The following is a 102,743-nucleotide window of genomic DNA, read 5'->3' on the forward strand; positions in this document are numbered from 1 at the left end:
CGCTAGATAAATATCTATCCTGTATCCGTTGTGCGGGTATTTGTCTATTTTTTTCATTTCCACGGGTATCACAGGTACCAGCGGGTATTTACAAAATTATTTAAAAAATAAATATTTAATTATAAATTCAAATAAAATAAAATACATCACTGTCATAAATTTTAAATAACAATTCAAATAAACTTAAGTTGATACAAGTCCAAATAATTGTAAAAGTAAATATAAAATGACGTTTAACACAATGGAAATTCTTTAATTAGTGCTATGATCAACAAACTCACTTTCTCCTATTGATTCCTGAAAAATAAACAAAATAAGCAAATAATAAACCTCAATTGTCACATACCAAGTATTCTTATTTTTATTTCATCATTTGACAACAAACATATCATAAACATCATTGTCTATATAAAGTTTGATGTATATATCTAATCTCAAAGAAAGGAAAGAGAAGAATGTCAATAGGTGTATGTTTAGCGGGTACGGGTATCCACGGATACAGATATTATGATACCCGTACCCGCTCTGTTAACATGCGGGTATCAAAAATATTCGTACCCGCGGATAGCGGGTATCTATTTTTAATATCCGTTTTCTATCCGTTGCGGGTTTTATTCGCGAATGTCCACGTGTACGGATTTTTTTACATCCCTATGTGTTATATTCCAACATACTTCATTTTATCATAATAAAGTAAAATCGTTTCTTATATATGAAACACGATTTAATTATTTTTTTTAAAACGTGACGATTGGTAAGAATAAACTTCATATCATATTCTTTGGTTAGAATCATCAGTGTATTATAAAATCTCATCTAATATGTTAGCTGAAACTTTTTAAATTTATGACTAGAGCACATTTATTTTATATTTCTTTAAATAATGATTTTTAAATCTAATTTAAGTTTAAAAAACCATTTATAAGATAAGGTTTAGAGTGATTTATATATGGTAAATTTATCTTATTTTAGTAGATATAAGATTTTGAATACATGTTGAGACATTTACATCTTAAGTATATGATTAGATTAATACTGATATGATAAAATGATAAGTCCGATAAATATTAAATTTTGTTATGATAAATTTAAGAGAATTCTAATATTATTTTAAGAAATGAATTTTAAATCTAAAGAAAATAATTTTTTAACTACTAAATATTGATAACTTTCTTTTACAACATGAGGTGTCATATTTTAAGTAGCTTTTTATTTTTTTTTTATTTTCTTATTTTTTATATTCCAAAATTACTTAAAAGATGTTATATCAAATTATAAAATAAAGTTATCAAAATATCATTATCATAGTCCTAAATCAATTCAATATGATCTTATAATATAATATGTGAAGAAGAGACCGAAGGAATGTAGGTTTTGTCAGGGAAGAAAGCAGAAGCGGACCTTCTTTATGACCAAGGGAAGCCAGGACTCCCCAAGTTTTTAATTTTATTGTTTATATATATTTATATGTATTTTAAATTTAAATTTATATACTATTATATTATTTATATATTTTTATATTTAAAAAGTAAAATAAAAATTAATTTGATGGACATTGGTTAATTAAGGGATTAAAGTTTTATATCTACTCATAAGATTTTTTTCACAGCAAGTCATTAAAAAAGTGTGAAAGAAAAAAGAAAGACAGATCGAGAAATATAGATGCAAATTGTGGTATGTAAAACCCTCTTATTTCAGCCCCAATCTTTAAAGGTTGCCCCAAGGTATAATGGGCCTAAGGATTGGCCCATAGGGAACTAAATGACCCAAGACCTGCCCTAACCCACTCATTCGTATCATTTCAGAAAAATACTTTCCCTTACTTCCTCTTTGAGCAGTTGTGAAGCTCTGCTAGGGTTCAGCCACTATTTCTCATCAAGTGAACTCAGACCAGTTCTCTACTCTTCGTAAGTTAGCTTCCAACTCATGCTCTTGCTCCATTCTGTTCATTTTAAGCTCGTTCCACTGTTTTCCAGCACTCGAAGCTATTGCTTGAGCTACTGTTCGTCACGATTCGGGTGTCGAAGTCCTCTGCTAACCCCTTTCCAAGTAAGGGAAGCTAGGGTTTCACGTTATTTCTATTTTATGCGATTAATGTTTTGTAAAATATGAGAAAAGTTTGGGGAAAACATTAGTTTTTGGTATATTTCTGAGTTAGGGGTTCAAATATTCATGAAAATGTGATATTTAACGTTATTTCTCGTATTCTGGATGCGTCGCGCAATCGTTGAGCGAGTTAACTTGGTCGTTGGGCGACTGTGTATTTTTTTGATATGCGCAGTTTTAGTAAAATTGACTTTCCCGACTCAATTACCGTTGGATTGAGCTCAAATTTGACATTTGGTTCATAACATGTTATTTTATGGTTTGATCGGTTGGATCGTTTATTAGATGTTTGTAGCTTGAGAAATGTGTCACGCATTACTGCAATGATGTTTGGTTTTGTGATAATAAATTTTCTTAGAAATTTTGGTGTAAGAATTATGGTTGTGGGTTGTGCTTGATTGTATGAAATTGCAGGTACTTAAATGTTGGCACTCATTTATTTTGGATGAATACTATTTTGTGATATATGTATGTCTTGGTATGCATTTATAAAGTATGAGATGAATGAATTTGCATGAGTGATGTGATTCATGGATTGTGAATGATGAACTTGGATAAATCTTGGCATGCGATTTCAATGAAATGGTTGGTATCAAAATGGCATGGTATTGGTATGAAGTACAATTCTATATTCATGGATTGGGAAGGATGAGTTGGAATGGATTCAACATGTAATATGAATGTGGATTTGGTTATAAAGGTTGGCATGAAAGTTATGTGCATGATAAATAATACTTGATTGATTGAGTATGATTGGTCTGTGTCAGTGCGTAATTCCATGAGCCTCTAGGTGAGACCTCGTGGTAGTGCTTCAGTGGTCGAGACGTTATTCCATTGTTAGTGGGAGTTTATGGTGGTGTCCCATCTATATAATTTGGTAAGGATTCAAGGTAAGGTTGCATCCTGACACTCTAAGGAGTCAGTTAGTCTCACTTAAAGCAGACTTACTCTTGTGGTGAGAGTAGCAGGAGACATGAAACTCATTAAGGGCTAACCTTGTGTGTGAGGGATTGAGACATTGTACCACTTGTAACACTTAGCTTGGGGGTGAGCAGAGATATCCACCACAATTGCAAGCATTCGCTGAATCCGACTAGATTATATGTAATCCGGATGAGTCGAGTCTGAGTCTAGTGTATTGTTTGAGAAGTCATAACATGATTGGTTGATAAATATTGTTTGGATTGTGTGATAACATGTGACTGCATGATAAACTGTTTCTACTCTAGTTTACCTTGTTGCTTGTTTGGTTGTCTTGTATGTGGTTCTTCTCCTTTTGCGATGATGATCAATTTATTGATGTGAGAGGCACTCGAGGTCAACAGGGAAGGGATGATTCCGCTGCGTAGTCCGCCTGGACTGGATTTTATTGCTTTGGGCTTCGTTATAGGGTTATGACCGATGTATTTGCTTGGCCTTTAATTTTAAATTGGAGTATTCTTGAACTTTGTATCTTATTTGGCTTTTGCCATAATGTGTGTCTGGAGTATTGTAAGGAGTTATACTTATGTTCCAAGACCGTGTTGCTATGTTATATATGTACGTTTCTTTTAATTAGGATTATCGATTAAATGGAAATGGTACGAGAATTATTTAAATAAAAAGAATAATTTTTTTTTAATCAAAAAATTTTATATAAAAAATCTAAATTGACACCTTGAATAATTTACTCCTGAATAATTGACACCCTTGAATAATTTACTCTTGAATAATTTATTCAGTTTCGCCACGTGGAAGAAAGGTAGAAGAGTGCAGCACGACAACATTTCCCAGCTTCAATGTAGTTTTGTTTTGGAGTGTAGTTTTGGTTGAAGTGAGATGAGGCTTGCAGAAGCTTTTGAGAAGGTGACTACCCTACCATTTCTATCACACTTCTCATATATGACCTCAAACTTCATCATCATCATCGTCATCTTCGATTCTCTCTTTTAAATATTCCACTTCTTCTTCTTCTTTCTTCTTTCTACCTGCAAATAATATATTTTATTCTTATTCTACACCACCATCCATTTTTATGGAATTTACTTTTTTATCATCACTCGTGTTACAAAGTTAAAACAACATGTAGGGAGATGTTTTTATGTCATATGCCACTTTTTTTCTTTAAGTCGGGTTTTGGATCAACCCACAATTCAAAAGTTTCTAAAGTTAAGGACAAAAATTAAATATTATCAAAATTATAGAGAAAAAGCTTCATTAGACACGATTTTTTATATTACATTATTAAAAATTTTACATGAAATTTTTCTTACAGATTTATTGTGAAAAATGTTTATACAAAATATTTTTAAAAAAAAAATTTGTAACAATTTTTTGTATAATTTTTTTATAATAAAATTTATAAATATTTTACAAAAAAAATTAAAATAAAACTAACAGAAAATATGAAGTTTTTTAGTAGTATTACTAATGAAATTTGTAAACAATTTGTTTATAAGTTTAGCTCGATTCAAACATTTTCTTTCAAGACATAATTAAGTTTCAACTCTTTTATTGTAAACATTTTTCATTTAAGTAGTTTTTATTTAAAAAGTTTGTTAATTAGAGGACATCATTATTATTTTGTTTAGTTTTATTTATCTTTACATTTTTTAACATGTAGTTAATATAAAATGATAAGCTGCTTTTACTTTTTAAATTGAAAGTATATTGAATAATGATATTTTATTCATCAATGTCGATAATAATATCAAAGTTATCATCACAACTAATCTCTTGGTTGTTGTAAGTAATTACATTGAAAACCATGATGACATTTTTAATAAAATAAAGTCACATGTCATCTTATATTATATTTCATTATATTCTTATTATTATATTCGTTAAGAAGTGAATTCTAATCTTAATTTAATCATACAATTTATAATGTGAGATTTATATTTAGATATCTGGTTGATGTAAGAGACTTATAATATATTTTCTTATGTCAAAGTATATATCGTGTGTGACTCTAAATATCAATAGATGATTTGAACACAAACGGTATTTCATTATGACATAAGTAAACCTAAAATTATTTATTTTTACAGCTAATTATTTTAAAACTATATTTACATGGTGACTTCTAATTGATAGAATAATTTCTTTTTATATGGAATCAATGTGTGAAATAAAACTCTAAAAACAGAAATATAGGTGCTGTATTTGAATTAAGAAATCCTTGTAAAACTAATACTGATAATAAGATATTACTTAGTTAAAATTGGATTAATAAAGTGGTACGAAAACATCAGAACCACTTGTTGTAGTGTCAAAAAAACACATTATCACAATGAGATGAATCAGCAAAAGGTTGGTCACACATGTCCTCTTTGAAAAAGTACTGTTTGCAAACATAATTAATCTCTTCGTTTTCACTGCAATATCAAATGATGTTTCTACTCTCCTTTTTACACCATAAAAGTATGCAACCACTGAAAAAGCTTAACTGACATGTCTACTGCGTACTCAACTTTACAACTTTCAAATATATTTTTCATTCATTTCAGTTCAACACCAAAAACTTTCACTTACCAGAAGAAACCCTCCAAAACAACACCAAAGAGTGCATGTTCTTTCTTTGGATTTTATTTTCTGCACCCCCACAATTTCCTCCTGCACCCCCCACAATTTCTTCGTGCAACCCCAATTTGAAAATAGTGTTTTATTTTCTGGACCAAGCTTTACAAAAATAAGATTTTCAGAAAGAGATTTATGGAATATAATTTTCAGAATATTTGAAATGCATTTTGAATCAAGATTTTTATGATGCGATTTCGATAAACAATTAGTAATTGCAGGGGTGCAGGAAGTAGTAACCTCTTTCTTATATACTTCCCTTTTCAATTCAAACTGAATGTCTTACTATTGGACCCATTAGGCCCATTTCCTTTTACTGATTAAACTCCTAATAGTCTCTCCACTCAATACACACTACTATTATAATGCATAGTAGCAAAAACATAGGTCGGCGTGTGTTCGTATTTTTTAATTTTTATTTATTTTTATATAGATTTGAGTTAAAGATTAATAAAAAATATAATTAATTTTTAAAATAATTATTAGATTTTTTCAAATAACGGTTAAGAATATTTTTTTAGAATAACGGTTACAGATAAATTATTTATAAAATAATTAATTTTTAAAATAATAATTAAAGATAAAAGTGAAAATATGAAATGTGAACACAAAAAAAATATATCTCTTTATATATTATTACAAATATGATCACTAATCACCCTTATAATTCTTTCTAAAATTACCTTGACTTGTCCTTCATATAATTACCATCCATTGTTAATATGAGAGGAGTTAATATTCGATTGAACACTTACCTTATATAACAATTTAATTTAATTGTGATTTGATTACTTCACCTCCATTATGGAATAATAGATTTTGCATGCAATAATATTATTTAATATTTTTTCTTGCTAGAAATTAGTTTTAATACTTGTGGTTGGATATAACATTTTTATCACTAAATGGTATTATCATGATAAATTTAGAAGACTTTATTGGTACACTAGAAAACGCTATTTAGTAGAGTTTAATTAGGGTTGCAAAAGTGAGTCGCGATTTATTTTCTTAGAACTTCTTTAATGTATTAATTAAAATAGACTATGTAAGAAGACCATTTTCTTTTTAATTTATTTGAGTATAATAATAGTGTAAAATAAATGCAAGAAGTACTAGTAACAATTAAGATGGCGTAAAAATAAATGCAATTTTCTTACATGTTATTACTTGCACGAAAAGATGGGTAGACTAATTGGGTGGGACAAATTTTTAGGGTTCTTTATCAACAACTTTCTCGTCCCTATCACACACGCAAAGTGGTCAAGCAAATAACACAACCATGATGTATGTGTCTCACATAAATGGTACCATCATTTACTATTTCTAATTATTTTTTTCCTTTTCTAATTTCTGTTTTTATAGTGTTTTAATGTTGCTTTATTCATTTGTACTTGCTTTTCTTTAATTGGTATTTTAATTGATAAAAGAAGAGGAATATTTTATTCCCAAAGTAGTACGTATTCTCTCTACTATAATCACTGATTTATTTATTTATTAATATTTTGTTTACAGATCTTCTTCTGTTTTCTTACATAAGATTTATTGCTTTATAATAAATTGAAAAAATGACTTTTTTTTTGTTGTTCAGTTTTTGGAGATACAAAAAATTTAAAAGTGGGAATACATTTAGTTTTTATTGGAAATCTGATACTAACAATAAATAAGATGAATTTATAAGATGTAATTTAAAACAAATCTCATTATAGGTTAAAATTTTAGTGAAATTTAAAGTTTATTTATTACAATAATATCAAAATTATATGAAGTTTATTTTATTAATATTTGTTCTTTGTTAGATAATATCATATCATATACTATCAAATCATTATTGACATATATATTAATATTTAGTTTTATGATATATATATATATATATATATATATATATATATATATATATATATATATATATATATATTAATGTTAGAAAGATGTGTTGAAAATATAATATCGATCATATATGAGACAAATCTATAACGAGTGAAAAACTTCATGAATAAACTTTTATAAAATTTAATTGAACTTAAAATTCACTTAGAGTATTTAAAATCAATTTAAAGGTGGAATGAAAATTTATTTTAAAATCACCATTTTTTACTTTTTATATAAAATCGTCAAAATTAATAAATACATTGGGTTAAATATGTTTTTGGTCCTTCAAGTTTGAGCGAAATTTGGGTTTAGTCCCTCATCAAAACTTTTAACCAATTTAGTCCTTCATCTTCCAAAATGCGTGAATTTAGTCCTTTTAACCAAATTTTGTTAAGTTTATCTGACATTTCAAGCGCATTTCATGATAGTATTTAAATTATTTATACTGTTTGACACATTTTTGCTTCAATGTTAACTTAAATACTATCATGAAATGCGCTTGAAATGTCAGATAAACTTAACAAAATTTGGTTAAAAGGACTAAATTCACGCAGTTTGAAAGATGAATGACTAAATTGGTCAAAAATTTTGATGAGGGACCAAAAACATATTTAACCCTAAATACATTTGAAGAATTCTCCGTTTTAAAACTACATCACTACCCTATCCTTAAAAAATATCTTAAGATTTAAGATATAAAATAAAATATATTAAAATTGTCATTCATCTCCTAAACAAAATATATATAAAAAGGTAATTTGGTAAAATTACATTGAAATGAATAATATTAGTGAATAAAACTGAAAAGGATTAATACACCATTAATAACATGAAGAGATGGTAACCTCAACTAATTAATTGGTACGTTAGTGAAGCAATGAAACTGTTACCTCTCTCTTCACACATGTTGTCTTAAATTTATAATTTCTAAGAATTTCATGTTTTAGAGCCATAAAAAACACAGATATGAACTTCTTATTAGAAGAAAATCACAGAATGAAGAGAGGAATTCTTGAAGTACTTGTTGTCAATGCAAAAGGAATTATACACACAAATTTTGTTGGTATATTAATTTCGTTTATTGCATCCCAATTTCAATTTATCCAAAACTAATTTTTTTATCAGAAAATTGTTCATTTCTCTTTGAACAAAATACTGCAGGAACACCTTCTTACTATGTGATTATTGAGTGTGGCACTCAGACTCGAATAACAAAAGTTTCATCAGGTTAAATTATCGTATCAATACACAAATTTCTTACGTTATCCAAAATATATTTAAGTAATAAAATTTAGGTTTAACTCGTTTTTATGAAAGTGCAACATCGTTGTTTTTATGTTACTTGTTTTGACATAATTGTATGTGATGCAGGAAAACATGAGAAACCTCGGTGGAATGAGAAATTCATATTTGATTTGTCGGAGTCTGATTGCAAGAATTCAACGTATCTTAAATGTAGAATCATGGACACAGAACTCTTCAGAAATGGTGGATTTGTTGGTGAAGCCAAGTAATCTCTTATTTATTTTTACACACCAATTGTTGAAAAAAATACATAACTTTTATAAAATGTAAACATAAACTATTTTATAATTTAATTTAAAGACAAAATACCATCTTCATTTTTTATAATAATTTGAGAATAAAAAATATATTTAATCTGTAAAAGTATTTTTGCTGGACAATAATACTTTAACTCACTTTTTTTGACTCACTTTTAACCCACCACTTCAATCATCATTAGATCATCACATTACATCACTAAAAAGAATAAAAAAGATGATCTAATGATGATTGAAGTAATAGGTTAAAAATGGATCAAAAAATGTGGATTAAAATATCATTTTCCATTTTTGCTTAAGAAACAATCTTGTGAAGATAGGATTATTCTTGGAAAGGTTTAGTTTATTTATATATTTTTTGCACAATTAACATATTTTTGTGATAAAGCAGAATTTTCATAGGTGGAATAATATTGGAAGGAAGTGATCAGGGATACATAGAAATACAACCAGCTCCATATAATGTGGTTCTTCAAGATCACACTTACAAAGGACAAATAAAAATTGGATTTAAATTCATTGCTGATAATGTAGGGTTCATCTTTTCTAGCACCTGCAAATTAATTAATTAATTAATTAATCAATTATTAACTAATAAATGCTAATTAGTTAGTGTGAATTTGTTAACAGAATGAAGAGTACTTGATGGAGAAACCAGATGAATTCAAGGGTTATGAGAAGAAGGAATCACCCAATTCAATTTTTGGATGGATTTGGAGAATATCACTGTGGAAAATCTTGTTTTTCTATCAGCACAAAACTTCCAAAAGTCATCAGGATTATCATTGAGATGGATAATTAATTATAAAAATTAAAAGTCAAAATCATCTTTACTGTTATTTTTTGTTTTTATTTAAATTATTTCCCCTTTTCTTCCACCACTCTTATAATTTACATACATTATCTACACTTTTACTTTTCCATAAAGTTGTTATTTTTAAATAATTCCTATTAACTTTTTCTTATATTATTATACGCTACTTTAGAGCAATTATTCATATAATAAATTATTTTTTTATCGTCTCACACTATTAAGTAGTGATATGGATCTTTTTTTTTTTTAATTTTAAAACTTTAAAGAACTAAAAGTAGCAAATTTTGTTGGGTTAACTGATAAACTTTAATTCATATACAAATTATATATATATATATATATATATATATATATATATATATATATATAATCTTAAAGTCTTATTGGTCGGTCTAAAGGAATAACTTTTGAACTTATAATTAAATATAGGGTTAAATATATTTTTGGTCCCTTAAATTTTAGTAAGTTTTAGAATTAGTCATTCTTCAAAATCTTATACCAATTTAGTTATTCATTTTTAGAAATATATGAGTTTAGTCCTTCTTACTAAATTTTGTTAGGTTTATTTGACATTTTAAATGCATTTTATGATAATATTTGAGTTAACACTGAAGCAAAAATGTGTCAAACCGTGTAAACAACACAAATACTATCATGAAATGCGCTTGAAACGTCAGATAAACTTAACAAAATTTGGTTAAAAGGACTAAATTCATGCATTTTTAAAGATGAAAACTAAATTGATCCAAAATTTTGAAGATGAACTAATTTCAAATTTTACTGAAATTTGAGAGACCAAAAACATATTTAACCCTTAAATATATATGACAAATAAACTAAATTTATGATAATATTGATGAAGAATACTTACATTTCGGTTTTGATGTTAATCCAAAATATTTATATTTGTCTTAGTACGGGAGAATACTCAAATTAACTAAATATGAAATAGATAACTTTTACATTGTATGACTTTTTAAATATGTATATGGGTGAGTAGATGAGTACCCAAATATTTATTTCATTATTAAAATATTATTAATTTATTTATACTTTATTATGAAAAAATAGTTTTAACATTAAATTTTTAATAGTACCAAAAAAAATCATTTAATAAACATTTAAGTAACTAAATAAGCAGATATGAATATATGTCATACTCAATTCCAATAAAAATGTAAATGAAGTACACATTTAATAAGGTACAAAAGAAAATAACATGTATAAGTTTTTAGAAAGATAGCTATTCTAATTATAATTTGGATAATGATACTTTAACCTAATTTTTTTATCCATTTTTAACCTATTACTTCAATTACCATTAGATCATCACATCAAATCATTAAAAAACAAAATCAAAATAGATGATCTAATGGTGATTGAAATAGTGAGTTAAAAATAGGTAAAAAAATGTGGGTTAAAATATCATTATCCTTATAATTTTTTAGATTTTTTAGGAAGGAAAGAGGAACCATACATTCCCTTTGATCTTGATGAAGCAAGCATGACCAAATGAAGAGCATTGCCAGATTATACCATCAGATACACTCTGCACGTCTTTCCCCCAAACTAACAAATTAAGACTTATCAATAAAACTAACTAATTTATTGTTCACATGTTCCCTTTCTAACTAACCTCATTCAACTAGTCCAGCTACTCTTTAATCACTTCTATTCAATTTTCCACCAACAAAGGAAAAAGTTTTAGAAAAATAATCTCTTTCATTACATATTTTTTAATACAATTTTTTTTGGACAAAATTACAAATCCTCAGATAATACAATACAACAATTAGATTACCAAAATGGATGTGATCTCGTGATGGAGATAATACTTTGTATTTTAAGAAAGATGAGGAATGTGATGAAGGTATTGTCCTCATGTCCTTAGTAGTTGACCACAACATGTATAAAATATAACTACTTGTGAAAACCAAAGATATTAAAATTGTTAATATCAAAGGGAATCATTGATTCATGTGTAACTTCAGCATCTTTTCTCTTTTTTCATATGGTTCACAACTTCACATGCAACCTTATCAATATTGACCATAAATGATCAGAGCTGTTTCCGTGAACCATAAATTCTTGTTCAAACATCATATTATTATATCAAAGAAAACCATCTTCTGGTAGATTTCATATATGACGAACAAAATCATCATCCTAAATATTTAGTAACATCATGTTATTTTACATCAAACGAGGTAAATATTGTCATCACAAAATTACTTGTGTGTTGGAGTAATTTATATGAATTTCGCATTATCTGTCATCGGTCAAAAGTTATATAGAAAATTACATTATTCGTATAGTTTATCATTTAAGTGTGTCAGTTTTGTACTCACAATCATGCATAGAGATAGTACAACACAACCACTCCAATCTAAAGACTTCAATTTTCTAACTCCTTTTTCTATCTATGACACACACACCTTGCATGTATAATTGTATTCTTCTCCAACCAACACCAAGTTTTAGCCATTTCTGCAACTGAGTTTTCATAACTCCCTTCTGCGATTTTCTGCAAAGAAAACTTTGTTCTCTTTTTCTCTTCCTTTCTTTGCATTCTTTTCTTCTTCTTTGGCTGAATAGTCTTAAGAAGCTACAGGCATATGAACGCTAAGGAGGGAACTGTTTCAAATGATGTTAATTTAGCAAGCCACTGTTCAAATTCAAACCAAGCCATATTAAAAAGGTAACATAGAAAACAATGCTGGGACCGTTGCTTTTTCGTTTTTTTTATTTTTTTTCACAACCGTTTGTTTTGGTGTTTGAAAACTTCATTTTTTTTTTTCACAATGAGGATAAAGGGTGCTTTGTTAGCAACCCTTTTCAGTGAATTATTTCGGGTCTCCATAGCAGCAACACCCTTTGGAAGCTTTTGCTTTTTTGTTGAGGGAGGACAAGAACATTCAAGTTTTCAGCCTTTTTCTTTTGATCTGTCTTTGTTGTTTTCCTTCTTTTTCCCGTTTCCCTAGTTTCAATTTCAGCAATGTAACAACATCCTAATTTGAAATCATTGTACGTGACAATGCTCAAAGGTGATCATGGAGTACTTGTGTACCACTAAGTACTCACATTTATAGCCCAAAAACCCAATTTGTGACTCAACTTCCATGATTATATGTGCAGGTTTTTAGGAGATTGACCGTTGGTTGTTAGTTCAGATGGACAATTCATCCAACTTTGATGAAAACTCTGATGTGGGGTACCAACCTTCACATTCTTCTGTGGACCAAAATGACCACTCAATCACTGAAACTGTTGGATACTCCACATTCAGTGGCGAATCCTTTGCGTATTGCAGGACTAACTCTGAGGTTTCTAACTTCTCTGAGCCTATTGATGACAATAGCTTTGCAAGTGAACACTCACCTTCTCTATGGACACCTGTGAAACATGGAGCAAGCCAAGCTGTTCTTTCAAGGTTAGGAATGAAGCAGCAGCACCGGCACTCAATGGATGATAAATCTGAGGACCTTGATCTCTTGGAGTCAGGTTGATTTGCACCCTCAGCTTCTGGGGTTTTCTGTGTTATCCCTCTGTTATGTCTTCAAATACATTGATGAATACTGATTTTAATGTTTTTAAATATTTTAAAACTATTCTTAAAATACCAACATAGTCTATCATGAAGCACAGTAGAAGACAGAAGATCTGGACTCTGAGTTTTTCTTGTTTTTCTTCTGTGACAATGTGGAATTATCTTGAAACTCACTCAATTTTTTGGGTGTTTATAGAGCTTGATATGATGAGGGAAAGATTTTCAAAGCTTCTATTGGGGGAAGACATGTCTGGTGGTGGGAAAGGTGTTAGCACTGCAGTTACAATATCAAATTCAATCACCAACCTCTATGGTAATATCTTTTTCAATAGTATTTAGTCCAATGATGTCACTGTGGTGTAATTTACTTGAATTGGGAATTTGCAGCAACTGTTTTTGGGCAAAATTTAAAGTTGGAGCCTCTTAAGCCTGAGAAGAAGGCCATGTGGAAAAGAGAAATGAATTGTCTCTTATCTGTGTGTGATTACATAGTAGAATTTGCCCCAACTGCACAATATTTAGAAGATGGTACAATTGTGGAGGTGAACTATTGCGTAACTTAACCCCTTTTGATCTTCCTCTCATAATGTCTCATATGTTATCTGATGTTGTATTAATTGCATATCAGATGATGACAAGTAGACCAAGGTCAGATATTTATATCAACCTCCCAGCTCTTCAAAAGCTTGACACAATGCTTATAGTAAGGCAAACTTCAATTGCTTCTTGTTTGTGACAACTCTGTTTTCATCCAAAGATTTTGTGCCTTACATATGTTGTTTCATGTTTTTTTTTATCAGGAAATATTGGACAGTTTCCATGATACTGAATTTTGGTATGCAGACCAAGGGAGCTTATCAGGTAACTCAACACGGTCACGTGCAGGCTCATTTCGAAGGATTGTTCAGAGAAAAGATGAGAAATGGTGGCTTCCAGTTCCTTGTGTTCACCCTGGAGGCCTCTCTGATAAGTCTACAAAACACTTGAACGAGAAAAGAGACTGTGCTAATCAGATTCATAAAGCAGCTATGGCCATAAATAGCAGTGTTCTTGCAGAGATGGACATCCCAGAAACATATATGGCAAATCTTCCCAAGGTAAGTCCTCATATCCAGTTATTGTTGCCAGAGATGTAATGTTGAAAGTGTTGGAGATCTCACACCGACTAAAGATAAGACAAGTTTATAGTATATAAGTGGATGCAAAGCTCATCTTACAAGCCGGTTTTATAAGGCTGAGTTAGGTTTAAAGTTAATTTCTTAACCGAAAGAACCAATCTACCTGTCAAATTCAAAAAGAATTAAGAAAGATAAGGAAGAGGAAAAGTGTTTGACATGAAAGTGAAACCAAGAGTGTTTTCAGTTTTCTAAAATTTTGTATATTGTTCCTTTGTCTAACATTAGAGTGGAAGAACAAGTCTGGGGGACACAATTTACCGCTATATGTATTCTGCAGACAAGTTCTCACCAGATTATCTTCTTGATTGTCTCAAAATAAGTTCTGAACATGAAGCACTTGAGCTGGCAGACAAGGTTGAGTCTTCAATGTTCACTTGGAGGAGAAAAGCTTGTCTGAGCCATTCAAAAACATCATGGAACAAAGTTAAGGATCTCATGGCTGACACTGACCGAAGTGACAAAAACTACACCTTAGCTGAGAGAGCTGAAACCTTGTTGTTCTGCTTGAAGCAAAGATATCCTGAGCTCTCTCAAACATCCTTGGACACATGCAAGATTCAATATAACAGGGTAAGCTTAGCATTGTGCAGATTCATATCTCATGCAACAATAATGTTGAAAGTTATCAGAAAGTGTTGAAAACTCCACATTGACATAATTGGGTGTAAATCTCATCTTATAAATCGATTTTGTAGGGTTTTAGATTGTGAACTCATGCACTGAGAATGAATATTATCTTTTGCAGGATGTAGGAAAAGCAATATTAGAGAGCTACTCAAGAGTGTTAGAAGGATTAGCATTCAACATTGTAGCATGGATTGAAGATGTTCTTCATGCAGATAAATCAACGAGGAACCAAAATGTATAGAAACCATAACTGGGTTGCACACTGAAGCCCCTTAACAATGGTGTTCTTTCCATTCAGCAATTTTTTGTATGCTATATGGCCTTAGGAGAAGTGATGATAGAAGTTAGTTGTTACTAGTTAACTGTGCTGCAGCAAGAGTTTTCACATTCAGCTGAAGGATCAAGCATGATTTATATAATCTTCTGTTCCATAAATAAAAGAAAAACATTTTCATATCAGTGTAATTGCCTGGTTTTAAATCTGGCAAATGCTTTGTCAGAAGTGTGGAGAAACTAAAGGCATGTTGTACGCAATAATATTAAATAATTGTGTTTTAGATAGAAGTGAAAATTAAATTATGTCAATAATCTATTGTATGTAGTGTTGAATGGATGTGATTGAAAGTAAGTTTTTGTTTAAGATAAATAATTATAACTTGTCAATTTTCAGATTCATAAAATCAGCAGAAATTTTTGAAACTAGTCTTCTCCAAACACCTCACTGTATAACACTAAATAACATGGCCAAATTTATGAGCTTCCACTACTTCCATGGAAGTGCTCCTCCACTATTAAAGAAAGTCAACATTCTTGTTACAGTTGTGTTTGAGAACATTCGTTTTGGCCTGCATGAAAATAAAAGGTGAAGACAGAAATCATAGGACAATAAATTATTCAAAAGAACATGTTATGTATTTTATAAACCTTATACTCTTCTCTCTGCTTTACCAATGAACTGTCTTTCCTGCACTATGATGAGTTGACACTTATTTATACATAGAGAGATAGATAATAACTATTTTCTTATATAAAATCAAGACATCATAATATCTTAACTTACCATCTATTTATATTATAAACTTCACCCAGACATTTGTTTCGCTCAAACTTTTTTGCATTTTTTTAAAATATGAAAGTGATAGTTTTTCTTTTTATATTTATTAGAAGATTGTAAGGAGGCATTTATGTTTCATTATGACGAATCACTAAATTGGTATAAAGTTTCAAAGAGGGACTAATTTCAAAATTTACTGAAACTGTAGCGACCAAAAACATATTTAATCCAAATGAATTTAAGTATAATTTGTTTTCATAAAAATTATTTGTAAGATAAAAATTTCCCCTCACTCTTATAATGTAAACTGACCTTATTTTTCGTCGATGTAAGATCTCTAACAGATAAGACATAAGATGGTGAGAAAGTAAAGAAAATTCTTATATCAACACTTATTATAATAGATGCAAGCAATCACCTTAACATGAGATTTTGTGGTTGATTTTCATCGATAGTAATTCTAATGGATCAAATTAACTCTTTAGTGTATTATACTTAATATGAGTCTTTTTGAAAGATGTTAAATGTGACAAATTGTTTTGAATCATTGATGTGTAGTTAAATATTCATGTATATTGAATAAAAGTGGTTCAAAATATATTTTCTCATATTTGTTTTTTAAATGAGAATGCATATGACGTATGTTGAGATGTATATTTATTAAATTTAACTTCAAATATGTATGTGTGTGGTTAAGTGATTTCATATTATGGAAAATATGAAATAAAAATAAATGTATTAAAATTTATATTTATTATATTATCTCACGGTCTAGAATAAAATGTAGTTCGACAAATGATAACAGAAAAATAAGATAAATTAGGAGAAAATGTAATTCGACAAATGTAGTGTTATATATATATATATATATATATATATATATATATATATATATATATATATATATATATATATATATATATATATTATTCATCAATTCACTTATAAAGTTAAAAATATCTAAACAAGGAAATAAATTGATAAAATATATTTAATGTCCTTCAATATATATCGGTAACATTTTATATCCTCATCGAGAAGTAGATGATACTCTATCATAACATCTTGTAACAATTGTTTTTTTGAAGATAATTATATATAAACACTTATCATTATGAAACACATATAATAGAAATTACCTATCTATATCATTGTTCAATATTTAAGCTTTGAAAAATTGTCTTTTGTAGTGTTTTGACTTTGAGACCTAAACTCATATTTTATACTTGTTTATTTTAAATATTTTGGATTATAGAGTTTTTTTATTATTTGTTAAAAGTTTATAAAGTTTAAAAAATACTATTGTCATAAGAATAGTTAAAGTAATTGCTTGGATAAGGAAAATAATATTTAGAGTTTTTGGAAAAAATAAATATAATAAATATTTGTTGTAAAAGTAGTTAGCACCAAAACATCAAAGTTTTAGAGAACTCAATGATTAAGATGAAGTAGAACAAAAACATGTAATCTTTTTCTTGGAAAAAAATGTTTTTTTATCTTTTCAAATATTTTCAAGAAAAGTAAAAAGGTTTAAGTGTGAGTTTTTTTTTTTTTGAAAAAAATCATTTGTTTGGTAGCACTTTGTCTGCTGATACTTTTACAAGTTTGAAGAAAAAAAATTATTAAAAAAAATTATATCTATTTTTTTTTTTTAAAGTTAGGATCAAAATAATGAAAATTTTACATAAAAATAGATTTTAATTTCACGTTCAAACTTAATTTAAAAATATATTTAATCCTAAAATTTATAATAGCAAAATCATGTAGTTCCACCTTAAAATTTTAACTTGTTTTGAAACCGATTCTACTCCTCGATGCAATGGTTAACGGGAGCCATTTTAAACCATATTATTATTTTATGAAACTAAATTACTATTTTATGAAACTAAATAAGAATTACATAAAGGAAAAAGTAGTTGATTTAACTCCAAGCTGTACCTAAATAAAATAATCCATTCTTCTTCGATTTAGTTGTGAGATAGTTACTTATAAAAACATTCGAATGTTTAAGTAAATAGTTTTCTAAATATAATAAATAAAAATAATAATAAATGACTGAATAATTTAATCTCGTAAATAATGTACTCTTTTATACATGTTTTATGATTTTTACTTAAATAGACATTTGTCAAATAAAATAAATTAAATTAATTCTAAAACTATTTTGGTTGTCTTAACCTAAATATTAACCATAATTATCTTAATCACGCTCTTACATAAGTCTGAAATGATATTTATTATCTAAATGGTTAAATATGTTTTTGTCCCTCAAGTTTTAATGAATTTTGGAATTAGTCTATCTTTGAAACTTTATATCAATTTAGTCATTCATTTTTAGAAATACGTGAATTTAGTTATTCTTACCAATTTTTGTTAAGTTTATTTGACATTTTAAATGTATTTTAGGATAATATTTGAATTAATATTGAAGCAAAAATATGTACGGTGTAAATAATTCAAATATTATCATGAAATGCGCTTGAAACGTCAAATAAACTTAACCAAAATTTGTTAAAAGGATTAAATTCACGCATTTTAAAAGATGAAAAACTAAATTGGTCAAAAATTTTGAAGAATGACTAATTCCAAATTTCACTAAAACTTAAGGGACCAAAAACAAACCCTTATCTAAAATAACATGTACCCATCCTATTATGTAAAGAAGTACACACTATTACATTTTAAATGATGGTTAATATAGATAAATAAAGGGTTAAATATGTTTTTGGTCCCTCAAGTTTTAGCTAAATTTGGAATTAGTCCCTCATCAAAACTTTTGACCAATTTAGTCCTTCATCTTTCAAAATGCATGAATTTAATCCTTTTAACCAAATTTTGTTGACGTTTCAAGCGCATTTCATGATAATATTTAAATTATTTACACTGTTTGACACATTTTTGCTTCAATGTTAACTTAAATACAATCATGAAATGTGCTTGAAACGACAAATAAATTTAACAAAATTTGGTTCAAAGAACTAAATTCACGTATTTTGATAAATGAATGACTAAATTGGTATAAAATTTTAATAAAGGACTAATTTCAAAATTTACTGAAACTTGAGGTACCAAAAACATATTTAATCCATAAATAAACAACAGATCTCATTATATTATGAAACAACGATAAATACTAAGTTTAATATTTTATGTCAACTACAATTTGATTGACCACATTTTATAATTTATTTATAATTTTACTTTCTTAGAAATTACCTCATTAAATTTTCCAAACGTACTACCACTTTAGAATTTAAAGAGTAAATAAGTAGATTATTAGTTTTTAAACTTAAATCCAAAGAAAGCAGCAAAAGGGTTGTGTTGTAGTTTTGAGAAAAAGCAAGGGCCAATCTGAAGGGATACCTTCCGTAAAAGAGTCACCGCAGGGAACACGACCCTACAAACCTTGTTTTTGGCGCACACTCGACACACCCTTCTCTCACTCTGTAAACTACAAAACCTAACCCAAAAAGAAAAAAAAACACACACACCCACGTCGCTGGCCAAGAAACACGAAGGCAGAGTGCAGGCCATTCACGGCGTCTCCTTTCTCCTCCACCGTGACATCCACCACGTCGCTGGCAGGGGCAGCAACGAGAGAACGCAGCACCACCATCGGACTGCGATTGACGGGCGATTCCGACCGCCACGACCACCACGAACACAAGTTTGTTTGTAATTTGCATTCTGGTTCCATTTTCTTTCAATTTGTAACCTAAATTTATGATTTTCGTAACCCTAAAATTGGTTTCCTGTAATTGGAGGTTATGGTGTATGTGTGGTTGTTGTTGCTGCGATTTGCCCTTGTTTGGATTGGACCCATTCTGTGAATCATAATTGTTGTGCTGTTGTTGGTTAAATTTTCCCCCAATTTCAATTTTGAAGTTGCTGCCGGTTTGGTGTGGTGGTGATGTTCAATATATGATTTCAATTTCCCAATTTCTTTATTAATGATTGAATTATATGATAGAAAGTACCAAGTTGCAAAGTTGTATGTGTCGTGTTTGCAAAGTTGGGATTGAGTTGTTTGGCATTAACTTAAACTGAAATTTGCTTATACACTGCAGTATATTTGATGTAGACACTGCAGTATATTTGATGTTTGGCATTAACTTAAGCTGGGATTAATGCTTCTGTTTTTTTTTATGTACTTGCTTGCACTTTGGTTATGCTCCATGTCTAAAGTACTCTAATTCAGACTTGTTATTGATGCTGCAGCAGTGCCTTGATGACTTGCAGAGAGCAAAATGTCATTTATATGTGTTTTTAATCTTTTCAATTTGTTTGAACTTTGATGGACTATTGTATTAATGTAGACCAAGACTATTATAGTCACTAATGGTACATTTATATATATTGTAGGGTTGTTTGTTTTGTGATCAGTTATATTATATATTGCAGGGTTGTTTTTGTTGTGATAATTTTGTTGAAATCTGATTTTGGACTAAAAAAGTAACATATGGAAAAAGCCCGCAGGCCAGCCCGCCAGCCCGTCAGCCCGCCAGTCTTCGGGCCGGATTCAAAAGTGTAGCCCGTTTCACCATTGCGGGCCAGCCCAGCCCGGCCCGTATAAATCAGGCCAAAATCGGGCCGGGTCAATACGGGCCGGGCTGGCCCGTTTTGACATCCCTACACCCAACACACTTTTTTTTATAAAAAAAATAAAAAATTGTTAGGGTTTGACCCGAAATCGCACAATCGCGTGCGACCCACACACCGATTCGGACAACAAGAACAGCAACAGTATCATCATCATCATCTTAAATCATCATCGACTTCTTCGTTTCACTCCTATTTCTCTCCCCGGTCCACGTTCGCGATTATATATATAGAGAGAGAGAAAATCGACGCCACTTAGAGAGAGAAAGCAATGGTGGATGCACGCTGAGGCGTTTTTACGCGGAGGGAAAACCGAAAGATTCTCTTATTATCTGTGTTGCTTGAATTTTGGAGGGCTTTGGGGGTTTCTTTTTAGACTACAAAACAGAGAGCGGGAAGGTGGGATTTCGTAAGAAGTTATTCCAAAGAGTAGTGTTGGGGAGAAGGGGAATTCATTTTCTCCAAAGGAATTGGATTTAGGGTTTGTGCACTGGATTTGCGATTTGGCTCGTGCATTGGCTAGGGTTTTGTTCGTGCACCGGGAAGAAGGGTAACTGCATTTGCGATTTGGGTCGTGGACTGGCGAGGGTGTGGTTGCTGCACTGGGAAGAAGGGGAACTGCAATTTCGAGTAAGGAATTAGGTTTGTTGCACAAAGTTTGGTTCCTCTGCACTGTATTCCAACAATATGATTATTTAGGTAGCCAAGTTGCAGGATTGAACCATGATTCATAAGATTCTAATAAATATTCTCTATTTCTCATTCATGCCTTTAATTCACCAACTTCTGCATTTCACTGACCAACTAGACTCTTTAGCTTAGCCTATTGAATCCTAGCTCTTATTCAGTCCTGCATCGTATTTTCAAATAACCAGACCTTCAGTTTTGTCTTGATGTTATCTTTATTAGCTTTAAGTGGATATCTCACACCTTGCTTTGTTGTGACAATGTGATGTTTATACTCTTCCGATTGTAGAAAGTGGTTTTTAAATCTTAGCTTGAAGTCATTCATGAGTTGATTGGATGTTATATATATATATATATATATATATATATATATATATATATATATATATATATATATATATATATATATTAGAGTTTGAGTTTTGCTATTTCATACTGAAAGTATTTGAAGCATCATCTAATAGAACATTACATTATGGTAGGTAACTATAGAGGCTGAACTGTGGACATTGTTGTCTTAAAAATGGGGTCCAATTCATTGAAGGATTATTTGAAAAGGTATGAAAGTAACACAGAAGTAGAGAAGAAGAAAAAGAAGAAGCAGAAGAAGAGAAGTCAACCACAAACCACTGGCTTATTAGTCGTGGATGAAGATCCCATGTGGCAGAAACCCGTTGAACTTGCAGAAGAAAACAATGATAACTCATCTGGTGTGTAATACAAACATAACTGTTCACTCATATAAGAGAATTTACCATGAATTTACCATTAGTAATTTTTGTGTATACTATTATCTCATATAGCCATATTTTATTGGTTTATGTAGACGAAGAGAAACCACTAGTTGATGAAGACATTGATGTGAAGCGTATGAAGAGGCTTGAGCAGCTGAGGGCCAGACGTCCATATAATGCTATATCTGAAGATGGAAGTGGTTGGGTTTCGCTTTCCTCTAAACCTGAAAATTCACTTGACTCAAACAATGACATGTCTCCTCCCCGTAAAAGAAAAGGTGTTGATTTATCACCTGGTCAATGGTCAAAACGCAATGACACCCCATCACCTGATTATAGGACTTCTAGTTTGCAAGACATCTCTCCCCCTCGACGAGGTCATGATTCTCCCCCTCAAGATGCTTTGCATGGATCTGTGGCATCGGACCTTTCGCCTCCGAGGAAAATTCTGAAGAATGCTGCAAGAACTGGTCTGCCTGATATTTCTCGTGGACGTTCAACTGAAGATTTCTCTCCACCTCGACGAGGCCATCGTGGTTTTGAGAGTTATGATTTGCAAGATATCTCTCCACCTAGACGAAGTCGTCATGATTCTCCCTCTCAAGATGTTTTGCGTGGATCTGTGGCACTCGACCTTTCACCTCCAAGGAAAATCAAGAAGAATGTTGCAAGACCTGGTTTTTCTGATTCTCAGCGCCATTCACCTCAAGATCTATCTCCTCCTCGACGCAGTCGTCATGATTCTCCTTCTCAAGATGCTTTACATGGATCTGAAGTGTCAGACCTTTCACCCCCAAGGAAAATTCAGAAGAATGTTGGAAGACAGGGTTCATCTAGTATTTCAGTTAAAGTTGGTTCACATCCATCTTTGGATCTTGAACTAGCTCCACCAAGGAGAAATACTCAGGAATCATCAAATCCAGCTAGTAAAACAGGTCTAATTTCTGGTAAGGATATCAGTGACGAGATCGAGAAAAAGAAGAGGGATGATATGTTGAGGTAATTGTTCAGTTGTTTTATAATGTTTTCCAATCACATGTTAATGTTTACTTGATAGATATTTGTTATTATCCTTGCTTAATGCCATGGTGTTGTAGTACTAAGCTTGTTTTTTGTGTGGTTATGGAAGTATGGAATACTGAGATAGTTCTACTTGGCTTTCGCAAAAGTGTTACCACCATGATCAGAAACACGGGCTGTTTATTTCTTATTGACTATAGCTACACTTGAATAGGAGTTTTTCTGATGTGACTTGGGAGAAGTTATCAGTCTCATGAAACAGCATACACAATCAATTTTTTCTAGTCTGTTAGTTTTAGGGTTTAGTTAAACACTTAAAACTAAATGCAGCAAGCATGTGATCTTTTTGTTATCCTATTTATTTACAAAATTTAAGTGAAATGCTCGTTTCCTTTTTCTGTTAGCTGTTTGTTACTATTAATTTTAGTATGTGTTAATGTATTTTTTGCCTTTTTAACAATCAATATTAAAATTCAGTTATCAAGATATAGGTCACTAATAAAATATTTCATTTCTAAGACCAATTCTTCCAAAATCTTAAGCTATATTACAAAGAAGCCCAGGACTATTATTATGTCACTAACATGCCTGGTAAACCTTATTCTGACTAAAAATGCTTTCTGTTATGCTATAGTTATTATCTATTGTGGCTGAGTGGCATTTCTGGGCCATAATTTTTTCCTGATTATGTCATGTTTCCTCATACCAAAAAACATTTAAACTCACAAAAGTTGCAGATGTCATTCATAAAAGCAGTAAAAAAAAATCCCATTTGTCACCTTTTTTTTTTCATTGTATAAGGTTTGTTTTGGAGAGGAGGGACGGGGTTAATCTTGCAATTCCCCTTTCTTGAAATTGAAACCCTTCTTTCATTTATACAAGTATAAATGCTCGTCATTCCCTGTCTTTCTATGCAAGTTTTGGTGTCAGTTGCTTCACATTGCTTCATGGCATTGATAACTATGTTTTGCGCAGATTTAACCAGATGGACCCTTCCATAAGTGGACGGGGTGCTGAACCTGTATATCGTGATAAAATAAGAGGTCAGAATTTTAGTCAGTTGTTTGTTGATGTTTCTGTTCAATGTATTTGATTTGTTGTCTTTGTGTGCAAAGAAATTTTGAATCATGCTGAATTTTGCAGGAGTACGCATTTCAAAGGAGGAATACTTAAAATCAAAACAGAAAGTAGAAGAAAAACCCAAGGTATTTGGTACTCTGCGTTATTTTTGTAGCATTGTTGTATTGTTTCTAGATTTATAAGGATATTATATCTACTACTATTACAATTACATCAAAAGGACAAGAAACCATGTCATATTTGTTGTCATTTGGTCCCTATGATTGAAGATGAATGTTACTTCTAAAATGTGTTAAAATAATCTCTCTTATCTGTTCAGCTTTTTACAAAGCTATTTTTTGATGTATTATGTTGAAGGGTTATAGGCGGACCCCTATCTCTTTTTCTCTTTTTTCTTTTTTTTTTGTATGCTACCTTTTATATATGAATACAATGTATACAGAAGTGATCGGCAAGAGACTCACTAAGTTCTCTAAAATCTCAACTGTATGTCAGAACAGTTATGTTATTCATGTTTCCGATAAAAACTGCTAAGCTGAATTTTTAGGTATCTTTGTGATTTTCAGGAGATAGAAATAGAATGGGGCAAAGGCTTAGCTCAAAAGCGTGAAGCTGAGGCTAGGCTGAAGGAACTAGAACTTGAAAAGGAGAAGCCTTTTGCACGGACCAGGTATGTATATATATAAAGTACTTAGAAACATGATTTCTAGATTGTTCTATATTTTTTATCATAGCAACCTATGATGCACAAACATAATATGGGGTATAAAAAATACCATGTATAAAAGGGATACATTGAGTTGGTGACAATTATTCTTAAAATTATAATGATATAAGGTGTACATTACACATAAATATGCATAAAAAATTCATGAAACATGAATATATTTGCAAAACTAAAATTCCAAACTCATGAAGCACTAACACACTCATCCCACGTAACAAGTACATGTTTAATATTGATATGCTTGGATTCTCCATGAAAACTATCTGTGAATTATTGAAGCTCTTCTTTCTAAAAGGATGTTAAGATCTGATAAGTCTTAGATTAAGGCTGATATGGATAATGGAATAAATAATTTGACACGTCAAGTAAAACTTTCATATTTTGAATCAAATTATTCTTGATTCAGCTATTAAAATGAATGCAACATAACAAGCAATTGTTGGCTCGAATAAACTTCTCCTAGCTTGTGTTAATACCCAATGAGATTAATCCCCTTATCTGTGCAAGTTATATATCTCCTTTGTAATAAATAGGGATTTTAATACTTCTCTACTCGTTTCAAATTTTCTTAAACCTGGTAATCTTGTTAAAGAATTTTGTGAGCCAACTCGTGTCTCTCTCTCCTAGACTCTTTAACACCTCAGTGATTATAATATCGAGCCCAATAGCTTTGTCATTATCCATCTTCTTCAATACATATTTTACTTTAGGATCCAGAAGATAAAAGTTTTACTTTTGGTCCACATTCATGTATTTAGACTGAGTTAAATAGAAATTAATGTCCATCATTGTATATATTTGGAAGTAATTCCTGCATCATTTCTGGATTATCATGAGATGGTCCTTTTTACACATGTTCAACATAGTTTCATTTTTTTAGGGGGTAATCAGTGTTGTTTATAATTACTTAGTTTACCATGTACCAGCTTGGAAATTTATTTATAAATTATTTGTTAGTTAAAATCCCATCGAGAGCAAGTTCTGGACTGTCATTGAGATGCAATGCTGATGTTTAACTGTGTGAGCTGATGTCATCGATTAAGGTTCCTTTTTCCTTATTGTCTCCGTGTCTCTTATGTTGTATTTGCATTTGTTTCTTACAGAGATGATCCTGAACTAGACAAAATGTTTAAGGAGAGATTAAGGTGGGGTGATCCCATGGCACATCTAGTAAAGGTAATGCAAAACATTTCATGTTGCTTGGTGCGTGAGATGGAGTTTCATCAGTACTTACATGTTTTTGTGCCAATTGCCATTTGCAGAAAAAATATCCAGAGCCTGTTCTTCCAAACTTGGGGGAGAATGAGAAGATGAAAGAATTAGGCTTTGTAGTCCCACAGGATATTCCAAATCACAGCTGGTTAAAAAGAGGTTTAGACGCCGCACCAAATCGGTATGGAATAAGACCCGGACGACATTGGGATGGTGTTGATCGCAGTAATGGTTGGTTCATATTCCCTGTACTTTTTGTAGTTTGATTTTTCCTTCCCTTTTCTGATGTAAATAGCCTTAAATGATTGACTTATATCATTTTCAGGGTTCGAGAAGGATATGTTTAAGAGAACAAATGAGAGACAAGCTAGAGATAGAGAAGCTTATCTTTGGTCCGTCTCTGATATGTGAAAAGTGGCAGTACAATTACACAAGAGTATTAAGGAATGTGATGCTGACATGTCCATAGGAAAATTATTGAAAAGATGTATCTGTCTTAGAAAATCTCCATTTGGTTTGATCAGCATTGTGATATTTTCGAGTTTTTGAGAGGTTATCACATTGTTGTTCCATGTAATTTAGATCATTTTTCACTACTGTAGTTTGAAGATGACTGTCTTTCTCGAGTTTCTTTCGAACTTTCGGGGATCAGTGTTGTTAATTAAAACTAAAATTGATTTTTATGATAATCCAAATTTGAGTCTAACCTTACAGCAAGAGGAGTAAAAATACTCGGGATTTTCATTTAAACATGCATTGGACATATTTTTTAAATTAGTTTAAATTTATCTGATAATTTTAATTAGATTAAAATTAATTTTGTCTCAGATAATACTTCTAAAATGATTAATAATTTTTTAATTATACCGCATTTTAAAAGAAAAGACTGGTTATGTAATGTATTCGTCTATGAAGATTAAAATATGTCCATTTCAGATTTTGTTAGACTTTAGGTTAAAAAAGAAATGATCATTTCGTCTTTTTATTGGTACTTTTTGTCTATTGATATTCGCGTACTAATACCAATCACAATTTAGAGAATGATATTTTAAAAATAATATGTAATTAATTTTGTTTGGATGATAAAATAAAATTATTTCAACAGAGGAAATTTATACATACAAAAGTAATATTAACTTGTTTTCTTTATTAAGAAGTGTAAATTATAATAATTTTTTTTACATGACTCTCCCATTTAGTTAGATTGTCATCCTGGGATGGAGATTGAATAAAAAAAATTATTTTTTCATATAATTACCCTCTAAATTTTAAGTTTTTATTTAGTCCATAAATTAATTTTATCTTTAAAAAACTAATTTATTTTTTCTTTATAATTTTCTGGATTTTTTTTATAAAACAATTTGTCTTAAGTCATATTGGCAACTTATTGGTGTGTCTAGATCTAAAAAATAATGAAGTAATGTTTCATCCAACTTTGTTCTCTTTTTTTTTTCTCACATAAAAGTAATTATTTTATAATATAATTAGGAATATATATAGAGAATATTTTGTTTTTTCTGTCTCGATATTAACAAATAATGGTTTATTTGATTAAATATTAGCATCAGTACGAATAATGTATGACTTCTTATAAGATATACATATATGTTATTTCGTTTTTGTTCTTACACTCATCCTTATCCTAAAATAATAATATTTTTTATTTATTTAGTATTTTTATTAAAAAATTATATTAACTCAAATATGTTTAAATTATAAAATTTAAATCTTATTTTCCTAATTCGATAGTGTGAAATTAAATCAAACTTAAAGTTAACTTTCTTTATTTTGTGAAATAATCATTTGACAAATATTTTAATGTATACATAATGAAAATAAACACAATTTCATCATAATTATAAATTTGATTTTAAAACAGAAACAAAAATATTTAAATTCCTTCTCTATTCATATATTCCTACTGTGATGTACAGAAAATAAAAATAGTAAAAAAAAATTATAATTATATTTGTGTTATCGTATTTTTTGTTAGTGTGTCTAGTCATCACAATTTAAATTTGGTTAAAGCTAATGTAACGGAAACAACAACATTATTCAAATGGAAAGAAAATTGAGATATAATTAAATATTTAATTTGAGTACCAATTAAATCTTTATATATTTTACAAAAATTAAATTTCTTAACTACATTTTATAGCACTAATTTCAACCACCAAGATTGATATATAAAAAGAGAGTCAAATTTTAATAGAAAAAAAAAATGATAATTTCACATCATTCTTCATATCATAAATAATCGTTATCATAATTGTAAAGATAATTATAGTAAAAGCCAACAAATTTATCATACATTATTATTTTTTATCAATATCAATGTTAAAAATATATGTTAACAAAATATTTTTTCTTTTTAAATATTCGATATGTAACATTTACGTATTTTCTGTAACTTAGTAAGTCATATATTTTCGTATAAGATTTAACTATTAATTTTATTCCAATATATAATTGTAATTTCGATCCCCAAATTATATTTTTAGGGCATTCTAATTATCTTTGTTAAAAAGCATTTATTTTAAAATTATATATATATATATATTTATTTGATAATTAAACAATCTTATTTATAGTTATTTATATGCAAATTAATAACCTGTAAAAAACATTTAACCTTTGTTGGAGAAGTTCCAAGAGTGTTAGCATCAATCTCCATTGAAGGGTGATCTAAAATCTAAATTTCCTTCCTTTTCCTCTCTTTTCTCTTCCTTCTCCCTTTTCTCTTCATTCCAAAATTTTATTCTCTCTCTGGGTTGAATGTTGAAAGTTGTCAGGGTTTGATGGTGACGGTGCACTTATTCTTGATGTGCAAAGGTACCACTTTATTTTTTATTATACATTAGGATCTCAATTTTTGTTGGATAATCTTTAATTTTGTTAAATAATTTTTAATTTTGTTAGATAATATTTAAACTATGTGTTAGATTATGGAGTTGTTTTTATTTAACAAAGTGATAGGGTATTTTATATTTTGTGAATTAAATTTAAGTTAATTAGTTGTTATTTTAGTTAGTTGGAATATCTAAAATTTAGTTTGATAATATGGCATATTAGATAAGATTAGATTATATTAAGATTTAGTTTGGTTTGTTAATTTTTTGTTTGTAATTAGCTATATAATAGCTCATTTTCCATCAATTAAAAACACCACCGTGAGTTACGTTGCATATTCTTTTAGTGTGTGTGAGTTTTTTTCAACAAAGTGGTATAAGAGCTTTATGCTCTGAGTACCGAGTGAAAGAAAGAGAGGGTGAAATAGTGTGAGAAAGGAAAAAAGGAGTGCACCTAAGTAAGAGATGACTAAAGTTGTGAATGGTATGACGATGTCGCAATTGATGAAGAAAACCAATTATGATAACTGGTGTTTGTAGATGAAGACTAGGGATGTCAACGGGGCGGGTAGGGTACGGGTAGTAGCTCCCCCGTACACTACCCGCTGGATAAATATTTGTCCTGTACCCGTACCCATATCCGTCGGGTATCCGTTATGCGAGTACCCGTTTATTTTTTTCATATCCGCGGGTATCCACGGGTATCCGCGGGTATTTACAAAAATATTTTAAAAAATAAATATTTAACCATAATTAGTGCTTATATCAACAAGTCCCATTTCTCCGATTGATTCTAGAAAAACAAACAAATAAAAAATCACTACCAATTTATACTGTAGTTTATTTTTGAATAAAATATTAAAGAAATTACTAACTTCATCAATGTCCACCTCTTGCAACATTGTATAAAGTTTCATGTTGTCCAATTTTAATCTAGAAGAGCCTTAAAACATAAGAAGTTCAGTAAAAATTTCTAACAATCACTTAATTAAAATATCTAAGTAAAAGTGTTAATTTCATTACCTTCCATGTTGGTCCATAACCAGTCTTAGAGACACATCAATACCTCCACAGTATATGGAAGTAATTTACTCATTTGTGGGGTAAGAATCTGACCACCATTATTGGATGAAGATTCAAAATGTTGTTTACTAATATATATATATATATATATATAAGGTAAAGTTTAGCATGCGGGTATCAAAAATACCCATACCCGCGGGTACGGATTTTTTTGACATCCCTAATGAAGACTCTTCGGGGATCCCAAGATATTTGGGATATAGTGGAGACCAAGTACGAAGAACCCGCAGATGATGCAAATCAGACAACCACCCAGATTATCGCGCTAAAGAAGACACGAGTGAGAGACAAGTCAACTTTGTATCTTTTGTACAATGTTGTGGACGAGTCGTGCTTCGAGAATATTGCAAACGTTGCATCTTCAAAGGAAGCATGGGATATTCTGGAGGTTGCATACAGAGCGAACGACCGGGTCAGACAAGTCCGGCTTCAAGCTCTCAGAGGAGAGTTTGAAGGGTTGAAGATGGAAGATAAAAAGTAGGTAACCAAGTACATAACTCGGGTAGAGAAGGTGGCCAACCAACTCGGCAGGAATGAAGAGCCAATGCCAGCAAGTCGAGTTGTGGAGAAAATCGTAAGATCACTAACAGATGATTTCGAGAGCATCGTATGCGCCATCGAGGAGTCGAAGGACCTGTCAATTCTCTTAGTGGAAGAACTTGCTGGGTCATTGGAGGCCCGTGACAAAGGAGAGGGAAGAAGCACGAACCGCGTGATCAAGCACTACAGGCATAATTTGATTTGAATGAAACTCGAAATACTCAGAGCCGAGGTCCTAGAAGTAGAGGACGAGGTGGTCGAGGTTGAGGTGAACGTGACAGAGATGATGTTGAAGAGAGCACATATCAAACCAGGCAGCAAAATTGGCATGGTCATGCTCAAGAAAGGGGCCAAAGAGATTTGTCAAAGTCAGAAGTGAAATGTTTCAGGTGTGGCAAGTACGACCACTACGCAAGAGAATGCAGATCGGCAAGTTGCTACAACTGTGGCAAGGTTGGTCATATAGCGAAGTTTTGTCAAACTGAAAAAAAGGAGAAAAATCTTCTCACAAAGGAAGACGACGAGCAGGAGATAAGGATTTTAACGATTATGCAAAACTCAGATATCGAACTCAAGAGCAGTAAATCAGATGCCAAGTTACGTTTGGACTATGTGAAGGAAAGGAGATCATGTGACGAGCTTAGTCCAAGTTGTTTAAACTAGAGCTGTCAAAATGGGTTAGAACCTACGAGCCAACCCGGCTCACCACGGGTTCAAGCCGGGTTGGGTTAAATTTTTTTACAAATTTCAATACGGGTTGATTTTTGACTTGACTCATCTAGAACCCGACTCACCCGAATTGAAGCCATTAGCGCACCAACCCAGCCAACCCGCAAATAAAGGGTCACACAAGTGTTTTTTATTAAGTTGAGTTTTGCATTTGGAGCATGTTAGGTTGTTTTTTTTAGCCAACACATAGATAATTTGTATTTTTGTGATTTTGGTTTGTATTTGGATTGTATTAAAGTTTATTTAGATTTTAATTATAATTATAATTTAGTTTTGACTAAATAAAAAAATAAAAAATTGTATTTTTTTTAATTAAGTGAACCCGTGAGCCAACCCGTTTAACTAACTAACCCGTGGTGGACCAGGCCGAGTTTGAATTTTTTTGGCTCGCTAATAAGTGAGCCTGGTTGGGTTGGCTAACTAAGTGATCAACCCATAGTGGGTCGAGCCAGGTTGGGTCGGGTTACCTGTTTTGACAGCTCTAGTTTAAACAACTCAGTTTGGTATCTGGACACTGGAATAAGCAATCACATGTGTGGAGATGAGAGTTTCTTCAACAAACTCACTAAGGTGGAGGACGAATTAGTGTCAAGTGGAGATGATTCCAAGATGGTGATTAAAGGGCATGGAACAATACGGCACATGCAAAAGGATAGATGGGATCGAGAAATCAAGGATGTCTACTATGTTCTTGAGCTGAAGAGTAATATTTTAAGCATAGGTCAGATAGTGGAGAAAGGAAACTCGATTTTGATAAAGAATCAGGTAGTGTACTTAAGGACAAGCACGGTTGGCTAGCAGCCCAAGTAGAAAAGAAGAAAAATCGGATGTACAAATTGGAGTTGAGCATCTTGCAGAAATGGTGTTTGAAACGTGTGGGCAGTGAAGGCGGTGTGGGATCTGTTTGGAACGGTGTGGTGGAGAAAGAGTCCGGTAAGCAAATTAAAGCAATGTGATTTGAAAATGAAAGAGAAGAGACAACCAATCTTTTCGAAGAAGTTGAAAAAGAAGCAGTGTTGTTGATGATGGGATGTAGCACGGGGGACGAGCAAAAACAAGTGGAGAAGTCGGAAAGAAGGTTGAGTGTCATAAATCAGTCCAGTAGCATGAAGAGGTCGTCAAGATGTGCCGATAGCTTGGAAAGCTTAGCAAAGAGTGTGGAGATATAAGATAACTCGATGGAGCATATGGAGAGCTCGGTGGAGCATGAGCAGTGGTGGAACTTGGACTAAAAATGTAGGGGGGCCAAATTAGATTTGTTATATATAATTTTTCTTTAGAAGAAAAACTCTTCATTTTTTTCTCTTCATTTCCTCTCCTTAAAACAAACACACATAATAGTAGAATTCAAAAAAATATTACTATCATTCGCTATTATATCACTATACCAAACCATGAATACCATTTTAGATAAATCATTCGTATCTCATCAATTTGATTTCTGAGAACTTTAGAGATTTGTTTTTTATCGTCTTAAATTCTTGGTTCTTATTAAATTTCTCAAGTTTAGTTAACGTAAATGCATTCTTTTCATCTTTATTAAAATCTTTCTAATATAAATTTATCACCACTCGCCTATTTAGAAAAAATAAAATTTATATTCACAAATCACAATTATCACAATGCAAAACATAACAAAACTCATACTACTTTAATTAAATAAGTAATATTGTATAAATTCAAAACTTAAAAAAAAATTACCATAGGTAGCGATACATAAATCATAATAAGATACTAACCTTGATCTGTGAGAGATCATGCAAGAATTTGTATTTATCTCTCTTCACACACTTTCATGATAATTTACATGATAGAAAGATTTTATAGTAAAAAAAAAACCTAATCTCTTTTATAAATTAATGTCTCCATTAAAAAATTTTATTTATCTTTTATTATAATTTTTCATAATATAATCTTAATATAAATAATATATAATATAATTTTAAAAAATATATAAATATATGTACAAAAAATTCAAAAAAAAAATGGGGGAGTTGTGGCTCCCCCTTGTCATTACCTAGTTCTGCCAATGAGCATGAGGTCAACTCAGTTAGCTTAGAGGGTCCGAATAGCTTGATTAAGTTGGTGGAGCAAGTGGAGTGCCCATATCATTTGGGGGAGCAAGTGATCACCTTGAAAAGCTTAGCAGAGAGCCTAGATAGCTCGGTAGAGAGCCTAGATAGCTTGATAGAGCGTCTAGCTAGCTCGGACAACTTAGTGTGGATTGTGGATAGCTCGAATCTTGAACAAGAAGAGCAATTGTGTGCCGAGAAGGATCAGAGAGTTGTACTAGAGATGCAATATGAGAAGTAACAACTTGAAACGGATGATGAGTTTGGTGTGAAGAAGGCGTGGAAATTGTCCAATCTCTTAAAGAGATATCAGCCTATTCAGAGGAACCTGGTTGATGACAAGTCGGCCACAAACACAATAAAGAACCTAGCAAAGGGTAAGTCAGTCAAGGTTAAGATGAAGTCGATCAAAGAAAAGATCAAGTCGGACAAAGAGGAGATAAAGTTAGTCAAAGAGAAAAGCAAGTCGGTTATGAAGATAGAAGATTGTTCGGGATAAGAGAAAAAAAAATTAAGATTATAGGAGAGTTTTGTTGGATAATCTTTAATTTTGTTAGATAATCTTTAATTTTATTAGATAATATTTAGATTATATGTTAGACTAGGGAGTTGTTTTTATTTAGCAAAGTGATAGGGTATTTTATATTTGGTGAATTAAATTTAAATTAGTTGTTATTTTAGTTGGAATATCTAAGATTTAGTTTGATAATATGACATATTAGATAAAATTAAATTAGATTAAGATTTAGTTTGGTTTGTTAATATTTTGTTTGTAATTGATTATATAATAGTTCATTCTTCGTCAATAAAAAATACCAGAATTGCATATTCTATTCTTTTAATATGTGTGAGTTTTTTTCCAACAAATTTGTCATTCTTTTTTGGAGCACTTGGTTGTAACATGAAATGAGAATGAGTTTTGCTTTCATCTTCCCATTTCAAAATAATAATAATTGCAGTAGGGTTGTAGAAAGTATCCTCTTCTAAGAAACCTTTTCAGGTCAACGTGACTATTTATTCCTTTATTTTAGTTGAATATTGGTTAGAGAAAAAAAAAAGCTGATTTTAACTTTTGTAGAAACTAATTTGACTTTTCTTATTTTTTATTTTTATCATTTAAAAAGATACATGGACAAGCTGTTTTGATAACTGATTTAAAATAATATTACGTTAATTAATTCCAATTTCTCTTTACTAATTTCAAATTCATTATAATAAGATTCAATAATAAACTTTTAAAGACTATTTTATTTGTGTTCAATCTCTTATAAAATTTAGTATATGACTTATTAAAAATATTTTTTTAATATTTTTTTATTTAAATTAATTTTTAAAAAATATTTTTCTTTTTTAAAATATTTTTGAATTTTATAAACTAATTATTATTTTTAAATTAAGAAATTAATATTAAAATATTACAAATATTTTATATTTTATATTTTATATTTTTTTACATGAATAAAATAAAATAAAAAAATTTCTCATTTAATATATCTTTTATATTTGTTATATAATTTATATCTTTCATGTCTCATAATCCTATAATTTTTTAAAATGCATAATATTTCATACTGGATCATATATAATATTTTATATCGGAATTAAAAATTTTGTAAACGTACTTATCTGTCAACTTCTATCAAACTCTCTGTCTATTTGTATTTTATAACTTTTTTAGTTATATATATATATATATATATATATATATATATATATATATATATTTAACAATTAAAAATCTAAATTTTAAATAAGATTATATTTAGATAAAAAAGTAATTCGAATCTAATTTTAAATTTCGACATCCTAAATTCTCTCCTCCTTGCTTCTTCTATCTTTCACCCAAAATTTCAAGAATCCTAAATCTTCTTTCCTTCCACTTTGCGATTCAATTTGAACACCCAAAATTTCAAAATTTCAAGAATCCTAAATCTTCTTTCCTTCTTCTTTGCGATTCATTCGAAGATTTGAATAACCATCCAAAAATAAATCTAATCTTAAATTTTAAATATTTCTTTTCCTGTTCATGCTTGGATTTTGTTTCATGGTGCCACGGTTGAGACGAGAGCACTGCATTTTGGGATGAACGTAACAAGAGCACTGCGTTAAAAGAGAAAACTAATCTAAGAGAAACTTCTTTTAACACTCCTTTTTCACCCATATTGGATTCTTGACCCTTTGAATTTGTGTCGGGCTGTTAAGAGATTATGATAAAAGATGGTGCTTTCGGTAAGTTTTGTGGTTAAAAAAAGAGTCTTTCTCCAATGTTTTATAATGATATAAGCTTTTCAATTTTCTTTTTCATTGGATGTAATTGAGATTTTTATTGTCAATTATATACCTATTATCATTAGAGAGGTGTGTCAATTATATACCTCTTATTTATTGTCAATTATTATAATGGTGTATATATTGTCAATATCATGAGTCAGTAGTAAAAATAATTTTATTTTAATTTTTTTTTTAATTATAACTATTATTTAAAAAATGGGTTTGAAAAAGATTAGATAGAAGACCTAAGCACTGAAAAAGTTGTTTAAACAAGTCTTATCAGTTCACTTTAACCCGCAGTTTTTTGAAGCGAGGAGGAACCTTATGACTTATCATTATGAATTGGTTTTAAGACTTGAACTAGGGTGTCTGCGTCATGCTTGATATTGGGATCAGTTTATGTGCTAGTGTTATTCAATATATCTGTGGCATTCATTTAGAAATTCAGTTTTGTTTTTCACTCATTAGGTGCAAGTTGAAATTTGCAATTTGATCTTACAGTTGTGCTTGAGCAATGCTATTTGGTACTGAATATGTTTTATAAAGACATTGTCTTTACATCGAGTAAATTCTGGTGATGATAATAAAATCAGCTCACATATGTTAGTTAAAATATGTAATTAATTGAGGTTACTTTTTTCTTGTCACCTTGTCTCTTATTATCATTGTTTCTTACATAGATCATCTTTGTAAAGGTAATGCAAAACATTTGATGTTGCTTCGCGTGTGTGATGGAATTTCATCCGTTCTTACATGTTTTTTGTGCCAATTTTCTTCCAAACTTCGGGAGAGAATGAGAAGGTTCTTTATTGAATTTCACTCGTACCGTGCCGTGATATACAGAAAATAACAATGATAAAAATAAAAAAAATTCTAATTATATTTATGTTATTCGTAATTTTGTTTAGTGTGCCTAGTCATCACAATTTAAATTTGGTTAAAGTTAATGTAAGGAAATCAATAACATTATTCAATTGATTGGAAAGAAGATTGAGATATAATTAAATAAAAAAATTAAAAAAATAATTAAATATTTAATCTGAGTATTAATTAAATCTTTATATATTTTTCAAAAAGTTAAATTTCTTAATCACATCTTATTGCACTAATTTCAACCACCAAAAATTGATATATAAAAAGAGAGTCGAATTTTAATAGAAAAAAAAAATAATTTCACATCATTCTTCATATCATAAATAATCGTTATTATAATTGTAAAGATAATTATAGTAAAACCCAATAAATTTATCATACATTATTAATTTTTACCAATATCAATGTTAAAAATATATGTTAACAAAATATATTTTCTTTTTAAATATTCTATATTTAGCATCTTCCATGTATTTTTTATAAGTAATATGTTTTCGTATAAGATTTAACTATTAATTTTATTCCAATATAAAATTGCAATTTCCACTCCCAAATTACTCATTTAGGGCATTCTAATTATCTTTGTTAAAAAAAATATTTATTTTAAAATAATATATATTTTGATAATTAAACAATCTTGATAATAGTATTTTTATATACAAATAAATAACCTCTAAATAGAATTTAACTTTGTTGGAGAAGTTCTGAGTAGGAATGGGAATTCGGGGTGTGTCAGACGGCTAGGCCTGCACAAAAAAAAGGACGGCGGACTGGGATGTTGAACCCACTGGTCCACAATGGTCTGTCTCGCATAGGTCCACAGCCTGCACGGGTTAAAGGCGGGGCAGAGCGGACTGGCCCGCTTACAAAATTATATGTTCTCATTTTTTTAGTTCTCATATTATTTATCACATTGTTTCTTTAAGTTCCTTTTATTATTATTATTATTATTATTATTATAATCATTATATATAAGATAATGATTTTAGTTCTTGAATATAGAATATCATTTTATGCATTTTTAGGTAAATCTCTTGTAAGGTGACATGTTGTTATTGTACTTTAGCTATAATCTTTGTTATCAATGGCAGAGCTTTAGTGTGGTAGGGAGGGGCCATGGCCCCTCCTTAATTTTTATTTTTTTTATATTATATATATATATATATATATAAATTTTTTTTAATTTTTTAAATTATATGTAACATTGAAAATTGATAGAAGTTAAATTAGGTATCTTTTTATTTATTTTATAAGACATAATATTTAATGTTAATAAATTATAAAACATAAAATCAAACGTAATGAAGAATAAAAATATTTATTAAGATATTTTTTATTTTATTTCTCATTTTATTTTTAAGTTTTTCACAATTTATTATGATTTCACACTCTCACATGTTTTTTGATATGTTTTGAAAAAAAAATTAAATACAAATTTATTTGTTTTTTTTCGTTCATGAAGAAAAAAGGTAATTCTCTTGTATCACTTAATACTGAAATATTTGTTCAATAGTTAACATTACTATTTACCACATGAGTCTTATATTCATTTTTTTTTTATGATTATGGGAGAAAAAAGATTGTACAATGTGTTTTTTCATAACTATCTTTTAATTGAAACTTGATTGCCATTGATTTTTTTTTTTCTTTTAGTGACTCTTAATTTTTTATGTTAATTAAATTATGATAAATTATTTTTTAATCTTAAAATTAAAAAAGAAATAGATATGTTGATGAAGAATAGAAGAATATATTTATTTTTAAAGTGATAAAAAGAAAGTTTTTTGTGACGATGAAAACAATTCAAATTCAATATCTTATCTTTACGTATCCTAAATCATGATACAAATGATTATATTGTTCAATTAGAGGAACATGCTTTATATTAATTTTTTGGAACGTGTTTATATTTGCATTGAAAAATAAATAGTTGAAAAATTTAGTTTTGATTCAATTATTGATGAGTTTAAAAATCTGAAAGAACGAAGGACAATCCTTTGTATATGTGTGATTTCTTGTGTATGTACGGTTATACTAAATTATTTATTTAATTTTATTTTTATTTTTATTGTATAAATGACAATAATTAAAATATATAAATTTTGAATTTTGAGTATATTATTTTGGCTCCCAAAAATTATTGGTCAAGGTCCATCACTGTTCGTTGTTATTTTTCTTGTTTTTGATTAGGTAAACTAATTAAAATTATTTGGATAGAAAATGAATGTCAATTATTATGAAAAAAAATATATATATATTTTGCTCAACACAAAAAAAAAATCAATCATCACAAATGCAAGCCAGCCCACGGACCCATGGACCAACCGACGGTACGAGACGGGCCAGAAAAGTAAATCCGATATTAAACTGCGTGGCAGATTAACTCCCGCGGATCAAAATGCAGAACGGACTAAAGCGGACCGAGCTAACCCACTTTGCCATTCTGAACTCTAAAGTGTTAGTATCGATATCCTTCCTTCAAAGCATAGCATGACATATATATATATATATATATATATATATATATATATATATATATATATATATATATATAAATTATATTTAAATAATATATAAATATAAATAATACATTAATTAATATTTAAATAATTATATTGATAAAAATATTTTAATATTTTTATTTACATAATATTATAAATATAAGTAATATGTTAATTAATATTAAAAAAACTATATTAATTATAAATTTTAAATAACTATATTTAAAAATAATACTATTAGATATTTAAATAATTATATAATAAAATAAATCGAAATTTCTTTGCATAAAATATATTGTATTGAAAAAAAGAAAGAAAGATTTATAAGATGAAGATGTGATTGGTGAAAAGGATGATTGAATTGAGATCCGTAAAATAAAAACTCCTTTATTAAATATAATATAACTAAAGTATTAAATTAATGAGAAAAAAAGGTTAGGTCTTTTGTTTCTGATTCTTCCTTCCCTTCACGCCCCCTTCCCCTCTGCAACTGTGCAAGGCCACCGTGTCTTTCGCTAGCGTTCTTTACATTCATAGCGTGTCTTCTCTGCGCGTCCAGAAACAAGGCCGTGTCAGGCCCAAATAATTGTCTCTGACACCGTGCACACTTCCGACGTGTGTCCGTGTCGGAGCAACATAGTTATTCTCTCTCTAGGTTAAACGTTGCGAGGGTTTGACGGTGACGGTGTACTTCTGAATCTCTCATTCAAAGGTACCACTTTTATTTCTGATTATATGTTAGGATCTCAATCTGTCATTCCTTTTTTTTAGCTCTTGGTTGTAATATGAAATGAGAATAAGCTTTGCTTCCATCTTCACATCTCAAAATAAAAATAATTGCATTTGGGTTCAACGTGGCTATTTATTCCTTTATTTTAATTAAGAGAAAAAAAGCCTCAAATTGTTGATCTAAAAGATAAAACAAAAAAAAATTGTAGTTTGTATGTGATGATAATCTTGGTTACTTGATTGTGTTTTGAACCTGTGAATGTGGCAGGTATATTATTGTAGAGTTAGTATTTGGGTATTATTAATTCTTTCTTGTTAATTGAGAAAAAACTCCACCGCTCATGGTTCTCTTGAGATTTACGTAGATTGATAGAAGTGGCATTGGGATGCATAACTTAGCTCATTTTGAATTAGCTTGCGCCTGTTTGAATGAATTTCACTATAAGCTCTTCTACCAGAGAACACAAGAAGAACAAAAAAATGAACTTCACTTCTTCGTAAGTGAAAATTAGCTTATACGCTAGTAAAATTTAAAAGAATGAAAAGCTTTACCAGGAGAGTTTCTACAAATTAGCCCTCGCACAAGCTAGTTTTAACTTTTGTAGAAGCTAATTTCGACTTTTCTTATTTTTCTCTTGTAGAAAGAACTTACGGAGGAACTTGTTTTGATAACTTCTCTAAAAGCTTATTGTAAAGAGGAGTTTATTTCATTTCTTCATATTTTCTTATTCTGTTAGTACTTGCGTCAAGTTCATGTAAACTGGGTCATTGCGTCAAGTTCATGTAAACTGGGTCATATTGTTGTGTGTCACTCTTTTTACACATTTTGACTGTCATTGGGTTTTTTCTTTTGAATTATGTCCATATTCATTGGGTGATGATAATCAGCTTACATATTATTTACAGTGGAGATGTGTGTCCATGATGGGTTGTTTTTTCTGCTGTTGACTTCTTATCCTACATTGATATATTGCAGGTTGTGTCTTTAAAGAGAGACCAGTATCATCAGACTATTTGTTTTTTCAAATGGCACTGGTTGTAATGTGTGGGCAGCCATGTAGTGGGAAGTCCAAAGCTGCACTCTGTCTAGTTGAAGCTCTAAAAGAATCAGAATCAAAACATCAAGTGAGAATCATAGACGAAGCTTGTTTTCATCTTGATCGAAACCAAAGCTATGCAAACATGCCTTCAGAGAAGAATTTAAGAGGGGTGCTCAGGTCAGAAGTAGATAGGTCTGTGTCCAAAGATAGCATCATCATAGTAGATTCTTTGAATAGCATCAAGGGTTACAGATACGAGCTATGGTGCTTGGCTCGAGCTTCTGGAATCAGATACTGTGTGGTGTACTGTGACGTAGAAGAAACCTTTTGTAGGAAATGGAATGAAGAGCGCAGGGAGAAAGGAGAAGCCAGTTATGAGGATTCAATTTTTGAAGATTTGGTGAGAAGGTTTGAGAAACCAGAAAGAAGAAACAGGTGGGATTCTCCATTGTTTGAATTATGGCCACACAGAGAAGAGACAGAGAAATCTTCCTCTGCCATTATAGATGCTGTCTCCTACTTAACCAAAAAGGTGGACTCCAAAACCAGGGATGTTAAGATTCTGCAACCAACTATTGCCACTCAAACCTCACGTTTTTCTGATGCAAATTCTCTGTATGAATTGGACAAAGCAACACAAGAAGTCACAAATGCCATAGTAGAAGCACAATCTCAAGCGCTTGGAGGACCACTTAACGGTGTTTCCGTGGGAAAAGATTTGCCTGTAATCAACATTTCAAGGTGTGTTGGGCTGCCGGAGCTACTTAGAATGCGACGCACCTTCATAAAATTGACAGGGCAAACAAGTTTAAGTGGGCCACCACCCCCTTCTGATGCAGACAGTGCAAAAAGAATGTTCATTGACTACTTGAACAGAGAACTAGGAACATCCTGAAGAACAGTATATGAATTGTTTGCAATTCAGCTTGTGTGCTAAAGGATGTCATGTTTGTATTTTAAGATCAGAAACTGTTTTTCTTTTTAGTTTACATCATTATTATAGAATAAACTGGTTTTTTTATTCCCTTCTGGTTTCTTGTACTATCGTTCAAACTCCTTTCTCAGCCCTAGTAGCTAGCTCAGGTCTGGTTTAACAAAATCATAAGAATGAAAAGAATTATATAATTTAAATATTTTCATTGTAAGATATGAAAACTGGATCTTAAACAAGCTAAGTTCACTCTTTTTCTTCCTCGCTAAACAAAACATAATTCTCTCCCCATCTTTGGTATTGATTATTGAGTTGCATCGGATTATATTTCAGTGTGATTTCTTGACAAGTGTTAATATAACGAAAATGTATTTTCGACGTGTATATATAACAATAAATATTGAAAACAAATTTTCATTAGCATGCACATTCATTTCGTCTCAATTTTTTCAAATTAAAAGTGTTATTCCTTCTCAAATTGAAGTAAAATTTGTTATTTCTATAAATATTATACTAATACTTTTAAAGATTAAATATGTTTTTATCTCTAAATTTTAGTAAAATTCAAAATTAGTCTTTTTTTCAATATTTTTGATTAATTTAATTTAGTCATTTTAACCAAATTTGTTTTTACATGACGTTTCAAGCACATTTTATGATTTATTATAATATTAACTCAAATATTATCATAAAATACGTTTAAAATATCAAATAAATTTAATAAAATTTAGTAAAAAAGATTAAATTCACACATTTTTAAACATAAAGGATTAAATTAGTATAAAATTTCAAAAAAAAAAAAATCAATTCCAAAATTTAATAAAATTTGAGAGAACAAAAAATATATTTAGCCATATTTTTAAAAATAACTTTTTAACATTACATTATGAGTCATAATTTTGTAAGAATTTTTAATATAAATGATAATATAACATTATTATTTATATTAAATGTTAGTAATTAAGCCAACATTTAAAAAAAAAAAAAAACAGGAAAGATAAACCGAGAGTAACTAAAGAATTGACGGTGTCAGTTATTTTACTAGTTATCATGCGATGTTTTACATACTTTAGGACCCTAAAAAGAAACAACTTAAAAACAGGACGTAACCAGAATCGAAGAAATGACATGGTATCACAACTAAGTCATAATATTTAAAATATGGACATCATATTCTACATTATTACAATTGCTAAAGAAAAAACCTTCTCCTGCTTAAATAAAAAAAAAATGCAACCTTGTCGTCCACTACAAAATTTGCTCAGATAACATTTATGGCGTGTATAGACACACACATAATATTCTTTCCCCTGCTGATGATGCATACACAGCAACTTTTTTACTGGTAAAATTTTAGACAGAAATGAATCTATCTCTGGATTAGCAAGCAAATAATGGAATGCTATGGTGATGCTCCAGATCAACCAGATAACCTTTGATAATTTGAATGAGAAAAGAAACAATGATTGATTGCACTTGTGTGTGCTTGTGACCCTAAAAAAGCTATAGACAGTGCTCACACAAGCGTTCATTAGATATAATGAGCATGAAAAAGCTACTGATCACTTGAGATTATATTACTCAGACCAATTGGTAAAGAGAAACAATCATTCCTATATGTACAACAAACCTCTGAACTGCGCCAGCAAATGCACAATCCAGAAGGGCGTGATTATCAACACAGGTTAGTAGTCAACCAGAGCCAGAAAGAACCATTGGATGTGCTGTCTTCCAACAACCATTTTCTTTCATAACCATGCTCCTTCTGCTTCCAACAAAGGGCAAGCACAAAATGGCAGCATCTTCATGCCATTCTTGTATTGAATATAAAAAATCAAAAACCACAAAAAGCACTGGCCAGTGGGGTTGCATACTCCAAACCAACAAAAAATATTGCTAATCAACTATCGTCATCTACTGCACCAACATATGTGAGGTCTGTTCGTCTCACCCTTACAGCTCCTTTCAGCCAGCTAGCGGCTCGAATGTTAACATGATCACCACTTCCTATGCTAGTGGTGTTACCTGCCGGAGGGACAGAGCCAGCGCCGTCTTCTAAAAGTGTCCAAGGATCAATTTCCAAATCATTGTCCTGTCGTTTTTGCTTCCCTGATACATTAGATGCAACCCTTGATAGAGCTGGACCCCTCTGGGGGATAGTTGAGCTAATGGAGTTAACCCCAGGATTTGTAGTGCCGGGTTGAATGCACATAAGAGCAGAATTTGAAACAGATGGTGGCTGGCAGGATAGAGAGCACCGCATAGAAGGGATGAGTACCGGCATTGCAGCTTGGATTCGCCACCGAACAGTATCTGGTAGTTGCATACGATCCAAGTCATTCTGCATCAGACAGTTGACGTTAGATAAGTAATAACATTTCCAGATTGAGAAGTATGTTACAGAAATATTTCCATTGGAGAGCATTATGAAGCATGGATATGGCTAACACAATATCTGATATGAAACCAGTACAACATGGGATAACAGTTTGTAGAGTAAATACAATTCCAGTATAACATGATGCACAGATAACGGGTTGGGTCATTCCATGACTTCAGGGTGAAAGCAAAGAAAAATGAGGCTATAGTTCCAATATTATTTATTGGAGATGATAGAAATTTAGAGTTTATCAAATATGTTGATAAAAAACCTCAATAAAAAAAAAAAGATATTACACTACACATTGAATTAAGACCTAATATGGTATAGAATTTTTAAGCACACAATCAATACATACAGCCGAACAAACAAATAATTATACACTTCAAAAGAATATTATGTTGGCTATTTCATCTGCTAACCAGTTTCTCAAGGAAAATTAGACTAGTGTTAAAAAGGCTGCAAAGCCATGTAAGGGGTAGCGCAGAAAATAAAACTATATACATTCATAGATTAAATGATCAAACCTGCAAAGTTTCCAACAACTCTCGATCAATTGTAGGTTCATTGCTTGTCTTTGAAGGCTTTGGCCGGAGCCAACTTGGAGGATAACTACTTAGCAACCCATGCAAAACCAACAGCAAACGATCAAACAGACTCTGAGAAGAAGAATCCACAAAAGCAGCAGAAGCAACTTCAGAAGATGACTCTGCCTCCCTCGTTGGCAGAGGCACAGCATTTGCTGAAATGTCTGCATCCTGATGCACAACCCGACTACCAAGGAGACGAAAAATAACAGAGGCAAGAAATTGTCTCGTGCTCCGCACAGATGGCTCCCTACAATATTGAACATATGGAACTTAAGAATCACAACTAACATTGATGTACTAGTTCCATTTCACATGCACAAATAAAAGTAAAAACAGTCATTGGATTCATGGCACAAATATCCATAATTTCACTTCTAGCTGCCATAATTAACTGATTTAACTTAACACCTAATTTTAGCTCAAGTCCATTGTTGCAAGGAAAAACATGATACCAAATTGTATTATAGAGAACCGTATTTTTTTAATCTGAAAATTGCATTGCAATTTACTCCATTTTTTCATCCATTTTAAGAACAAAAAACCATAGAATTTCTTTCGCTTCAACAAGTGCGACAAGAATCCTGTAACGAAAACCAATTGGACAATGCAATATCTCGTCGTTCTTACCTGTCAGTGCAAAGAGTAGGAAGAAATCTCAGGAGCAACTGCAACCGTAATGACATAGAAGCTCGTAGGGCTGCAGGAGAAGGAGGAGAAGAATCTGTTGCTACTGTTGGTCGTCTAGATAATGTAGCGTTTCCAGTTCTCAAATTTTTGCGGTTATTTACTTTATTTGGCTGACCTTCAACTCCAGCAGGAGCACTTCCCACTGGTTTACTTCCACCTGTAATAGCAGTTATGTGTGTCTCGATATAACTCAACTGTTTCACCAAGTCAGTTGCAAAAGAATTGCGAGCTTCATCAGAGCTTTGATCTATGCAAGGAAGAAGCAACTCAATAAGAGCCCTCTCAATCACTTGCTGCTGGCACCTTTTCAAATATGTTCCCTCTTCAACAACTTCTCCTTCTTCAAGAGAGGTGCTGTCAAACTTCTTGTTATCCCCTTTGATAGTCAATGAATCAGTAGTTGGACTACACCAACCCCAAGGTTCCCAAAATTGGGTCTTAACAGAAAGTTTTTTATTAACAGCAATGTTATGCAGCCTTTGTCTAATGGCCTTCCGGCCAAAGAGGACGTCCTGGCCTCCAAGGAACCATTTAGCTTGCAACAACATTGAATCCTCTAGTGACCTACCAAAGAGATGAATCAATTCTGAAAAAAGGGGTGCAGCATCAGGTCTAACCAGTAACCTAGTGAGAAGTATTTGAATAAAATTGTTCTCATTCTCAGAAGCGCTAGCAGCCTTCTCAGGACTAGGTGAGGACAACTTTATAGCATCAGACAAGGGCACATCATGATTCTCCACTTTTTCAATGAGGGCTTGTTCATTTAAAAGTAACCTGAGGAGGACCCACTGCCAGTGAAATTTGGCAGGTTGCAAGGTATCCAAAACATGCACAAGCATATCCTGAAGCTTAGACCCACTATCTGTCGGTTTAACTTTAGACTCACCAGGTCCAGAAATCCGGCTCCCATCATCCTTTGCATAAATAGATTGTGGCATTTTACAATCAATAATGGCGTTAAGGAAAAGCCTAGAGCGTAGAGGAACAAATGCTGTGAGTTTTAAATGCATGTCAGAACCATTAAACTCTAGCAGGTTTGCAAATTCAGAATCACTATTATCTGCGGACATAAGATCATAAAGACCTTGACAATCTCTAAAACATACATCACGAAATGGCAAATGCTTTATTGCTTCAGTTATGGCCACTATAAGAGACTGATAAATTTGATTCATGTCTTCACGAACTGTAGCATTCAAAATGAAAGGCCGCCACCTAATGAAGGCAAATATTGAATAAGCAGGTGGAAAGACCAAATTTAAAGGAAGCATCCGTTGCATCCTTGAAAGAGCCATAATAAATGGTTCGCCCAAGAGTTCCACCACCAACCCTTCACATATTGTTCTGCAGTTTCCAACTAGCAGTCTAAACCAATGGACATGAACTTCAATTGAACTGTCCATCTTATTAAAAGCCATAACTGAACGAGCATTTCCATTTGCATTGGATCTAGTGCTTCTTACAAATTGTACTGCATCGAGACCCTCCTTCAATCTGAGAACTGTTACCATTCTTTCCAGGCTGGTAACACCATATATAATTGCACCAACAAAAAGCGCAGAAACAGCAGCAGCAATTTTTGTGGTTTTTGCTACCACGACTTTATTAGAGTTGCTTCCCATATCATTTGAAATAGTGTTACTAGAATCATGGACTTCAGGAAATGTTTGAAACTGAGCACGAGATGCTTTACTAGGAGTGAAAACGCCAGCAAGAGCAGTAGAAGCTTCAGTAGCAAGTGCAATATCAAATACACGGCTTTGTCGTTCTCCTAAGGCTTCCTTAAGCAGGCCTAGACAGGTTATATGCATTCGCAGAATGCACCTGGCATAGTTCAATAAATTTGAAGTTGATGTTATATTTGAATGATTGCTGCCAGATGAAAAATCAGGCATTTTTGCTAAAGTTGGACCAACACTGCCAACAATTGCAGAAACCGCAGAAGAGACCAAAGAGGGATCTCCTTCTTGAGCAGCACCCCCAGTCTGTCTTATGCAATCAATTAAACCCATAACAATTTGTTGAGCAATTTGATATCCATTGTCCCATTTTTCTACAGGAGGAAGACCTTTTAGAGTACCAGCAGCAAAGAGCTTTCTATCCTTTCCAAAAAGAAAGTGGAATGCTTCTTCAACATTACGCTGCACAACCTCCCTCATGCCTGCACCTACTCTGGATTGCAACCGACCACCACTGATCTTCTGACGGAAAAAATCATCATGGTCTTCTACTCCGGCTGGAACACCTAGGGGCAGCCCTAACTCTCCATCCACTGATCTACAAGAGTCAAGTTCAGAGGAAAGTCTCGTGTCACATGTAGCCTTAAAAGTTTTCTCCCACTCAATGACACTAGCCACATTGCTGTATTTTCTCAACAAGTACCGAGCAAAAGCTAGGACCCCTGACCCTGAAAGTCTTCCATTAGATGAAACAATTTTGGCAGCTCGATGCATTGCAGATGACAAGGCTTCTGGAATAAGATCTGCTGCAACAAGAATGTTCTCATACCTACATCAAATAAATTGCAGAGGAAAGTTTGTCAAAATCTCATTCCAAAAATCCACAAAGAAATTGTCCCACACAAGCATAAACAACAAAAGGAAAACATTCAAAAAATCCACAAAGAAACTCACCAACACGATCATAAAAACAAAACAAAAACACTACCACAGATTCAATTACAAAAATATGAATATTTCAGAGTGAGATGGACCATAAAAATTACAGAAACATCACTTAACGTTCAGTAAACTTGCATAATTATGTTAAAACAGTGGCTTGATTAAGGTGACAACAAAAGGGAGCATAAGAAGAAATAGAAACAGATATAGCAGCCTACTACGAGGTGCTTTATAAAGCATTGTATTTGTACCACTTATCTAAAAGGTTCTAAGCCATTGAAAAGGAAGAAAACATCATGTGGGGGAGAGCAAATTTCTGTTTTCCAAGAGACAGCAAACAAAAACTATATAAAATATAATTGATTGCAGAGCTACAAACCTCCTCAGTGATGAAAGCAGAATAGCCTCTCCCACATCACAAACTTGGTTTTCTGCATTCCTTGCTAGCATCAGCACATTCCTCCCAGAATGAATTGTGGAATTGGGGCTATTAAGAACCCTCGGCAGCAACCAAAGGAGGAACTTGACAGCTGATACCAAATCATGGGAGATATCCATCAAATACAGTATTGCAGAAAGTTCATCCTCACCCAGTTTCCACCGTATTGAGCTTCTATCGTCAGCACCAGAAAAAGGCCTGCCAAACTGACCAACTTTACCAATATTTTTATCCGTCTCTTCAATTACCTGCCTAACAACACTCAGCAGCCAAACGGCTATAGCCCTTTTCTCAACAAAACGTAGCTGCTTTAGAGCTTTTCCAATGGAAACTATATCTCCAAAATGACTTGTTGGGATGATATCCACGGACCTCTGCCCATCAACATCCATAGCAGTTTTATGGTGAGGGCAGCTTACTTTGCTTCCACAAACGTGACTAGTTGATGCCCCTTGGCTACCCTCAATTCTAGAAGCTGCCAGTTGAGCAAGACTCTGAGTTTTACGCACAATCTTCTGCCGACTCTTAGTGACCTGCTTGGTTAACTTTTGTGGTTGATCAACTTTGAGAGGCTCTGGGGATTTCATTCCCTTTTTCACCCACCATGCATCGTCATCATCAGATTGAACTGGGGAATGCCCCTGTACACATGAGTTTCTTTCCTCACTTAACTTTTGTCTCTTTGTTCTGCTACATTCTTCACACCCAGGTGTACCCTCCACTGGATCAATTTTGCTGTTCTGAGACCCAATAGATCTTTTAACAGTGCCTTCAGATTCATCACATCCTGTAGCACTCAAATTAGATGAACAATTAGGTAGCTGTAACAGTACTGAAATAGCTGTTTTTAGTTCTTCAATGTTAGCATTATCCTTTACATTTTTTGTGGTAGAAATAACATTTCTCTGATCAACTGTCATTCCGGAAGCTTCATCCTTTATTGAAGCAGGATATCTTTTTCTCTTTAGAGCAGATAAATCAGTGCCACTGGCATCATCATGGGACTCACTTAGAGGACCCCGAAGTATGAGGCGCCGTTCGTTCAAGTAAATTTGCAATGCTTCTTTGAGATGCACCCCATCAACAATTCCTAAGTCTTCCAAAACATCATGGATAAAGCATCCAGGTAGCTGCTTTAAGATGCAATAGTGTCTCCTCCGTCGCTCCATGTCAACCAAATTTACATTCGCATCCATGATCCCACTGACTATCAGCTGGCGTACATATGCCAAGGGATAAAAGATGCCAGCACGTATAAGTTCCACAATAAATAGTTGTAGGCGCTTGGAACCTTCCCCCTTATGTACCACATGCTGATCAATCCAACAAACTATAATATCATGCAGTGGTCCTGGGCTTTCAAATATAACTGAAGAACCTGTGCTTTTTGAACTAGATTTCAGTCTGGATACTTTGCCCACATAATTCGAATTAGGCCGCTGACCCAGATTCTTTGCAAAACGACTGGCTCTGCGATATTCGTTTGTTTGTTTTAGCAAAATCTTCACATCCTTAATCTTCATCTTTAAAAGCCTAACAGCTATATGCACCTGGGAAAGATCTTTCCTACCAGTAAACTTAATGTCATGAGGAGGGGAACCACGAAAATCCCTAAAATCACATGTTGCCCACTCACAAAGGAAAAACACAGAATATATAAGGGGTGTATTCACAGTCCCAAACCATTTCAAAGATAACCTTAAGCAAGGGCTGACTTTTGCAACCCAGCCTTCAGATACAGTTCCACCACAAAGATCATCAAAAAGAAATTTATATGCAACATGCAAATCACCCAGAACAAGAGCTTTATCCAAGGCTTTTGCCACTTTAGCCAGACAATGGCCTGGAGAGCCTGGGATTGAAGCCTTAACAAGATCCTCTGTATGTTTCTGAATGCGTGAAATAATGCGACCAAAATCATCTGAACTATTTTTTACCTTCCCTGCAGCTTCAGTTGATTTTAGTACAAAATTCCCATCGTTCATTGTATGTGAAATAACAGAAGAAGGTAAAGGAAAGCAATCCAAAGCAACAAAAGTATCTGGCACCACAAGTATTAAATACCGAAGCATCTCAATCACAGCACAAGTTGTGTATGCCCTCCTGGAATTATCTACTAGATCTGAACCACCTGGAGCAGGATCACGAATGACACGAAGAGCTAGTCCAGCAAGGGTACGTACATAAGTTTGAGATTGTACAATAGTTTCTAAAAAACCATATATAATAGGCAATAACAGCTGCCAAACCTCAAGCAAATCTTTTTCCTGAAAGGAACAGAAATGTGAGAAATCAACACAAAAGTTGAAATCAGTGGAAGGTATATAGAGTACATTTTTAGTTTCATTAGCACATTGTACTCATCAAACACAAACAATGTAGAAAGTAAATACCTGTAGTTGAGTAAACACCCAATCAATGACAAGAGATGGATGAAGCAGCCCTTCAGCATGATGCCATTGCAGAAGCCGTACAATATACCACCATCTAAAATGTAACGATGGTCCTTCACCATCAGAAACAGATAACAATGGATCACTTTTGTTCTGCAGTGGTCCAGGTATTTGTGGTGATCGCTCTCGACCATGAGAAGCAGAATGGGAAACATTCTTTGACAAAAATTCATCCAGAAGGGCTTGCAAGTAATTGATAACATCTTTGGTCCAAACATCAGAGCGTGACAGTTGAATCTTGTCAGCAGTTCCAGAAGAAATACCAACAGAACCAGGTTGAACCTGGAAAACTCAATCATAATCAGCACATATTAAAATGTATAAGGAACTAGGTACATATACAAACATTTAAACATTCCTACCTGATTGAGGTAAGTAACCTTGATAAACCAGGTGGCCCTAAGCAATGGAACGTTATTCCTTATAAGAACATCTAAAAGTGATGCCCTTTTATAACCATGAGGAACATGATCAGCTAAAGAGCGTAACCGCTTGTGCTGCTGAGATAAACCCTGTAAATAAAATTTTTAAGAGTTACCGATATACACTGAACCACCAAGTAATGTTCAAAAAAGAGTATTCAAGGACTTCACAGCCATAACAACCTGTCAGCTTTAACAACAAAAACCTCAGAAATTGATCATATTAAGCCATATAAAAATTCTCATAAATTGGTCATATCAGCTTATAAGAATTACAGATCCCTCCATATTCACATCACGCAGCCAATCACATCAAGATATAACCATCTACTACTATGTTACTAGCCATTCAAAACCCAGTGCTTCCTTTATATAAATTTGCCAAAATTGTTTTAGAAACAAATGTGAGGTGCCACAGCAAGTTGCACAGAGAAGAGAACAGTAGGAGTAAGACTATCACCAAGTATACCTCAATCCATTTCTTCTGGAAGTCCTCACCACAAGGTCTTAGTTCAGGGAAAATTCCAGACCTGGCAAGTTGAGATCCTGAAAGAGCTACACCATATACTTGACCAGCCTATCAAATCAAAACACACATGTAGATCAAACACCTTCATAACAAAATAAGATAAGTAGAGTTCATTAATTCCAAAATAAGCTAGAAAAAGCACCACAACTATATACATACATATAAAAGTAATGTTCAGCAAGGATAAATAGATCATAAGACATATTAAAGATCATCACCTTCCTCTTCTGAGCACGAGATTCATTGATGGCCCTCAGACGTTTTCTAATAGCCTGGAAATTAGATGAAAAAACTACAAGTTAATCTATATCCACAATCGCCTTGTAATGAAAACCAAAAAATATGGAGATTTGCAGTAAATTAAGAGCTCAGACATATAAACAAAAATAAGAGGGCAAAAATATCTCAAAAAAGACACAAGAGAAAAGAGTCACACCTCTTTGCAATTAAGAACAACATTCTTGTTAAAATGTGGAACCTGTGTCAGAGAAATTTCTCTGGCTTCCTGACAGATACAGGAGCAAGGCAATGTCAGAAAATAGAAGATACTAGACAAAAGGGCAGGTTAGAACAGTTGAATTGAAACTATCGTATTTTAATGCAAGCAAAATTGACTTCTATATTTTCATTACTCATCAAGGAGAGCTATGATTCTAAAGCATGCACGTGTGACCATATCACTATATCAATTGCCTTGAACAGTATAAGAATCATACGAGTAATTTAAAGGGAGAATTTGTGATATACATATCAATGACACTGACAAAGATACACGCAGATAAACCAAATGTAACAGAATCATCACACCAACGTAAGAATTATTACAAGTAGCTACCAACCACAACATAGTAATTATACTACCCGCCAACATAAATAACCCATTTTTGACAAATACTAGATTGCTTTTTATCATGAAGTTTTGTAATTATTCTCCATAGCTGGTACCATAGTTTTAAAGTAAAATTATTTATCAATTATTTGGGAAAAAAAATGTCTGAAAAGAAAAGGAAAGCATCAAAACTTGAATATGTTAAGATTGCTGCAGCCTAACTAAGATGGAAAAAGAAAGGTGTTAAGTAAGTATAAACCTATTTCCTTTATAAAAAGAGTCCAAGTGGAAACACATGCACTACTTCCATATGCGTCCAATTTTTTTTAAGATGATAAAAAATAAAAAAGAATTACTATCATAATTATTAAAATAAAAAATATTATTAGTTATAAAAGTTTCATAAAAAATAATTATGAACATCAATATGAATAACTTTTATAAGGTTTAAATACTCATTTTGTCTACTGCTCTATTAAATATTTAGACACAGTGAGAAGAATGGACCTAATTAAACAAAATTGACCAAAATTATGACTTAATTGATCACGTAAATAAAAAGAAGACCAAATTAAATAAACATGACAAAAATAAGGACCAAATGAGTATTTAAGGCTTTTTATAATTTTATAGTAGGTACTCTTTATTTATTTTGTAGATAGTTTTTTTTATTATAGGTAGTTACATAAAGTGTAAAATCCTAAGAATTTGTAAACACCAAAAAGAAGAATGCCGTTTATTAATGTTATAGATAGATGAAGAATTTGATAAAAAGAAAAAGGAAAGAAAAATACAAGAAACTGCCAGATTACAGTTCCAAATTTTCAGTTACCCTTGACACATACTACCAAAACCATTTACACAAAAAAGTACAAGGGTTCAGCATAAAATATTAAGACCTTAGAGAAAAAAATGGATAACTGCAGAAGTATAATATTTGATTTGGTATAAATACTAAAGTAAGTTTTAATGCATCTTTTGTCTAGTTTTTTTATGAAATAATTGTTTTTTGTCAGCTTAATGAGATATTTAAGAAAAGAAAAAAAAAATTACTTCTCAAAATTTGAGCATTCCCAACAAGCACCTAATGGCATACCTCGAGTCCCTCAACTGTGTCCCTGTATCCAGATTGCAAATATTCTCTGGTCAAGGTCTCCTCAGGACAATTTGATGTTTGGGGATGGAAGTCTGGTGCCCCAAGCCTGAGAAATAATAGGATTTCACATGTAAATATATAAGATAATAGAAGGTCAAAGCTTAATGCCTTAGAGTAGAATTACAACCTCACAAGAAAGAGTAGTAAGAAATCTAAATAACAAAGCTACATAGGTCTATTGAATTATAAAAAAGAAAAAAAGAGATTTCTCCCTTCAAGGTTCTCCATTTTACTATTAACTACTGAGCCACCGTTCCATTCCCAAAGTAATAAATATAATTAATCCCAAATCAAGACCCCCACTCTTAACAACTTTAACTACCTATGACCCAACCACTTCATTAGTTTAACTAATTAGGGGATATGTGTGGTTTAACATTGAAAGTGTTCAAACGTCCATTCAACCCTATCCAACTAGAGACATACTTTTCTCCAAGATGCTTTGAATGAAACCACTAAACCAAAAACATACTCTCTTTTCAGCACTATCAATACCATCCTATTGATGTTCAACCTTGACAGCAAGGATGAAATTGCACAACCGAGATTTGGCAACAATCTTCCCTTCTAATCCCCTACCAGGTACTGATCCCAGTCATTAGTGCTCACTGGACAGGTAAAATATCCCTAAAACAACATAGAAGGAACAACTGAGCATGATCTTCGGCAGACTATCACAAGGAACTTACAAGGAATAATTACCAATCAAAGGATAGACACAGGAAGATATGCAAAACACAGACATCTTCAACCATTCCAAAACTTTTGAGTACTCCAAATTGGTCTACTACCTCTACTATCCATCAGCCTACTTTTCCCTGGCAACCGAACTGTGAACATCAGTTGGCCCTACGGGAAACATCAACCCTCTTCCCTTCTCCTTAAAACACAGTATGACAGTTTCACTGCATTGTTGCTTTACTTCCTTCCTGCACACTCTTTTTCTCAAATCAATGTTTGACCCAGTGTATATCTTGAAAAGGCCTGTCAATGGTGTTCACTACAACAGATCGGGTAAACCCACTAGTTGACACAACTGATCCTGCTACCGACACAACACCTCCACCAAGAAGATACCTAAAGTACACCTCTGGAGCAAAAGACCGAGGTTGAAAGATGAGTTTGGAGGCACAGCTGCATCTGAACTATCTGCCACCAAACTACACCTCAATCCGCCTAAGAAATACCCTAGGAATTGCTTGTCAGGTATCTCCAATGCCTGCACCACCAAGACCTCAAAATATGTGTATATACTCATCAAAAGATACTGTTTGACACAACAAACAAGCTGCAAACCTTAGTATCAACGTTACTGTCAACCCTTCCCAGGTTATATTAAATCTACCATCTTACTCCTCCAGAATTGAAACTAGCCACACCTTAACTGCTGACAAATGCAAGTTGTACCTTCATTGACAGCTTCCTCAGGTTCACCTCATACACTTCTCTACCTGAGCCCTGGGCAATCCATCCCCCTCAAGTCACTGCCACATGAGCAACCAGAGAATGAAATCGCACACTGGTTGGCCATCATCCTCTTCAAGAACTCAACCAAATCATCCAGAGCTTGTATGCTCAGTTATGCCATGCCCAATAAATGGCATAAAAATATTTGGACAAATCATTACAAAAGCCATAAGAAAGTAACTGATAAATTTAGAGCTGACACAGAAAGAGAACAAATCCCCAATGGAATTTCACCTACGAAAAAGAAGAGCATTCTCCTTCCATGAGTCTCCCCTTCTACAACTATGCCAGACCCCTATGTCTAAAAATAACAATCTGAATCCCCACTTTCTTTCCCTCTCCCCCACTATTTAAGCCAAGGCCTCCTAACTTTAACTGCCCAACCATTTAACTATTCAAACTCACTACTCTTAGTCTCTTAGCCACACAAGAAAAAGCATAAGCTGATAACAATGCAGGGAAGGGGAAAACATCATACATGCAATTTTTTGTATTACAACAGCATATGAAAATGTGCCCCCATAGAGCCTGGTACTGTTCGTTAATCAAAGTTAATCATGAAATACAGTGGACAATAATTTTAAAAATCACAATATTATGACCAGGAACTACCTAGAGTTCAAGGGTTCTTTATCACACTTCAACTTGAATGGGTTTAACGGGGGTTGTCGCCTGCAAACACAAAAATAAAATTGTGTTCAATATTAACAGCATCCGATTTAGCATACAAAGAAAATAACATGCCACTTTATTAGTGAACATAAAAAATACAACTCAATAAGAAAAGAAAATTTAGCAATACTAAGTCAAACAAATAAAAAAAATGTTTCAAAGGCAAGAAATATAAATTTTTTAAATGTCATTATTAACTAAATGGTTGGAACGAAACAAAAGTCCCAACCCACGCTCAGCAATTTAAGTTATTGATTTACAAACTATGCAGCTTTTGTAACAAAATTTGGACTGAACTTTTAGAACAAATCCACTACATACAGCTATCAATTTTTTAAAATAAAAATAAAATCCACCAACGTCGTACTCTCTTATTCAAATGCTTAACAATATTTTGAAAGTTTGATATGGTAGAATCATCCCCACAACAAATCTAACTTTAAAAGGAAAAGGAAAAGAGAAATCTTATATTAATAAAAATAAAACAAATACAGGGAGCGGCGAAAATTTATACCAATGTTTACAAAATTAGTGCCACTGTTCTTTATTTATATTATGAAAAATATATGACCACTCCATATTTAGTGTTGGAAGTCTCATATCAACTAAGGATAAGGTCAATTTATAGAATATAAGTAGGTGCAAACTTCAAATTACAAGCCGATTTTGTAAAGTTAAATTAGATTTAAAGTTCACTTCTTAACATGATACTAGAATCATGGGTTAGAGAGCCTATCCTAACGAAAATTATTGTTTGTTGGATTTATTGTTTCACCTGGACCAGCCACTAATGTCTAGTGGCTTGAGATATATATGACTCCACATGAATTGGAAGTCCTACATCAACTAAAGATAAGACTAATTTAAAATATATAAGTGGATGCAAACGTCACCTTATGAGCCAATTTTGTCAGGTTGAGTTGGACTCAAAGTCCACTTAACATTTAGAATTAAAAACACAGTTTTATATAGTTTAGTTGGGTCCAAGAAAAGTTTTCCATATCTCTCATAGAATATATGACTTTTCCTGTAAACTTCACAATTTTCCCCCTACCCGACCCCGCTAGAAAAAAAGAAAAGCAAGAAGATCAACTCAACAGCATGGCGTTGGTGTGGGACTCAACAAAGCAGGGGCAGCAGGCTGGTGAAGAGTGGGGCATGTGCAAATTCCTTAAAATTGGTCCACTTAGGACCTGTTTACACCAGTTAAATCCAATTCTTAACCGGTTTGATGATGATAATACCAAGTAGGTAACACATCCAATCCAAAAAACAACAAAAACCAATTATACTTCCATATCTCGGACAGACCAGTTCAACCAGTCTGACCCAGCCTGACCCAGCCGAGGTTTAGAAATGCGAGCAGATGTTCTGACTTTTGATTGTTTACAATGCATAAATGCTTCATCTTAATCTTTGGTGTGTTTGCCTTTAAATTCTAACTTTTAATTGTTTACTATGAATATGTATTTAGTTTTGGCAGTTTATTTTTTTCAGCATTTATCTGTGCGTATTATAAATTTAATTAATGTGCAACACAAAACATCATATTAGAAGATATTCCACTACCCACTATCCTGCTATCTGAGATCTATGGTTATAAGCAAGGACATGTAACCTAATATTTCTTGCCCATTTAACCATCAAAGCAGATTATCAAAAGTAGAGAGATTAATAGTAAAGAAAATAACTGGAAAATAACTGGAAAATAATATTGATCATTGAAACCAGAGGAAACTCTTAAGCGATCAAATGCCTAGGAACTGAAAAATGAAGATATAATGAATACTTGGAATATTCATATCACTCAAGAAATAAATGAACCCCACTCTTTAACATGACTGCATAATTTTCAAAAGGATGTTAATCAAGCGAAAAGAAAAAAAGAAATCATTGGCACAAATTACTAGATAAATGAAAAAGAAAATATATAAAAGCAATACCACATTTATTTGGAATTTGTAGTTCCTTGATAGCATATGTCATTTTTGCAGTCATTCATAAGAAGAAAATGGCAATAAGAGGAAAGTGTCAGGAGGAAGTTCCTTACCTTGAACTTACAGAGAAGTTAGCAGGCAAAGAAGGTGAATCAGATCTTCCGGTGTCCCTAGCAGATGGTCCACCTATTGCACTGTTATTAACTGCACTAGTGCAGCTGCCAGCATGATACCTTTGCATTTCCCCCAACTATAACCAGCATACTGCCCTTGGCATCATACCACAAGTAGCTGTAAAAGCTAAACTGCAATATCAATTAGGCAAACAAAAAATTACATTACAAAAAACAAAGGAAACAGGACGCACAATTGAAACAAAAAAAAAAAAAAGATTAACACGCACGGACAAGTATTATGCAATGAAATCTCCAAGACACTAAAGATTACTGTCACCCTGAATTTTGATTTGTAACTTTACAAATATACGATAGATACAGACTGTTTATAAATGATACAAAAAAAAAATATATATTCCCGGAATCAACAGAATATAAAACACTAGGTTCTAAACACTAAGACTGGTTTTCACAAGATTGAACCCAACCCGGCTGCAAGAGTAAAGATTTAAAAAACTTTACCGTTATATTCTGAGTTATCATTCAAATCCAAACAGCTCTTTCTCAAATGCAAACATAACACAACCAAGCAGATAAGAAAATTTCAAGCATACCCTCCCAAAGGATCTTCTCTACCATACTAATGGTAAAACCAAAGTCATACATAAGGGGATAAAATCTTAGATATCAATGTAGATCTTCTCTCCAATAAAGACTATTCCAAACTAGGGTATAAATATGCTGTGATCAATCATTTTATGTTAGTTAGAATTCTAGTCCCATACCATATCCGTAGCAATAAATTACAAGTAACAACAGAAAGCCGCAAACTTAGTAAATTAATTCCGATCCATAAGCATAGTCCAAAACTAGAACAAATAAATACTCTTTCACTAGTAACTTTTTTTAATCTCACTCAAAACACCTACCAGCTCATATTGCCCTCTGAACTAACTAGATGAAACTTCTTCATATGCAAAATACAACCTTGAAGACAACTCACCTGCTTAATCGTCTGAAAAAACGCCGGACGAATGCGAAATTGCAAAATCCTAAATTCTGAACCTAATGCAAGAAAAAGCGCGAAAATTTGAACTCGGAAGCAAGATCCAGAACTAGGGTTTGGGGGGTAAATCCCCAACTTTTGTATTTGTTTGCTTTTCCCTCCAACTTCAGAAGGCGATTGTGGAGACGAAAATTGGGGTCTCTTGAGCTAGGGTTTCCGATTTGAAATTAAGAAAAAAAGGGGTTTTTAAAAATAACGGAAAATGGATTGAAGGTTGTTAGAAGAGAAACTGGGACATGCCGGAATAGAAATTTTGGAACTTTGAGAAAGAGGGTTGAAAGAGAAAGAGAGATTGCAGATATGATGAAGAAGAAGAAGAATAAGGGTGTGAAGCTTTGACTGAGATTTTGGGTGGTGATGACGACGACGATGCTTCTGTTGGTTGCTTCCTCTGATAGGAATAAAGGGTGAAGAGGAAGGGATCTACTAATTATTATTATTATTAAAATATTTGTTCTTAATTATTAATATCATTATTAATTATTAATATATTATCACGATTTTTTTTTTTGTGTTTTGAATTCCTTTTCATGTCCTTCTGTTTTGATATTATTACCGTTACACAGTACATTATTTAAGTGGTTTGAGGAGGGCAAAATTGTCAGAAATTTTTAAGGAGGTGTTAAATAAGGATTCAATCATATAGATTTTGTGTTTATTTATGTGGTTTCTTTGTTTTGACATACATAAATTGCATATCCTGTCTTTAGCAGATTTTTTTTAATTATTGAGGAGATTTTTAATAAGGTTGAATCTATAAAATAAAATCATTTCTTTATTGAATTTGTGTTAAAATTTAGACTTTATTATGTTTTTTTTTTTATATTTGACCATTGAGATTTATATTATTTAAATACTTAAGGAAGAAAGGAACAACTCAAACAAAAAGAATTGAAAAACAAAATATTTAAAAGAAAAAATAGAACATTACTCAGGCACTCCCTGAATAAGAATGATAGAAGTTGTCATTAATACATTTCAAATCAATTGTAATTAAAAAAATTAAGAAAAATTGAAATCGCTTTTAGTTTAAAGTTTTGAAGAATTTTAAAATTAAAACCAATTTGAGTTTTTAGTTTTTAAATTTAATTTAATTTTTAGAAGGTTGTGACGAGAAGGAGATAAGATTAACCACTTCTCTTAAACCACCATAGCGATGAAGTTTATATTTTAATAATTCATATATGGTTAAAGAGAAAAAAAAAATATATATATATATATATTATATAATTATAATATAATATTATAATTGTAAAATAGAGTTAATTAAAGAATCGTAGTATTTTATAATGTTTTGAACTATGAGAATAAATAGTATGTAATTTTTTGTAATAAATTTTTTAGAAGGTTAAAAATTGAGTTACTTTTTGTTTTTGTTTCATAAGCTGGTGCATATGTGTTCACTTTTTTTAATTTTGAAAATAAATATAAATAATCTTTTAAATTTTATATAAATGTATTTTTATTTATTTTGTAGATGATTTTTTTATTAAAGGTACTTATTTTAATTTTAAACATATTAATTTAAAAGAAAAAATTAACTTAATAAAAAATTAAATTTAACAAAATAATTACTTAAAAGGTAAAAACAGTAAAATAATTATTTTAAGTTTAAAAAAACGATTATTTAATAAATAGTAAAATTAAAAATAAAAGTATGTACAATATTCACTTTATATATAAATATAAATATATATCTTTTGGAAATAAAATTTGACTTTTACTCTAGTTAAAATAGAACTTATTGTATACCATTCTAAAAATGAATGGTAGTAAACTAAATAAAAAAATTAAAATATATAGTTGTCAAAAAATAATTAGTAAATAACTTAACAAGATAATTTGAGTAAGAAATGAAGATATTTATATGTTTTCATAAGTCAATTTTCCAAAACATTAATATGGTATTTAATATTTGTTTTTAAATAGTTAATGTATTTGGTTTTGATCTTATTGAAAATAACAAAACGTTAAAGGAAACTATTGTGTTATATTTATGTTTTATTTTCATTTGGATATTCTAAAATAATATATATTATAAATATAAAATTATGATTAATTTGTGAATTAGATTCTAAATTGTTTGCTAACAAGGAATTATTGTCTAAAGGTCTCTAATTTTAATAATTAGTCACTATAAATACTAATATAAAATCTAATTCTTTGAGTGTTAATGATAGAGACCTGCCTGAACTTATTTTGATGTATAGTTAATAATTTCATAAAGATACTTTCATTGTTTTTTTTTTTTCATTTAATTATCTTAACTCATGTGATAAAAGCATGCATATTTAAAAATATGATCATATAAGTTGCCTTTGAAGATCTGATGCACATAATATTCATTTAATTCTTTCAAATATCAAGGTGTGTGAATTATTGTTATTGTACTTCTAAAACACCTAAATAATATCCATATTGTTGGCATAAGTTCAAATAAACAAAAATACCTGCTCAAGAGCTTAATAATTTTGAAAATATTACCTCATATGACGATTATTAACTATGAATAATTTTCTTACAATGTGGATAGTGTATAATTTGTGAAATAAACTTTATTATTGATATAGATGAAGATTGATTATAATTTATTTTCATTGTCCCTATATTTATGATATTCTTAGAAAAACATATATAAATATAACTATTTTTCATTTAGTATGTGAAATATATGATTTATTGATTGAAAAGATGAGAAATGTCATATTCCAACATGAAGAAAAAACAAAAATTGAATAGTCATCATTTTATGAGTTAGTGAATTCAATATTAACTTATCTTAAGACTAAGTGTGACATATTTATTCATTGAATTGTTCATTTTCAAGGTCTTTGAACTCAATACATTGCTAAATTAATCTATGAATATTATTTATTGTGTACATCTTTATTTATAACATCATGAATTTATGATATTATATTAAGTTACATTTATACATTTTGAATATCATAGATATTATAATCAGGAATGATTAAATGAAATTTCACAAAAAATTACCTGCATCAGAAACAAAACTTACTCATAAAAAAAATGTTTTAAAATACACTTTGACAATGTGGATCTAAAAATAAATATAAAGTTTGCAAGCTTTTAGATAATATTTTACTGATGTTGACTCTTTAAGGGATAAAGGTAAAATAGATACAAATCATGGTGGATTGTTCATAGAACTCATGTACAATCCCTTCAAAAGATAACTCTTAAGTTGACCAAACTTAATTTAAGTGAGTGTGGGATGCCTTAACTTGACTCAACATGAGTTTGTACCAACTCAGCTCAACCTAGATCCAGGCTAGGGATGACAAAAATATTCGCGTCCGCGGATAAAATCCAAGGCGGATAGTTAGTACATGTGGGTATTTATTACCTGCGAGTAGCGAGTATTTTAATACTCGCTTATAAACAAGTTGGATGCGGGTGTTATACTATCCGTATCCGCTAGTAACCATTACCTGCAAAAAATTAAAATTAAAATTTAATTTATATTTTATTACGTTAAATTTAATTAAAATTAAAATTAACAGTATATTTTATTATGTCAAATTTAATTATAATTGAAATTTTAATTTATTTTTATAATTTTATATTAAAAGTTTTATAAAATATATATATTTTTAAATATTTGCGTGTATCGGGAATCCATAGGTACTCGCGGGTTTTAAAAATATCTGCGGATATTTTTTAAGTGGATACCCGGCGGGTAGCGGACGGATTTTTTTTGCAAGTCGGATTGCGGGTAGGCACTATCCATGTCTGACTCGACCCGTTATCATCCCTAATCTAGGCTTACTCAACTTAATTTGGACTTGGACCAACTTGGCTCAATCTCGACTTGGACCAACTCAACCCAACATGTGTTCAAGCCAACTCGACTCGACATGGGTTTGAGTCAACTCAGCTTAACTTGGGCCTAAGCCAACTTGAATCAAGTGGGTTCAGGTCAACTCAACTTAACTTGGAACAGGACCAACTGAGCTTGATCAAGGTCAATGTCTACTTGGCTCAAGTTGAACCCAAATCAACTCAACTTTATCTGAACTCAGGTCGACTTAATTTCACTCGACTTGTCCTTAAATGACCCAATGTTATCTTACTGGGTCTAGTCTAATTTAGGATTTCATAACTTGAAAATTTTCTCGTTCAACATAAATTGAAAACAAAATTTGCAAATATAAAATGAAAAAATCTTTTAAGAACTTTGACAAAAAAACAACATCAATCAAGATCCATTACAAAAGATTATGAACGTTGATATTTTTTTAATTTTTAACAGTTGTTTAAAATTTAAGTAATTTATTGAATTTGGTAGTTATTGAAATAAATGAGAAAATTAAAATTCACTAAATTTGAATTGCTGTATCCAAACAATATTTAAAAAATGAAATCAATTCAAATTTAATATGTTTGAATGTGTTAAAAACGGTAAAATTTCCTATCCAAACACATTTATAGTGTTCTCCAATGTTGTCTTCTTGCCGATACGAAGTACAACATCCACATTAAGACACTGACTTGTTCTCCTTGTCTCCCAAATTGAGAAATTGAATGGTTTGAAGAAATATAAACTGCATTCATTGTGTACAATTAAGAAGGATTCTTAAGCTTCTTCCCTTTTGTTTGGCACTGGAATTCCAATGCTAAGGTTTTTAACTTGGAACTAAAACTTAGAAGGGTCTTACTCTTTTTAAGTGTCTAATGAGAAAGATTGGAGAGGGATACTGTAAAGAGACAAACACATCATCCAATGACTGGGCTTTAAACCTAAAATAACTACATTTTGTTGTGTATAAATACATAATATGGTTCTAAAGAATTGAGATTACATGCACATGTGTTAGTTTAAAAAAGGAAAGAAAATTATCACCAACCAAACTAACACTTAAAAGCATTAAAAAGGTATCAATCAATGAATATTTGTTCACATTTCTTTAGCTTCCAAAAAAGCAGTTTGCAATTTCCTAATGGCACTAATGTCACGGTTTCATGTCTCTTTTTTCTTCTTTCCTTGGAAACTTCAGTAAGTTGAGTCACACTTCATTATTTCCAAACTTTTACATACAATATATAGATTACGAAAGAAGAAAAACTAATATACAAAGTAAGGATGATAATGATACCAAACACACCTTGCTAGTATGATCAACACATAACTCTACAAACTCTACAAATAAATACTATTTGCCCTTAGTGAGTGAAGTGAAGCACACACAAAATGAAAGTGTTAACTTTTGTCATTGTAAACAAGACAAGCATTGTTTGTACTTCAGCAAGTCGTTGTTGTAATTGGCTTCTTCTTTACTTATTGTCACTTGTGGTCCCTTATTTATGTTCCTTACCATGTAAACACTGGAGAAGTCAGAAATGTTATGCTGCCAAACATGCTTAGAAAGTTCCTACAAACTCAAGTATTCTTTACTTCCCTTCCACTTTTCATAAAGGAATTTAAGAGGTGATACTGAACAAAAAGTAGTAAGCTGTCTATTACACATTTTTGGTGTTTTCACTGTCCTTATATTCAAATTCAAGCTGAGAACAATCACCTTCTGAACTTTTGCTTACACAGCATAGTATTGTATCTTCCATCAGTTCTGCAAGAATGGCTTCTTCCATTTCAGAACCAATGGTTTCAGCTTCAAGTCTAAGGTCCATCCATGTCCCATTTTTATCCATGTCTTTTTTAATAATTTTGTCTAAGGTACGAGGTGGGGGCAAGGAAAGGAAATGCCAACACACTCCTTCCCAGACTTTGAGAATAACCTTCATCATGTTTGGAGAAGGCCTTATGCCAGGTTTTATGAATGACAGACACGGCGAGAATCCAAAGTAATTCTGACAAACCTCCATGAGAACATTATTGACACAGTCATAAATGAGCTTCTGATCATGGGAAAGCTGGTTTGGTAAGAACTCTACCTCGTCAAACAAGGAAGGATCTAGGATCTTGTCTGAGGAAAGGCATTTCTTTGACAATTGATCTATAGTCAATCCAGAGGTTTGCAGAATTGCTTTGATGTAATCATAAATCCATTCATTTTCTTCAAGACAATATTTTTCTCTATTGATTTCATCCAAAGGTGAAGAGTTTTGTTCTCCAAATTGTAGTGGCCGGACTGGTACTTCAACTGAAAATTATGAATAAATGAGTCGTGAGATTAAAACTAGTATGGCAAAAAAAAAATGGTATATTACATTGTTACATATTGTGTTGATTTGTCCCTTGATATGATTCTAACTTTCTTTATTTTCTCAAAGAACAATGATATACAATTGAAAAAACAAGTTGAAAACCACTGTTTTCCTAAGCAGTTTCAAGATAAGCAACATTTAGAGCTCCCCATTAACTAGCATGCAACTCTTTATTTTTGTTTGTGTTCTGTAAACAGTTAGAGCCAGCAAGAAGTTGAAACATTGGAAACAGGTTTTTGAATATGTAGCTTTTTAGAAAGAGATTTTAACTATTTAAGAACAGTGACATATAGGCCTTTCATGGCTTTATTGCAAGAATGCTTACCAGGCTGAACATCATCTTCAAAGAACGGTGTGTCAAGAACAGATATGGGACTTGGCCGCCCAGATGCATCTGTAACACTTTCTTTGGTGGAGGAAGAGTAGGGTGGAGATGATAGTGGAGATGTTGGTTTGTGTTCTTCTTTTACATCCTGTGGAAAGAACAAATGAAAACTACACAACTATCCAAATCTTAACCAGTCCTTATTTTGACAACATACATCTGGTATAATAATCAACTTATCCAAAACCATTGATTTATGTAAAACTAAAATGCAAATAGAAATATTACCTGTTTTGAATATTGAGAGCATTTTGCACAATCAGAAACTTCTGAGAGACCATAGTTTTGGTCTTCCTTTCCTGCATTGAGGTCAACTGGTTGTGAGGAAGATTCCAAAACACTCACCTCTTGTGCAGATTCTACATCACCTGCACAAAAATTAATAAAAGGATAAGCAGCAAAGTATCTAAAGGAACATACACCTAAACTTAAAACATATATTTTGTACATGATACCTCCAGTAACTATCTCATCTCTATCAGAGCAAAGTTTTTGTGTTTCATCAACATGGCTGCGACCATTTGCAACATTTGAGTCTGACTTAATTGCTTGAACTTTGTTATTAGAGATTTCATCACAAATTATTGACTGCTTCCCTGAATTGTGTATTTCCTGATCAAAATGACCAACAGAGTATTCTTGTTCTGGAGACACATTATCCTTATTACCCATCGAAATCTTATCTGAAGTGGAAAATATTTTCTGTGCAGTGACTGAATGATGCTCCCAATCCCTTCTGGGACTTCCAAAGGGAGAAAAGTTGTACTCAGGAAGAGATAGTATTTTCCCAAGGGTTCTAGAAATCTGCCTACTTGAAAAGTCTATTTTCTCATCTCCATTACCTACAATTTCACACAGATGTTTCTTAGCCTCAATATATAAGTTAGAAACCCTTTGTTTTGGATAACTACCACTTTCATGTTCCATTGTCAATTCAAAATCTTTAGTTGTACTAGTCTTGTCTCCTTTCATAACACCAGTGGCAGGTCTTCCAATTTTCTCAATGAAGAAGTGATCTTTATTAGGAGATCTCATTCCAACATTGTCTTTACCAATGACTTTGCTGCTAGGCTTCCTATTTTGACATTCAGCCGCAGGATGTCTTTTTGAGATCCCTTCCGAGTTTCCATGTCTCTCCCTTCCCATAGCATGCTTTAGTTTCTTTTTTATCTCTGTGAGAGAAAAATGTGAACTACCTCTCACAGAAGGACCATTGTATTTGACAACATCATAGGAATCTTGATGCGAGGCAAGGTTGTTTCCAGTTTCAGAATTTTGCCAGCCCATCTGCCCCGGCTTTAAAATAACAATACTTGACAAATTCGTGTTCCCGTTTTCATTTGCTGAACTTTTTGAATGAGACTTCGTCTTTTTTCTGAAAAAATTATGCTTCTTGTGGTTAACTAGATCCCCATTATGTTTCAGGTTACCATGATCTTGTTCGGAGAAGTTGGAACCAGCTACTGGACCATATTCTTTTTCATTTGTTCCCTGAGAATTCCTAAACTCTTGAACACATTTCAACAAAAGTGAATTCGGATTTTGTAGAAGTGAAAGAAACAATTCCTTATCTGAACTTAGAAGCTCGATAGCTTCCACAAGTTGATGTGAGCAAAGGAATTTTCTGGCTTCAGCCGGATCTTTGCCATTTAATACCATCTGATTCACAAATTCACAAATTGCTTCTTTTGCATTTTCAGAAATAGCTTGCTTCTGGTTTGATTGTGCCTCAACTTCTACTTCTATGTCATTGCCATGCATCATTGAATAAACATCTTTTAGATGACAAAACTCTGCAATCATCTTATCCAGATCAAGATTATCTTTAGATTGCTTCCTTGAGTGCTTATTATGTGTGATTTCAGATTTCAAGGTTGTGTCCAAATTTAAATCATTGATGTCCTTATCACAGTTTTTCTGGTAAAATTTCTTTTTCCTTTTGGAATCTAACTTCAAGAGTACATCACGCCTTAATTTGGATTCCTTTGATTCTATTTGAGCACTATCTGTATCCTTCATTTTATTCTGATCAATGAACATCTCTTCTTCAATGAGTTTCTTCACGCTAGGCTTATTAGCAGCAGTCACAATTGTTGGTCTTCTACTCTCTCCACTGTCCTGAAACATTCACGAAAATGTATATCAGAAAATGCACAGGTATACACTTAGCAGATTACCATAATTTACTGATAACCAATTTTTTTGTAAACTTTTCAAATTCAAGTGTGGCTTAAGCATGGACAAACTTACCGAACTGCTTTGACAAACTTCATCAAAATTGCTCATCTCGAACTTAGTCTTAGAATTTATGGCCCCTGTGAGAGGAAAAAAAAATGAAATTCAATCTGTTAAACGAGTGATGTAGTTCATCAAATTATTCCACAATCATTATAGATATTAGACAGGAAAAAGCCTTTTTTATGATTATGAAAGATTTCAACTTCACACCATTACAGAAAATTGCTTGACATTCAAATATCAGTCCCTGCACAATTCCTCAGTATATACTGATTTTGTTATTCACTTGGCACATTAAAAGTCTTCAGTGAATATATCATATACATATTCATGCACATGACATGAGCATGATATTCAATTTTGTACCAATTTAGATGCTAAGCACACAGTTCTTACCAACAGCATGTTTACTGCTTCGCCTCTTGTCTGCAATCATCTTCCTAGTGGAATGACCATGTCGAAAATCAAACATACTAATGAAACCCCACATGCAGCCTGATTTATCTTTCTCAAACCGCACAGGGCGTCTTTGAGACTTCTTTGCCATGATGATTTTAGCAGAATGGTGTTCCTTGATTCCTCTTTTTCCTTTCCCTTGAAGGGTGTTAAAGATAGTCTTGGCCTCACGTAGCCACAGTCATTCAAAAAATTTCATAGGTAAGATTGTCCAACCTGACTGCAACAAAGTAAACAGATGCATTTAAAAGCCAACAAAATACCTATCATTACCCCTAATGACCCCAAAACCACACAGTTCACATAACAACACCCTAACAATGTGATAAATGGTGCATTATATATGAATTTTGATTCTCTACTAATTCTCTATTGGACTCATTAGATATATACACATCAATCTGATCTATTCATGCCACCACTTTTTGTTAAATCAACTCATGCAGATAACCTAGTTACATGCCGAGAGAAATTAAACTTAGCCACACAGTGATTATCACAACAACCAATCCCTCGTGCACAAAAGAAAAAACTGAAGAGTCATACCAAAATGAAATTTAATGGCTAACGAGTTAGGAAATGTAAGGGCAAAAAAATTGGTAGGTTAGGCAACTAAAGTAGGTACTAGTCTATGTCATGGAGAAAGAATTGAATAGTCACATGAACAATGAGATCGGTTCAGACAAGTACCTCATATTCTGAGCCTTGTTGACTCAATATGGTGAAGGAACAAAAGACAAAGATACAGCCTGATGAGACCACTGACGAAGCATTTGGGAATCCCTATTTCAGTCCTCCAAGTTTCTCATTTGAGTGAAGTTCACGAATTTTTAGCTTCCTTTGGAGGAGAAGGTATCAATGCTCTGTCTCACAGACCTTAACAATCTGAATTCTGAAGTTCCACAGAGAAAGCTTAAAACCTCAGTTAATTGTTCCTCTCCACAAACAAAAAGGCCAGTTGAGATAACTTACAAGGCTTCAGCTTTTACAATTGACAACGAGTCAAAGAATCACAGCACATTGATTCTGCTTTCCTCCAATACAAAACATAGTCAAGGATCAAACGTGATGAAGAAGTTTGATAATTAATCATACCACACCAAAACCTTCAGGCACACACCAAAGAAATAGCATATCCTTAAACACCAAAAACCTCAAATTCACCACAAGACTCATTACTTCTGCACAACTGAATCCATGCCTGCAATAAATGGCCCATTTATCTCCTCCAACAATTTATCTACTCAAATAACAGTCTGTGGAGCACACCTTACCCACCTCTAGAACAAAAAAACTCCACACAATTCTCCCTAGAAACCTTCACCACAAGAGGTATCAAAACTCACAACTCTCGGTCAATCTCAATCCCACCAACAACTCATTCCCTCAAAAGAACCAGACTGAAAAAATTGTTCATCAGACACCACACTCTCTGGGAGGAATAACACCATTTGGCAGCAAATTTTCCCACCAAAAAAAATCAAAACTTTTGCTAATGGGCATCTCTTTTTTGCTGTCAAAGAGAAGAAAATGATAATCTAGCACCGACCCAGGATCTGCTGAGGCATAATTCTGATGTGGGGGGCATTGAATACATGTAAAAAGTGGACGAAAGAAAGGAGAGAGAATTGGTGGTGAAGGTTAGGATTGTGGGAGAAAAAGTGAAAGTTGAGAGTCTTACGCTTTACACTGTTGTTGGGCGACACGAAGAATAGTCATAGTACATGACAGTTGAGGATAGCTAGATAGAGGGGTCCACACAAGAGTTTTTGTTGTTAAGGAAGATAAAGTTTTTTTGTAACTGTGTAGCCATTTTTCTTCTCCGGTCTTTCAAAATTTGGAATTGGAACACCATGATCCAAGTCACACCAAACTGCAAATGCAAAATCGAATTCAGAGAGAGAGAATAACGAAGATGAACTAAGAGAATTAACGTGTACTCCACTTATGAACAGAGACTTGACCTTTTTTGGCTTTAAGAAATGGTGTTATGCAAATCACACAGGAAAAAACATTAACAACAGTTACATGTAATCATGTCATATCATGTGTTTATATATTATTTATATTTGCACATTTTGTAAATAGAATAACCAGGGAAAATAACCATTTTTTTTTCAAATGTATGATAATTATGTCCGGTTACACAATTTATTAATAACTTAGTCCATAAATTTTACAGCTTAATATTATCATATTGACTTAAAAAAATCAACTTAATATTAGATTAATTCTTAAACATTAGTTTTATAAAAACTGTTTAGTAAACTTTAACAAAAAGATATAATTGTTACATTTTTTATAACATTATGGAGTTTTCGTCTGTAATGCTACCTCGAAAAAAGAGGAAAAAAAAAGTTAACTACAAGTTCCTTACGGTAAGTGTCCAGTTTATGGACAGGAATTTCAAAGAATGATAAATATAGAATTGACTAAAAATACATGTAAATATTTTTATATCTAAATTTTTATGACAATGACTTTAAAATCTATGTTTGTCGGAGATCCCACCACTTCTTAACAGTGTTTGAGATGATTTTTTATTAATTGATAGTGTAAAATTATTTACTTTAACCGTGCATAAAATTTACGCTCACACACACACACATACATATATATATATATATATATATATATATATATATATATATATATATATATATATTTATTTATTTATTTATTTAAGATCAACATATTTTAATTAGTTTTCATTTATGATTATACAGTTTTAAAAAAAAATCTTATATTTATGCACGATTACAAAATATAGAATATCAGTTTCAACGTATATCTAGCCAAATGCATGTCTTATATTAGCCAAGGAATAGAATCGTTTATATATTAAGAAAGTATTAAACTTAATGAGTAAGATTTTGTAGTTTTTTTTTTCATATATATATATATATATATATATATATATATATATATATATATATATATATATATATAATTTATCATAATAATATTATAAAGATTCACTCTTTTGTGTTCACGTTTCGTTTTTCCAGTTTTGTCCTTACTTATTATTTTTAAAACCTATTACCCTTTGTTATTTTAAAAATCTCTTTTATTTTTAATAGTTATTTTAAAAATTTCTTTTATATATATATATATATATATATATATATTTTTTTTTAATTTTACTTATTATTTTAAAAATTAATTATTTTATAAATAGTTTATCTTTAATCATTTTATACGAAAAAATTTTGTTTTTAACGGTTATTTTATTTAACAATTATTTTAAAAATTAATTATATATTTTAAAAGTAAATATTATTAAACTTAATTCAAATTGTTAGGAAAACTAAAAAAATGTAAACACACAGGTGCGACATTACATATGTTTTCGCTAGTTATATATAAAGAAGATTTCCTCTTATGTCCACATTTCACAATTTCAATTTTACTGTCTATAATATAATTATTTGTTAAATTTTAAAAAATTAACTGTTATTTCTACACATTTTCTATCAAACTGTCTATTTTCTCTCATTTTTTTTCTATTTATCAACAATTCTTTTCTCACATTTTATCCATTCTTCTTACTCTGTTTTTAACATTACAATATCATCACAATATTATCACATACTAATATAATATTATGCATATTTAAAAGATTGATACATACAGGCGCGTTAACATATGTGTTTACACTAACATGTATAAGAGAAATCTCATTTTATTTCTATTCTTAATTATATATATATATATATATATATATATATATATAAATAAATAAAGATATTTTATTTTGTTATCGACATTTCTATTATTAATTTTACCCTTTGAAGATAACTGTTTTTTTTAATTAAAACAATTATTTTACCATTTTTAACTTTAAAGTAACCATTTTATTAGGTTTAACTCCTTCATTCATTTTTTTTAAATTAATCATTTTTAAACTAAAAAAAGTATTTTTAATATGTAATAATATATATAAATATAAAGAGATACCATATTTTGGTATCCATAATTCTATTTTCAATTTTACCCTTTAATAAATAACTATTTTTTTAATTAAAATAACTACTTTACCATTTATAGCTTTTGAGTAACCATTTATTAGATTTAACTGTTTCATTCATTTATCTTTTCTTTTAAATTAATCATCATTAAACTAAAATAAGTATCTTTATAAAAAAAATATCTACAAAATAAATAAAAAAGTATTTATAATAAAATTGAAAATATTATTTATATTTAATTTTAAAATAAAAAAATAACACATAGATGTACATGTGTTTTCACTAGTAATTAATGATTTGGTTTAATTATTTAGATTTTTTTATTCACTTTCTTTTTTATATTTAGTTTTTACTCAATTGAGTTTTTATTTTTTATTTAAGAAAAATCTAATGACTCTTTCTCTCAAGTTAACATTAACATTGTTTGGTAGGTGTCACATTAAGATCAATTCATAGAAAGAAACTACATTAACTATTTAACAAATGTTAAAACTCAATTCAATAAATATATATATATATATATATATATATATATATATATATATATATAATTGTAACATTCTTATTTATTTTCAACAACCCATCAAATAAAATTATAAATGTGAGGTAGACAGAAAGAGATGTGTATCATGGATTCTTCTAATAAAATAGAATAAAATTGTGGATGAATAAAATAACGATATTTTATTGATTACTTTAAAAAATTAAATTTACATATGCATCCTGTTACATGTAATGGTTACCTAAATTATAATACAATGGTGAATAGGTGTCCACTATTTTGACCCTCAAGTCTCTTCAAAATATAGAATAAATATAACATTTATTATTTGTGTATTAAATTTGACTTTTTACCAACCATGGTTGTTTTACATCATATTTTTTTCTTTGATATTTAAAGTCGAAATCAATCTTAAGGTAAGTTTTCAATATACAAGTAGGCAGTGTGAATTTTATAAGTTAATTTGATTGAATGTATTGTGTCATTCATTTTTTTTGAAAGATTTATTAATTGTTAGATCTATCTTATCAACAACACACTTCGATCATACACTAATGTTCAGTTTCATATGAAAAATATAATAGAGATTTCGTATCAAATAAATACAACTTTTTTCACATTTTAAGAGTTTCAATTCAATATTTTTTTTTTCTTTTCTTAATTTCAATTCAATTCAAAATATTGTTAGCAAGTTACCATAAAAAATTTAGACTTTCAAATTAAAATTCTATAATATAAATAATTCATTAACATCTATATTAGAGTATGAGATTCCATCACAGATAAGTAACCAATAATATTTTTTCTTTATGCAAGCGTTATGTAGGTTCTTAGTGGAAGTGAATATATGATTAATGAGAGGAGATACACAAAGACAATACCTTAATGTGTTATTTTGTTCAATTATATTTTTACTATCTTTATGATTTTCAGAATTTATGTTATATGTTTGTTTAAGGAACTGTATGTTACAAAAAGAAAAACCCGCACTGCGGTATAAAATTCATCACATTAAGGTTTAATTAGTCGGATGATACCTATTTTTATTTAGATGTGTCAGTTTTGATAACCGCTTGTAAAAAAATGTTAATTAAGTTTCAATTTTTGAAAAAATGTCTCAATTAGATCATTTTCAGCAAAAGATTATTAACACTATTAATAATATTGATATTTAAAATGACTTACAAAATTAAATATAAATATTTATATTAAAATTTAGTAGTAAAATGCATGAATTGAATTAAGGGTTTTAGAAGCTTTTGTCTCAAATGGACCTGATTAACACATTTTTTCAAAAGTTAGAACTATGTTGACACATTTTTAAAAATGTATACCAAACTGATATATCTGAATAAAAGTGGGTATCATCCAACTAATTAAATCTTGGTTATACATAACTAATTTGCAACAATATAAAAGTAGAGGTTTTTGAGTTTCAAGGCACAAAATAAGTGACTTTATATTTTACTTCTTCTTTCCTGTGCGCAGAAGATGCTTCAGCAGCAGAAGCACGATCCATGAATGCAAAATTACAAACGTAGCAGCGACACTGATTTTCATAATTGTTTCTGCGAGGCACCAAATTTGATTTCGGAATAGCAATGCTTTTCCAATGAAGCATGTGAGGTTCAGTTGGGCCTGAAATAGGGATATTGGGCCCCCACTGAATAAAAGCAATTGGGCCCACCCACATTGTCAGGGACATTACATATTAGGCAAAACGTGTGTACCTTCGTGCATGCCACTTCATCTAATCTCTATTTCAGGAAGAGCCATAGTTTTCACTATTAAATAGGAGATGGTGTCGTTTTTGTAAAAGCTTTTTTCACTTTTTTTTAACCATTGTTTGTGTCATACCACATACATTATGGTCGTAGGTGGAAAATAAAGCGTGGAATAATATAGTAATACCTAGCAGCAATCAGTTTAGTGTCATTTATATTGTTCCTACCCATGCAAATGTATCAAAGTTGTGAAATCTATTGGATTCATCGATATCATTCTGATTTTTTGTGGAGAGAATAAAATGGTTTCAGTGCACCTTTGGGACCACAACCATGGAATCTAATTCTGAGTTAACTAAACATATATAATTCATGGAAACTATAAACAATGACTAAGAGATGAGCACACAATATCATCTTCTATTTTAAGTTTAATTCTATTTCAATTTTATAAAACCGTTTGTAAAAGTGAAATTTGTATTTAATTTATATATTACAAATCTATTATAGTTTTACTTAGTCTCGAATCTCTAACAATTATGTCGATAAATAAATAAATAAATATATATATATATATATATATATATATATATATATTAAACGTGAGACCATTAATAAATAATTTAATAGCAGTTCAATAACGGTAAATTCAAGAATCAATAAATCTTGTTGATGTTAGCATAGTTCTCTATTTTAGCCTCATTTATTTTTTGCTCTTAGGGTTAGCTTTGTGTGTATATATATATATCACACATCTTCTGACATTTCATACATACTCAATATAGTACACAATCTCTTTCTCCATATATTTTTTTTGTTCTTTGTTTCATTGAGAAATGATTCTTGTAGTAGTTCCTCTGGTTTACGCTTTCGTTTTTTAGTTAACAAACTCTCAATGCATTTAGTCGAAACATTGTGAGTTTGAGGGAGATGTTAACACATGTCAATGTTTTAGGCTCATTTATTTTTGGCTCTGAGGGTTAACTTTGTGTGTATATATATCACACTTCTTGTAATATTTTATATACACTCAATAATACACACTTTCATTCTCCATATATTTCTTTGTATGTTTTCTACCGTTGAGATAAATTTCAAATAGTTTTGATACATATTAAGATAGTATGAATTTAATTTCAAAACTTAATCCTACAAAATATATTTATAAAGCAAAGCCTACACTCACTTGTATATTGTAAAAATTCACCTTATCTCTAATCAATGTTATATCTTTAACACTTTTTACATATTTTTATTTCAGCCAAACTCTGAACTTTCATAACAATAAACTATGCTATTTATGTAGTTAAAGGCACAATATGTTACTTGGGAGAAAAAAATAAAAAAAGTGCTAGAGTGGTGAAAAATTCCCACTCTTTTGTTTTTGCCTTTGTTTTGAAGGAATTGCTTATAATGAAAGGTGAGTGGGGATTGTAGGGTGGATGGATGACAAATTGAGGACCATGAAGAACAAAGGAAGCACTTACACTTAATGTAATAATTCACACATTACATGCAAAAAGACATGTGGAGCCATTAGTTTTGCCTTTCACCTCATCTTCAGAATCAAGCAAAACAAATTTTGAAATACAGATGACCAAGGTTTTTATTTATAGGCAAAAAGAATCTAATATAGGATTACGGATATCAAATTTGAGATTTTTTTTATACGGAATTAGACTATAAAGAGAAAATGGAGAAAATGGTCTAATAGGTATTCTCTCTATCATAATTCAAGATTATAATAGATATTTACTTTGATGTTGCATTTTGAAAGTTTGAAAATTTTACATGAAAAAACATATAAGTGGATCAAGCGTCAATTATATGTACTTGGGTTCGTGTTGTGTCGATCCAAAACATACTAAACCGGTGGTTGCTATTTTGTTGCGTTATGTCTTTGGTGATATATAATTGTACCTTTTTCTTCATTTTCTTAATGCATATTTGTACAAATAATCAAATATAAGGTTTAGCTTCAGGTATTATAGTTTACACTGGTTTAACTCAAGTTGTTTATTGAAATGTAGATTTAGGGTTTTCTTTGGATAACTTTTTTTTTTAGAAATTTATAAGTATAAAAAAAATTACAATTAATTTTTTATAAGTCAGAATTGTTTTCTTCTTATAAAATTTATGTTTGTATTTACTTTGGCTTTCATAATAATAATCAGATAAATAAATAATAAAAGAATTAGTTTATGTATAAAATAATTTGTAAATATTTGTATATTTTGAAAAGAAATTATCTTGTGCGTAGGCTAATTTGAATTTATAAGATTTTTCTTTATTTTTTTTTCACTTTTCTCTCTTAAAAGAATTTTATCCAAATATACTTTTAGCCAATTAACAGTGCGTCTTATTGTATAATTTATTACATTTCATTGGTAATTGACTACTGCACATTATATTTTTTGTTTTGTTTTTTTATATTAGTAGTGTAAGCTCTTTTTTCTTTTCAGCTGAGTATTTGGGCCTTGTCATTCGTGGGCCTAAGGCCGGCCCAATAAGGGATTCAATACCCTTGCCAGCCCCTAACTCCTTCATTCTGTTCCATTTTCAGAAAAACTAGCTCCTTGTTCCCTCCCCTCGTCTAATGTAAGAGCTCTGCTAGGGCACAGAGGTTCTCCCATTTGTTTCAAGCTAGCTAAGGATATTGTACTTCCAAAGTCGAACTCCAACCTTGTTCCTCTCTTTCTCCAGTTCAGAGGCTAATGGTTCTGTCTTGGGTTCTCCCTAGCACCCCATTCTCAACTTTGTGTGGGTTTGTTTTCAGCTCCGTACCTTCAGTGCTCCACTACTTTTCTTGGGTTACCACTCTATTCTGCTAGTGTATAACAAGGTAAGGGAAGCTAGTTTATTTTCGTTTTTGGAGTATGTTGCCTGTTTCACCACTGTTTTATTTGTAAAAGGATTTGAAAACGTTTGTGCTTGTGTGAGATCAAGAATAAAATGTTTGGATTGATTGTTTCTGGGTTGCATGCGCAGAACAGTGGGGGAGAACTGGTATTCTCGCCAATAGCAAAAGCTCGTCCAAGATTCTGCCTCGAGCGCTCGCTTAGGTGGCCAGTAGTCACGTTTCAAGCGACGCACTGTCTCGCTCAGGCGAGAAGGCCTCGCCTGAGCGAGAGTTCGTGAAATCTCCCAGGGGCCACTGTTATCTGTCTCGCCTAAGCGAGAGCTCGCAGCTTGAGCGAGACAAGCTCCTCGCCTGAGCGAGGCTCCTAGCTTGAGCGAGGCCAGTGTAGTGGTGAGTGTTGGTACTGTCCTTCTTGACTGTTTGGATGATTTATTGCATGTGTTGTCTAGATTATTCTTCCTAAATATGATGTACGTGAATATGCTTGGGTGTTTGGATTTTTATGAACGAAATTGGCATGCTTGGTATGAGAGTGATCATGGATTTCTGGCTTTGATGTCTTAACATGAGAATTGGATGAAGGAAATGAAAGAAGTGGAATTGTATGAGAAAAATGATTCTGATTGTGTGATAGGCGTAATTCCATGAGTCTTGTGGGGAGATCTCATGGTGGTGTGTAGTGTATATATTAAGATATGGATTCAAGTAAGGACCGCATCCCGAAACTCTAAAGGGTCAGTGAGTCTCATGTAGAGCAAACTGACACAAGTAGTGAGAGTAGCGGGAGGCCCTAGTCTTTGGCAGGATAATGGCCTTAGACGTTTAAAGGTTAACCTCGTGTGTGGTAGGGTGAAACCCATTGGCAATGGCTCTGCAGAGCAGTAGAGGCCACCACGAGTGTAAGCGTCCAGTGAATCCGATCTTAGTATATGTATCCGAATAATTGAGTCATAGTGTCCTGTTTGTTTGCTATAACATGATTCTCTATGCCTACTGTGTTGCATGCTTGGACTGTTTAAGTACTTGTCTGTTATACCATGATAAAATTTATAATACACTAGCTTACCCTTTTATTCCTTTTGTGTGTGTGTCCTTGTTTTGATTTCTCTTTTGCGATGATCACCTTGGGTGGGAGCAGATGGAAATACTGCTGGAGGTAGGCCTGACGGTGGTAGCGGTGCAGCTTAGTGGGCTAGTTGATGTGGCCTCAAATGAAATTCCATGGCCTAGTGTCTTTGTAATCCTGTGCTCTAGGAGCCTTCCTTTTGCATAACTGTGAACCTTTTCAATTCTGTTGTGGCTATGGCATGGTTATATGCCTAGACCCCTTTCAAGTACATTCTTGGATGACTGTAAGAGTTAGGTTTCTTATGTATATTGTTCCAAATTCGATTGCTCTTTATTATAACTGTGTGATGTTTTATTTAGTAAATTTAATCTATTAAAATGGGATGTTGCAAGTAGCGTATCCAAATTTACTATTCGATTAATAGATGTAAAAGTTCTGATGATTATTTTTTTCTTTCAAAAAAAAAAGGTAAAATCTAAACAATTTACTCTCGTATTTTTTTGTTGTTGCAAAAGTAAAAAACGATCATTAAACATAATTATTTTTTAAGAAAATATACAAGTTAAAAATTAGATTGATCAAGTTATGGCCATGTACATATTTATGAATTATTAAAACATCATTAGTGAAGTTGTGATGGAGTTAACTTCATCCTTCCTCCTTGTCCAACCCCATTATTGTGCTTTACTTTTTTTTGACTAATAAAATAGTGGGTAGGCTAACTCCAACTACTGCCTTTTATGCATTGGATGCCCCCACTTTCTACCTTATGTCTTAGAAAGTGCTTTCACTCCATATGCTATCAAGAAAAATAAAGAGAAAGTAAAGTTATTGTAACGCACTGTGAGGAAAGATGAAACACATAATAATGGTTATAAATAACAAAATGAAAAAAGGGACTGTAATACTCGAAATTAAAATAAGAAATAAAAATATTGCAACTTATTTATGTAGAAAGCCTGCATACATTGCTGAAAATAATTGATCAACTGCATGCCCCCCAGACTCTAGGATATTTGTCTTTTTGACAATTAAAAACAATCATAATATTAGATTCGATAGTAAGAGACAAAAAGTTGTCATCAAAGGAGGTATAAACAATGCCTCATTGTACACTAAACAACGTTGTAGCAACTAATAATTTAAAAAGAATAAATAATGTGAAGAATTTTTATTTTATTTTATTTCTAGACAGTATTTATTTGTAGAAATAACTAAAAAAAATGTTAAATAATTACAAGCGTGACATGATATCTTTCAACAGAAGAACTACTTCAAACAATTTAAGCAAATCTTAAACCTTCACCGCGGGAGATGTTATTGTAACTATGAGGCTTGGGAGAAATTGGTCCGGTCCCATACTTCACATGTCAAAACAAAAGCATTAAAAGCATCTTTAACAAGTTCATTGTTCACCAACTGTCAAATAATTTGCTGTGTATAAGGCAACGAAGTGATAGAATTGTTTCTTTACAAAATGATACAATTCACGACCCACTCAGGAAATGTTAATCTTTCACTAGTGTTAACGTACAAGAAAATCATTTAGTTGGTAGTTTTTGGGTTCACCTGACAAATAAAATATACTATAGTGCACTTCATGTTAATTAAGAAAAACCCGGTGTCATTCTTTTCTCTCCATGGTGGTATCTGTACACACACAATATCAACTCTCTCTTCTAAACCCCAATACCTCTACCACTTGGAATTTTCCGCCAACCAGAGGTTCAAGAAGGCCCAATAATTTTAGACAGCGGAACCCAATCTTACAAAGGGAAAAACACATTTTTCTTCAGAAAAAGGTCAATTGTCAATCGAATAGTTTATTCTTTTTTGGTGCAATTTACTGTAATGAATTAATGAAAAACCTACGTACAAGCTTTCGGTGAAGTTGAATTTATTGCAATCAAAATAGAAAGAGCAAACAACTTCCTATGTAAGGAAATGTGGCATTGCACAAAATTATTAATACTGGTTAACAAGGCCAAAAAAAAGGATAATTTCTGATTATAAACTTACATACAGTTTGGTACTTCTTTTTTATACTATTTCTAATTAAAATTACACATGACACGAGTTGTACCTGTATAACTAAGGTCGATACTAATTCTTAAGGCGAGACTCCACTTTATTAAGAAAAAAAATACCAAAAGGTCCACAATTATATCCAAGTTTCAGCCCCGTCTTGAAGTAACAAACTGCTCCTGCACAACAAAGAAAGTGGATTAAAATGACATTGAGTTTAACTGTCCATTACTGTTTTCGAATTGAAAAGATAGCTTTTGCTCCATGCGTTATAAATTTGCATAAATATTATAGAAGATTTAGGTTTGCCTTTTTTCTTTTCGTAGATAATATGATTTTCTAACGAATAAATTTTGATAACTTCTTTTTTCAATCTAAAGTGACATTTTTTAAGTGATTTTTTATTTTTTTATTTTTCTATATTTCAAAATCAATTAAAAAATATCATCTTATATTATAAAATAAAGTTGTCAAAATATCATTATCCTAATAAAATAGTTCATAGAACAGTCACTATTCGATCTAAAACTTGGTAATGTGCATTGGTGGATATTTACGTCGTGGCAGGAAATAATATGACAGAAGGAAGTTAGAATGGAAATAGGTAACCTTCAATATATTTTTATAGTATTACAATACTTTTCCTCTTACGCCTCCTTGCTTTCCGCAAAATTCGCTCAGTTTCTTCCTCTTCTTCCTTGGTCAATTTGCCAAATAGGTCTTCGCCTGATCTCCATGGAAGCATATATTAAAAACAGTTACGATTTCTATCAAATAGCAACTTACAAAGAATTAAATTAAATTTATATGTTTCAAATCAACAGATACACGTCGTGCTATAAATCACTATCACAAGAAGTAATAAACTATATACAATGTACACTAATTTCCATAATTAACATAAGATTTTTAATTAGCCATGAAAAAATATTGCTAATTAAGTATAATCATATAGCAGTTGTATCCATGACTGCTAATTCGGTAGTATTAGGGAAACAAAAATTATACTATTATATTTCTTTTAAACAATATAAGTAATATTTTCATAGTTCAAAACTACAACTAGAACTAAAATCAATGCTGTAGACCAGGACTGCTTCCTACTATAATAAATAATATTCAATTCTAAACTATTTAAAAAGCAAATAAAAAGATGAAAACACAATCCTTTAATTAAGATGTCCTCTAAACCAATATAATAAAGAAAATAATCATTTTTTACACGCATCTTTTTTTAAATAACTATTTAACGTCTTTCAATAATAAAATATTCCATTTAAATAATAATATAATTTTCTTGGATGATTGTATAAGTTATGCAAGTTGTCAAATGTATCCTTTAGTTTTTTTTTTTTTTTACTTTTAATGAGTATAAGATCTCTCTTGTTAAAGCTTTTTTAATAGTATTACTTATGTGTTATTATGTTGTTCTTTTATTGGAATTGACCTTATGTTTTAATAACTTATTTTGACATTTAATTTAAAGTTTTATGAACAAGATTATCTAAATAAAGTTTCACCTATAATCGAAAACAACACCTATAATCTTATGTGGTTTTGTCGCTGAATAATATCTAACAATCTACATTAAGTTTTGTTGTTTTTCACATAACGCACCATATTAAAAACGAAAATCAGAAAGTTTTATCTTAGTTTTTACAGTTCAGTCAACTACCTGCATTTTCTTTGACCAAGCAGGAAAATCCCACTTCAGTCTCCTCGTCGGATTCAATGACAATAGCACAGTCTATACCTCCCTTTATACACTGTCATTCAAACAGAACTTGACAACTGGTAAAGCAAGTATAAGATTTGTAAAATGAATAAAAAGAAATCATTTGCGTGAAAAATGAAGTGACAATTGTCACTGTTGAGTGCATCTTTTATAACTGTACGCATCATATCGGCAACTTATAGAAGGGCATGCAACTTTCTGATCATGAAAGGGAACACTGAATTTCTTCGAGAATACCTTCTCAGTTTCTGGCTCTTTTTTCTTTTGCACCTTCTCAGATGCTTTATCTAAAAAAGTGACTCGTTCCTTTTTTACTGACTTCCAGCCGCCCATTTCTACCTCTGGAGCTACAGCAGCTTGTAAACTAGTATTCGCCTCACTGAAGTCAAAGAAAAATACTCTGTCCTTGGTCACACTACGTAACAAATGCTTTTGAAGTGTCAGATATAACCAGTCGTAACTAGAGCCATTCGTTATTAATTATTAAGATTAACAATTCGATACAGAGGGGATAAACAAATATATACTATAAAATAAATCATCGTTCCAATATACCTAGATTTTGTCCGCCAAAAGGAAATGCGGACATATAATTTTATAAATAAACTCATGATTCAGAGCGTAGAAAGTTGAATAATTATTATCTCGTGTTTGTCGTAAAAGAATAGTAAAAGCAGAATTCTCCGAACAAAAGGTTGAATAGCATTCAAAAGAAATGACTTCACCCGTTCAGCAAGTGAGAATTCCATTTATTAAGCAATTTTCTTCTATGTTGTTAGACAGGCCCAGAAGGATCAATTGCTGGATCAGTGTTTCTAACAGGAAAAGGAAACTTGCACACACACGCATTGTGTGTATGGATATCTGTGCTCATAATAGCGTAGTGTGATCTTCACATATAATTCACTCAGCCTCGAAGCAGTGCAGCAGATTAATCCAGTAAAACCCGTGTTACTCGTCAACTATGAAAGCTAGGAAATAAATAATTGACACTAATCTATCATTTTCACATCCAATATATTTACAGCAGATTAGTCCTCACGTTTGAGAGTGTAAAGTATATGAAAAAAATATTAACAAACTGAAAAGCATATGAAATATATGTCATGTCAACGCTTCGAACTTGTTTCATAAATAAAACTTACTGAAATTGACAAATAATGTAGAAAAAATTTACTAGGCATTATTAGTAAAGTAAGTGAAGTTAATACATACTTAGCAAGAGGCTGTCGCTTTTTCGGTGTGATGACCTGTTTGCTTAAATTCTGCGAGCCAACAACGTGTCAGGGATAAAAAAAACGACGCTTTTCACCGTAGAAAATAATCAGGGTTCAGCAGACTAATTTTTCACAACGGAATCCATTTATCATTTAAAAAATCAGCAAAATATGGTTCATTAACAGAGATAATGAACCTTTGAGGACGAAGACGGCGGCGCCACATCCTTTTGGTTGAAGCTTTTAAGGTTGCAAGAAATTCCCTGCAAGCGCTCATTGGCAAAGCATAATTTTTTGACGGCATTCTAGTAACTATAAACACGAAGGAAAAGAAAGAGTGTTCGGGAGGAGGCATTTTCCTGTAGCGGTGTAAAAATGAGGAGAGGGGTTCTAAGAAACCTTTTTAAAGTACCTAACCTAAAAAGTTTAAAAGTTTAATACGTCTGCAGGTATTAATCATTATAAATTGCCATATGGTACTTGCCTGCATTTCCTTGGTGATGTTACAGAGATCATTTTTTACATTTTGCATAGAGGCTTCAATTAGCTGAGGCAACGAAGAAACCGCCAAATATACATCCTGTAGCTTCTCTTTCTTTGAAACATGGCTCATTTGTTCAGATAAAGATTTCAAGTTCCCATCAATCATTGCTTTAAATTCTTCTTGTCCTTTAGTCTGATTTAAAACCAGACTATGGCTATCAGTCTACTGAACTTCGATAACCATTGATGTTAGTGAAACCATGCAAGTCAAGGTAGGAATCCGGGCATTACCATTAACTGAAATGAGTTATCCTGAGCAATCAACTTCTGCCTTATGCATTCCACTGAATGGAAAGCAAGGAATTAAAATTGTACACTGTGCTATAAAAGTAATTTACGTAATAGACCGAGCCAGATAAAACTCAGAATATTATAAATTTGACAATTAGTGCAAACGTTCATATCGATTAAAGTCCAGAGTGAGCAAGCTAGCATCAAACACTTAATGTACAAAAATCGAGCTAGAAATTAGAGTTCTTAGTATAAAAAACGAGCATTCAGTTGAATTATGTTTCAAACAATATACAATGATTGGAAAATGCAACATAAGCAGAGAATCAAAGGAGAGCCATACAAAATATCAGTAGAACGTTTCATGATTGTATAAGTACAACTCCCAAAAACTTTTTTTAGAATATCGTCAATAGACAATATGAGTTACTTACCCTCCAAAATAATTTCCTTTGTTCCTTTGTTTACTTGCATAACGTCACTTTGAACAGAATCCAAGATCATCGCAAACCTGCTCAATGAAGTTTCCATTATGCCTATTCGGTGTTCAAGTCCTTCACTTAACTGACCTGCTAGAGCAAACAATGAATTTATTATCTAGAGTAAAGTTATATGCTAGCGTAATAGGAAACTCAGACTACTCTTAGATATGTCTAACCTGGATGCCAAAAATATAAGCTAGAAAAATAAAACCCATATTTTTCATTAAACTTACCTTTATGATCTGCAGAGTTCCATTTGAGCATTAGATTGGACGAAGATCTCGAGTTAAGGGGGTGACTCTCTTCCCGTGAGTATGTAGATCGGGGCAAGCTAGAAAGCCTCCTCAAAGAGTTTTCTTGTTCTTGAGAACCAACTCTCTAAAACACAATAAGAATTAATAGACATTGAAATAGAATCTTCATTCGCTTGTAATTATGTCTAAAGTCAAAAAACTAAATATATTCGCCTTATTTGCAACATTTGATAATTGGGTGAAGGATATTTGAAGATGTTCTCTATTTATCAGGAAAATTTCCGGTTAATAACCTACTGGTACTATGCAATTGTTTAGGTGCTTTTAGTATTTTCAATCACGATTGAAGTTGCAGTCTATTAACTTATGCTGATAATTTCAATCCAAATTCTTGTTACATAGATTTTTCAGGCTGAAATTCCAAATAAAATTGAACACAACACAAAAAATACTCAAGGAATTAAATTTTAAATTGTCTTAAATTTAATGCAAGCTAGTGACAAATATAATTGATAAAACTAAGGATATCCATGGAATAGATTCACTGTGTATCCTAAGTAGCACATGAACTAATTGACAGCAACAATAGCCTTTTTCTCTCCCAGAACACGCTTTGATTCCACTTGTTTGACATTAGATTTTTTGTGAAGCCACGAACAATTTATAAAAGAGGTACAATTATTTTCAACTCGAGCAATAATTACAATTATTTCCATCTCAGATTAACTTATAAATTATAATTAATTCTAACCAATATCAGTTTACTAGAATAGTTTTTAATGAAAATTGCTTATAAAATTAAGAATATCAGTATAACTACGTCAGTATACAAGATCTAACCAGATCATTAGTGACGGCCTCATCGAGAGAGTTTTGAGATAAATGAGACAGCAATCCGTGCTGAGATGAAAGTCCCTGAGAAAACGATTGCTGCGATGGTTGCGTGCGATGCTGAGAGTGAGAAACTTGCAATCCACTTGATACGTTGTTCGCTTTCCTTCATATATAGGCGATAGAAAAATAACAGATGTCAACATGAACAGTTCAACACGACTATTTGAATTGAAACGCGCCATGTGTTGTGATATATAAATCATTTTAACTCAGTTTCCAGATTCGTTAATTCGCAGGATCCAAACAGAGCGTGCCGAAGAAAACACGAAGTTCATGAATAAGCTTCAAATGTAGAACTAAATCTTCTTCTCAACGAACGGATGAAATGAGCGTTCTACCAGAAGCAATGGACTGAAGGAAACAATAGTAATTGAAATGTGTGAATCAGTGCGAGAGGAGTGACCTTGAATGAAGAAGAGGAGGAGGAAAGACGGAGATGGAGGAGAGATCGCAGGCTTTGTTGATCTTCATTTTCGTTTCTGATCGGAGATTCAACGGCTTCTAGTTCACCGTCGCCGGAATCTCCAGAAACGCACGCGTTTGGAGTTTGCGAGAGAACGAGAGTAAGAAAATGGAAAGTGAAGAATGGCAAAAAAAGGCGGGAATATGGGATTTGAAGAAGGGAGAGAGAAACCGTTGGTTCAGTTTGGTTTGGTGTGGTATTTATAGCAATGGAATGGGTTTTAGATAGAAACGGTAGTAGGCCGAACCTTCTTTCAAATTAGGAAGAATTTCAGAATAACTTTTACTTCCTACACCTCCATATTTATTACATGCACTCCCCTAAATCTTAAAATGATCATTCTATCTTTCACAATCTATTTGAAACATTCGTTTAGTTTTTTTTTTTTTTCCTTTTTCTTCTTTTAGTATGAGGTGCAAGTACTAATTATAGATATAAAAGAAAGTCTTTCCATTTTTTTGTATCGTGATTTTGGATGAGAAAAAGATAAAGAAAAAAAATGTAAATAATTAGTACTTTTTTGTTTACTATAATCAAAATTCAAATATTTGTAATTTGTTAAAAAATTAAAGTAAGGCGAAAGGTTTACATTGAAGATGAATAATATATACTCATTAATTTGTAGTTTTAAAGTTTTAAATTAAAGATAGAAACTGAATCTCTTAAATAAATCTGTCTAGAATTTGAATTCCCCTGTCTCTCCTTAACACAACAATGTTTATTTCATTTAATAATTTTAAAGAGGTGGTAATACTAAAACATAGGTTACGTAGTGACGTATATATGTTGGCTGCATGTTGAAGCTTGAAAATGATAGTGTGGCCTGCTTCGTACCTTCCCTCATCATATTCCCTCGCATATTCTTTCACACCCTTCTCTAGGGCTGCAAATGTATATATAAATTAAACTGTACCAATCATTGCACATGACAGTGATTTTTTTTCCTTTATTGTTTATTTTATACTTTATGTTTTATTTTTTTTCACCTGTAAAAAGTTGTAATTTGTCGGTTGTTATATAAAATTTAATAAATTTGTTATACGTGAAAATTTGCAATTTAAAAATAAACTAATAATCTCTTAAACAAATTATATAGGTTTTATAGTAATTATCTCAAAATTTATAGTTTTAAATTGATTAATATTAAATTATATGGCCAATATATTCTTAGACTCAAAACTGATATATTTATTATTTTTTCTAGTAGAACCATTAATACTCACTACATGATACACTCGCTAGACAAACCACCACCCTTAGGTGAGAGTGACAAATTTAAATTTCAGTAGATGATACACTTGTTGAGCAAGTCAAACTCACTAGACGATACTAGTGAATGTGACTCGGTTTGAATTGTTGGGTGAGTGGTATTAGCGTTGAGCAACAAATATTTTGTAAAAATCCAAAGAGCTCGGAGTAGCTAGGTTGTTGAGCAAGGTATGAATTCACTGACACATTGTTGGAAATTTGTTTTAGGACTTGGTCATAGATTGAGTTAGTTCTCTTGCTGAGCGAAAATAAATTTTTGAAAATCTTGAGAGCTCCAAGAAAATTAGATGTTGAGTGAACCAAGTAGTAAGTAGATGATACACTCGTCAAACAGTTTTGGTGAGTGTATGTGCTCGCCGAATGACAAAGAAAGGAAAAGTTTGGTAATTATATGTATTTTTTTTTGTAAGAGCAAGATGCATGAAATGTTTGATCTAGTAGAGCCTGGGTTTTTATTGATGTATTGTTTGGTCTCGTAGAGTATGGAATTTAACCAAAAATATATTGATTCTCTTATTGGTCTAATAAAGTTTGGAGTTTTGCAAAAAATCTATTGATCTAGTATAACTTGAGGAAGAATAACTACGTTATGTTGGGAGTTTTATGTTGGGTAGAGATAAGGTAATTTCGTAGTATATAAGTAGGTGCAAACTTGGTCTAATAAATCGGTTTATGAGATTAAATTAGACTTAAAGTCCATTTTTTTAACATGGTATCAGAGTCATGAGTTAAAGTCTATCTTAGCGAGATTTGTCATTTGTTCGACTTATTGTGTCACCAATTATCGAGAAATTTTTTGTTTGTTAGACATATTATTTCACTCGTTATCATACTGCTATTGAACTATCAATTAATGTCTAATCTCACATTTATGATGTATATATCTTGACCTAATAAGGATAAAGTACTTTTGTAGTATATAAATGCAAGTACCATCCTTACCATTATATACAAAGAGGATTTACCCTTTTAGTGTACACATTTTGTTTTTTAGTTTTACCCTTTAATAAGTAGATGTTTTTCTAATTTATATTGTCAAATAAAAAGATTCATTCTTTTGGTGTAAACATTTTGTTTTATAATTTCATCCTTTAACTAGTAACTATTTTTTTAAAATTAAAATAATTAACTTACCAATTTTGTTCTTAAGTGATTTTTTTTTTCAAATTTAACAATTTTTTTAATGTGACCGCTTTTTATAACTTAACAATTTTTTTAAACTAAAATAACTACATAAACTAAAAAAAATTCCCTACAAAATAAATAAAAAACATCTTTTATAGTAAATATTATTTATATTTAATTTTACGATTATAATTTTATTATAAAAAATTGAATATACATACGCGTAATAGATGCATCTTCACTGGTTAATACGATTGTAGTTACTTTGACGAAAATGTTACATTGAATGATTTTAAGAGTAGTATTGAATGAGATATTTGAGAATGAGATTATGGTAATTATAATAATATTGAAGTCACAGGTATATTAGATGGTGAGAGATTGAAGATGAAAACAAATTGTCTTGCATATGATATAAAATTTTACCTATGAATTAATCAATTTTTCTTTAATTATTTTTTAGGTCTTGATCGATTATTGTATACTCTTCTTTAATTTTTACAAATAAAATAAAATAAATTTTAAGATGATATTCTCTTACGGAATTAGACATACATTCATTTAATAATATGATATGTTGAATCTATTATATCACTCATAAATATCTCTAATTACATACTTGTGATGTTTATTCCAAATTAATAGACCTTAAATTACTTATCCATTTAATTAATTGCTTTACATACACGATAAACCTAAAACGGTTTTCAACAAATGGCACGACCTAATTCCTTTCCTATTCTCTAACTAATTTTTAGTGCATTAATGAACAAAAAAAAAAAAAAAGGAAACTTATTAAATATATGCGGACTTAAATTTTTTTTTTTCTCTTTCTTTCTAACGGGAAACGTCCCTGCACCTTCGTGGATCCTTACGAGGAAGTTAAGATTTTATATCAACACATTATGGCTGGCATGAAATCTACGTTTAACTCCCTGGAACCAATCAACTACTAATTATAATCATAAAGTTTGCAATGAATGATTCTAAATTAAATTATTTTCCCTGACAATATCGCGTTGTTCTGAAAATTTTCGAATAGATGATAATTAGAATAACAATTAAATACATTTTCCATTAATTTTCAAAAAAATTTAAAATCACTTTCTCTTTAAAATTTTGACATAATTTAGTCTTTAAATTTTAGTGATGCATAAATTTAATTTTTTTAACCAATTTTTTTTTTAAATTTATTTAACATTTCAAACGCGTTTTACGATAATATTTGAATTAACATCGAAACGAAAATGTGTTACACAGGATAAACAGTTCGAATATTATCTTTAAATATGTTTGAAACGTCAAATAAACTTATTAAAATTTGGTTAAAATGACTAAATTTACGCATTTTTTAGAAATGGAGAACTAAATTGATTAAAAATTTCAATATAAACTAATTTTAAATTTTATTTAAACTTAATGAACCAAAAACATATTTAATCCTTGAAAACAATTATGTTTATTATTACTCAAATATTAAAAAAATAATTAATGTGATTATAATAGATTGTACAAATTTATGGATATTTTTCAACTTTAAGAACTAACTATGTTAAAATGATTGTTTGATTATAGAAAAAGATTATTCAACGAAATGTTGGTCTCTCTGACTCACATATCCTTTTCATTTGTCTTTGTGTCATTCTGTGAAGACTTTCATGAACATCTTTTAGCAAGTTATGCATGAAATTCAATAAGGGAGGCCAATCCAAATCAAAGGAACACAAATTCTTCAAAAAAAAATTCAGCAATTAAATCATTTAAAAAAATCACAAATAAACTTGTGCAGAATATTATTTATTAAATATACTTGTACTTTACTATTTATGTTGATAATTTGGTTATCGAAAAAACGAGTTTACAATTTCAAATAGTATTATCAGGACGGCAAAATCAACAAAAATCCATTTCCAAAAAGCGAAATTTTTAGTATTATTTGTTGGAAATCTATTCAAAATTTAATTTAAAAAAAATCAAATTCTCAATTGTAAACAATGTTGCTAAAATATCAAAAACCTACTTGAAATTCGGTTATTGGAGAGATGAATTCCGGTAAGATTTTTTATTTTTCAAAAAAATTAATGAAAAGGTGATAAAGATTTTAGACACAATTTAGAAAAAGAGTGAAAAAAATGAGAATATTCACAAATCTAATTCTAACCTGTTTTTCAATACTAATGACACTATTTCACATTACAAATTTGACGTTTTGAAAATGGAATTTTTTCGACATGAAAAATAAACATATATATTCTTATAAATAATATTGATTAAACAAGTTTATTCTAGAAAAAAATCACAAATTCTCCTTGTTTTTATAGTTGGATGTATGTATCTGGTCCAAGTGGAGGAGAATGGAAGAGGTTAATTAGGTCCCAAACACTTGATTAGGAAAGAAAAAACGTGCATTAAGAAAGATTCTTCCAATCATTAAGAAAAATATTTAATTAGGAAGGGAACATTGAAAAGAATACTGAGTATATTTTGAAATGGTTTATATATTTAAGATTATTTTATCTTATAAAATAAACACTTATATATAGCCAACTTATGAAAATAACTCCTTCATAACATAACTCATTTCCAACTTAAAGTATCACAATAATTTCTTTAATATAGTTTAGAAAAATAATCTTCAATCACATTAAAATAATTTAACCTTATTTTCTTTGATTGAGAGAACTTTATCTACAAAAGTGAGTCTTTATATACTAAAACACTTATATAAAAATTTAGGGTTAAATATATTTTTGATTCCTTAACTTTTGGTAATAATTGAACTTAATCAGTCATCTTCAAAACTTTATACTAATGTAGTCCCATGTTTGTAGTTCCCATGTTTAAAAATTATGTGAATTTAGTCTTTTTAATCATTTTTTAAAGTTTATTTAATGTTTTAAACGTGTTTTTCAACTAAAATTAAAACAAAAATGTGTCAAATTATATAAACAACTCAAATGTTATTTTAAAATACATTTGAAACCTTTTAACAAAATTTGATTAAAATGATTAATTTCAAGCAATTATAAAGTTGGTAGACTAAATTGACTAAAGTACTAAGGAAGAAATAATTTCAATTTTCACTAAAAGTTAAAACACCAAAGACAAATTTAATCCAAATATTTAATTAAACTAATATTTAAGAAAACCACTCAAAAATATATAATAAATCAGTGTATTATTGAATTCTTGTGAGAGAAAATATCATAAATATTTGATATCAATAAATTATGAATAAATTATATAAAAGATTTCAACTCAAAATCTCAAAAATAATAAATTTGTCGGTTTTCTTTATTTTATGATATTGCTTATTCATTTTTATTTTCAAATTAATAATTGAAATCTTATCAATATAAATGTCTGATGTCAAAAACAAGATTCTATAGGTTTAATAAAATAAAATTACAATTAATAAATATTTTAAAATGTTGAATATACTAATTAACACACATTAATTGTTATTACATATCCTAACTTTCAAAGGTGTAATTTTCTCTTTTAGATTTTAATTAAATCATTCTGATTTAGAAATAAAAAATTATTTTTAACAACTAAATTTTGACAATTTTCTCTTACAACTTTTTATAATTTAAGATGATAATTTTTGAGTAATTTTTTATTTTTTATTTTTTCATTTCTTTATATTTAGAATTATTAAAAAAATATTACGTTATATTGTAAAAAAATTGTTAAAATTTAATTGTGAAATATCATTATAAATAAATATAAGTAAGTATATATACATATATTCTATGAGTGGTTTTATTATCCTGTGGCAACATCCTTGGATGAGTATGCAGTAGTTGTGATAAGACAAATTTTGCATTGTTATTTTTGACATTATTTCATATTGTGACATGTGAAAATAGGTCTCCCTGAGTTGTAGTTTTGACAGCCATGTTTGGAAGTTATTGATTCATAAATCAACCACATGGTCCAGTCCCAGAGAGAGTGTGAGTGACCAGTTCAGAACTTCCACGTTGTTGTTGGCCACAGCAACCAAGAACTTCGTAAACTACAAAAACAAACTCCTGGGATCCACCCCAAATTGCACAAACCGCGTAAACAAGACCTTTTCCCTAAATTACCAAATTTAACATTATTCGAAGATTGTTGACTTAACAAACCCATTTTTAAAATTAGTAGGATTATGATATTTTAATCTAATTTTTTATTTATTTTTAATCTATTATTTCAATCACCATTAAATCATCTATTTTGATTCTTTTTAGTGATGTGATGATCTAATAACGATTAAAATGGTAAATTAGAAGTGACTCAAAAAAAGTGGGTTAAAATATCATTGACCATATTAATATCGTTAATTAGGATAGGTGGCAAAATAGGTAGAGTCCGATGCGTTAGTATGTTAATCTTTGTTAAAAGGGATAAGTCAGGTTGAAAATTTTGACCTGACAGATTATTTTGATCTGGTCCATTCGATTTGTTAATTTGATAAGTCAAAATGTGATTAAGTTCGATCAGACTTGTTAGTCTATTTTTTTTTTAAATTAAATTTTAAAATAAAAGATAATTAAAAAAATTATTTTTTATATTATGTTTTTAAAGGTGTAAGTATATAATAGTAATAGTATTATAATTTAAATCATTAACATTTATAAGTTAAATTTTAATTATTAGTTATAATAAAATAATTTAACATGTAAATGCAATAACTATTTTAATTTATCTATTTTAAAATATTAACCAATCAATTAAAAATTTAGAAAATATTTTATATGATTAATATTGTTATAATATTTATTTATATGTATATATAAACAAATTTTAAAAATTAAAAAAATTAAAAAAATTAAAAACAAATTAAAAAAATAAAGTGACGGACTAATTACACTCGACCTGTTTTAGACGTGACGGATTAAGAAAAAATGGACCAGATTGATCCATTTTGCCACAACTAAATTAAAATAGTTTAAATTGAGATTAATTAAAATTAGGACAGATTTATAAAATTGTAAATTTTTAAATCATAATATGAATAAAATATACATATATGTATGTGTATCTTAATTAAGTTTTATTTAAATTAAAATTCGTTAAGTGGATGCAGTAGAAAATACTTTCAATTTTTAATTGCGTTTATATTTTGTTTCAATAAAAGTTCACTAAACAAGAAAGTGAATAAGTGTTCAGTTGAAAAAAAAAACTTTAATTGCATTAATTTTTAATTAGATAGTAATGTGATTAACAATATATATATATATATATATATATATATATATATATATATATATATATGAACTTTTAATTGTAAGTGTAAATGTTAGTTATATTAACTTTTAATTAAATTTATATTTTATTTAAACTTAATTCATTCATCTATGAAAAGTAAAAGGTTAGTATAATGGAAAATTTAGAATAAATTGACAAACTATACAATTTTATTTGACTATCCTAACATTTATAGGATTTGGTTCTATGTCACGATTATGTGTAAGCTTTAAATTGGAAAAATTATGTAAATTCCTATGATTTTAATATTTTATGAGTTAAATATTAATTTTAACGATAAGGTGATTTTTTGAAACCACACTAATTAACGATAATAGATGTTGATAATCATATCAACCACCAAAACAACATTCTTAATATTTAAAAAATTAGGGTAAAATATGTTTTTTTCCTCAAATATCAGTGTAATTTGAAATTAGTTCCTTTTCAAAAATTTTGATTAATTTAGTCATTCATCTTTAAAGATATGTGAATTTAGTCATTTTAACCAAATTTTGTTAAGTTTATCTAACGTTTCAAGCGTATTTCATGATATTATTTAAATTGTTTATACCGTTTCACACATTTTAACTTCAATATTAACTCAAAGATTATAATAACATGTCAAATAAACTTAACAAAATTTCGTAAGAAGAACTAAATCCACACATTTCTAAATATGAAAGACTAAATTGGTATAAAGTTTCGAAGAGAGACTAATTTCAAAATTCACTGAAACTTAAGGAACCAAAATCATATTTAACCCAAAAAAATTATTTAAAAGAATTAAGAGGCTAAAAGAATAATTTTCAATTTAAAGATCTAAAATAGAATCCAAATTTTATACATTTAAAACATATTCAAACGCATGGTTTTGGGTTTGAAGAAATATGGTTGTGAAGATAACGAGTGGTGGAGCCAAATCAAAGTCGCGTCAATTATGACCTATATACAAGCTTGTTGAAAAGTTTTCCACTTGCCTCTTCAGATATAAACTTGAGGTGCTCGCATTGGTGTTTTCATCAATAAAGATAATCTTTTGATCAAATTGAAAATAAATAGATATTTTGTCTCCTAAAGTTGAATCTAAATAAATTAATATAGTTATATATGATTAATGGATATTAATATTGTGACATTCAACAATTTTTTACAGATATTTTACATCCATTAATTTACCTTTCAATTTATATTTTGTTTACAAATACAAAAGTAACTTTTCTAACCAAAGTATTTCTAAAAGTAAATTCTCAACCCATGCAAATGGTGTCAAAAAAATATTTTACATAATTAATATTGCAAAGTAAAATTGACTGTTAATAAACATTTTAGTAATCTTGTAGTATTATTATAACTACATGTGAGACAAAGTTAACTATCACTAAAATAGCATATTTTATGCTAATTCTGTTTTGAATTTTTTTTAGTATAATATACTTATAAATTTTGTTAAGAAAAATAATTTTCGAAAATTATTATTAATGTTTTTGCAAAATATATTTTACAAAACATTTTTTCTAAAAAATTTTGTAAAAACTATTTACAAATTTTATAATTTTATAAAAAATAATTATTTATTAATTAAAATTCTTAAAAAATGATAAAAGAAAATATTTTTTTTATAAAATTTTATGAAATATGAAAAATTATAGTAATCAACCATACATAGATATTTCAATAATCTCGTCACAATATTAATAACATATTAGTATATCACGTTCATTTACTCTTAACTACTTATTAATTACTTTTTGAAATAGTTCCTTAACATACTTATAATCTTTGAGGGAGCATTTCACAGTTAAACGTCAACGTGGAGCCTTTCACGAATGAAAGTAATCTCATATTTCAAAACAAATATCATATTGCAAAATGTAGTCTATAAAGGTAAAAATCTAACTCAGACTATATCTCTTATTCCTTTAATCTGAGAAATAGTCATATTTATTGCATGAACAATGACACGTATCTATATGCAAGTGTGTATGTATTTGTTGCTCATATTCGCAGTTAATTTATCTTCGTTTTCATTTCTTCATTCTATCTTCTGGTGTCAAACAAAGACAAGGTTGCATCACTTTCATGATTATACATGAAGACAAGTTACACCTGTCTCGATGTTTGACAGGTTTACGTTTACTATAACAGATTATTTCCATAGCTGCAGAAGATTGGAAATTGGAGGCCCACGTAGTTGGGCTAAACTGTTTCTCGGAAACTTCATGTGAAGCAGTCATAGGGAACAAAGAGTAGAAGAAGAAGAAGAAAAATAAGAAGAACGACCGTGAGCTGGAAGAAGTAGGAACATGAGGTTGTTCTTGTAATTTCCTAGGTTTCACTTTTACTTTATCAATATTTATGTCTCTTCTGTTTGTACACTACCATGTTATGAGCTGAAGACAACCGCACTCTTTTCCATTCCCTACGAGACAACATAGACAAAATACCTACACATAAAAAAAAAAGGCATTTCCTTTTCATTTCATCATTTGGTCATCATGACTTTCCATCATCCTATGAACTTTGTTTATATGATGATTGGCAACGGACATGTTGCGTGTCTTTGCAAATGTGATCCTAGATTGGGTCTCTGGAGAGACTAAAGAAGTAATTTTTTTTTAGTTCTAGAGAGAGTTTTTGGTTAGTTTGAGAGATTTCATTCATTGATTTATTCCTTTTTTGGTCTGGGTTAACTGGGTTTATCAAGTTTTCTTGATAGATAGAGAGAAAATTCCCAGTAGTTGAATCGGCACTTCTGAGTTACAGTTTATCGTGATTCTCTTCAGAAGTGAAAGAAAGAGTCTTTTAACGGTTCAACCATTTTTCATCTATCAGCATGGCTGTGGTGAGTCCTATGCCTGCAACTGCACCACCACAGATGAATCCTACGAGCAAGTTTCGTGATATTGGGGTTCCTGGAATCATGAGTAGTAGGAGAGAAATTGTGAGTGAGCCTAGTTCTCCAAGCATGCTTAATGATACACTCTATGTTGCTGTGGCAAAAGATGTGAAAGACAGCAAATTAAATCTCATATGGGCAATACAAAATTCTGGAGGAAGGAGAATTTGCATCCTTCATGTTCACGTGCCAGCACCTATGATCCCTATGAGTAAGTTTGCAACATGCGTCTGCACTTGCAATTGTTTGTGGATTTTAGATAACTTAAACCTTTTTTCCTTTCTTAATTTGTACATAGGCTGAACCTGAGATATCTTTATCATAACGTGAGTACAAATCTTATTATTACTGTTAACAAATGTTAGGCTTTTGATTGATTGTGCCTGTGAACATTATTACTTGTTTGGTGTGAGTATATATTGTGTTGTTCACCATTATTTTTGAAATTACTAGGAGATTTGAACTACAACTCAAAATGGCCCAGAAGATAATGAGTCCTTTTAAAGAAATTCTAGTTACAATCAATAACTTTTGTTTAAGTTCTAGTGTATATAGAGAATATTCAAGAAACCACGCTATGACTTATGATTTATCGTTTCCTGTGATAGATTTCAAGAACTGGATTTAACATGGTTAATTTGGTTATTTTTCTAGTGGGTGCTAAATTTCCTGCAAGTGCACTGAGAGAACAGGAAGTTCAAGATTATCATGAAAGGGAAAGGCAAAAAATTCCGAAGACTATGGATGCCTATCTTTATATCTGTCAAAAAATGGGGGTAATTTTTCTAGTGAACCTTGTTTTCAAAACATTTTCTTTTTCCTTTTGCTAATAATTTTCTGATATAGGTGAGGGCCGACAAAATACTCATTGAAATGGATTGTGTAGAAAAAGGGATTGTAGAGCTCATCCACCAGTATGGCATACAGAGGCTTGTAATGGGAGCAGCATCTGATAAGTACCATTCTAGGTAAGTGGCCACCTAAAATCCCTCAAGAAGCTATTACACATTATTGTTAACCATGCTATTATACTTTCACACTTTTGAATTACTATTTCTCAACATTCTTAGTTATGGAGTTTAATCTTCCCCTCTGCCTGTTTGATTTTATTCCCGTCTTGAAGGCTTTGCTTCATGGAAAATTTTGTAGCCCTTTTGAAATTTATATTCTTATTGCTTTTAACGAGCTTCCACTTGCATGATACTGCAGGAGAATGGTATCCCTCAAATCTAAGAAAGCTATATATGTATGTGAACAAGCTCCAGCTTCTTGTCATGTACAGTTTGTCTGCAATGGGTACCTCATACACACAAGGTATGTTGTGTTACGAATACTTGAATAGTGGTGATACTGAATTCCAATGAATAGTGTCACACGGAGATAAGTGTAATTTTGGAGTAAGCTTCAAAGGACTTTAACAACTTCAGAAAGCTTGTGTTTTGACTTTTGTTTGAACTTTGATTTGTTGTACTGTCCTAAATAGTATTTTATCATATTATATTTGGTACTGATACAAGTGCTATAGGGATTGCAGATTGGATAGAGGGAATGTAGAGGTTGTATCTCCTTCTGTGCTGCAAATGGAAAACTCTGAAGTTGGGCATTCACCTAACATTGGATCCCCATCCTCAGTGGCAGGGCAAAATCGTTGGAGAAAACTAACTAATCCCGGACAAGAGTTATTTCGTAGAGTTAGGACTATCAATGGTGCACATCGGAGGAGAACTGGATCTGTTTCTTCTTTAGAAGGGTACTTAACTCCTCAGAGAAAGTTTGGTAAAGAAGCAAGTTGTGATGAGTTAGATGAGCAGTCACGGGGGAGTCCTTCAGTATTCTCAATGTGCTTTGAGAGTTGTTCGGTTGATCCAGAATTGATTCCGGAATTGAATGACTTTTCTCTGAATAATAAGGATCTTCATTCACCATCACCAAGTGTACTGGTATGCACACTTTTTCCTCTATCAGAATTTCTATGTATACTATGGGGATGTTATGCTTCTTTTTTGACTTTTTCCTGTGATGGATGAAGAGTCATTCTTGCTTCTATATTTGCATTGATGGATAGTCATACTGTTCAACTGATCTTTGTGATAATATTTTAATATTGTAATTGAACACTGGCAGGATGGAGGAATGGATGATGTTCTCTATGGTCAACTTGAACAGGCAATGGCCGAGGCTTGGAATGTTAGGCAAGATGCATATCAAGAAACTGTTAGGCGTATGAAAGCAGAAAAAGAAGCCATTGATGCTATACGCAAGGTAATTTTCTTATGTTGAGTTCTTGTTATTTTTCAATGTGTAAGATGATCATGTTTGTAAATCATCACACCAAGTTAATTCTAGGTGTTTGTATCAGTTCTATGTTTTTCAAATTATTCTTACCAGACCTAAAGAATAAGATTGTATTAGCTAACCTTAAACAAACCTCAACTGATTCTAGGATCATTTGAATGGACAAACATCTTTTTATTGACAGGCTAAAGCCACTGAAAACTTGTATCAAGAAGAGCTAAAACTAAGAAAAGAACAAGAGGAAGAAGTACAGAAAGCAAATGAAGAACTTGTTAATATGAAGAGTCACATAAACAAAGTTAATGAGGAACTCCAACTTGCCTTAGATCAGAAATTATCTCTAGAGAATCGAATTGCATCTACTGAACTTAATATAAAGGAGTTGGAGCAGAAGAATATATCTGCTGATGAGTTATCTCAAAAGTACATGGATGAACTAGATGAGTTACAAATGCAACTTGATAATGCGTTGAGAGAGGCTGAGGAGTTAAGGAGAAAACAAGGGGAAGCCTCAAGCACTCACTGGCTTCAACCCTTCTCAGAATTCTCCTTTTCAGAGATTAAAGAAGCAACAAGAAACTTCAATCCATCCCTTAAGATCGGACAAGGTGGATACGGAAGTATATTTAAAGGTATCTTACGTCACACTGAGGTGGCTATAAAAATGTTGAGTCCTGACAGTACCCAAGGTCCAGAGGAGTTTCAACAAGAGGTAGTGCTGGTTTCGTTTCAGTTTTACTTGATATTTTGTGCATCATCCTTTTTTGGTCAGCAACAATCTTTGTCTGTTTATTTCACAACATTTATTGCATCTCATACAAATTGTTGTACAAATAATAGCTCTGATATGGTTTTGTTTGTATCAGGTTGAAATATTGAGCAGGTTGAGGCACCCCAATCTTGTGACACTTATAGGATCATGCCCAGAATCCTGGACCCTTGTCTATGAGTATTTACACAATGGAAGCCTTGAAGATCGTCTCAACTGCAAGGATAACACACCTCCGTTGTCATGGCAAACTCGAATTCGCATAGCTGCAGAACTCTGCTCGGCTCTCATCTTTCTTCAATCAAGTAAACCTCACAGCATAGCACATGGTGATTTAAAACCAGGCAACATTCTCCTTGATTCAAACCTTGTAAGCAAGCTCAGTGACTTTGGAATCTGTCGTATATTATCTTGTCAAGAGGGTTCAAGTAGCAGCAGTACACAGTTTTGGAGAACTGTTCCAAAGGGAACTTTTGTGTATGTGGATCCTGAATTCCTTACTTCTGGTGAACTCACACCAAAGTCAGATGTTTATTCCTTTGGAGTCATTCTATTGAGATTGATCACTGGGAAACCTGCTCTGGGAATAAAAAATGAAGTGGAATATGCATTACATAGTAGAAAGTTGAAATCCATCTTGGATCCATTGGCTGGAGACTGGCCACTTATGCTAGCTGAAGAGTTGGTTCGCTTGGCTTTGAGGTGTTGTGAGATGAACAGAAAGAACAGACCAGATTTTTATCCAGAGGTTTGGAGAATACTTGAACCAATGAGGGCTTCTTGTGAAGGCATTCAACTGGGTTCTCAAGGAAAGTGCCAACCTCCACCATATTTTATTTGTCCAATCTCTCTGGTAGGAAACTCATTCTCACACTATCTTCACTTTTAGTTTAAGTTCAATCAAAACACACATCCTCAGAATATTAAAAATTCATCATTTAGTCTCTGTATATTCTTGTAAAGTTTAAGGACTAACTTGAAACAGGTTCTGTAATTGTTGAGACTGAATATGGTTTTGAATATCTGTTTCATTTTAGAGAGTATCCATGAGACACACTAAAAGGTTTTTCAAATGTTTGGATATTTTGCAGGAAGTGATGCAAGATCCACAAGTGGCTGCAGATGGTTTTACTTATGAAGCTTGGGCTATACGTGAATGGCTGGAAAGTGGTCGTGACACTTCACCAAGGACAAAGTCTAAGTTAGCACATCACAACCTTATTCCCAACCACTCTCTTCGCCATGCAATCCAGGACTGGCTTCAAACTCACTGATCTGCAAGCTTCTGATTTTTCTCTTTGCTTCTTCATTGATGAAGTTGTGATCTCTAGGAGAATAGATATCACTATAATGTTTGTTTTTGTTACACATTTTTAAAGCATGTCAACAACATTTTTATAGCGTACATGTTGTATAGGTTGTGCACATTTTGAGTTCTTGTAAAAAGGTTGCGTATGTATATATGGTTAAATACTATCTTTATCTTATGTGTTTATCTTTTGCAATGAGCAATGCTATTTGTTAATCTTAACCATTCCAATGAACCGTCTCAACAGCATTCAAGGAACATTTAAGTTTATATTAACGTAAACTATACATATACATTCTTAACTCAAATAGATAATAGAGTAACATTAACTAGTAACTAAAATAAGATACGAGGAAAGGAAAACAAAACTGACAAAAAAAAACACTGAATCCATAGCATTCATTCCCTGAGTCCTTTTTTTCTTTCTTTTTTGAAATCAGTTGTCTTCTGTAAATGGAATGCATAGATGAAAAGCGAATTGAAACAGAAACAGTAAATGGAAGAAAGAAATTGAATTAGAAAATGTCGAAACAATGAAAGAAAAGATGGAACAAGAAAACTGTTCTGAATCGCAGTAATGGAAAATCTGGAAAGCAAGAACTTGGACTACATCATGGCAGAGATATTAGGGGCTTCTCCCTACACCTCCAACCGTTTTTCCTGTACCCCAAAAACATATATAATCCTGTACCCCAAAAACATATATAACTCCATCTTTGCCCATACTAAAAAGTGAAAAAAGTAAAAAAGTAATTGGCTCTTTCTGCATTCACCAGACCCCTGCTTTCTTATATTACTGCAACGCACTCTCCTCCCATGCATGCGCCACTTTCTTCACAATCCTCACATCACACTCACTCACTAAACACTCCACTCAAACCTGATGCACACAAACCGCGCCACTCATGTTCACGACACACACACACTAATTTCACTCACCACACTCATTTCTTTTCTCTCAGGCGCCATCCTTTCTCCTAGTGCACTAGCGGAATTCGCATTTAAAAATTTTAGAAACAGAATTTGTGATCCGTTTCAGAAAAGTATAAACGGATCCCAATATCCGTTTCATAAAAAAACATGAAAATTTATGAAACGGATTTTGGAATCCATTCCATACTTTTCTGAAACGGATCACGAATTCCGTTTCTGGAAAAAAGTTTAAAATTTGTGAAACGGAATTCGTAATCAGTTTCATACTTTTCTGAAACGGATCACGAAATCCGTTTCTGAAAAAAAAATAAAAAAATA

At 31.2% G+C, this 102,743-nt stretch overlaps 7 protein-coding genes, 1 long non-coding RNA gene and 2 pseudogenes across 16 annotated transcripts; 7 read left to right on the forward strand and 3 right to left on the reverse strand.

The window, feature by feature from the left end:
- Positions 1-8,532: 8,532 nt before the first annotated feature.
- LOC114165578 (elicitor-responsive protein 3-like) lies at positions 8,533-9,887 on the forward strand. Its single transcript, XM_028050165.1, has 5 exons — positions 8,533-8,599; positions 8,698-8,763; positions 8,908-9,046; positions 9,490-9,628; positions 9,729-9,887. Exons 1-5 carry the CDS (start codon positions 8,533-8,535, stop codon positions 9,885-9,887), a joined length of 570 nt encoding a protein of 189 aa, XP_027905966.1.
- Positions 9,888-12,687: 2,800 nt separating this feature from the next.
- Positions 12,688-15,828, forward strand: LOC114166245 (rop guanine nucleotide exchange factor 3-like). The gene is made up of 8 exons (XM_085667993.1): positions 12,688-12,956; positions 13,048-13,413; positions 13,656-13,772; positions 13,847-14,001; positions 14,088-14,162; positions 14,260-14,556; positions 14,863-15,207; positions 15,383-15,828. Exons 2-8 carry the CDS (start codon positions 13,083-13,085, stop codon positions 15,503-15,505), a joined length of 1,443 nt encoding a protein of 480 aa, XP_085524119.1. The 5' UTR covers positions 12,688-12,956; positions 13,048-13,082; the 3' UTR covers positions 15,506-15,828.
- Positions 15,829-19,723: 3,895 nt separating this feature from the next.
- On the forward strand, positions 19,724-27,066 carry LOC114166796 (uncharacterized). Of its 3 annotated transcripts, XM_085667992.1 has the most exons (10): positions 19,724-19,985; positions 20,720-21,547; positions 22,087-22,314; positions 22,431-23,337; positions 24,334-24,401; positions 24,502-24,563; positions 25,005-25,108; positions 26,269-26,341; positions 26,428-26,608; positions 26,703-27,066. In XM_085667992.1, exons 3-10 carry the CDS (start codon positions 22,128-22,130, stop codon positions 26,786-26,788), a joined length of 1,668 nt encoding a protein of 555 aa, XP_085524118.1. In that variant the 5' UTR covers positions 19,724-19,985; positions 20,720-21,547; positions 22,087-22,127; the 3' UTR covers positions 26,789-27,066. The 3 variants fall into 3 exon arrangements, with proteins under 3 accessions (XP_085524118.1, XP_027907434.2, XP_027907433.2); XM_028051633.2 differs by lacking the exon at positions 20,720-21,547 and having other exon boundaries at positions 19,724-19,993; XM_028051632.2 differs by lacking the exon at positions 20,720-21,547.
- Positions 27,067-29,691: 2,625 nt separating this feature from the next.
- Positions 29,692-31,512, forward strand: LOC146883373 (uncharacterized; annotated as a pseudogene).
- Positions 31,513-39,786: 8,274 nt separating this feature from the next.
- On the forward strand, positions 39,787-42,089 carry LOC114166359 (protein KTI12 homolog pseudogene; annotated as a pseudogene). The gene is made up of 2 exons (XR_014985211.1): positions 39,787-40,007; positions 41,001-42,089. The product of XR_014985211.1 is annotated as a protein KTI12 homolog pseudogene (transcript).
- Positions 42,090-43,387: 1,298 nt separating this feature from the next.
- On the reverse strand, positions 43,388-59,766 carry LOC114166757 (mediator of RNA polymerase II transcription subunit 12-like). Of its 2 annotated transcripts, none has more exons than XM_028051551.2 (13): positions 59,297-59,766; positions 58,291-58,477; positions 56,181-56,240; positions 54,042-54,147; positions 52,553-52,621; positions 52,335-52,388; positions 52,057-52,164; positions 51,528-51,677; positions 51,106-51,447; positions 48,653-50,979; positions 45,593-48,160; positions 44,903-45,212; positions 43,388-44,336 (listed from the first exon to the last, which is right to left on the reverse strand). In XM_028051551.2, the coding sequence occupies exons 2-13, from the start codon at positions 58,416-58,418 to the stop codon at positions 43,896-43,898; spliced, it is 6,663 nt and encodes a 2,220-aa protein (XP_027907352.2). In that variant the 5' UTR covers positions 58,419-58,477; positions 59,297-59,766; the 3' UTR covers positions 43,388-43,895. The 2 variants fall into 2 exon arrangements, with proteins under 2 accessions (XP_027907352.2, XP_027907351.2); XM_028051550.2 differs by having other exon boundaries at positions 58,291-58,482.
- A 4,606-nt stretch (positions 59,767-64,372) lies between these two features.
- LOC114166626 (uncharacterized) lies at positions 64,373-70,478 on the reverse strand. 3 transcript variants are annotated; one of them, XM_028051378.2, is made up of 8 exons: positions 69,597-70,478; positions 69,315-69,516; positions 68,565-68,840; positions 68,181-68,245; positions 66,386-68,048; positions 66,159-66,298; positions 65,871-66,018; positions 64,373-65,481 (listed from the first exon to the last, which is right to left on the reverse strand). In XM_028051378.2, exons 3-8 carry the CDS (start codon positions 68,713-68,715, stop codon positions 64,841-64,843), a joined length of 2,808 nt encoding a protein of 935 aa, XP_027907179.1. In that variant the 5' UTR covers positions 68,716-68,840; positions 69,315-69,516; positions 69,597-70,478; the 3' UTR covers positions 64,373-64,840. The 3 variants fall into 3 exon arrangements, with proteins under 3 accessions (XP_027907179.1, XP_027907177.1, XP_085524274.1); XM_028051376.2 differs by having other exon boundaries at positions 68,565-68,844; positions 69,597-70,477; XM_085668148.1 differs by having other exon boundaries at positions 68,565-68,844; positions 69,315-70,477.
- A 6,877-nt stretch (positions 70,479-77,355) lies between these two features.
- Positions 77,356-79,110, forward strand: LOC114165069 (uncharacterized). Its single transcript, XR_014984977.1, has 3 exons — positions 77,356-77,660; positions 77,812-78,068; positions 78,817-79,110. It is a non-coding gene; the product is annotated as an uncharacterized LOC114165069 (long non-coding RNA).
- Positions 79,111-81,306: 2,196 nt separating this feature from the next.
- PRD3 (putative recombination initiation defects 3) lies at positions 81,307-86,748 on the reverse strand. The gene is made up of 11 exons (XM_085668004.1): positions 86,532-86,748; positions 86,075-86,231; positions 85,214-85,358; positions 84,933-85,067; positions 84,499-84,551; positions 84,209-84,400; positions 83,922-83,987; positions 83,723-83,772; positions 82,745-82,886; positions 82,448-82,538; positions 81,307-81,498 (listed from the first exon to the last, which is right to left on the reverse strand). The coding sequence occupies exons 1-11, from the start codon at positions 86,597-86,599 to the stop codon at positions 81,395-81,397; spliced, it is 1,203 nt and encodes a 400-aa protein (XP_085524130.1). The 5' UTR covers positions 86,600-86,748; the 3' UTR covers positions 81,307-81,394.
- A 9,634-nt stretch (positions 86,749-96,382) lies between these two features.
- LOC114166657 (U-box domain-containing protein 33-like) lies at positions 96,383-101,670 on the forward strand. 3 transcript variants are annotated; one of them, XM_028051419.2, is made up of 10 exons: positions 96,383-96,531; positions 97,056-97,330; positions 97,774-97,895; positions 97,966-98,087; positions 98,329-98,433; positions 98,645-99,059; positions 99,244-99,381; positions 99,599-100,126; positions 100,281-101,036; positions 101,275-101,670. In XM_028051419.2, the coding sequence occupies exons 1-10, from the start codon at positions 96,527-96,529 to the stop codon at positions 101,455-101,457; spliced, it is 2,649 nt and encodes an 882-aa protein (XP_027907220.2). In that variant the 5' UTR covers positions 96,383-96,526; the 3' UTR covers positions 101,458-101,670. The 3 variants fall into 3 exon arrangements, with proteins under 3 accessions (XP_027907220.2, XP_027907221.2, XP_085524461.1); XM_028051420.2 differs by having other exon boundaries at positions 98,654-99,059; XM_085668335.1 differs by having other exon boundaries at positions 96,399-96,531; positions 96,940-97,330.
- The last annotated feature ends 1,073 nt before the right edge of the window (positions 101,671-102,743 follow it).

This window comes from Vigna unguiculata, chromosome 10 (genome assembly GCF_037176805.1).
Source record: "Vigna unguiculata cultivar grain cowpea cultivar isolate G323 ecotype 2 chromosome 10, ASM3717680v1, whole genome shotgun sequence".
Taxonomy (NCBI): domain Eukaryota; kingdom Viridiplantae; phylum Streptophyta; class Magnoliopsida; order Fabales; family Fabaceae; genus Vigna; species Vigna unguiculata.

Bases quoted from the DNA above. Each gene is read 5' to 3' on its own strand.
- LOC114166626 (XM_028051378.2), bottom strand. From the start codon at position 68,715: ATGGCAAAGAAGTCTCAAAGACGCCCTGTGCGGTTTGAGAAAGATAAA. The intron at 66,019-66,158 runs GTAATATTTCTA...TTCTTTCCACAG, and splicing joins GCTCTCAATATTCAAAACAG to GATGTAAAAGAAGAACACAA. The intron at 65,482-65,870 runs GTAAGCATTCTT...CATAATTTTCAG, and splicing joins TGAAGATGATGTTCAGCCTG to TTGAAGTACCAGTCCGGCCA.
- LOC114166757 (XM_028051551.2), bottom strand. From the start codon at position 58,418: ATGCAAAGGTATCATGCTGGCAGCTGCACTAGTGCAGTTAATAACAGT. The intron at 56,241-58,290 runs GTAAGGAACTTC...TTGTGTTTGCAG, and splicing joins AACTTCTCTGTAAGTTCAAG to GCGACAACCCCCGTTAAACC. The intron at 51,678-52,056 runs GTATACTTGGTG...TTTTATTTACAG, and splicing joins TCCAGAAGAAATGGATTGAG to GGTTTATCTCAGCAGCACAA.
- LOC114166657 (XM_028051419.2), top strand. The intron at 99,382-99,598 runs GTAATTTTCTTA...TTTTATTGACAG, and splicing joins CCATTGATGCTATACGCAAG to GCTAAAGCCACTGAAAACTT. The intron at 100,127-100,280 runs GTAGTGCTGGTT...TGTTTGTATCAG, and splicing joins CAGAGGAGTTTCAACAAGAG to GTTGAAATATTGAGCAGGTT.
- PRD3 (XM_085668004.1), bottom strand. From the start codon at position 86,599: ATGAAGATCAACAAAGCCTGCGATCTCTCCTCCATCTCCGTCTTTCCT. The intron at 83,988-84,208 runs GCAAGTACCATA...GAGCGCTTGCAG, and splicing joins ACATCACCAAGGAAATGCAG to GGAATTTCTTGCAACCTTAA. The intron at 83,773-83,921 runs GTTCATTATCTC...GTTGGCTCGCAG, and splicing joins CGCCGTCTTCGTCCTCAAAG to AATTTAAGCAAACAGGTCAT.
- LOC114165578 (XM_028050165.1), top strand. From the start codon at position 8,533: ATGAAGAGAGGAATTCTTGAAGTACTTGTTGTCAATGCAAAAGGAATT. The intron at 8,600-8,697 runs GTATATTAATTT...AAAATACTGCAG, and splicing joins TATACACACAAATTTTGTTG to GAACACCTTCTTACTATGTG. The intron at 9,047-9,489 runs GTAATCTCTTAT...GTGATAAAGCAG, and splicing joins GGATTTGTTGGTGAAGCCAA to AATTTTCATAGGTGGAATAA.
- LOC114166245 (XM_085667993.1), top strand. From the start codon at position 13,083: ATGGACAATTCATCCAACTTTGATGAAAACTCTGATGTGGGGTACCAA. The intron at 13,414-13,655 runs GTTGATTTGCAC...GGGTGTTTATAG, and splicing joins CCTTGATCTCTTGGAGTCAG to AGCTTGATATGATGAGGGAA. The intron at 14,557-14,862 runs GTAAGTCCTCAT...GTCTAACATTAG, and splicing joins ATATGGCAAATCTTCCCAAG to AGTGGAAGAACAAGTCTGGG.
- LOC114166796 (XM_028051633.2), top strand. From the start codon at position 22,128: ATGGGGTCCAATTCATTGAAGGATTATTTGAAAAGGTATGAAAGTAAC. The intron at 23,338-24,333 runs GTAATTGTTCAG...TGTTTTGCGCAG, and splicing joins AAGAGGGATGATATGTTGAG to ATTTAACCAGATGGACCCTT. The intron at 26,609-26,702 runs GTTGGTTCATAT...TATCATTTTCAG, and splicing joins TGGTGTTGATCGCAGTAATG to GGTTCGAGAAGGATATGTTT.